This window comes from Eretmochelys imbricata, chromosome 6 (genome assembly GCF_965152235.1).
Source record: "Eretmochelys imbricata isolate rEreImb1 chromosome 6, rEreImb1.hap1, whole genome shotgun sequence".
NCBI lineage: Eukaryota > Metazoa > Chordata > Testudines > Cheloniidae > Eretmochelys > Eretmochelys imbricata.
The window spans coordinates 55,400,389-55,544,567 of NC_135577.1; positions in this window are offsets into that span (position 1 = coordinate 55,400,389).

The following is a 144,179-nucleotide window of genomic DNA, read 5'->3' on the forward strand; positions in this document are numbered from 1 at the left end:
CTTGCATTTCAGATTCTGATTGGGCCATGCTTTCTGGCAGTTTGACAAGAGGATGTGATCCATCACCAGCTTCTGTTTTCTGCTTTATAAACATTGATGTCTCAATATGAATCTCACTTGGGCTCATCTTTTAACCAGCGCTGCCACAGAGACTACGCTGTTTGGAAAGGCTGAAGTATTCATCTTTCCCTGTTTTATATTTAAATAGAGTAAGAGGCAATAGCTGTACCTTCATATTCCCTACAGAAATACTCAGCCACATTCTGCTTTTGTGTAAACTGAGAGAAACTCCATTGTATTATGTTCTCTGATTAATGGAGTTTTAAATTTGAGTTAGAGACATGGAAAATCCAGAATTGTGCATGTGTGTGAAATTACAAATATGAATTATCCAAAACACTAATAAATAAAATAAAATAAAATAAAAGCAACAAACAATATATAATCTTTTATGAACTTTTCCAGAACATATATATATTGCACTATATTACCCATGTGCATTCATCTAATACAGGGCATCTGATTTTCACCAAAGTCTTGCTTGTTTTAGGAAATTAGGTAATTTTTTTTTCAAGTTAAGTTCAGAAGACACAAGGTCAAATTCAAACAAGTTGTAGTCGACTCAGTGGGATTTAAACCCATGATTCTTATAAGTATTACTCTCTGTAAAACCTTCTGGAATTGTCACAGTTATAAAACTTGCATTAAATACACACTTCTTTCTCTTTTCTAGACATGGAAAAAGGATTAAACTTGTTTCTTAGCACTCAAACTTTGACAAGGGCATTTAGCATAATCATCCATGCAAATTCAATCAATTAGTTTCAGCTGTAAGCTCTCTTTTATTCTGTTTAATGTTGAGTGTTTCCCTTTTTGATCCCTTTTCTATTTATATTGATTAGTCACAGTAACTTTTTAAAAAAAAAAACATAACCTGCAAAACAGAAAGAAAAAAAAAGGCAAAAGAAAACCCTTGAAACTCACTCTTTTCATCTTTCCATTTCAAATAATAAAATCATAAAAGTTAGAGACTTGAAAGATCGATTAGAGCATCAAACCCATATCCTGGCCAATGGGGGCATCCATCCCACCTAGAACCAGATCTCAGGGTGTCATCTTGGCACGTAATAGCAGCTGCCCCTTGTTAGGAGGTCTGCTGCGGGTCAGTTTCTGTTGAAGTTATGGACCTACACATAAAAATAGCCCTCAGAGGAGACAAGCTTCTTCTTATTTCATCTTCATGCCTGCAAACATAACATTTCATGCTCTCCATATCAATCAATTGCAAAGATAGTGCTTTGAGAGTTCATTTGTGTGCTTACTAAAGATGTTCTTTAATCGTTTGATAAACATCTATGGTGGAGTAGAATGTGAAAATCATGCAAATTTGGAATGCACACCGACAATATAAAAATTGTCTCATATAAGTACAGCATAGGAATACAGGACACAGGACTGGAAGGGACCTCCTGGGTCATGAAGCCCAGTCCCCTGTTACCTCAGCAACTCTGTCAAATAATCATACTTATAAAATTATCAATCTCCATCTTAAAACTAGTTTGGTTGTTTGCCCCCACTACTTGTATTGGGAGATTGTTCCAGAACCTTACCACTCTAATGGTTAGATTCTTTCTTAGTTCCAGCATAAATTTATTTATAGCCAGTTTATAGCAATTTATTTTTCTGCCAATATTGTCATTTAGCTTAAACCCTCTTCTTCCTCTCTGGTGTTTAGCCCCTTGATATATTTATGGGGAGCAATATGTGGATTTTAAATTTGCAGTTTCCAAAAGTCTTCTGTGAAGTGGACAACTAGAGAATTAGGGTGATCGATTTTATAGGGACAGTCCTGATATTCGGGGTTTTTTCTTATATAGGCACCTATTACTCCCCAACGCATGTCCCGATTTTTCACACTTGCTATCTGGTCACCCTACAGAGAACAGACTAACTGACTCAAAGGCAGGCTTATAAACTATGTTTTTTTGGATGGTGCATAGTATGGCTGCTTCCTCATTACCATTATTCTATTAGAATACCTTTTCTTACAATTGCTTTGAAATGGATTATTTATTTATTTTCCCGGGCCTCCATGCTTCCTGATATTGCCATTCACTCCTGATAACTTTCAGGCATATTTTTTTCTTTCTATTCCCCCATCCCTTTCAAAAATGAAGCAATCGGCAAGACAACAGTAGTTAATTTTGTTTTTACCACTGATGCATTCATCTTGGGTCTGATTCTCCGCTGCCTAGCACCTTGTGTAGTCAGTAATACCTGTGCAAAGTGAATACAATGTAGATGTATATGCTACCACATCAGAATGGGAGCATTTTAAACCCAGTTTACACATGTATAATGATTACTTATATTGAAAGGCAGTGTGAAGAGTGCCATATTCAATTAAGGTAAGTGGTAAGGGTCTTATCTTCAGATCTTAGCCAAAAGATAACACCAGCAGTGGAGCATCCCCCTAAACAGAAAGTGACGCAGTCTAGATAGAGAGTAGGCTTTAATATATTTATATTCTCTGCAGCAGAATGGGTTTCCTTGGAGATCTCCCGTTCAAACGATGACTAGTCCCATTCCCCTTAGCCACAAAAAGGTGACAATAACAGCCTGACATGTTGGGTAGCAAGACGGAATGGAAATCAATAGAATGCAATGTAGCTGAATATTGGTAGGAAAGCCTTTAAGAAAAGGTTGACGTATGCATTTGCCCTTAAATAACTAATTCAGTTGTCATTCACACTTTCTGTTAGTTCAGTGCAAGTCTGTGCGTGGACATTCCTTTTTCAGTTTCAGGCAAGGGTGAAAGTGGGCCGATATGGCGTACTGGTAAGAAGCCAGTACTGGCCCGTACGCAGCCCACATTAAAGCACGGCCGCCCCTTTTGCCTCTCCCATCTGTGGCCCTGCCGGTAGGGCCACTGAGAAGGGAGGTGGAAGCACCGAGGTTAAAGCGCTGCTGCAGCAAAGGACCCTCCTTAAAGCGCGGCTGCAGCCGCGCTTTAACGTCGCTGCCCCTTCCCCCCAGCCCTACCAGCAGGGCCCCCGACGGGGGAGGCAAAAGGGGCAGCGACGTTAAAGGAGGGGCCATTGCCACGGCAGCACTTTAATGTCATTGTCCCTTTTCCCCCACTGGGCCGCTGACAGTGGGGGGGCAAAAGGAGCAGCTGACCCAGGGACAGCAATTTAAAAGGGCCCGGGGCTCCCAGCCACCGCTGCTACTGCGGCACCAGCTGGAGCCCCGAGCCCTTTTAAATAGTCGCCAGAGCCACAGGTGGCGGGGGCCAGGCAGCGTGGATGGGCTGGCTGAGGGAGGCTGAGGGAGGCTGACCCCTAGCTCCGCCCCTTCTGGGGGCCGGAGCCAGCCCCTGGAACCAGTAAGAAATTAATGTTACTTTTCACCCCTGGTTTCAGGGCACCCTATACTGATTTAGCTTAAGTTATTTTTGTACTGACAAGCTAAGTCAAAACATGGTACTTTTATTCTGAAATATAAGTGTACACAAATAACTGAAGGCATGCATTACAACTGAATTGGTCATTTCAGAGCAAATTTGCATGTGGACAAGCCTTAATTCCTCATCATACTATTCTGTGCTAGACCCTGTTAGCTTAGGAAAAAGAGGTACAGTAGGTCCCCTCACTAGAGAGAAGGAAAGGCTCCAGACAAAGACAAAAAATGTGTTCATGATTATTATTTATGTATGTGAAGACTGAAACTTCATCTTTGACACTATGATTGGCACATGAATTGTTTTTCACTTCTCAAGACAAGCCAGTCTCTAATTTTATATTGAATGTGAGAAAATAAAGATGGCTTAAACCAAAAAGATCCTAATGTGTAAGTGGTTTGAAAAATAACCTTCATATTTATTCATTAGCAACTGTACTATCTAAATCACAATATATTTATATACACAAACTTCCTATACACATAGAACACTTTATTCCGTATCTAATTCACATTAAGATAATTATCTTATTATAAGACATGCACGCATCTGGATAAATAATACTTAAATAAATAGCATCTTACAATACAGATTATCTTGAAGTTGTGTTAATTACTATTATATTGTAATAAAGCATTGTAAATAGCATTGGATGATACTTTTTACAATTATTATTATTTTATCCTTCCTTTATGGTCAGATACTGATCAGCATTACAAACGTATTGGACAGACCAATACTTGCTTGTGCACTTCTCTTAATATAAGATAGATACTTGCTATTGGCTAGATCAGATGGAATCTCATCTTGCTGCCCATATAACTTAGATATGTCTGGTATTAACTAAGCAACTTGAACTCTTCCAGCACTGTTCAATTTTCTCCTGTTGGCATAAGGAGTTTTACTACTTTTAATTTTTTCCTACATATTTCCTAGTGTAATTAATCCATACACAGCAAATATCAGACACATCACTCATATATCCCTCTTGAGCTGGGACTAGAACCTGGTCCATTGGTGTTGAAAACATAGGCTGATTTATATATAATGACCTGGCAAAGAAAGTCTACAAGAAATAATACCAGAGAGCACAGCTGTTTAACGGAGTGGACATTCTTTTTTTACATTAATGTCACAGCATCCCTTTAGAAATTGTGGATTGGGTTAAAAAGTACAGAGAAACACTTCAAGTTAGTTATTTGCTCTCCCTTATCTTTGTTTCACTTAAAGTTCCATTCAGAGTGTAAAACCACAAATCTGCTTTCCTTAAAAAAAAAAAAAATGAAATAGAGGAGGGGGAAAATGTAAGGATAAAAAAAACCCAGCAGTTTCCTTTAAGAAAGGCACTGAGAAAAGCACATCAGCCCCTTTTGTCCTTGAGTCACCACAGAGGTGAATAATTAGTTCAGCATTCTGAAAATCTTATAATCAGGATGTTTGCATGATGCAGATGAACTGAGGATTAGACATTACTGTCCCTGGGAAAATGAACTCGAGAAAAAAGATCAGCATACAATGCATCGATTCCCCAGGCAGTCAGCAGAAAATGAACATATATTGACCAATGAGTGGAATAATAGTTTTGTTGACAATCTCTGCACTGAGTGGAGAAACAAAGAGAGAAAAAGAAAGTAAAAGTCATCTCTCTATCGAGGACTCCCCCTCCCCAGCCTCTCCTTCACCTCTCTCCACCACTGCTATCATCCTTTGGACATGCAGATGGGCCAGATGGCCACAGAGCAAGGCTGGTATGTCAGTTGTGAACACAGCAGCTTGTTTTCCCTTCTGGTCACAACATCCAATCTTACGTAATGTGAAAATGTTTCCCTCATTGGCTGGAGATAAAAATGGGGAGGATAGTCTTTCTATGCCAAATTGCTCAATAGCTCATTGCAATGATTTAATATTCATTTGGGTCATCCCCTAGCTCTTAATAGGATTGGATTTAATTGTGGTTGCAAATTATTATTGGGTTCAGGGGCCAAATTTATCCCTGGTGCAACCTTATTGGCCTTGAAGAGGTAAAATAGGCCCAACCTGTGAATTTCATGTAGCTCCTCTACATTCATACATTCCAAACTTACAGTTAAAAACAAAGCACAGTTTTTGAGAGAACTGGGGAGGGAGGGAGGCAAAAAATATGACCAAAGGGGGAAAAGAGCAGGCAGAATAAAGGACAAAGTTGAGTATCACGCTCTTTCTTCAGCCTAGGAACTGAACTTTTTAGCACAAACTGAAATCATTTGGATTCAAACTTTTAGCAGCCATGAAAGGAGATATACTTAGCCCAAAGTGTTTTATGCAGTTACCATATTTGTTCCATGCTGCACTGATAAATCAATTTTGTCACTTTGCTACCTTTATGCTCTTTCAACTTGTTCCCATAGAGCAGGTGGCAGGACAACAATCAGTTCTTGGCAAAGAAGGGCTGCTTCATGGTAGTTACTCTTATAAGTGCCTCTGATCTGGGAGCTCCTACCCAGAGTGTGGTTGGCAAGAGAAGGATGGTTGGTAGAAAGTCTTGTGCTCTGGAAGCTCATTCATGAAGTTGTGGTTGGCAACAGAGAACCAACCAAGGGGAGCATCTAGTTCTTTTATTCTCCCTGAGTTCTAGGGCTGCAAATCCAAAGATAAGGGCTTTTCTTGGCTGACCACTGTCTGTTGACTATCCTCCAGAGTCAGGCCCCAAAGCATGGGCTCTTCTGGGCTAGCATTATTTGCTTTTGTTAATGCTGCTGCACATCAAGCATCCATACTCAAAGAGCTGTCCACAGTGATGCCCTAGGTCTTCCTTCTGATGAATACAGCTAATTTAGAGCCCAACAATGTGTATAAGTATATTCTATTCTTTTCCATAATGGTGCGTTTTGAGAGTTAACTACTTAACATTGTGAGGTTCTGTAGGAGTGGTAATTTTTCTAAAATCCATTAAAAATACCCATATTAAATGGCTGTTGACACCTTGGAGCTATGCATAAATTATGAATATGGGAATGATTACATTCTGAAATTGCAATGATCATAACAGCAGCATTGGCCTTGCTATTTCCAGCCTGGCCATCAGCTGGCCATTTCAGGAATCTTATAAGAAAAATATTTTTGTGTGTGTGACATCTACCTCAGTTTTGAAAATGTATATATGGGTTTGAATAGTTTGTAGGTCCAGATGAATTATTAATTGCTATTGTTCAACCATTGTATAAAATACAATAAATTTGTGAATTGTTCACAAACCAATCCTGATTTCTGTGACCATCTTTATTATTTAGAAATAGTCACCAAATCATTCAGCCAAACGTTTTTCAGCTTATGGCTTGTTCATAAACTGCTGTCGCTAGTCATTATTTGTGGTGTCTGACTTGCTTCCTAAGTCAAATGACATGACCAAAGTGAACCTATTGGAATGATGTCTGCCTGAGTCTGCAGAAAGCAGTAAAGAATATGTGTCTGAGGAGCATAAACTGCCCAATGAATCTCAGTGTGGTGTTAACTCAAAATTTACTGATCAGGGGAGCTCCATTAACCTCACCCCAGGAGGAGATTGTGCACATGGCAAGAGAAGAAAAATGAGGCAGGCTAACCCACCCGCCTCAACAGAAATCCTCTGATTTCTGGGGTAAGTGCTGTGGGGACCACCACTGCTGATCCTGAAGGGAGGAGGCTCCTAATCTATAAAGGTAGAGAAGATGTCCCATGTCACTGAATCTACCTCTCTAGGAGGAGAGGTAGACCCATGCCCACTCAAAGGAGAACAGGGTCACAGTCTGAGGTCAGAGCCAGGAGGGCCTATGTCATCATTTTCTTAGGGCCCCGATCACCTTAATCTAGCACTGATGACATACTTTCTAGGAAGAATAATGAATAGTGAGAAACAAATGTCAATAACCTTGTTAGTAAACTAATCCCCCTGGTTACCCACAAATGTGGGGTTTTGTCTGAATGAAGAATAACCCATCTTTAAATATGTGTGGGGAAAAGACACGTTTGAATAATGTCTTCAAATATTGAACAGCCATTAAGTAGTTAAATGATTATTTCTGAACATGATTTTGTAATATTTTGGCAGCTCTAACACACAGACTTTAAAGCCAGAAGGGACCATCGTGATCATCAAGTCTGATTTCCTGCACATTGCAGGAGACACAACTTCTCCCGCCCCCTCCTGTAGTAGGCTCATAAGCTCTGGCTGAGTTACTGAAGTTCTCAATCATGATTTAAAGACTTCAAATGCTTTACTGAAATCCAGTTAGATTAGATCTACTGCAATTCTTTTTTTTTTTTTTTTTTGAGAAAACCAGTTATTTTCTCAAAGAAAGATCCCAGTGGTCTGGCACAATCTACTTTTTGTAAAACCAATTATTGTTTACCTCTATGTCCTTAACTACTTTCTCTTTCAAAATTTGTTCCAAGACCTTGCATACAACTCAGGTCAAACTAATGGTCCTGTAGTTTCCCAGATCACTCTTTTCCCTTTCTTAAAAATAGGTAGTATATTAGCAATTTTTCAGTTATAGGGTATGTTTATGGATTCTCATTAAAAATCTCTACTATTGGGCTTGCAATTTCATGTGCCAATTACTTTAATATTCTTGGATAGAGATTATCCAGGCCCCATGATTTGGTTCCATTAAACTGTTTGAGTTTGACCTCCACCTCGGATGTGGTAATTTCTACATCCATATCCTTATTTCCATTAGCCACCCTGCCACTATTCATAAGATTCTCATTACTCTTATTAAGATCTCAGCAAAAGTATTTAGTTAGATGTTAAGCCATGCCTAGGTTATCTTTACTCTCCACCCCAACTTCCATGCTTTGCGGTTCCACTTCTTTCCTTGTTTTCTTTTTATTAAAATGGCTATAGAACCTTTTACTAATGGTTTTAAATTTCTTTTGCAAAGTCCAACTCCCCTTGGCTTTTGGCAGTTCTTAATTTTTCCCTACACTTTTTGACCTCCAAGAGATAGCTTTCCTTGCTGATCCTCCCATCTTCCATTCCTTGAAGGCTTTCTGCTTTCTCTTAATAAGCAGTTTGAGATGCTTGCTCATCAGTTTGGCCTGCAACCCTTCTGTATGAGTTTCCCCCCTTGCTTGTCATGCAGGTTTCAGATGGCTTCTGTAACTTTGACTTAAAATAACTCCAAGCCTCTTCCACATTCAAATCGTTGAGCTCTTCAGTCCAATCTAATCAGCTTCCTAACTAATTCCCTTCATGTTTTAAGCTTTACCCTTTTGAAATCAAGGACCTTAGTTGTAGACCTACTGTTGTTTTTCCATTCAATTTAGTTGAAACTGAATTAGCTCACGATAGCTTGAACCAAGAATGTCCTCTACAACCAGTTCTTCTATGAGGTCCTTGCTACTTACAAATACTAAATCTAAAATGATAACTCCTTGTGTTGGTTCAGTAGCTATTTGGTGAAGATATATATCAGTTATCACAACCAGAAACATCTGGGCCCTACCATTATTAGTAACACTTGTCCTCCAAACTATATCTTGCACAGTAAAGTCTCCCATAATCACATAATTCCAAGTAATATTTATTTCCTTAATAATATTGGAGAGATTTCTATCCATGTCTAACCTGGATCCTGGAGGTCTGTAGCAGACCCCAACCACTATACCAGTGGAACCCTTGTTATCTTTCTTCCTCAAAATGATTTTGATCCAAATAAATTCTGTTTTATTCATTCCATCACTTCTAATTTCTTGACAGTGTGAGTCATCATTAAGATACAATGCTACTCCACCACCTTCACCTTTATTTCTGTCGTTCCTGAACAACACATAACCTTCAATACCTGTGCTCCAGTTATTACTACTATTCCACCAGGTTTCTATTATCCCTATAATACCTGGTTTCACTTCCTGTACCAGTAGTTCTAATTCCTACATTTTCTTTCAGGCTCATCTCACTGGTATACATACATTTTAGTTGTTTCTCCTTGGCTTCACTCTGGTTCCTCACCCTATTATGTACAGTCATTCTACTGCCGGTATCACCTACCTGCTGTTAATGTTATTTGTACTGCCACTATCTTTCCTCTTGAAGTCCATTCACCTACTCTCTGTTGTTCCTTTCTCTTTTGCTGTAACCTCCCTCACTTGATTTTCCTCACACTCAATGTTAGAAACAGTCATGGAGATTACACGAGCATCTCCAAACCACCTCCCCCAAATTCCTAGTTTAAAGAGCTCAGGTAAGTATCCAAACCTGTGTTTGATTATCCAGATAGAACCTGTAAACCTTCTTAAGTTTGCCTGTTACAGTTGGCTTGACATTCACAAATTTCCTTCTCTGAGGATCTCCTGGAATGGTTCTTTAACATGTTTTTTAGGAAATACAACTGGTTTCTGAAGTACTAAACTCTATGAAAAAAAGAAACCCTGTAGGCACACTGACATGTGTCCCTCCCCCAACCCCATCCTCTTGACCCATATGGTACATGCCCCTTCTTCATTGATTAAATATATCAAGATAGCCACTCTGATGATTGGTGTACACCAGTCTAGTAATCAGCCCTCAGGAAATAGTCATTGAAAAGGTTTATCCTAGCCTGCCTCCCAAGTGATATAAGAGTTTCCCAAGAGTTTCTGTAACTTAATACTGTATGCCAGTGGCAAAAGTAAGAGAGGTTAAGCTGTGTGAAGAGCAATTTCTCCAGATCATAGAAAGAAAGGGAAAGTGAGTAGGTGAGATGATATTACAAGATCATGGAGTCTGCACACCACCAAGGAATCGGGGGTACGGGGTTAAAAGCCAAAAAGCCCATTGCGTGAGGGTTGGCTGTCTCATTACAGCTCTGCTATTGGTGCCAATGGAACAATTCTAAACACTTTGTGCTTGGTCATAATTTGTACTATGGGCTGTAGGCTGCTGCTATCTAGTCATTTTACAACTGGAGGAAAACAACAAAAATGAACACATTCACTAGTCAAGGAATTAAAGGTAAAATGAACCTATACAGCTTAAATTTATTAAATAAGAAATCTTGACAAAATTGACATCAAAAATAAATAAATAAAACCTTTAACAGCTACATGCTTTTCTGAAGAATAAATAACACTGCTGGAAAGGAAAGGACAGCTGACCATCAGGAATTTTAGTTTCAGCCACCTGGCAGTAGGAAATAAGAGATTCTAGTATTGAAGAGGCACTTTATAAACCCTGGTGGGAGATTTGTACCTTTTAACTTTCTCAAGTAACTATTTGACACGGTCAACTAGCTTTTGACACGGTCTCCCACAGTATTCTTGTCAGCAAGTTAAGGAAGTATGGGCTGGATGAATGCACTATAGGGTGGGTAGAAAGCTGGCTAGATTGTCGGGCTCAACGGGTAGTGATCAATGGCTCCATGTCTAGTTGGCAGCCGGTGTCAAGTGGAGTGCCCCAGGGGTCGGTCCTGGGGCCGGTTTTGTTCAATATCTTCATAAATGATCTGGAGGATGGTGTGGATTGCACTCTCAGCAAATTTGCGGACGATACTAAACTGGGAGGAGTGGTAGATACGCTGGAGGGGAGGGATAGGATACAGAAGGACCTAGACAAATTGGAGGATTGGGCCAAAAGAAATCTGATGAGGTTCAATAAGGATAAGTGCAGGGTCCTGCACTTAGGACGGAAGAATCCAATGCACCGCTACAGACTAGGGACCGAATGGCTAGGCAGCAGTTCTGCGGAAAAGGACCTAGGGGTGACAGTGGACGAGAAGCTGGATATGAGTCAGCAGTGTGCCCTTGTTGCCAAGAAGGCCAATGGCATTTTGGGATGTATAAGTAGGGGCATAGCGAGCAGATCGAGGGACGTGATCATCCCCCTCTATTCGACATTGGTGAGGCCTCATCTGGAGTACTGTGTCCAGTTTTGGGCCCCACACTACAAGAAGGATGTGGATAAATTGGAGAGAGTCCAGCGAAGGGCAACAAAAATGATTAGGGGTCTAGAACACATGACTTATGAGGAGAGGCTGAGGGAGCTGGGATTGTTTAGCCTGCAGAAGAGAAGAATGAGGGGGGATTTGATAGCTGCTTTCAACTACCTGAAAGGGGGTTCCAAAGAGGATGGCTCTAGACTGTTCTCAATGGTAGCAGATGACAGAACGAGGAGTAATGGCCTCAAGTTGCAGTGGGGGAGGTTTAGATTAGATATTAGGAAAAACTTTTTCACTAAGAGGGTGGTGAAACACTGGAATGCGTTGCCTAGGGAGGTGGTGGAATCTCCTTCCTTGGAAGTTTTTAAGGTCAGGCTTGACAAAGCCCTGGCTGGGATGATTTAACTGGGAATTGGTCCTGCTTCGAGCAGGGGGTTGGACTAGATGACCTTCGGGGGTCCCTTCCAACCCTGATATTCTATGATTCTATGATTCTATGATTTGCTGCATTCATTCACAATACTTCCTCTTACTGATTTAATACAATATATAGTACTGAAATTGTAATAAATTATGTTCTTCTGATGGATGTGACTGTGATATAGTATAGAATTGATAAAAAGAGTGATTCCTGTTCATAAAAGAGGTAATATACCCTTTTCTGAGATGTGCTCTTAATGAATCAACCATATACTGCCAATTAGTCTTCTCTGCATGGAAAAAATACAGCACATGAGGCAGCCATGCAATTCCCTCCTCCCAGCATTTCTCAGTCCCAACCTTGGTGAAAACTGATTTCCGCTGGGGTCAGGAAAACAATTGCCGTCACCAGCTCCCTCTTCCCTAAATAGCATTATGGGCCTTGGATTAGTTTGCCTGTCTGTTTGAGGAGTTGCAGGGAGAGGAGGTATAAATGGACATTCACCTTCTTTTGAGCTATCAGATATTGGTCATCAGTCGAGACAGAAAACTGAATTTGGGGAGTCAGTCATCTGATCTGATATGGCAATAACATGTTTTGTACTGTATTTTCTGTCGGTCTTGAAGTTTACCACCAGAGAGTTGAGTTTGAAAAATTGTTTCCCAGGTTTGAATCATTGTTTTTCATATGCCCAGAAATATCTGTACAAAATGATACAGAGGCACAAAGTGTCAGCAATGTATCTCAAGCATCACACCTCAACACTTTAGCTATACATCACCCATTATCTATCTATTGCACATCTCCTGACACATCATAGAATGATTCACAGAGCTAAAATAATACTCGTAAAAATACCTGAATTTCATGCTGCATTGACAGCCATGGAGATGAAGTCCTCTATTCAGTCACAGAATAGAGACACCATGAGTAGCTGTACTACAGGCTTCCTTTAACCACACCACCCACCTGGCTATAGAGGTACCATTGTTAAAGATAAGAGGCTTATTCAATTTCCAGAATGTTAAGTGCCAACATTTTCAAACGTGACTGAAGATTTTGGATGACTTACCGTTTGGGAGCCCAAACTCAGATACCTGGAACCTAATTTTCAGCGATGAGCAACAGCATCTTACATTGTCTCAAAATGAAATAGTTGGTACTTAGCTACTTTGAAAAATGAGACCCTGGGTGTCTTGGATCAGGCACCTCAAAATTAAGGAACCCCAAATTAACAGCCATTTTTGAAAATATGGGCTTAAATCTTTCATGTTTCTGCTGAGACTTCCAAGAAAGGTGAACCCTAAAATAACTGCTCACCATGAGAAAGCTGTCCTTCCATAACAAGGTGGAAGCATTTGCAGGGAGATATTTGCATTACCCCTTTCTGAATTCTGTCCATTCTGGGAACAGAAAGTTTTGTCTTCCAGATCTGTCAACACAGCATCTTTCACCAACATTATATTCAATTAAAATTCAAAATAAAAAGATGACAGGACCATTGACCTCTTGTATAAGACAAACCATAGAACTTCCCTAAAATAATTCCTAAAGCATATCTTTTAGAAAAATACACCCAGTTTTGATTTAAAAATTTCCAGCAATGGAGAATCCACCATAACTCTTGGCAAATTGTTCCAATTGTTAATTACCCTCACTATTAAAAGTTTACTCATTTCCAGTCTCTGTTTCCAGCCATGGGATGATGTTATACTTTGTCTCTTATACTGAAGATCCTATTATCAAATATTTGTTCCCCACGTATGTACTTACAGACTAATCAAGCCACTCAATCTTCTCTTTGTTAAATTAAATAGCATGAGCATTTTGAGTCTATCCCTATAATGCAGGTTTTCTAATCCTTTATATTATTCTCATGGCTCTTCTCTGAACCTTCTCCAATTTATCAACATCTTTCTTGCATTGTTGGCACCAGAATGGACACAATATTCCACAGTAGTCACATCAGTACCAAAAATACAGTTAAAATAATCTCTACTACTTGCGATTCCCCAGTTTATCAATTCAAGGATCCCACTTTAGACCTTTTTGGCCACTGCATTGCACTGGGAGCTAATGTTCAGCTGATTGGCCCCCAAAACTCCCAATTTTATTTCAGAATCACTGCTTCCCAGGATAGAGTCCCCCATCCCCTAAGTATAACCTACATTTTTTGTTCCTATATTCTATGTTAGATAAGTCTGAGGCAAATATGCTATTGTGGGCATAATTCTGATCTCAGTTATACTTGTGTAAATCATGAGTAACTCCACTGAGATCAGTGGGGTTACCCATGTGTAAAAGCAGAGTAAGTGAAATCAGACTCAGAACATCAAAACAGCCATACTGAGTCAGACCAAAGTATCCTGTTTTCTGACAGAGGCCAATGCCAGGTGCTTCAGAGGAAATGAACAGAACAGGTAATCATCAAGTGATACATCCCCTGTCGCCCACTCCCAGCTTCTGGCAAACAGAAATAAGATATAGGGCTCCCCATAGGGCTAATAGCCATAATCCTATCCTCCATGAATTTATCTTGTTATTTTTTAAATGCTGTTATAGTCTTCACCTTCACAACACTTCCTTATTTAGTTTCTCCACATCAGTCATGATTTTATAGACCTCTATCATATCCCCCTTTAATCATCTCTTCCAAGCTGAAAAGTTCCAATCTATTAATCAGTTCTCATATGGAAGCCCTAAACACTTTTGTTTCCCTTTTCTGTACCTTTTCAAATTCCAATATATCTTTTTTGGAGAATGGGTGACCACATCTGCATGCAGTATTCAAGTGAGCATACCGTAGATTTATATAGAGGCAACAGGATATTTTTTGTCTTATTAGCTATCCCTTTCTTAATGATTCCCAACATTCTGTTAGCTTTTTTGGCTGCCGTTGCACATTGACTGGATGTTTTCCGAGAACTATCCACAACTACTCCAATATCTCTTTCTTGAGTCATAATAGCTATTTTTTTATTTATAGTTGGAATTATGATTTCCAATGTCCATTACTTTGCATTTATCAACACTGAATTTCATCTGCCATTTTGTCACCCAGTCACCCAGTTTTGTGAGATCCCTTTGGATTCAGGTCCAGAGTTTCCACCTCATCAATTGTGAATATTGTACAAAAGAGAATTAATCCAGCATTCTGAAAAAATAAATAAATCAGTTAGCCCCAAATCTGACGGAAAAGATTCAAATTCAGTGGTAGAAAATGTTGTGTGCCAAGTTTCTTTCGATTCCATTTATACTCCAAACTTATATTTCCAGAATGATATCTCTGCCTTAAATCTAGCCCATCTTCTTTCAGTGTTCACCTGAATTCTTTTTTTCTTTAACTCAAGTTTATGATCTAAAAATTCATTGCCCACTTGTTTCAACTAACGAGGCATGCGTTAGTGGCATGCCCTATAAAACATGAATTGTTTAAGCAGCACATTTAGGACACACATATAAAGGTGAAGTGCAGGTTCTACAGGGCTTTGTCCTTGGTTCCCTTCTCTTCTCCCTCCACATCTTCTCTCTCAGTATCCTTGTCCACAAACAAATTCAGCTGACAACTCACAGATCTCACTCTCAACTCCAGATTTGTCTTCTACTGTCCAAGCTAAACCCTCAGCTTGATTCTCTGACATCTCTTCATGGATGTCTGGCTTAAGCAAACCAGATCTCTTACATTTCCTGCCAAGCCATCCCCAATACCTGCTTTCTTGATCAATGTGGTTAACACCAGCTACTGCCTGTAATTCTGGCCAGTAATCTGGGTATAATCTTTGACTCTCACGTCTCTAAGTCCTCACATCAAGGCTATATCTAAATCTTGCCAATTCTTTCGGAATAACATATCTAAGATAAAAAGAAAAGGAGTACTTGTGGCACCTTAGAGACTAACCAATTTATTTGAGCACGAGCTTTCGTGAGCTACAGCTCACTGCATCCGATGAAGTGAGCTGTAGCTCACGAAAGCTCATGCTCAAATAAATTGGTTAGTCTCTAAGGTGCCACAAGTACTCCTTTTCTTTTTGAATACAGACTAACACGGCTGTTACTCTGAAACATATCTAAGATATGGACTTTCTCATCTATCCACAGAGCTAAAACTCTAACCCAGGCCGTCATCATCTTGCATCTTCATTACTGCACTATCATTTTCTCTGGCCTTCACAAATACAATCTTGCCTCACTCATATCCATTTTGAATGCTACTGCAAGGATCTTTTTGACCATGTCACCCTTCTCTTTACATCGGATCCGCTTTCTCTATGGTATCTAAAATAAGCTATTTGTCTTCACTTTCAAGGCCCTTCATGACCTATCCTCCCCCATAGCTGTCATCTCTCATTCAATATTGCAGTGTCATGATTGCCTCTGATTGGCCCATGATACCAGTCTCCATTGCCCACTTGTTACATTTTCAAACAAGCATCTTCACGCTTTCTCCCATGCTGCTCCTCCTCATGCTTGTGAGGCGCGCCCCATAAACAACCGCAATATTACCTCATTATCCTCCTTCAAATCTCTCCTTTTCCACAATGCCTACAATAACCTAGATCATGGTTAGGCCATTGGTGTATTAAGATCACTGCCTACCAATATTTTCCTTATTTTTTTCTTGTACTTATCTGTCTGGCTGCAGCCATGTGTTGATTCTTGTGTTATACTTCAGTTGTAAGCTCCTTGGGATAAGGATTAATTTATTGTTCTGTGTTTGTACAACATCTAGCACAATGTGGTCCTGGTCCATAACCATGGGTCCTAGGTGCCACAGTGAGTCAAGTGATAAATAAATTATAATAATGTTGCCATGTGCGAGAGGTGACTGTGCTTCCTGGCAGAGGAAGTAGCTTTGCATGAATTCTGACCTCATGCCCAGTGACTAATAATAATTTATCATCAAATCTCCCCTCCCGTACAAACACAAAACAAAAAACAGCCCAAATTAATTCAAAGTTGAAGTTTAAAGAATTAATTCTTTTGTTTAAAGAAACAAAAACAAAACAAAATGCAAAAGTTCTCATTTCTAATAGGCCTCCACATGGCTTATGTTATGTCAGAATGTGAATCAACAGCCCAGACTGCAATCAAAAATATCCTCCACAAAACACTTAACTTTAGAGCTTATTTTTTAATATTTGAAAATATTTGCTTAAATTAAATGAGGACATATTTTTCACACACCCACCCACCCACCCCCCTTAATGTAGGTCACAATCCCATGCGTATTGACCACAACTGATGTGTTACTACTCCAACATCCTAATACAAATACAATTACGGATACAACAACTCCTTTTCATTTCCAACATATAACCAACAACAGTACACATACCTTATTTCTCACAATCACAGTCAAGTGTACAATCTGTACCCTTAGCTTAGACTTCTTCCTGTACAAAGAATACCATATAAGCTTTACTGCCACAACTTACGTACAGCCATCCTGTGTCTCACCCTAGTCAAGGTCTTTTACCCCTCTTGCATCCCCAGCCACCTGCAACAAAGTGATTTAATGTGCCAGTGTCTCCCCTCCCACAATACACCTGCAGCTCCCTTCCTTTTGCACCCTGAGGACTGCCTGGAACAGTTCTGCCAGGATAAAAGCCATCAGGTGGTAGGCTCTCCACTTTAACCTGTCTGGACCTTTAAATGCCCAACAGAAAAGAAGGTGGGGAACAAACTCCTTTTCTTTCTGTGTGGAGAAAGGCAGCCAGGAGAGTGCTGCTAAAGAGCTTCATTATGGGAGAGACAGAGCAATTGTTCAGGTCTCTGCCCATTCCTGCAGAGCAAAAACCTGTCAGGGACATGTGAAGAGTGAGAGGGAAGGTGACATGCTATAAGCCTTGCCAAGCATGGGAACATGTTAGACTCCAGTTCAGGGTAAGGGCTTTTAAAATTATATTGATTCAAACATTATGAAGAATAATGACATTAGCGGCAAATGAAAATAAGAAATAACAGTTACTAATTTTAATAAATAGTGACAAATTAGTTACAAGAGAAACCATTGCATGGCATATAATAGATAAAAAAAATCCAATTACAGAAATAGATTATTTCTTTACTGAATCTTTGTGCTTTTTACATTGGTGTACAGGAGTCGCCATTAATAAAAGTTGACATGTGTCTACAGATACCCAAGGTCTAATCACAGCTATTAACTATTCTAAGTATCAGTGTAACCCATCCTGACAGAGCCTGGCTTTTTTCCCCTCTAGTGGCTGGACCAAGGAAGAAAATATTGGTCTGGGTAGATAAGTGCTTTGATATTTCAGATGCCACTGTGTGGAAATTGTGGGTATGTAGATATTTCCATGGATATCAACTGTACTCCCAGTTCAGAAACAGGAAGTGCCCTGATACAGAAACCTCCACTAGAGGAAGTCCTGCCATTTATGTATTTATTTTCTTATTAAATATATAAAATATAATTAAAATAAAATAAAATGACATTAAATTTAAATATAAAATTTTAGATATTGTGAGCCTGATAATAGTTGATTGAACAAATGTATGGAGAGATGATATGGCATCACCTTTTTGTACAAGTGTCTAATTAATTAAGATTAAATTTGCCCGTGGTAAATGTAAAATGATTTAATTATAATCAAAATTATCTAAATTGAATAGCTTCTGTTTCAAAGAATCACTCGCGTAGCACTAAGAAGCTCATTAAATTCAATTTGCAGTAATGTACGACTGTCATGTTTCCTTTCTGAACCACAGTATTAAATTAAAGTCCTTTGATTCTTTTCCTGTAGGGCAGCATTAATATGTCACACCATTAAAAGTAAAGCTCAGAAGAGTCTGAAAGATTCACTTACCTTTTCCCCCTACCTCAAAATGTTTAGTCTCAAGAAGAAGAAATATTCATGGAAGAGTGTTATAACATGCCAAATGGTCAAGAAAGGCAACTTCAGAGAATAACCAAAGTAAAATATATTTGTTAATCATCACTAAGAAGTCCAAAATTTGCCAATGGTTTCTACATTCTGGTCCTTGCGATTCTGCAGAATGTCCCTATATCAGATGAAATAACTTTGGTAATAATATTTGTTGGCAATCACTGACTTTTCATTGGTGACAACTATACATATATGTGATTCATTTAAGCCTAAAGGATTTTACCAATATAGTTACTAGAGTGATAAGATGATTGAGGTAATATTTTTTACTGGACCAACTTCTGTTGGTGACAGAGACAAGCTTTTGTGCTTACACAGAGTTCTTCTTCGGGTCTGGGAAACATTCTCAGAGTATCACAGCTAAATACAAGGTGTAACCGATTGTTCTAGCATAATTTGGTAACACATATTTCAAGGGACCATTCAAATAGTTGTCACTTATCACCCACACTAGGATGCAGATGATTCTAGGGGATCAGTACTATTGGGAAACCATTATGTGGGGAGGGAAGGATAAGGATGACCATCACAATATACTTTGGGAGATTATAGAGGTTAGGGATTTGGATTCTGGGAAATGTTGGGGTGACAGCAAGGATTGGTGGGTAAGGGAGGAGAGTAGTAATATGGGGGGAGGGAGGTGCCATATGAATCTCCTTTTCATCGCTACCTGCCTGACATGTCCTCTTCCCATAAACATTCCTAATATTCATGGGGTGGGGTGAAGGAGTCTCCTGATGGAGTCGCACAGCACCAGAGTTCCTCAGCTCTGTTGAAGAAGACTGAATAGGGAGATGCGGGGAGCAATGAAGAGGGAAGACAGTATATAACAGAAGGGGTGAATTCGTACAAATAACAGGTATGCTGGGTAAAAAGGAAGGCTACTTGGGAGGAGTTAGAGTACATCAATACAAGAATTGATGGATAACTAGCAACAGGAGGATATCCATGGCAGCCCTGGCCTGCCCATGTGGGAATATAGGAATTGCTTTATTGGACCAGACTCAAGTCCATCTATTCCACTATCCTGTAGATGAGAGAGGCCAGTACCAGAAGTTTCAAAAGCAGACCCTGCAGTAGGCAGAGATAGGTTAATCAGTTCCCTACATTAGGTGCCATCCTGATCTCTTCAGTTAGAGATTGGCTGAAGCCTTGAAGCACAAGGTTTAATATCCCTTCCAAACTTTTTGTTGCCATTAATAATGGTGATTTTGGATATTCTTGATATCCATATAAAATGCGATTTCATTTTGAATCTTGTTAAATCCTTGGCCTCAATGATTTTCTGTGGCAATGAGTTCTATAGTTCAAGTTCTACAGTTCAATTACATACTGTGTAAAAAAGTATTTCTGTTGATCAGTTCTATAATATGTCCCTTTCTTCCTCCTTTTCTCCCCATTTTATCTCCCACCCCAAATTCCTGATTCCCCATCCATCACAATCATCCTTTGTTCCATAATCCGTAGCATGTCCTCAAGGTTTTTGATGGAACATTGCATCTGATAAAAGGTGCATCACAACAGTTTACTACAGAAAGTGAGAGAATGGTGAGGTCTGTGATGCAAAGTACAAGCTCTGGAAGCCCTCAGTTATAATCCGGGCTCTAATCAGAGTCTCTCTCTCTGGTTGTGCAAAAATCATTTCATCTCTCTCCCTCAGCTCATACATTCATAGATTCCAAGGCTGGAAGGGACCACTGTGATTATCTCTCTGATCTCCTGCACAGCACAGGGCATAGAACTTCCCCAAAACAATTCCTAGAGCAGAGTTTTTAGAAAAACATCCAATGTTATTTAAAAAAATCTTAGTGCTGAAAAATTCACCAAAACCCCTTGGTAAGTTGTTCCAGTGGTTAATTACCCTCATTGTTAAAAATGCATGCCTTATTTCCAGTCTCTACTTGTCCATGGGCAGACATTGGATCATGTTGTTATACTTCGGCAGCTAGATTGAAGAGTCAGTTATTAAAAATTTGTTCCCCATGTAGGTACTAAACAGAATGATCAAGTCACCTCATAACCTTCTCATTGTTAAGCTAAATGGCTTGAGCTCCTTGAGTCTATCACTATACTGCAGGTTTTCTAAATCTTTAATCATTCTCATGGCTCTTCTCTGAACCCTCTCAGATTTATCAACATGCTTCTTGAATTGTGGACACAAGAAGAAAACTGAGTATTCTGGCAGCAGCTACATCAGTGCCAAATGTAGAGGTAAAAGCCTTTCTACTCCTACTCAAGATCCCATCTATAAAATAGAAATAATTTACTTGTCTACATCACAGAGAATTAATTACCGTAGACAACGGACTGATCTTCAGCTGCTGTAAACTGGCATGCCTACATAGATTTACATCAGCTGAGGATCTGGCCTCATGTTTGTAAAGTATTTTGAACATTAAATGTACTGTTAGGTACGAATAATTACACACACACACGAGTTGATTTGTTGCCCTCAAACACACACATTAAAAGATGCAAATGTGTCCCTTTTTCTGGTCCCCTATACTAATTTTAAACTACTTTACATTCTCCCTAGCCCCTCTATTTCCCCTTCAGTTCAGCATCACTTTAATGGCTGTTTGTACAATCAAAACTTCCGAAATGTTGAAGTCAGACCTGACTGATTTAGGAATTCCACAAAAAAACTTGCTTCTTAGGCTAAAATCTTGAGGTTAGGGAGGTTTGTTCATTCATCTGCCTACAATCAAGGTACAGTGAAATGTGCTACAACTCCTAACATTCAGACACTTCATCTCAGCACAGTGTAAGGCATGTGAAGAAATGTGAGTCTGGCCATCTCCACAGTGTTTTCTACAGCCACGAATGGCCATTTAAGATCACCCGATCAATTAAGCATAAATCAGAGACATTTTACTGTTTCTCTTTCCTCCCTGACAGAAAGCAGAACAACGTGTCTTTGGACCTTAACACTTTTCCATACAGTTGTGGATTGGACTTCACTAAAATTGTTGTCCAAGCACACCATCGATGCTTGCTGCATGTGTGATGAGCACACACTGTTGTATATATTTAGGGACTCTTGGAGTCCTGAGAGCTGTTTGTTACAAGTTATGGGAGAAATAAAACTGGATCCAAGATCAGTGCTTCCAGCATTTTTCCCCCCTCTATAGCTACACTGGAGTCAGCACATAAGAAAAGAAAGCACTACACATTGCACCAAGCAGGTCACGGTTGAATGAGAGATTTAATAACAAGTTTTGGAACTACCTACAAACTATGTTGTTAAATTGCTCTGTCTCCCAGAGCTTTCTTATCTGGCCTCCTGCTACATATGAGGTTATTTGCTGCTTTCTTTCTAAAATGCAGAACGATGCGCAAGGTGGCATGAGTGATCTTGGAGACATGCCAATGGATGACATACTTGGAATTGAAGCCTAAAAAATTGTAATAAGGGGAAGGATGGATAGCTACTCTCCATGGCAATCTTACTATCACACTGCTCAGGAACTCAAATGTGAAGAACACCTGTAATCATGCTGAAAAGAGGCTTTTCATTTCACACTACCTCTCTCACGCATCTCTATTTGGCTCAGAGAAAATTTTATTGCATTATTATTGTAATTTAATTTTTGATTTATTTACCAACTTTCACGTGGATACCCTTCCCCCTTTATTTAAAGCTTGTGGCAGCTAATGCACTTATGGAATCTCATATTTACACATGAAATTGGGAATTTAGGAAATCAAGTAGGTGTCATCTTGTCATCAGGTGATTGGCTAATGTGCATCCAGAAATGCAAGGATTATCAGATACCCATACATTTTTAAGGATATTCCTTGCAACTACCTTTAAAAACTAAGGGTATGTCTGCATGTCAATTGAAAACCCATGGCTGGCCCATGCCAGCTAACTCAGGCTTGCAGGGCTGCAGGTAAGGGGCCTTTTAATCGCAGCGTAGAAGTCCGGGCTCAGCCTGGGCTCTAGAGCCCTGTGAGGTGGGAGGGTACGAGAGCTTGGACTGAAGCACAAGTCAAAACGTCTACACCACAGTTAAACAGCCCCTCAGCTTGATTCCTGTGAGCCTGAGTCAGCTGGCATGGGCCAGCCATGGGTGTCTAATTGCATTCTAGACATTCCCAAAACCCTTAGCGTCATCATCACCACTACCATCACTGTGGTGTGGAATTCTGGTGTGAACTTAGTATTTATTACTAATTAGAAATATATAGATTTAATAAAGGCAGTGAGCTCCAGGACTCCGGGAGAAGAATCTGGAGATCTGGGATGAAATCCTGGCCCTATTGATTTCACCCCTAGGTCCTAATCCCAGCTCTGAGAGCTTGAACAAGTCATTTCACCTCTCTGTACCTATCTCCCCTCCTATTCTTTGTCTGTCCTGTCTATCTCGACTAAAAGCTCGTAGGGACAGGGCCTGTCTATTACTATGGATGTGTATTTACAGTGCCTAGTACAAAGGGTCCCCCAAATGGTACTAGAATACAAATAAACAACAATGGTATTAATTACTTAATGTGGACCAAGTCCTGATCTGAAGGCAAGGGAAGTTTTGCACCCAAGGACTAAGTAGGCACTTCAGGATTTGAGCCGTTATTAGCATGGCATTACAACAGACATACATGAATAATAATTTAAAAAGTACCCCAAACATTGACTTACTCCTCCTGACCTACTACTCCCTTGTTTATTCTTTCTTCTTTGCCTGAAGTGCTATAGTAACAACATCCAGCAGGAACAAAAAGGATTAAAGAACTATATCTGATAGTATCTTTCATCCACCAAAACATATAATTTTATAACATCTTCAAAATGTGAATTTCTCTGTGTTTCACATGCTGGTGATCACATTCAAAGAAATCAACAGAAGACATCATGAAATGAGAAGTACGAATAATTTATTTGAACAAAATACGAAGGCTATTTAAATGTGCAGTAATTCCCTTCTGCTGTCAAAAGATAAAGGCTCACAATTTTCAGCTGAAATGAGTACAATACTTTGTAAACTGTGAGCATGTAATCATCATCATTAAAAGGCAGGGGGAAAAGTACTTAATGGCAATGCTGGAAAGGATTACTGCAAACATATTTAGGTCAGGTCTTCTTACAAGAGAAGATGAAGGGGCAGTTTAGGTACATTACTCAGCAGCAGACAAAATTTGGCATTAATTTAAAGTGCTGTCATATTCAGAAGAGTAACTATTAAAAAATGGCACTCAGCACATCTGGCCCCTGTGCAGCTTTGAGCCATTATCTGCTGACTTTCCCTGATCATAACTTTGTGCTCCTTTGAGCCCTGCAGGGTACACACATTTGCAAAGGAGTAGGGTGTGTTCTACTATGCATAATCTTGCACAAACTCTTAAGAACCATCAATAATGCTATCAGCTAAGTTCTGAAAACAGAAACTTTATTACGGTGATGATCGCTCCAAAGTGACAACTGGCTCTGTTATCAAAAAGTAAAAGTGGAAATAGCCACTGAAAAGTTGGCTGGAGGAGTTCAACATTTTCTGAACTTCAAATTTTCAGTGAAATTTTTTAACAAAAAAACAAAAAAAAAAATTGGCAAGGAAAAAGACTTGAAAAATTTCATTAATTTTTTGTTTGTTTGTGTGTTTGTTTCTTGGCTGGCTGGATTTTTTTCAGCTAACAATAAAGCTGGTCCACATTTCTCCAATTATGAATATGTGATGACTTTTTTTTTTTTTGTCAAAAATAGATTTTTGTTGGGAAAAAAAAAATTCATTGAAACTTTTAAGTGGCGTCGACCAAGTCCAGAAATAAATGAAGTATCTCAGACACTACTGTATGAAAGTTCACTTTTGAATGGTGACCATGTGAGAAAGAACAAAAATACACCTGGATTTTCAGATCCCAGAATGAGTTTGTGCTACTGCAAGATAGAATTTACTTGGAGTGAAAATAAGCTACAACTAGGTGTAATAGGAAGGTATTTGACAGAGGCAAATAGGCCAAAAAAAAAAAAAAAGTTTGGATAGGTTAGATCAGTAGTTCCCAAACTTGTTCTGCTGCTTGTGCAGGGAAAGCCCCTGGCGGGCCGGGCTGTGCTGGTTTGTTTACCTGCCACGCCTGCAGGTTCGGCCGATCGCGGCTCCCAGCGGCTGTGGTTCGCTGCTCCAGGCCAATGGGAGCTGCGGGAAGCAGCGTGGGCTGAGGGACGTACTGTCCGCCGCTTCCAGCAGCTCCCATTGGCCTGGAGCGGCGAACCACGGCCACTGGGAGCCGCGATCGGCTGAACCTGCAGATGCGGCAGGTAAACAAACCGGCCAGGCCCACCAGGGGCTTTCCCTGCACAAGCAGCGGAACAAGTTTGGGAACCACTGGGTTAGATATATAGGAATGATATTTTTACACTACTGTAGGAATACTATTTTTATTTTTTGTGATCTAATACTGTATTATACAGTAGAACCTTTATATATCAAAAGGGATGGTGAAGCACATATGTCAATGGACATCTCATATCCTTAATGCATGGAATGCATCAAAATACATCAGTCAAAAGGAGGCACCTGTTTGACCCCCATTATATACCCACACACTATTACCACGCTCCCAAATGACACTCTCTGTTCATATCTGGACACATGTCCTTCTAACCTCTAAAAGGATCTTCTGGTGTAGTACAATTTAGGCTCATGATTATTCTATAGTCACCTCCATTAAGGGCTTAATCTTGAGAGGTGTTGAGAACTTTCAACCCCCACTCAAGTCAGTGGGATATCTTGCTGATCAGCACCTCTGGTTAAGGACCTAACAAGCCCAATGTATAAAATATCCTTCAGTTATGTTCTCCACCCTTCAAGAACCTCTGGGGAAGGCCTAAGAGGCTAGACTCATCCAATATACTTCCCCTTATCTCTACAATTATATATCTACATTCCCTTGTCTCTGCATCCCTCCCCCCACCAATAATATATCCTCTTCACAAAGTCTGAGGAACATGATTTATTCATGAATGGGGGAAAGTACTTTAACATGGTGATGGAGAGCTTTCCATGAGCCAAAGCAACATAATTGTATTTTCATGGGTGATATGCTGGCATGATTCAACTGGGATTCATTTAATTTTAAATTAATGTGTTTAACTTCATAGCACCTGCTACTAGACAAGGACACTGACATGGAAGGTGAGCTGCTTAGTTACACTTCTGGTGAGTAGTCCCCAAATCATAAAGTAATTGGTCACTCCCTGGGATGGCCTCTCCAAAACTGATGAAACTTCAAGAAAATTGGAAGGGAGTTCAGAGGGGAAAAAAAAAACATAATTAAAAGGATGGAGGAATTGATTTAATGGGAACTAAAATAATTATATACATATAGCTTGGCTATATAATGATGAACATAGGTAGCCATAAGTTTCTGCAAGCACAAGAATAATCAGTCAACATGTTATAACGGGTATAATTTTAGAAATAATGTGATGCAACTTTAAGAAAAGAAAAGGATAGGCTGCATGTTAGAAAAAAAAAGGTGAAGATGTATTAAACAGCAGAATAGTCTCCAAAGGAATATGGTGGAAGTCTGAGGCATTTACAAGTAGCCTAGACAAAGCACTAGAAAATAGATCTGTAGGGAACCATCCTGTTCTGGCCAAAGAAAGAGGGAGTGAATGAACTAACAGTTTGTTTCCCCACTGCCATCTATCGTGGAGTCCTCCCTCCAATGCAGACATGTTTAACTGCATGCTATGCCCTTTGTAACAGCTTGCTCATCACCATTTTAAACCAAAGCATCATAAGCCCTGTTCATCTAACAAAATTGATGGTCAGTAGCAAGGTCAACTGCTCTGGACAACATGGTGACTGTAGCAGTTTAGGGAAACTGCACATATATTTCCCTTTAGTGGGCCCTCAAGGGTACCCACTCTTAGGTGTCTGGCCATCTACTATTGACTTTCTCGGGTGGAGATCCACATCCCTGTCCTTCCCTCCTGAACAAGGTATTTCCAGGCAGAATAGTCCCCTGCCTTCATTGTTTATTCTCAGCAAAAGACAGTCTGCCTAAGCAGGACTACTTCACTTCTCCCCTCAGAGACAATGCACAATTGAATTGCTACATTACCACATAGCACTTCCTATACAAGCCTACTTTATTCTTAAGGTAAAAACACTACAGAGTAAACATATTAAAAACAATAAAAGAACCTACACACATGCTAATGAGATTACAAGAGACCACCCCAACTGTCTGCAATATGGGTTCTTTCAGGTAAGTCTTCCAACCACCCTGCCCAACCAAGATCTCCTTTCCCTCACCCACAAAGGGGTCTCTTTTGTAGCCAAAAGTTCATAACAGCCTTCCTCAGAACTAGCACACAGTCTTATCAGGCCTCAGTAGGCCAAGTCCTTCCAAGCCTTCCTACAATTTTTCTTCCATCTCATCTTCTCCTTTTTCACTTTCTCTCTGAAATACACTTTCAATCTGCCCTGTGCTGTATTTTCCACCCTCTGTCTTCAGTATATGTTTTCTCTCTTCTCCTTATTTTCAGATTTTCTTTCTTCTCTATTTCCCAATTTTTCCCCCCATTGGATATTTTCTTACCATTTCTTTTCCCACTGTATCTCTCAAACAGAATGAAAACCAAACACCATTTGAATATGGGTCAAGCCTGCAATCTTACAGTAGCATTCAAAGCTTGGCAAAATGAGTTGGCCATTTCCTACATAAAGTCTATTGATTGGTGTCAGAATTGTCTTTCATCCTTAAACGATGTGCTAAACACAGAGCAGCCTCAAAAGAAAAATAAAATTATTGTGGGTCACAACAAGCTTCAACACCAGCAAAGAAAATTAAATCTCCTTAACAGACCATATTTAACTAAAATAAATCACTTCCTTTTATTGAATAAAAGGACATTCATTACCCTCTGAATAGATCTTTGTTTCATTAGACACAACTCACTACTAGATATTGATAGAAGCTTGCAAAAGCTGATGTGTTCCCTTTTATGTAGGTTCTTTCAAAATCAATCAAATACCTTGCAAACATGACCTTTTTGTTGAAAAAGAGTCATACACAAAACAGAAGTAAGCCGTGGACTGGATTTGCATTGCTATTATCCTATAAAAATCCCTCACCGGGAAGCAAATGGGGAGGAAAAACTGTGGGAAGCCAACAATTCTGAACTATTCATGTGAACTATTTGAAAAGAAACTAATTGTTCTCATCATTTATTGCAAAAGTAGAAAAAATTGCTTACACAATCAACTTTCTCCTCAAAGAGGCTGAGTAATTAAGTGAAAGGATCCACAGATCCAAAGAAACAAATCAAATCTTCAGTGCACCTGTGTGGTTTCCAATTCTGGTCAACTCAGACCTAGAGAAGGAAATCAAGATTTGAGGGGTGAAGTCCTGGCTTCACTGATGTCAACTGCAAAACTCCTATTGATGTCAATAAAACCAGGAGTTCAGCAAAAGTCTCTGACATCTTGATTAAGCCTCTCTCTGCATTGTGTCCCTTACATACCTCACACACGTAGTGTAGGGCAGTTTAGTATTTGCAGTCCCCATCAGAAGAAAAAATTGATGCATCTGCAAAACATTACAGTATTACAGTCTCACTGTTTCCATTAGTGGAAAATAATCCTGCTCAGATCAAAATGTATTAACAAGCTAAAGTCTTGTTTTGTGATTAGAAATGTTATCTTCCAAATTAAGTATTCTGCATTAGTCATAATGTTACACGAAGTTACCCTTTTTCTCATTATGTACTAAAGTTAATGAAAACATTCGAGTTGTCAGGGATGAATCACTTCCGTTTGCTTGTGCCATAAATGAAATTAGTCTGATTGGGGCAACAACTTCTTTACTGGAGGTTAAACAGTTTGCAACACATCCACTCTAGATCAAATTTTAACATTAATAGAGTTAAAGACATTTGCATTAACTTGCACATTTTATTTCAAAATGTAATGCTGGCAAATGTGTTCCTTCACACACTCAGAAAAAAACTGAAGTACTAAAGGTAAGCAGGTGTGCATAGGTGTGTGTGTGTATATGCACACACTCCAGTGTTATATACTGTTTCTGAGGACATCATTCTCTCGCCTTCCACCTGTGGTTGGCACTCACACTAGTGAAAAGTGTGTGTAAATATGCTACTTTTTGACATTTTACACCCACTTTTCAGTCACTTTGCACTTATCTGACTACACAAGGTAAAGGGCAATACAGAATCAAGTGCTTATAATTTGGAAAACTTCACATCAGGAACCAAACTTTACTTTCCAGCAGTTCTCAAATGCACACCTGCACGCACGCAGATATGGTCACCCTGAATTATTACTTTCATCCTATGGTGCATCTTTTCCACAGAAACTCAAGAAAGGTCAAGGAATTATTCTTTATGGGCTCTTTATACTCTTTATGCAAGAATACCCCTTGCACGGCAATAACATGGCCATACAACCACAACTAGTGTTGTGTTAATAATAATACATTGTTGGTTCACTGTCAACTCCAAAAAATTGTGTGTGGGGGGGGAACACCACATCAGGTCAAACCAAAAACATTTTTTTCTAATTTTTTGGTGAATCAAAATATTTCTTGAAATGCACTTTGGACTGAATGAAACATTTTGTTTAGACAAACTAGAAACACGAAATTTCAATTTGAGATAATTTTTAAATGTTTTTGATTGGATTTTTGTTTAGATTTTTCTTTATATAAAAATCAAAGGAAATTTGAACCAAAAAGTCATTTTGAAAAAAAAAAAACTGAAACATTTCATTTAGAAAATATTGAAACACAACATTTAGATTGTTTTTATTTTAATTTTTAAATCTTGGTTAGGGTTTATTTTGCCTCCAACAAATAATTTGGCCAAACTCACATGAATTCTCACAATGTTTCGGTGCCACCAAATCTGCATTTTTTGCTGAAAAAAAGTTTCAGCTGAAAAATTTCACCTAGCTCAAATCACAACCCTATACACAGCAAACCCTGTTTTGAACAAAACAATCTCCCAAGGAACCAGCAAAGTTATGCCATCTAATAGACCCAGTGTCTGATTCTGGTGTAAGTTACATTAGTTTTATATCCATGAGATGATATAAAATGACTTCAGTAGAGTCATTCCTGTACTTTTAGTATGATAGTAGGATCAGGCCCCTCACCTTTGACTAGTGATCAAGCAAATTTTTACTGGAAACACTAGGTATACATTAAAATGCTGACTTAAAAGAGGGGCTTGGCTTTGGAAGTGAAGTCTTTAAAGAAATGTTCCGTGAGTGTACATTATGCAATATTTGTATGAATGTTCATTGCATTGCAGAAAAAACAGAGTGAATATCATTGACATTGTGTATGTAAACTAATGATTTACATGATTAGTGTCTAATCTATCCGTTATTAATAATGACCTCTGCATGTGTAAAGAACAGATGCAAATTAGTTAATATAGCATAAAGTTTGTAAACAATTTAATGTAGCCTTAACATTAATACTAATTTACACAGTTTTACTCCCTGAAAATTCAGTAATTCACAAATATTCTACTTGATCCAGTGAAACTCTTGCACTTCCACAATATGTCTATAAGTTACATGTATTGATTTGGCCTCATTTAATATTTCTTATTCCTTGCATCAGAATAACCTGTAGGCACTATTTCTTCATCTAGGAAATTATTCTCTCAAAGAGACTAAAGCAAAATGGACGTGTTAAAAAAATACACACAGAGGAATTGCACAACCACTAACACAAAATATTTGCCCCACAATCTCTCCATACAGTCAAACAGAACTTGTAAAATCAACGGTAAGCATGCCATCTGGTTACTCCCCGTTAATCATACATGGTATTTCTTCCAGTTTATTCCAGAAAATTAATGTATTGGGCACCTTGACAATGGTAAATAACCTCTAACTTTAAGGTAAAGTACTGTACTTCCCCGATGTATGATATACATTAATGTAGTTAGAATCATGATGTGGAATTACATTGTTATACCTATACACTTCTTAAATGAATTATGTGCCTTCACCACACATACAACTCAACACCTTATGTATTGTATATCAGAACTGCCACCATGCTAATTAATTCAGCTGCCACAGTATCAGTTGGAGCCTCACTTCCCAATAGCTCAGTCTGCTGGATTCACAAAAGACAACTGTGCATTCAAAATATTGAACAGAGTTTAAAAAAAAGATGTGGTAAAAACAGAACATGCCACTCAGAATAATGGAGTCACTGCAATCAATGACGTTAATTATATTCAGCAAAATCAGAAACACTTATTCTCTCACATATCATAGGAATATACTGTACATATATACAAAATACATGGTAGTTTGTTGCTGATGTGACATACTTCTCAAAAGAGAGAGAAATAATGCACAAGACGTGGAGTGATTTATGATATATCTCTCAATGAATGAAGATTAGTATCACAGAACTAAGCTAACATGATAATGATAAAACAATATTTTCCATTTCTATAGCAATTTCTGTCTGAGAAACTCACCACACCTAAAAACACTAATTAGAATTTACATTTTATTATCTCCATTTTACAAATTAGAAAATTAAGGTACAGAAGTAAAAGGGAGTTAAGGGAAGAAAACCCTTAACTCTTGACTCCAAGTCCCATGTTCTAAACATGATATAATTCTTTGTCTTGTTCCCTATAGATGTAACAGTAATATGAGTTAACACTTCTATTGGGCCTGATCCTTCTCCCATTGAAATTAATGACAAAACTCCCGTTGACTTCATTGGTACAGGATCAAGTACATAGTACTTCACATTTTCAACACAATGAACAAACTACTTATTAAATGCAAAACACTCCTGAGTAAAGTCAAATCATCATCATCTCAGTTATTTGGGAAAGTCTTTCTTTGCTGATTGCTAGACATAGATCAATTTGGAATATCTGTTTGATTAAAGGATTGTGAATTAATTACATTTTGTTCTTATATACCAACTTTCATTTGAACACCTCAAAGCATTTATTAAGTGGGATAAATTATCCAAAAATTTACAGAATGGGAAATTGGTACAGAGAAGTTAAGGACTCAATCCTATTCCAGTGAAGTCGACAGGAGTTTTGCCATGAAATTTGCAGGAAACAGAATCGGATCCTAAGTCACAAACCAAATCATTGGTACCATCAGAAAGACTTCCACTCATCACAACTTATCACTATTTCAGTGCTGCTTCCAATGCTTACATTTTTTTAAACAAAATGAAAAATTGGCTACATTGGAAGACAAAATGTTCCCAGATTTTTTTTTTTTAAATTTCTGATTTTACCACAAAAACAAAGACCAAAAAAAGCCTGGATGGGGGGAAGGAAAAAGGAAGAAAAATGAAAATAAGAGAATAACTGGGAAAAAAAGAAAAAAAGCATTTTCAGTTTTTGATGAAAATTTTGATATTTTTGTGAATTTTTTTGAGAAAATGATTTTTTTTTTCAGAAAAAATACCTATCATTTTTGACCAGTTTTATCTTTGAGAAGGAGTTGGGATACAAACCAGAGCACTCATTGCCACTAGCAGTAATAGTCTCTTTCTTGGAAGAAAGCCTAAGCAATGGATATTAGTGAGTTTACAAACTATTATCTTGTTCTTCAGAGTCTGGCAAGCCCCTCATGAACAGGACATCAGATGTGAAAGGTTGGTGCACTATTCCACCTACTTGCTGTTCTATTTACAGTGATCTTGCTACCTGCAAGATTCAGATACGTTCCATTTGGATGCTGATAGTCCAGAGGAGATGCATGAAGTACATAAGGCAACACTGGTGGAGTCATTTTCACCTATACCCCCAGTAAATTTGGAGGTACCAAAGTGGTTAAGAAGAGGGAGAATACTACAGAAAATATCAGAAATGCATTACATAAATCAATGAGCATAGACTCAGAACAATTATGGAAAAGAACTAATAGGACACATTCCTCCCCTAATAGTATCAGTTTTTCCCGTATGGTATATTTTCTTGGGCTACCTCATCTTCAATACTATGATCAGTTTTGATATACCTCATATTTTACACATCAGAGATAAGTGGTTCAGAAAATTATAAGTATAAGGTTTTGTCTACACTGGCACTTTGTTGTTAAAACGTTTGTCGCTCAGGGGTGTGAAAAAAACATTCCCCTGTATGACAAAAGTTTTAATGAGGAAAAGTGCCAGTGCTCTGTCGGTGGGAGCCGCTCTCCTTTTGACAAAGAGCGGCTACGCTGCTTAACTTAAAACAGTGTGACTGCAGCAGCATAGCTGCACCATTGCAAGGTAAATGGTGTAGACATAGTCTAAAATAGAGATAGAGGCAGGAGACTACACTAGGTATTACTGATCTTTTTGGCTATTTCTACGTTACCAAAGAGAGCACTTGCCCTACTCTGCCACATTGAAGTGGCTATAAACAGATATGCTCATGCACTCAATTAATAGTTTCACTGCCTTGTGAAACAGCAACATAGACAACACTCTCTTAGGTTTCACTTAACTTCCTCTTTTAAAGAAGACTCCAAGTCTCAGGGATCAGGGAGTGACACTGCAAATCTATCATCAAAATTACTGTGTGTCTTTCAGTCATGAGTTCCCATTTCCCCATCCCTGAAAGGCATTGTAAAGAGAGTCACAGATCAAAGCAGCAGGGCAGCTGGGTGAGTACAGCTGTGGAAGGGAAATGGCAGAGCTTCTACTTTGTAATTAATAGAGCCATCACTTAAGGTTTACTGTGGAATTTCAGAAATGTCATTTATAATTCGAAACAAAGGTTCCATTAGCTCCATGCACCTTTTATTGTCCTACCGATTTGCAATCCTTTGCTTTAATTTAATTTCAAGATGACAATGAATGCTTAAACATTTTTTCTCCGTCAAAGTGAGTCTTGTTGATTTCACTTCCAAACAGCAATATATTTTGAACCACTTTCTTTCTAGTCAGCTTCTCAATGTATTTCACTAATTAGGACTTTCATTTGCCCTAATTATGCTTTGGCAGATTTGCTTTCAGCAACATCTCACCTCACCACAGCAACATTTTGCTGCCTTCCTTGTTTAAGTCAGAATAGTCCTTAAAACTTATTTCCTCCCCAACACAGCTTTTTAGTTTACATGGCAACATTTATGCAGACTTCTGCATAAAATTCTTCTATACTCACATTTAGACTGAGTGATTCATAGCCAGATTTTCCCTTTCCTTTCTTGGGCCTGTAACAAACCCATGGCAACTCAAATATAGCCATAAATTGGAATAGAACTCAGGGCAAGCCTACACTACAAAATTAAGCCCACCTATGTTACGTCGACATATAGGCACCACAGTAATTATATTGCTTTTGCATGTCCACACTACACTCCTTGTGTCAGCGGGGCACATCCTCACCAGCAGTGCTTACACCCATTTAACGGTCAGTGGGGGCACTGTGGGACGCCTTCCGAAAGGCAGGAACAGTCAATGTAAGCAGTACAGTGTCTACCCTGACACTGCATCGACCTAACTACTTCGCCTCTTGCGGAGATGGAGTTAAGTCAGCGAGTTACATCAGTGGGAGCTACACTTTAGTGTAAGCGCTTATGGAGTAATGTCAGCGTAAGCTGCCTTACATCAACTTAACTCTATAGTCTAGAGCAGGCCGCCAAATCTTCAGAAGCCCAGACCTCAAACACTAGAGCTAAAGAAGAATCACCTTTACTTACAGTGGTAGTAGGGTTTGAACAGGTCCAGTAGATGTTAGTAGTATGCACACAGATTAGCCGTTATATTAAACACTCATACTTTTTAACTACTCTTATTTGTTAACCTGCAAGGTACTGAGCATTCTGGCTTCAATCAGTGAAGCATTTATGCATGAGCTTAACTTTAAGCATATGAGTCCTACTGACTTAAATGAGTCTATTCATTACAGCTGAGTGGGAAACCATTTCCTTGTCCCATTAACATTTTCAGTATATAAATAAATCCCATCTCAAATCTGGATGGAAAGTTGATATCTCAAAAAAACAAACAAAAAAAATTGCATACCAAAATCTTAAATCAGTTCAGATCAATCAAAATGTTTTATTTTGATATTTTCAAAACTTTTTGTTCCATTTTCAACCTTTCCCATTCATTTAGTGTAAATAAAATTAATTTAAAAACAAAAAGTTATTTTGAAGTGAAAATCCTAAACTTTTCATTTTGACATTATCAGAATGTGCAATTTAGACAGTTCTAAAACATTCCTCCTTAACATTTTTTGAGCGAGAAGATCTGCTGAATCTTGTTAGGTTCCATGGCCTGGTCAAATCCACTTTTGGTAATTACTTTCTCTCTCCCGAAAACTCTCAGAGCATTTACAATTGTTTTGTCACCCCATTCTAAGTACAAAGTTTGTGCAGGACCGTGTCCTTACTGAAGCAATTCTGTACATACTAACCAGATGTCATGTTTCACTTCAAAGGTAGTTGCATATCTTTGGTGAGCGAAATTATTTCAATTTACAAAATGCTGGGAGGAGGGTGGATATTTTGAGATAAGGGACTACATTTAAAAACAAGATTATATTGCCTATTTTCTTGTGAATTTTAAAATCAGGTACTGAATGTGCACAAATGGCAATAAACTGAGTTTAACGGCCAAAAGTGGACTACTACCCATGTGTAGGTCAAAACTCTGATTAAAGTTGTTGCATTCACACTGCTTAATATATGGAAATATAAAAAATAGCACTTCCTTTAAAGCTGAGTTTTCTGACAACAAACCTATAGTAATGTACAATCCTGTGACTCTCCATGAAAGCACACTCAGAATTTTATTATTTCTCCTAAAGCTGTACCATTTTGGTGTATTTTCTTTAAAAGCCCTATTTAATTGCCCAACAGTTGCAGCTGAGGAGAGAAATCTGTACTTGGTTCCTAGGTTCCACTGGTACTGGGCTGGGATAAGTGTTTTCTTAGCTGAAGGTCTTTGCTTGTGGAACTCACCCCCATATGAGTTCCAGAGGAATCCCTTAGTGTCTTTCAATAGAGCATGTTGTAAGTCCTATCCATTTCAGTCAACTTATTCTTGATTCCCACCTTGTTTTTGCATCTTTTATTCCCTTTCCCCACAATGATTTACCTTAGTTGAGAAATGATCTCTTTGTGAGATAGGTAGTTTCCCTGATGGAAATTCAGTTTGCCCTTGTGCCAGGTTTTTCTTTATGCTGTTTGGCTCTGTATTTGGGCTAGTTAGGGTTTTGTGTTTTTTGTGGTTAATGCTTTGTTTGTTTGCACAGCAACTGGCGGGCTCACAACAGGCCCCTGTAAATGGATTAGCTGAACGAATACCATATATAAGATAACAGATGGACCTCAGAGTGTCTGAAATCTTACAATTCACTAAAAAAGCCCAGCTACTGTTCCTTGAGGTTTAGGATTGACAATAAACCCCAGAGTGCAAATTTAGACATGGTCTTTTCCCTTTATTTTTCATAGACTCATTACCAACTCTTCTTCCTACTCCTTCCCTGTCTTCCAACCAAGTTTTTTGTTTCATCTGCCTGTTGCCTCCTGTCATTAACCAAGATTGTAAGCTCGGTAGGCAAGAATATGGCTGTACACCACTTCACACAGTGAGATACAAAGCCCTGATTAGGGCCTCAAAAAACTACTGCAATATAATAAACTATCATAATAATATATACTTCATTTTTAAAACTCTTAGCCTTACAGCTGTTAGACATGTTAAATGGAACAGCCATAAACCATTTAACAATTCTATTTAAATTTTGTTTCAAGTGATAAAATTAAAGGATATATTACAGGTCTTATTTGTATCAGTGAATACATTCTCTCTCCGCCACAGTTAATAGTGTAAATAACTCATAACTATATAGAATAGATTAGTTTCTTTTTCTGTGCTAAAAAGGTTTGGAAAGTTTTTTTTCAAGACTGTTTGTCATATTTTAATTGATTCTTGTTCAAGCGCTAACAGTATTGCTGCAATTTCTTCAGCATCCATGAAGAGAAGTGTTTGTAAATTACCAAGCAATTTTAGATGTTCAGACAGTTTAAGTTGTTCTCCCACATTTCTTTTTTTTTCCTCCCTCTATAATCTCTCATTCATTCCTTCTATGAACTTTATGCCTACCCAGGATATAATATTGTGTATTTATATTATAATGCTAATGGTTTGGTAATATAGCTTCCTGACAGAGTCCACAATGTTTGGTTTCTCCTTGATTGTACATCTTGGTGAGCTACAGTACTTGGACTGATAATAGCCAGGCTACTTATGATCTGATTTGAATTAGATGAGAACTGCTGGACTCCTGTTTGTTTTATGGTTTTCTGATTTAATTTATATTCTTGTACTAAGTTTATTTTTAAAGTGTTTCCTTTTAACCTCTCTCATTAGAATGCAGCGAGAAATAAGCACTTGAAACAAAGGGCTAGTTAACTTGAAACAAAACCATAAGGATATGGGATTTATTGAGCTATTGAATTAATCTGGAAGGATGGACTGTATGAAATAGTATTTTTTCAAAAGCATACATGTGTATCATTCTGTGGCTTTTGCAAGAGACTGAGATAAATACAATATCTGGAATATAAAAAGACTGGATAACTGTCCGACTACTATTCCTATTTGCTACTCTGTAAAGCTAGAGAGCAAACTATAAGCGTGATCAAATCTCACACTTCAGGACCCATATTGATTATCTGCAAACCTCAATCGGCTTTTTCCAGCTCACATACAGCGATGCATAGATACAACTGATTAAACATCACGTGTGGCGAAGATGTTGTCATACAGGAACCCTCTTTTAGCTGTCTCTGAAGTATTAGAAAGGAGCCATAGTCTGATGCAGGTTACAAGAAATGCTCATGACCTCATCTAATCAGCTAACAGAAATAATATCACTAATTGAACCATTCTCAATCCTGGCACACAACCTGAATTTCAAATATTTGTGACTAATCCAAAGAGTGAGAAATAGTAACTGATTCAGTTATTATGTGTTCAAAGATACCCTACCAAGAAAAAGAGAGAAGCCAAATTAATTAAATAAATTAATCAAGTAAAGTACATGTTTTGCTCAACTATTAGTTAAGTCACAGTAACTGTCTGTTTAGTCATCAATTGCAATTGCTTTAGTAGCATACTGATCTCTTTTTAATTCTAAGTAGTTACATTTAATAGGAACAGAATTACACTTGTATATTTTTTCCAATACCAATTGATTAAAAAACAAACAAACAAACAACCCCCCACCATATTTATATGGAAAGAAAACTGATGTGTAAGATAAATGCATGCCAATAAATATATTTAAGATAATGAACAGTGGCCAGTGATATTTGGTTGCAGTGACAGGATAACCACAATGAAGCCAGTTGCAGCTTCCCAGTGCTGATCATCCCAACCGTGGCATAAGTTAAAACTGTAAGGGATCACCAGGTGTAGCAGCACTCAGTTTTGCCATACCTTTCCCTTCCCTTTCCCCCGACTCTTTCATGCCCCCTTCAACTCATTTGTACTAGGGAGGCAGGGGACTGCTGGCACAGGAAGTGGCCACGCTGTCTTCATAAGATGATGCAGCTACAGTTGGTTGGAACACCTTCAGCTAAATGAAATTTACCAAAATATGCTGTTTTATTGAAATTGAAATATTTTGTAGAGATGCATCAGTATACTCTATAGCCTGGAGTTAGGACAAACTCTCTTCCTCAAACTGAAAAACTCAGGTTTTGGTCTGAAAATGGACATGGCAACACAATTTAACTTTTGCAAAAAGGTTTTGTTTAGCGGAAGAAAACCAAATTTTCAAAACATTGAACGTTGTTATGAAATGGAATCGTCATCCTCCATTTAGCACTACATGCGGCACTAAGTGGATGTGGAAGACTGCAAGCTCCACCTCTAGGTATTTAACATATTATGATTGGCCCATGAAGTCTAAATTAGAAGATGTGCTGAATTCTAAAATCGTTACTAAAAGCTCAATCTTGAAAAATGCTGAGCTTTCTGGACATGATCTAGTAAAGCACTTTATCATGTACTTACCTTTAAGTTTCAGAGTAGCAGCCGTGTTAGTCTGTATTCGCAAAAAGAAAAGGAGTACTTGTGGCACCTTAGAGACTAACCAATTTATTTGAGCATAAGCTTTCGTGAGCTGTTTCCACTGAATGCATCCAATGAAGTGAGCTGTAGCTCACGAAAGCTTATGCTCAAATAAATTGGTTAGGCTCTAAGGTGCCACAAGTACTCCTGTTCTTTTTACCTTTAAGTATGTATGTGTGAAAGTGTCACTGATCTTCAAGTTAAGCAAGTGTGTAAGTGTTTTACTGGATTTGGGACAAAGTGCTCATCACTTTGCAAGATTGAGAAGAAAGTGTTGTGGAACTGGGATTCTGTGCTCTCATCCCACTAAAAGAAAAGGAGGACTTGTGGCACCTTAGAGACTAACCAATTTATTTGAGCATAAGCTTTCGTGAGCTACAGCTCACTTCATCGGATGCATACTGTGGAAACTGCAGAAGACATTATATACACAGAGACCATGAAACAATACCTCCTCCCATCCCACTCTCCTGCTGGTAATAGCTTATCTAAAGTGACCACTCTCTTTACAATGTGTATGATAATCAAGGTTGGCCATTTCCAGCACTTTGGATGGGCTATTACCAGCAGGAGAGTGAGTCTGTGTGTGTGGGGGGGGCAGAGGATGAGAAAACCTGGATTTGTGCTGGAAATGGCCCAACTTGATTATCATACACATTGTAAGGAGAGTGATCACTTTAGATAAGCTATTACCAGCAGGAGAGTGGGATGGGAGGAGGTATTGTTTCATGGTCTCTGTGTATATAATGTCTTCTGCAGTTTCCACAGTATGCATCCGATGAAGTGAGCTGTAGCTCACGAAAGCTTATGCTCAAATAAATTGGTTAGTCTCTAAGGTGCCACAAGTACTCCTTTTCTTTTTGCGAATACAGACTAACACGGCTGTTACTCTGAAACCTCTCATCCCACTTTTGCTCATATTTATGGGTAAATGGCAGTGAACTATGGATAATTCATCTCTGTTGTCTTTACCACCTATATAACATCAATTATTAAAATGAACTTAAGCAAGAGCAGAATTCCCCTCTCCAGCGGCTAGGCTTGCTCTGTGTCCTACATGAATTTGCAGATGAGGCTCAACGCAGAAACCTATGGTTCACATGCAGCAGCTCTGTCACATGAGACAAGGAGATGTCTCCCCCTCTGGCTGAGATGGAAGGTATGGTATTGAACTTACCCCATCTGGACATAAATCTTTATATCTTAAAGGGACACACATTAAGAGAGTGAATCCATTCAGACACCCCAGCAACAACAATTTTCCATTCACTGTCTCTGTTGGGGAAATCCATTAGTGTTTGTGATATGCTAATTATAAACAGACACGATGTTGGCTAATAATGTCCCCTGTAAGATTTCCAAGACATTCTGTGAAAATTAATTATAATGGAATTTTTTTGTTTTAATTTTATTTTCCCTGGTGGTTAATTATAGTACCAATCATCCTAATGAGAATACAACACTGCAGAATACAATAGCAAGAAGGCCTTTGTTATTGACGGTATTGTTTCTCAGCACAACCTTGGCAGAGAAGCAGGGCTCAGAAGGTTCACTGCTCAGTACTCTGTGTCAGCCTTATGGCCATTACCCAGAGATGGATTGATATCTTGGCTGTAAGCACCACCTGAAAAGCTTATTGATTCATGGTGCTCACATACTGTTGTTTTCCATGCCCATGGAAAGGCCATTCATGTTACTTTACAGCACGTGATTCATTTTCAAAGTATAGTATATTTGGATAAAGTGTGAGATGTAGTTAAGTTATGCAGTACAGCCAATAGGCACAATTATTAAAAAGAATTCACGCATGCAGGGAAGCTAGTGCTAAAACCTTGGTGTTTCAGTTTCAGAATTACGGGCACCAACCGCCTGAGGTAAAAAATGTCTGTAGCTTTTCCTAATAGTAGATCTTATCCTCAGGGTGGGCAGAGTCAGAAGAAGATCATTATACAGGCATGCACACAGAGCTAGTACATTACAGAGGTAATGGGTCTATCTGATTTCCTGCAAACTATCTAGATCCATTTTAGCCCATGAACACATTACTATTTCCTATTGTACATGAAAAATGACCTAAACCTGGTACATTGACATTAATGAGAGGTATGCAACTGACCTAAGAGGAAGGTGCATCAGACTCACTGAGGAGATGGAGGAGACTTACATAACCCCTCCCTAGTTAACAGAACCAGACCATGAAGAACTGCCTCATCTTCCGATAGGGAGAAAAACAAAACAAAACAAAAAACGTTCTATCCCTTTTCCTTGTGAAAAGCCTTGAAAACATAAAATGACAAACGGAAAAGAACAAGCAACTGGGCTGCACTTCTAAAGAAAGGGCAGACAATGAGCATCCCCATCAAATACTCGCTCACTTTGTACGTAAAATGGGTCAGTTAAATTTGGGACACACCCCAAAGAGTCATCTTGCTAGGCCATCCCCCCGCATCTTTAAGGCAGCCCTGAGTACAGTGGTAATCTTGGCAAACAACGTTAACTTAAATATGATCTGGGTGGGACTATTTGGAAGGTTCACCTAAAAATGCAAATGCTGGCATGACACGTTAACTTTGGCAGCCCCTGCTGAGGCTGAGCTGCAGGTTGTTCCTGCTATTGATATGGCCACAGCCACTATTAGGAGGAGGAAAAGCCCTCTCGCATGCTCTACCATTGTCACTAGTAGCATATGAGACATGCAAAATATAGCCCTTGTGTGATGCACATATCTCTTGGGTGTGGTTTTCTGTCCCATCTAGTGGCACTGAGACCACTTAGAGAGAGATTAATGAGTCTGCTCTACAGCCTTAGCTAACAGGCATATGGCTTTTAGCTCCAGAAGTCCCAGGTTCGATCCCGCCTGCCGACAACCGGGGTCTGCAGGCTTTACACTTGCACCTCCCATCCCTCCACCTTCGGAAGTGGTGCACAAAGAGAGGCAATGTCAGTCATGATTCAGCTTTGTTAACGTCAGATATTTACAAAAACATTTCAAGATAACATAGGACTTGACATAGTGGATGAGACCATTGGTCCAGCTTATTCGGGATTAGGCCCTGAGTAGTAGCTGTTTCCAAAATGTTTTAGCGGAAGATGAAAAAAGTAGCTAATGCACATAGGATCAGTTTTTCAAAGGTATTTCACACCTAAAAGTGCAGAGCACCACTTAGCGGGATTTTCAAAAGAACCCAAGCAGTTCAGGACCTTACTCCCATTGAAATCCCTCTGTATTTTTAGGCACCTGAAGTTTTTGAAAATCTAGCCCACAGTCAATTATGTTATATTCTACGACATGAAGATATCTATTACAGGTGGATTAGTATCTGTACTCCGTTATTTGATCACTCATAATTTGACTTGGATAGCTATAAATGCTATTGTGTGTCATGAATCCTCCCAGACTTTTAAAATCCAGCCATAGCATGTGATTTGAGTACACACAGAGCTTGTTTCAGTTTCATTAATACACAGTTTGTGTGAGAAGCAGTACCTAACTGTAAAGTACCTAAACAAGTAAAGTACCTAATCAGTGTATGTGGGCGATAGATACTGAACACTAAAGTACACGGTCCTGTTCATCTCAACATCCAGGGGATTTACATTAAAAGTATACTGTTTGCTGCAGGGAGCGATGATACAGGACTAACTCATAGAGACAAACCAGCCCTTTAGACTGCTGCTGATATTTTCTTGGTGCATACTGAAGAATTTCAGTATTAGAGAAAAAACAACAAGCTTGCATCTTCCCTTCCCACCGTGATGCTAACTCCAGCACAGAGCAGCACATTTGCAACATACCACTGTCCCTGCTCTGCTGACAAAGCCCAGGAAAGGAGCATTCACTGGTATGAAGTCAGTTTTACAACTTATGTACCAGACTGCGGAGCAAGGTTCGAATTGTACTCGCTAGCAAACAAATAAATCTGAAATTATCTATTTATGGGATGTGCTAGGGTTTTTTACATTGTGTGGGAGGTGGTAGTGTAATCATATTTTAGGCTTGTTTGCCTGCATAAGTTAAAAAACAAAAACACCACACACACACACTCTCTCCTTGTTCTTTAAGAACCCAATCTTGTGAATTATTGAGTTCTCTGAGTAACTTCAATCGGAGTAGAGGCATTTCAGAACCTCTCTTGAAGCCTTCAATGCTTTATATTTAAGAAAATTTGGAATATTTAGGGTCAGACATTTCTTCTATAGACCTAATTATGATCCTCACACTGCTAGAGCAGGACATTTCGCTATGTCCTGTCTAGTTTTAAATGTCCCAAACGATGAGGATTCCTCCAATGTCCTTATTCCACAGCCAAAGGGATTGCACTGTCAGGAACCTTTTCCTGATATCCATGTTATATTTTTCCATTTCTTCATTTTGTCTCATTACTCCTAGCTATATCCATATATACTGTCTTAAGTAATACTCTCCCCCCCTTGGTGTACATATTCTTCAAACATATTTAAACTGATATGACATTCTTGAATCATGCTTAGCCAAGCCAATCATTTTTAGCTCTTTTAATCTCTTTCCCCATAAGTTAGTTCTTCCAGACACCTAATTATATCTATTATCCTCTCATAGCAAGGTTTCTTCAAATACACAGGGGAGCAGACTGGATACATTAGTTGTTCATCTCTAGACATTCTAACCGTTTGAGTTTTATAAAAGCAGAATTTTTGTAAAAAAAAGTGGAATGGGGTTGGGGTTTTGTGGTGTTGTCAGGACTCCACTGAAACTGACTTTCAACATTAACTATAATATTTTTAAAGAATTCTATGTATACAGAAACACATAACATATGGATGATTTTGTTGAGTTTCAATCTAGATATTAATAAAGTTTAATGTCCCTATCACAATGTCTGCCAAAACTACCTCTATATTTGATCCACTTGTCAACACTTTCGGAAAGTCAGAGTTGAAAAATATACAACATACCTAAGAAACCAATATATTTTGTTTGAAAAAGAGGAATCTCTTTCTCTCTCTCTCATATGAGAAATAAAATTGTAACCTTGGAAACTTTGTATGAGGATTAAAACAAAATCCTTACAAATACTTCTGTATTTTTCCCCTTCCACAAAGTTGTAACTTTATTTTTTCCCATTAGTAGACTATGTTGTCTGTTTTGCTGTGAAAATGCATATATTTAGATACCCTATGATAAAAAATATTATGAATACAGTGCAGTTAGTGAGGAAACAAAATAAAGATCAACACTGTTCAGGCCAATGAAAACCTGAGCAAAAATTATTATTATAAATTGATGGGAACAGTGAGAGGTGACTGAAGCAGCCTGACTGGTAGATCTTGTCAGAAAATTTTTGACTAAATGAAATTTTGTTGAAATACGTTGTTTCACCAAAGTCAAAACATTTCCAATGTAGCTTTCGTCAGGAAGATGTTTTGGCTCCAGGGCTTTTTGGTCACATCTGGAGAGAGGGAAGAGGCAGGGAAGGAAGGAAAGGGAGCGAGGCAGACCCTATTGCCTGTGGTATGACATTGGCATGGGGAGACCAATCCATGTGTAAATCTGTCTGATTCAGAGTGATCTGGGATGCAAAACTCTATTATCATTACTGAAATACTTTTAAATAAAGTAAAAAGAAAAAAATGGAATGTTTTTAAAATAAACGACCATCCGTTGTGCTCTACCTTCATGAACAGATGAAAATAAATCATTTACATTATTAATTACTATGTTGATTATTTAATTTATTTATATAGCACCATAAATGTAAATATTTGTGTACACATCACAAAAAGACAGACTGAGATCTTCACAGCCATCTTGACTGAATTTAAACAAACAGCCTATTAAAATTAAGGAAGATAAATTTGTTACAGTACTTTGAAAATCTCAACCAGAATCCTTTGCCCTGAATGGTTTATAGCATAAAGGTCTCATTAAGCATTTACTACCAAGCACATGTCTACTGAAGTCATGTCAGAAAGATCAGTAATAAGTGTTCTCATGGTCAGGCCATAACTTCAGTATCTGTTCTGAAAGGTGCAATGGTTGGTGTATCAACATAGACAGCCATTGCATGGAAAATGCTTACAAATATTATAATTAATCAACGACTGTGAGGATACTGTATGGTATTTTCTGTGGATCTCTTCCCCAATTCAAATTCTCCTTCTCTCACCACTCTCCTACTACCCTGCATCAAGCAGCAGTACTTGGCACAAGGGGTTTCCATGGTGGCCACAGGAGGAAAGCAATCCTTCACAGGCCATAGAATGAAACCACCTCCGGTTTTAACTTCCAAAAGCTATGATTAGAGTAACCGTAAAGAATTCTGGGATCCAAACATTATTAGGTAGTGCAAGTGTGGCCAAATACGATGACTTTTTCAACTACATGTCATGAACCCACCCAACCCAATAATTTAATTCTGAAAGATGTAATGCAGTAAAATATAATATTATAAAAGGCAAGATTTAGTGGTGGCATCACCAAACAAACTGTAGTTTAGGATAGAGTATACACTTTAAAAAAAAAGGGCTTGGCTTAAATTGGTTTCTTTAAAATAAATAATCTGCGTAAATTAAAACAAAAAATTATCAGTCAGCTCTCACCTCTGTATTTGGCAGAAAATATACTCCATGGTGATCTTACTTGATCTGTTAATGGCAAATTCTCTGCATACAGCAAATTGTGTGTCCTCTTAGGAGTACTGCTGTGGGCATGGGGGAATTGGCCAGGGACTGGGGAGGAGGGAGAAAATGCATGCTGACTCCACTGAGGATGATCAGTATCTGGACAATATGAGCTTTAATTAAAGAAAAAAAGAAACAAAACACATTTCAAGCCCTTATGATTGTTAAGAAAACCTTTTGAACATGAACGGCGTATAAACCGATGCTGCGCTCCGTCTGCTGCAGGACAGCCTGAAACCATCACTGTAAGAGAAGTCTGACCTCCCCTCTCCTCATTCATCTCAATTTCAGTTAACTTTGAAAACTGTAACACACTTTAAATGGTAGCATTATTAATAATTTTAGAGGCATGCAAGGAGCATGTTTTCACATTCCAGGAAGCCTAAGAACAGGAAATCCATAAGACTCACAGAAACCCATGGCTTGTCTACCTTACAGATGTTACCTGTGGCTCAGGATGGGTGAAATTTTCAGGCTTAGCTGAACTGGTGTTGAATATAATTTCACTGCAAAAATAGCCAGAAAAAAAATTATGTTCAGCTCCATTCCAGAAACTGTCATTAAAACTTATTCCACATCTGTTAAGCATCTTGTAAGACCCACCTTGTAAGACTGGCAATGAGTAAACAAAGCAGTGTTGCACATTTACAGAGGGCCCTAGAACTCTGGGAAGCAGAGACATTTATGGATCTGCAACGCCAAGAAGACATGTAGAGCTGTGTTTGCTTACGGATGGCACAGTGCCATTGTGAGCTTTGGATTACCACAGTCTCTTAGACCCTGCTCTCGTAGTCTCTTAAAACTGGGATTTCAGGGTTAAATTAATGTGTATATAAGGCAGTATCACGTAACTAGGGATTAAAACAAAATATAAGGGAAATTACCTACCCTAAAATGTTTTAAGCAGTTTGGCGATATTTACTTCTTCAGGAAGACAGCTCTGTTTCTTTTTAGAGCATGAAAGTTTAATTATTCAACAGACTGGGGGGTGTGGGGAGAAATGCTCAAGACTCTTGCCTTGTCAAAGGAGATCTTGGAAATATACAATTTATTTGTTCATAGCACAAGGTGGAGGCTGGAGTTATCTCCCCTTAGACCCCTATCAACTCAGTGAGTGAGAGAATGGAATAAATAAAGTAAAGAGTACTAGGGATTTTGTGTGTGTGTGTGTGTGTGTGTGTGTGTGTGTGTGTGTGTGTCGGGGGGGGGCTGCATTCTTAAAAAGATTGTTGATCACATTCTGTATCTGTGGTGATAACCAGGAGCGGCCAAGGCAGGGTTTCATATACTGTCACATAAGTGTCACAGAACAGGAGAATGAAACTGAAATGTTTGATTGTCTTTGGGACCCCTGTCATCTTTGCCACCAAAGCTCTGAGAAATTGTCTCATGCTGTTATTGATATGCTGTCATGCTGTCCAACAGTATAAGAAAAAAATTTGAGCATGCACGCGTGCACACACACACACACACTTTACAATATATAAAATAAACATCTGATTTATTTCAATCATAGTATCTGTGATGGGTTGGGTCACAGAAACCCCCTTGGGACTGCCACCTGATATGCTGAGACTACCTCTAAGCCTGTTTTCCTTGGCAGCTTGGGACTTCAGTACCCTGTCTTGTTGAGCCAGACATGCTAGCCTGCTGCAAACACAGACGCAGGTTTGAACCACGTCCCCCACAAGCTGCAGACTTAACTGAAAACAGCTTAAGAAGTGCTCCTGTCTCCAGCACACAGATACCCAGTTCCCAATGGGATCCAAACCCCAAATAAATCCGTTTTACTCTGTCTAAAGCTAAAACAAGGTAAACTCATAGATTGTCTGCCCACTGTAACACTGATAGAGAGATATGCATGGCTGTTTGATCCCCCAGGTATTAATTATTTGCTCTGGGTTAATTAATAAGTAAGAAGAGATTTTATTAAATATAAAAAGTAGGATTTAAGTGATTCCAAGTAATAACAGACAGAACAAAGTAAGTTACCGAGCAAAATAAAACAAAAACACACAAGTCTAAGCCTAATATAGTAGGAAACTGAATACAGATAAAATTTCACCCTCAGAGATGTTCCAATAATCTTCTTTCACAGACTAGACTCCTTTCTAGTCTGGGCCCAGTCCTTTCCCCTGGTACAGTCCTTGTTCCAGCTCAGGTGGTAGCTAGGGGATTTCTCATGACTGCAGCCCCCTTTGTTCTGTTCCATACCCCTATATAGCTTCGGCATGAGGCAGGAATTTTTTGCGTCTCTGGGTCCCCACCCCTCCTTCTAAATGGAAAAGCCCTAGGTTTAAGATGGATTCCAGTACCAGGTGACATGCTGACATGTCCTGTGAGACCCCAAGCCTTCATTCTTCCCAGCCTGAATCACAGGAAGGCTTGCAAGTAAACAGAGCCATCTACAGTCAATTGTCCTAGCTGATAGGAGCCATCAAGATTCTAAACCACCATTAATGGCCCACACTTTGCATAACTACAATAGGACCTCAGAGTTATATTTTATATTCCTAGTTGCAGATACAAGAATGATACATTCTTATAAATTGGATGAACACCCTCAGTAGATTATAAGCTTTGTAATGATACCTTATAGGAGACCTTTTGCATGAAGCATATTCCAGTTACATTATATTCACACTCATTACCATATTTCCATAAAATCATATATAGTGCAATGTCACAGTATCAATGATGTATAACATTCTGGTATTTACAGACCTTTCTTGTAGAAAGCAGATTTTTTGAATAAATCATCAGTCTCAAATCACTAATAAGTAATGCCAACGCTCATTTTATTATCACAAGTCTCAAGATCTGTGTTCGTTTTCCTTAAAGCCCCAGGTCCTGGAGTCATTTTATTTCAGGATTGTCTAAGCTTTCATTTTAAAAAAGAAAAGCAAGTTTCTAGCCCCACGGTTGCGGTGAAAACTTGAAAATGACCGAAATGTACTCTAAAGTTTCAGTAAACAGAAACAAAGACAAATAACTTAAAATGTATTGTTTCAGAGTAACAGCCGTGTTAGTCTGTATTCGCAAAAAGAAAAGGAGTAATTGTGGCACCTTAGAGACTAACCAATTTATTTGAGCATGAGCTTTCGTGAGCTACAGCTCACTTCATCAGATACATACCGTGGAAACTGCAGCAGACTTTATATATACACACAGAGAATATGAAACAATACCTCCTCCCACCCCACTGTCCTGCTGGTAATAGCTTATCTAAAGTAATCGTCAGGTTAGGCCATTTCCAGCACAAATCCAGGTTTTCTCACCCTCCACCCCCCCACACAAATTCACTCTCCTGCTGGTGATAGCCCATCCAAGGTGACAACTCTTTACACAATGTGCATGATAATGAAGTTAGGCCATTTCCTGCACAAATCCAGGTTCCAGTGAGAGAACCTGGATTTGTGCAGGAAATGGCCTAACTTCATTATCATGCACATTGTGTAAAGAGTTGTCACCTTGGATGGGCTATCACCAGCAGGAGAGTGAATTTGTGTGGGGGGGTAGAGGGTGAGAAAACCTGGATTTGTGCTGGAAATGGCCTAACCTGACGATTACTTTAGATAAGCTATTACCAGCAGGACAGTGGGGTGGGAGGAGGTATTGTTTCATATTCTCTGTGTATATATAAAGTCTGCTGCAGTTTCCACGGTATGTATCTGATGAAGTGAGCTGTAGCTCACGAAAGCTCATGCTCAAATAAATTGGTTAGTCTCTAAGGTGCCACAAGTACTCCTTTTCTTTTTAAAATGTATTATTTACAATTATCATAATTTTTAAGCCAATCTCACGATTTTGGGGATCTGACTCATGATTTTGGCCAATTTGGGATCAGCACCACTGCTAAAAAATAATCAAACTATACCACAGATGGCTGCCAACTTCAGACTGTTTCAATACAATTTGAAGACTATATGAAAATGATGTGTCATTTTTATACTATATGAACAAGCGAGTTCTCTTTTGAGCAAGAGTGATACTAAAAAAAAACAAACAAACCAGCAACTAGATATCTCTGAATAATGAAATAATTCCTTCTGAAGAAGAAGTAAAACTGCATTAGGAAGAAGCATGGTATCATGGTTGAGACACTGGCATGTTCAATTTTCAGTTCTTCTGCAGACTTAATGTGTGACTTTGGACAAGACACTTAGTCTCACGGAGCCTCGGATGAAATGTAGCTCCATTAAGCAAATGGCAAAACTACAACTGATTTCCATAGGACCAGGATTTTATTATCCCGTCTGTCTGTCTTAATTTCACAACAGCTCAGCACCTAAGCAAGTGACCAGATTGGCAAATGAGCTAAACGCACAGCAGCTATAAAAAAAGGGAGATGGTGAGTGCTGAGCCCTTTTCCATATCAGGTCCCCATTGTGGATGCAAATCACATTTGAAATCTGGCCCTTAGTCTCACTGTGCTTCAGTTATTCAGCAATAAAATGTGGGTAATAACATTTCCCTGACTCATAGGGTTGCTGCGAGGATAAGTTCATTATGTTTTTGAGGCAAGCAAATGCTATGTTGATACCTACTAGCCTACCAAACCTTTTCAAAATCAGGCTACCAGAAAAACTAATGAATGAAGATAGATTTTGGTTTAAGTCTGGGTTGTTGATATTGTTCTAATCAGGCCCAGTGTTAAGCTTAAATAAGGAAAGAAAAGGGAGATGCCAGCTGATGTCTACTTTTCTTTTACCAAAAATATGTCCCTAAAATAAATATCACCACTGTTCTCCTGGGAAAGGACAAATACATGTAGGTTATAGAAACTCATGGCTAAAGGCTCCAATGGCAAGCATCCCAGCACACAATTTAATTTTCTCTCATCATAAAAGCAGCTTCTGTGGATAATGAAAACCTATGATTACCAACATTAGAATAATCAAAGATTAAGGCACCAAAGGGCACAGGGAGCTTTTAATTATCTATTTGTTTTTGCAACACGTCTGCAGATCCTGTTCTTTACAAATGTTCATGATGAAAGAGAGCACATGAAAGGTGAAAGGGAGTGCCAGGCCACCATGAGAGGGGAGCCCATTTCTCTTGAGTGGAGCTGCGTTCAAAATGCTCAATTTTAATTACTAACCTCCATGAGTCCACATTAAAGCTTTTCAGTGAAGCTTCAAAAAGCCGGGCACTTTCAAGGCAAGCATTCCTTTGTGCTCTGTGGTGACAACAACACAATGAGGTGACTCAAACCTCGATACAATCCAAGCTATTTGGGTGGGATGGGAGACAGTATACCAAGAACCCAGAAAATCCCCTCACTCTGCCTCCCCATCAGATACGCCCCTATAAATATACTATAATTCACTTCAAAAAACCCTATCTTGGTGACAATAGCTCCACTGCCACAGTCGTTTCATTTGGAAGGCCTGTGATTGCCCTCAGTAAGAGGCCACCTTATTTTGTCAGCCAAGCGTGCTTTATTTCCTCTCTGGATCCCTTTATGTCTCTTCTTTCCCGTGCTGTTAATTTATGGTCCATGTCTGTCCCAGGCAGCATCAGTCTCATTAAAACTGACTCCTGTTGCTTCGACTGTGCCTGGCTTCAATGGGAAAAACATCACCCCAGTGCACTGGTTGACCTGCACCTTATTCTTTAACTCTAGCCCAACAAACTGTCAGATTAACAACAAGAAAGTGAGCATGTTATAAAAAGGAACACTTTTATCTGAACTATTTGATTAGGTATGTTCTAACAGAGACATGACCTACATTCTCACATCCCAGCTGTGAACATATTAATTAAATAGCCTGCCTAATAGAACAAGCTGCTCCCCACCCCCCAACTAGTCATAATTATTGAATGAAATTCTGCAGAGATTTTAAGGGCTGGAAAATGGAAGTATTTAGATGCTAACTACTTATTATTAAAAGGTAACCTTTTCAAACCTGGGTGCCTACATTTAGGCCCTTAAATCTATACTTTGTCACCTTAACAAAATTGTCCTGATGTTTACAGAATCACAGAAATGTAAGGGCTGGAAGGGCCCTTGAGAGGTCATCTAGCCCAGCCCCTGAGCTGAGGCAGAACCAAGTTAACCTAGACCATCCCTGACAAGTGTTTGTGCAACCTGTTTTTAAAAACTGCCAATGTAGGAAATGACACAACCTCTCTTGGAAGCCTCTTTCAGTGCTTAAGTACCCTTATAATCAAAAAGTTTTTCCTATTATGTAACCTAAATCTTCTTTGCTGCAGGTTAAGTACAGTACTTCTCATTCCACCTCCAATGGACATGGAGAACAATTGATCACCATCCTCTTCTTGCCCTTAACATATTTAAAGATTATCAGGTCCCCATCTCAGTCTCCTTTTCTGAAGACTAACCATTCCCAGTTTTTTTAACCTTTCCTCACAAGTCAGGTTTTCTAAACCTTTTATAATTTTTGGTGGTTTCCTTTGGACTCTCTCCAATTTGTTCACATTTTTTCCTGCAGTGTGGCTCCAACACGATACTCCAGCTGAGGTCTCACCAGTGCCGAGTGGAGGAGGACAATTACCTCCTGCGTCTTACATACAGAACTCTTGCTAATACACCCCAGGATGATATTATTACCCTTTTTCAGAACAGCATCACTTTGTTTACTTGTATTCAATTTGTGATCCACTATAATCCTCAGATCCTTTTCAGCAGTACTACCACCTACCCAGTTATTTTATTGTTGCACATTTAATTTTTCCTTCCTAAGTGAAGTACTTTGTTCTTGTTTTTATTGAATTTCATCTCGTTGAATTCAGACCAATTCTTCAATTTACCAAGATCATTTTGAATTCTAATACTATCCTCTAATGTCCTCGCAACCCCTCCCAGGATGGCATCTTCTGCAAATTTTATAAAAACACACACTCCACTCCATTATCCAAGTCATTCATAAAATTATTGTCTAGTATTGGACACAGGAATGACTCCTGTGGGACACCACTAGATACACCCTACAAGTTTGACAGAAAATTATTGATAATTACCCTTTCAGTATGACCTTTTAACCAGTTGTGCACCCACCTTATAGTAATTTTCTCTAGACCACATTTCTCTAGTTTGCTTTTGAGAATGTAATGTGGGACTGTGTCAAAACCCTTACTATGATCAAGATATATTTTCAGAAGTGCTGGGAATTTTCAGCTTCCATTCGTGTCAATAGGAGCCACAGGTGCTCAGCACATCTGAGAATCAGGTCACTTTTATTTAGGTGTCTAAATAAGAGCATAACATAAGAACGGCCATATTGGGTCAGACCAAAGATCCATCTAGCCCAGTATCCTGTCTTCTGACAGTGGCCAATGCTAGGTGCCCCAGAGGGAATGAACAGAACAGGTAACCATCAAGTGATCCATCCCCTGTTGCCATTCCCAGCTTCTGGCAAACAGAGTCTAGGGACACCATCCCTGCCCATCCTGGCTAATAGCCATTGATGGATCTATCCTCCATGAACTTATCTAGTTCTTTTTTGAAACCCGTTATAGTTTTAGCCTTCACAATATACACTGGCAAAGAGTTCCACAGGTTGACCATGTGTTGTGTGAAAAAATACTTCCCTTTGTTTTAAACCTGCTGCCTATTAACACAAGAACTAGGGGTCACCAAATGAAATCATCAGAAGGAATAAATAAAACTGTCTTATTTACTTTCTCCACCCTGTTATGATTTTATAGTATATTATATACTATTTTCTCATATATAGTCTTCTCTTTTCCAAGCTGAAAAGTCTCCTCATATGGAAGCCGTTCCATATACCTAATAGTTTTTGTTGCCCTTTTCTGAACCTTTTCCAATTCCAATATATCTTTTTTGAGATAGGGTGACCGTGTCTGCACGCATAACTCAATATGTGGGCATACCATGGATTTATAAAAAGGCAATAGGTTATTTTATGTCTTATTATCTATCCCTTTCTGAATGATTTCCAACATTCTGTTCACTTTTTTGACTGCCACTGCACATTGAGTGGATGTTTTCAGAAAACTATCCACAATGTCTGCAAGATCTCATTCTTGAATGGTAACAGCTAATTTAAGACCCTATCATTTTATATGTTTAGTTGGGATTATGTTTTCCAATGTGCATTACTTTGCATTTATCAACATTGAATTTCATCTGCCATTTTGTTGCCCAGCTACCCAGTATTGTGAGATCCTTTTGTAGCTATGGATCTTTAGGTGTCTAAATATGGATCTAAGATTCTATCTTTCGGCACTTCAGGCCCAAATTTTCAAAAGTGTCTGGATTTTCAAAAATTTCCTAATTACGTTAATGCTTAGTACTTAAAAAAAAAAAAAACCCAAAAAACCGCAAACCCTAGACATTTAAATAAAGATTTTCAGAATGTAAATTTAGGTACCCACTTTAAAAATCTTGTCCTAAATTTGAAAATGTGGGTGATTATTTATTCTTGATATTGCCGTATTTATTGTCCATAGTGTGCCAAGGAATTTCCAAACACAGAAAAAAAATCAGTCTATGCCCCAAGGAGCTTACAGCCTGAAAGTAAACAAAATCTGAAGCAACCAAACCAAGAAACAAAACACTAAACCTCAGATGTGTGGAGGGGAGGAAGGAATACAGTTTTTTATACTCCTAGTGATCAGATAAAAAACTTACACATATATTGGTAGTTCCGTGTGCTTATTTGTATCTCTTTATTACATAAACTACTTGAGAAATAACTGAAAGCAAAAAATCAATTGATGTCTCTGGCACACATTTCATCTTAAATCTCCCAGTCTGAGAGTTGGCAGTTTTCTTTCCAGCAAGCAAATAGTTTCATTCTTATGGTAGTGCTGCTCAAGGAGACCAAAAGGTCAGTGGGATTCCAAATTGAGAGAGCCAGAGTCACTCTGTAACAAATGAACGCATGGATGGCATTGATGGTATCAAGCCAACTGCAAAAGACAAGAACGTCTTACAATATGCCCACAGGAAGATAGGCAAACTATAAACAGCTGCCCTATCAAATACTTGCAGCAGATTCCAGGAAACACTTGCATATCAAAGTGAATTGTGTGAAATTATTTTAACTGAAGGGATGCAAGAGTGTTTTAGCAGATCATCTCTGAAAGAATCAGATTAGAAAACAGAGTCTACACAGTCAGCTGCTGTGCCTTTGTTATTACCAATATAATTCTATATACATGAAAGGAGATATAATAGAAATTGCTTATTCACACAGTCCATAGCTCTCCCACACAAGAACACCAAGGCATTTTTTCCTCACTTCTCAGCATAAATTAAATAGCTAAGACAGTGCTGTAGTGAAACCTCATATCAGTAATACTCAAGGTACACTACTGAATATTTACTATTATGCGATGAAGTAGGATGGTAAATTAGGGTGGCCAATTTACTAATTGCACAAAACTGAACACAATAGCCTAGCCGTACCCCTTCCTGAAGGCCCACCCCTGCCCCACCTCTTCCCCGAGGCCCCGTCCTGCTCACTACATTCTCCCTCCAAGGGGCTGGAGTGCAGGAGGGGGTTTCAGGCTGGGGCTGAGGGATTCAGAATGTAGGAGCGGGCTGTGGGTTGAGGCAGGGGGTTGGAGTGCAGGAGAGGGCTCCCAGTTTGGAGGTGCTCAGGGCTGGGGCAAGGGGTTGCTGCTCAGGGTTACCTCGGGCAGCTCCCGGTCAGTGGTGCAGCGGGGCTAAGGCAAGATCCTTGCTTGTCCTGGCATCGCGCTGCACCCCGGAAGCAGCCAGCAGCTCCGGCTCCTAGGTGGTGGGGCCAGGACTAAACATCCCAGCCAATGGGAGTGCAGAACCAGTGCTTGGGGTGGGCACAGCACACAGAGCCCAGTGGCCTCCCTACCTAGGAGCCAGTGGTCGCTTCCGAGGTGGTGCCAGGACAGGCAGGGAGCTTACCTTAGCCCCGCTGAGCCGCTGACTGGGAACTGCCCGAGGTAACCCCGAGCCAAGTGCCATGACAGGTAGGGACTAGCCTGCCTTAGACCTGCAGGACCACCATCTGGACTTTTAACGGCCCGGTCGGCGGTGCTGTCCAAAGCCACCAGGGTCCCTGTTCGACAGGCATTCCGGTCGAAAACCCGACACATGGCAACCCTATGGTAAATAATTAAAACTGAACTACACTTCTTCAAATAAATGATCAAGGCAAACTTTCTGATGCAGTAGCCTCTCTTATTTTAGTGAATTGTTCAAGAGGCAGCATGGCCTAGAAGTGTATGCACAGGACTGGGATCCAGATGACCTGAGATTTATAGTCCTGGCTCCAGTGCTATCACGTAGCCTCTCTGTTTCACCATCTGTTAAATGGGAATAACAGTGCTTACTTACATAGCTCTTATCAGTGTTGAGGGGATTAATTAGTTATTGGTTGGAAAGTCTTTTTGACATGTAAGGCACTGTGTAAATGCTGTACATCCTATTAAGCCTGCTAATTTGTAAAATTCAGCAATTTACAACTCATCTCTCAAATAGTAAGCGTAAGTTAGAGAGATTCTGCTATATATATACAGACAGATAGAAAAACTTATCTTTCTCCTATTGTGCTAGATTGTTAAACAGGGCCTCTCACACTATATCCTCCTCAGCTCTCATTTTTGGCAGAATCATGTGTACGTTTGAAAGGGTATCAGTCAGGTGATAGTTAACTACAAACCTGATAATCTTCTTGTCTTGTTTGGCAAACATACCTGCTAGTATGTCTGTAGCTGTGGCAAGATGACACAATATTTATCTGGATGACAAGAAGTCTTAGTGATAGATAGAAAAGGGATTCTTGAGCTGTTAAGCAAATTGCGGGGGAGATACGTACTTGCTTCTTCTATTTCCCTTTTTCCTAGTTGTTTTCTCTCCCCTTCCCTCCCCACCCCCCATTAAGCCTCCCCATAAATAAAATAAGGTAGAAAATAATGCCATTAACTTTTCCACCGCATACAACTCTGTGATGTAGCGTAGGAGAATGGGGTTGGGGATTCTGCAGTTTCAGCAGGGCTCCAGTTTTTACTTGCACTTGCACAGAGCTATGCAGTAATCCACATTTATGTCAATCTGACATGAGCATTAAAATTAGTCCTTGCACACAGCCATCAGATGAGACGGGTATGAGATGTGACTGGCTGTATTGTTCCCTGCTGGTCCTGCCATTCCCCACTTGTCAGGGAAGAGAGCTCTCGCTGCTCCACTGATGATTTCAAAGGAGGTACAATAATACCCTGAGTCAGTGTTTGATTTCTGTATCACAGGAGTAAAAACAAAAAACAAAACCAGATTTTTAAGAATTAATAAAATTATAACATAAAATAAATAAATAAATGCATCTTACATTTATAAACAGTGACATTCATCCCTAATAGGGGGTCAGCTCAAGGCCTGTGAAGCTTTTAGTCCCACTTAAGCCCTAAAGGCCTTATGTTGGTCCTCTGCACAGAGGTGAATTAAACCAATAGCAAAAGCATCCCAAAGCAGTCAACAAACTAAGGGCGGCCTCAGCTATACACAGAAGAAGCAAAACATGTGTCAGAAGACAGCACATAAGGGACCAAAGTGTCTCCTGTAGTGACCACAGACAGACCAACCTCTACAACATCGTGGGGTCAGGGTTTGGGGAAGTTACATGCTACAATTAAAATCTGGATGTGAACTTTACCAAATTTCAAGGGGGGTTGGGGTGGTAAGGTTTGGATCTGGAGTTACAGTGCAGAGAGAAGGACTGGTTGTAAAGTTCAGATTGCGGTCTGGATCAAAATCCAAACTTCCCCAAAGTTCTGGGATGGCCTCACCCAGGGTTTTGTGCAGCTCCTTCCTATAGTAAAATGCACAGATTGATCAGTTTGGGGTCAGTGTATACATCAGGCACAGGCAACGCAGAACCCTGGTCACTGCCACCTCTCTGAAGGGTGAGGCTTGCATTCCTCTCCATGGCTTTCACCTATGTGGATCAGCCATGACCTGGCCCTTAGCCACTGAAATTTACAGTATTAAAATAAATGAAAATGTCAAATTTCTTTCAAACAATTATTTTTCTTTCATTCATCATTCCATTCAAACATTTGATCGTCAAGCTCAGGCCAGTTGGAGAATCTCAACCCTCTTGCTGCTGAAAGGGGTTAATGGCTTTACCAAAAGAACAGTCCAGCATCTTGGTTTCTAAACTACGAATTTCTGTCAGAAGCCATCTTTCACACTCAAGGTTTCCTGTAGTATGAGGAGTTAGGATGAATTGGTGGAGCGTCTACACACCCATTATTTAATGCAACTTTGGTAATTCGTGCCTCTTTATAGTGTCCGAGGAAATGTTGGTCAGCATGCTGGCAACATCCTCTTTATTCCTTTGTGAAGTCCCATGAGGCTCTTTCACCTTCACCAGAGCAACTATCAAAAAAAAAAAAAAAAAAAAAGCGCTGGGGAGAACTTTATTCCAACATCCTTACTGTGTCCTGCACTTCAGACTTTGTAGCCTTAGGATTTAAATCTCTCACACAAGGATTTCTTGCTCACAGGCAAGACTGTTCATGGAAAGAACACATATTTTTTCTACCTACTAATACTTTCTACAATGTGTTTGAAAATTGACAAGACATAGCTGCTTTTTTAAATGAGCAAAATGAATTTTGTGACCTTTTCAATGTATGTACTTTTTTATTGCTGTTCCTTTATTTCCCCCTTCTTCTTCTTCTCTTTTCTTTTTTACTTTGAACATTACTATTTATTTTATTTTGGCAGGTTACAATAATACATTCATTTCAGGGGACCATTACAGGCAACATCTCAGCACATTAGGAAGCATCAGCTGCTTAACCTCCTGCTGTCATGCTTCTAAGCAGAAAAAAGATTAAGAACAACAACAGAACCTTGAGTAATTCTCTTCCATCTCTGATCTTATGGTCTCCATAGAACAGGCATTGCCACTAGAAGAAGACAGCCTGGTATAGTGGTTTTGCATTCTTTACAAGTTACAATACTAATAGGTTGATGAGAAACAAGACATAATCAGGACTAGAAGTATAAAGATGAGTAGTTTCAATATAATGCTAAAGGAGGAGATCAGGAACTACTAAAAGGATTCAAAAGGGTGGGAGGTACATAGAGGGCTATTTAGCTGCAGCATATTGGAAAGATTTGCTGGGAGTGATAAGAGACTGAGGGAGAAAAGGAATAAGGATGCCACAGTAGTTAAAGTGGGAGGGCTTTAGCATTAGGAAAGGACACATTTTGAAGTTGTCTTAGGGGAAAATAATAATAAGGTAGCTTAAATCAGAGATTCTTAAACTGTTTGATGGTATGACCACACCTTAATAGGCAAATGGTGTTATGGACACCTCCTCTCCTCTGCATAATCATGTATGCCCCACCTCTTCTCCTATTTGTGATTGCATTCAATCTCTGAAGCACCTACAGCATTTCCTTACGTGGAAAAGTAAAGATTAAGAAATAATGTTGTGTAAAACTGTCCTTTTAATGTGTGATTCAGTAGCTGGAAACAAGGAATAGGAGATAGCATGATCAGCTGGTTCTCTACAGACTAGCTGTACAGCACCCCTTCTCAGCTGATGCTATGAAATTAGCAGGCAGTGCCTCTTTTGAGAATATGGCTCCTGCTTTAAACATGTGGGGAGATGAAAACCCACAGAGTTTCCTGGTTTGAAACCTCAGAAGAAACTAAAGATGCTGCCTATGTGTTCTGGCGGTGAATGGAACAAACTAACCATTTGGATTTGTCACTGAACTCCCAAACTTCATCAGCTGGGCATTCAGATTTCAGCATGTAAATTCACATGAACACCAAAGAGCCTTGCAAATGTGGATTTGTTCTGAAGCGGAACCCTGCTGCTACTTCACTAACATCCTGTGGTATTATTCTGGGAAGTGAGGAAGAGCCTCTTTAAAGCAGCAAAACAATCAGGTTGAAGGAGTTTAGTATTCGGATTTCTACAGAGCTTCATTTTCTCATGCTCAAATTATTAAAGAGCTACTGAAGCCTCAAAACAAATCCAGTGTAGAAGCAATTCTTCCAACATTCCATTGAACTGTTATTTCTGTATCCCAGTATTTTTGCCATTCAAGTATCCAATTGCAAAGATAATTGGGTATGATTATTTTCTTGGGTGGGGTCAGCATTCCTAAGCACAGAGATACTGGGAAAAGGGAAGGAAATGAACCACAGAAATTCCACACGGCTGTAAAACAACCCAGAATGGGGAACCTCTGGGGAGATCAGAAACCCGACTTGGTTGGCAGGACCATTATTCAGGGAGCAATTTGCAGGATTTAAAAGCTCTGCATGAGAGGTGCTGGACTGGGAGAAGACCTGGAGCCTAGAAACTATGTCTGGGGGCCCAAATGGATAACCAGGCCTAAATTTGAAATTCATAGCACCTCCCTTTCAGAAAAGCTTTAAGACATTTTTATGAAGGGAGTAACCCCCAAGATTGATTTTATGGAGGGATAGAATCATAGAATATCAGGGTTGGAAGGGACCTCAGGAGGTCATCTAGTCCAACCCCCTGCTCAAAGCAGGACCAATCCCCAACTAAATCATCCCAGCGAGGGCTTTGCCATTATGTGGCATTATGCAGTGTTAACTTTGAGAATTACGGGTGCTTTTGTAAAGCATGTCAAGTTGCCTTCATGAATTTCTTGAAAAAGTCAAAGTAATTACTCTTCTTTAATGTGTGTGCAATTATACATTGATTTCATACTATATTGATTTCATGATGGCAAATGCAACTTTAAATACGTTCTCTGCTTGTTGTTTAGTCTATATATGTAATTGATGATCTACTTACAAATGTAATTTCTAAGAAAATAACAGCTTATTTTCAGCATATTTTAATAGCAATAGAACGTGGACAAGGGTGTCTTCATACCTGCTAGAGAGACACCCTATACCTAACTTTGTGAGAAAAGTAAAAAGTAACTTGTATACTAATATTGAGGCTTGCCAACAAACTGCCAACCTTCGTCTGCAATCGATAATTCTAAGATGCTGCCCAACCACTTTCTTTGAGGTTGAGTTTGAAAAGGTGAATGCTCAGCAGCTAGTAGGATGGCCAGCTTTTAATGTTATGATTTCATCTGCCGTACCAACAGTAATGTCTACTATCTAGTGCTGCTGCATCACCCACTGAAAGGAGTACAGTTTTCCCTGTAATGAAGAACACCAGCAAGATGTCTAGGACACTTGGACAAGATTATAGTGTCTTGATATTTGATGAGGCTATCTATTTTAAGGTTAAAGAGATTCAATGGAAGTGAACAGAGGAATTTCAGGGGGGTGAGGGGGAATCTACAGAATGGGTGGTTTCAAAATAGCACAGACATTTCTGGCAGTAATTGGAAACCACTATGAAGACAGTGGTCTGGAAGACAGCCTCATAGAATCACAGATGTTTGGTAGCAACACAGAAAGCACTCTACTTCAAGGCAAATAATCCAGCCATGGAATGAGAGCCCACAGGCTGGTAATGGAGACACTGGCCAGGCTGCAGTGGCAAGCATTTTGTAAATGGGTACAAGAAAATGAGGTTGACTGTGCTGTAGACCTCACCAACAGCAAGCTCCAGGAATGTCAAAATGCAATTTCTAACAATGATACAACAAGTCTAATGGCAACACTTTCCCAGCTCAGTGATTCCTTCCAGAAAGTACAGGATATATCACACAGATTCCGCACTGGAACAGCAACTTCCCAAACCTTTGCCTCCTGGGTTACTTACATAGAAATGGTTAGCATCCTAATGCGTTTCATTAGAGCAGAACATGAAAGCAACTAGAACCTGCATCTTGCAGTGTTTACACAGATACTACTATTATTTTTTGCCTTTCTCTGCATCAGTTATGCCTGCTGGATATCTGTGCACGCGAGCGATATGAAGCTTCTGCCAAATTATGCCCCTGAAATTCATGAGCAGTTTGTGCAAGGAAACCATGCTGTGGCTCAGTCGAGTTAAAACTTCAGCAAAGTCTGTGGAGACATGGCACTTGACCAAATAGTACACTGTGACAGTAAAGTAAAAATGAGTACTAGTGGGTTTCACTTTGAAACCAGAAGCCTTGGCTAGATGTCTCATCACTTCCATTAAGGCAACGTGTGATAAGGTAGACTCAGCTGTTTCACAAGGAAAACACAAGGAGACTGCATCACATCACTTGATGAAGAAACTTGATGAAGGAAATGTAAATGAGTTTGTTTATGCCACCACCAACCCTATGACAAAACCATTTGATTTGAATGCTGACTCGATAGCACTCACTCAACATTGCAACTGGTATTGTTTCACCCCCAGAGGTTTCTACCAAGCTTGTTACTGAAAATAATACAGGAATCAAAACAATGAAACAGTTTGTGGAAGACACTGCCAAGCTGTCCTGCAGTGGCTCATGACCATGAGTGCCAACCTCAGGGAGACTGTTAAGAAGTAGGCCATGAATCCCAAATTGGTTGTGAGTTCTATACTTAGATTTCACCAACCAAGTATCAAGTGTGAACTCCTCAGGCACTATATCAACCTAAACAGGAAATCACAGACTGTCCCTTGGGTGCTCCAATCTATCTGGTCATCTTGACAAGTTTGCCTTTGAGATAGTGTGATAGGTTCCCCCACCTTCGGGTGCCAGTTGGAACTGGGTTACCACTGAACCTGCCTGACCCACCAGCCTGGGCTCTCTTCACATTGTATTGCTGAGGCAAGCCAGCCAAGCCCTCCCTCAGGCTTCAGACTGCACTTTACCAGCTCACATACAGGTAGAGACATACCCAGCTGCAGCTTTATACACACAGATGCTGAGATCAGTTCTGCATGGGAAGACTCAGATCAGTACTCATGTGCACGTCCCCCTCTAGAGGGTAGACCCAAAATTGTACCGTCTTGTGCTGCACAGAGAACTTCAGAGAGAACTTACAGCGTAAGCTCATGAAATTGGCACCCTCCCTCAATGTGGAGAGAGATATGCAACAGTGTTTCCCCCCCCCCCTTGTTATGAATTCCACACACTGGGTTTTAGATAAAACAAAAACAAATTTATTAAATAAAAAGATACATTTTAAGTGATTATAAGGGATAGTAAACAGATCAAAGCAGATTACCCAGCAAATAAAACAAAAACACAATCTAAGCTTAAGATACTAAAGAAACTGGTTACAAGTAGTAATTTGTTATCCTAAATGTTTCAGGAAGATTTCAGAGATTCTTGAAAACCAGCTGCACTTGCCACAAGCTTAAACCATCAGATATTTCATTCAAGGCGAGAGAACTTTCTCCCCTCGTTCAGTCTTTGTTTCTTACATGTTTACAGCAGTCACCTTGGGCAGGGATGCAGAGAAGAACCCTGATTATGTAACTCCCCTGCTTTAAATAGGTTTTATGTATGTCAGGAATCCTTTGTCTTCCAGTGTGATTCCCACCCCAGCCAGTGGAAAAATACTAATATTATCATGGTGTCCAGTTTAAAGTGACTTGATTACATGACCCTGCAGCCATAACTCAGAGTCTGTTTGCCCCATCCCCATGAAGACTTTCCAGATGAAAGATTAGCATCTTCTAAGACCTATTGTTCTTCCTAATGGCTCTTTCCAGCAAGCAATCACCATTCTGTCTAATGGGTGTTCCCCAGTTGTAAGCCCATTTGTAATAGGTGAATAGACAATATTCCTAACTTTGGATACAAAAATGATGCATGCATACAAATATGATAATCATATTCAGTAAATCATAACCTTTTCAATTATTTCTCACATGCCTTATCTTGCACAAAATACATCATAATTATGCCATACTCCTACTATAACAATATTTCTATGAAGAATAGGGGATGTAGTGTCACAGATATATGGTCCCTTACACCAAAAATCACAACAGTGTTCTCGTTACTCCCAGTCCCAAAGGACCAGTCACTCACCCCAGGTCAGTTTGACCTTAGATCTCATACTAAAGAAAACACTGATAGCCAGTCCTATAATAAACTATAAAAAGGAAATAAGAGCTTTTTACAAGGTTAAAGCAGATAAACACATATACTCACAAATGAGTTCCACTCTTAAATTTCAAATATTAATCGAAGCTTCTATAATAAGCAAGCTCTCTTTTCTGGCTAACCCAGGCCAAGCACTGGGGATCTTTGCTTATGCGAAACAAATCTTGCCCCTCAGTTCCAAGCACCATAAAAGATGCTTATTGTTAGGGATTTTTATTCCTTCCCTCTTTCTACTCTGGGCTGCAAGTTCAGCTGTTGGGAGAAATTCAGTTGCAAGTCTCCTCTTCATGGAGAGGGGAGGATCAGGGAGGGGTGAACAAAGTCTTTGTCCTCTGATGTTCCACAATGATTCGTCTGGTGTTGATGGGCCTTTTTTTTTTATTAGGCAGGAGATACCACCTCCTCTACCAAACTAATATTTTACAAAAAGAAAAGGAGTACTTGTGGCACCTTAGAGATTAACCAATTTATTTGAGCATAAGCTTTCGTGAACTACAGCTCACTTAGATGAAGTGAGCTGTAGCTCATGAAAGCTTATGCTCAAATAAATTGGTTAGTCTCTAAGGTGCCACAAGTACTCCTTTTCTTTTTGCAAATACAGACTAACACGGCTGCTACTCTGAAACCTAATATTTTACACTTATTAATGTTCCTCTCCTGTCTGGTGATTTACAGTTACAGAGCAAACACTTAAATATTGCCTCATAACATGGGACCCAGATATAATAAGTGAGATTAATGCCTACAGCGACTTAATAGCATTCCGTAAAGTCTAAACACTAAGCACATTTTTATCACTCTAATACCTAATTTAACCATACTGACACACTGGTGAGCCAGACTGGTTCCAGCTATGCATTTGTCAGTGTTCATTTGAGGCCTGGGGGCTTTAGCTTAAGCTGGCAAGTGGTCTGGCACACTCTGATGCTACCCAGAACAAAACTGCAAAGAGTAAGCTATTGCCTAAATTAGAAAAAGACACAGAGTCAATGTATCAACTGTCAGCATCACAGACATAAATACATACATTCAAAATACCACTAGATTATTTGATCAACAGCACAAGTTCAAGATCAAGACATTTGCATCTCTAAGCAAGATGATTAAATCGAGACGTAATATTGATAAGATAGTGACTATATGAGCAGACATGGAGTTGTTTCGCAATCTTATAGTAGCTGCAAAAACAAGAGATTGGTCTGAAGGAAGTTTTCACATATGAGCTTCCCACAGTTCCATATGCTCTACTCCGATGCTATCCGGAACAAAACTGCGAAAGTAAGCTATTGCCTAAATTAGAAAAAAAATACAAAATCAGTGTATCAACTGTCAGCATCCAACATGCCAACAGCTTGGATAGTGAATGGCATGGCTGTTATGCAAATAGTTAGGCAAAGAGATGCAACTAAATTTGCAGAACTTGCTGGACTTGTTTTCAGAATAGTACACTGGCTTTAGGGAGCTATGTGAGCTGCAAAAGAGTACATATAATCTTTGATTGATATGATGTTAAAGATTCAATTAAAGCTTTTGAGAGTCTATTCTCACAAAGAAATGAAGTCCAAATCCGTGGTCTCAAAACACCCACCCCAATGCCATGGACTGTTCTCACAAAGAAATGAAGTCCAAATCCATGGTCTCAAAACACCCACCCCAATGCCATGGACTGTGTGTGGTTTTTGGAGGGGGGTGAGAGAACCTGGATTTGTGCAGGAAATGGCCCACCTTGATTATCATACACATTGTGAAGAGAGTGGTCACTTTGGATGGGCTATTACCAGCAGGAGAGTGAGTTTGTGTGTGTGGGGGTGGAGGGTGAGAAAACCTGGATTTGTGCTGGAAATGGCCCAACTTGATGATCACTTTAGATAAGCTATTACCAGCAGGACAGTGGGGCGGGAGGAGGTATTGTTTCATGGTCTCTGTGTGTATATAATGTCTTCTGCAGTTTCCACGGTATGCATCCGATGAAGTGAGCTGTAGCTCACGAAAGCTCATGCTCAAATAAATTGGTTAGTCTCTAAGGTTCCACAAGCACTCCTTTTCTTTTTGCGAATACAGACTAACACGGCTGTTACTCTGAAACCTGAAAATCTCCAATGATCCATATTTTTCAATGTATATTATAAAAACTTTAGTGATGGTTAACTTGACTCCTTCTCCTACAACCTCTCCCACATTATTCTTTATTTTCATGTCCTTCTGGGGATCCATCCAAGACTAAAAACGAAAGTGCCAAATACTAGATAGACTAGAGGTACGAAGTACTCAAGTAACTCGTGAGAGCTACAGTTCTCTTGAGATTTCCAAGTCACAGATCCAAGGAACTCAGTAAGTTAATAAGCAATCAGGCTTCTTCCTGTGCATGTTTATAAGCTATTTAGGCAATCTAAACCTAAAGTTTTTGAGTGGTTTCAGAGTAGCAGCCGTGTTAGTCTGTATTCGCAAAAAGAAAAGGAGTACTTGTGGCACCTTAGAGACTAACAAATTTACTTGAGCATAAGCTTTCATGAGCTACAGCTCACTTTGAGGTGCACGTACCACTAATTCATGGTATGGTAAAGCACCAAGCAAATTAATCAGGTAACAGTTTTGCCTGGAAGAGTGCAAAGAGGTGCATTATTCAGGCTACTTAGGGACATCAGCAGTTTCTTCACAAATATAGAGATCCAACAGAAGGGCACATCTTTAGTGCGTCCTTTGCAAATGCAGATCAGATTGCATTCCCAGTCAAAGATGCTTTACTGCAAGTAATAAGGAAGAGAGGTGTTGGGCTGGCTATCTGGAGTGATTTGAAAGCAATGTTGCACATTCAGTCAAAGAAAAACTTGACCCTTTCAATGACCCTAAAACTCATTCCAGTCAATGCAATAACGTTTGCCACAATTCATCTGCTAAACCATCAGGCAGAGCAACAAAAAGAACAGATTCTCTTAATGTCATTCAGGTGATTGGTCTATCTTGTAGTTCCTTTGACAGTAAAGACAACAGTATAACAGTAGGAAATCACACAACAGTACTTTTCAAACACCTGCTACAAGTTTCAGTTGGGTCACTGAACCCATCTATGTCAAGCAAGTACAATATGTGCTATGAGCCAGGAATCACCACATTTTGACTGCACATCTTTTCCATTTCACCAGCAACACTGCCATTTCTTCCATAAAAGGAGAATTCTCAGGTAGTAAAAATAGTAGCAAAACTGTGGTCACCTAGGACTTTCATGGTGACAGTACAGATAGAATACAGATTCTGCTGTTTCATATATACAAGCCTCTCAAGAACAATCTCCCATTAGTTATTAACAGTTCAGAGCATATGATACACAGATGCACAGTTCTGACTGTACCTAGTCAAAGGCAGTGGTACCCACATATACAGCCTCTTTGGGCAGGTCGCATTGTGAAGCAACTTCTACTGCTGTTACCTGTACATATCTCACCTGTGGCTAAAAAGATTACTTCATTCTCCATTCTTATAACTTAACCAATACTAAATTTATAAACCTGGATTTGAAAAAAATAACTATCCACTGGTATAAATCAGCACAACTCTAGATCTGGTCCGTATAATAAAGATGGAACAGTAATCAGATATGATACTATCATTTTGATAATCTGATAGTTCTCAGAAAGACGTACAGGAACAGATCTTCTATTTTAATTCATTACAAATGCCAAAGGCCTTTCAAATGTACTGTAAGATCTATACATCTGTAATAAATTGTTAATAACTGCTCAATTAATCATCATAGAATCATACAAGCTAGAAAAGGAAAAGGCTATTTGTGTCACCTAGTCCCTCTACCTTCCAATACAGGATTATTGCTTTAACAATGTGGAATATTTACGAGAATTTATAATTTGGGTGATTTCTACCCCTGCAACAGCATGCATTCAAAATGGGAGCAGCATCCCTGCATTCTACATAGTCCCAGTTGGGAAGATTCAGAACAGCAATAGCCACTCCTGAGAGAACATTCACATCTATAGAGACAGTGAAACAGTAAAAGGTATTTCTAAAAACTATAGAAAAATATATGATTTGTAATAATTATGGATTGCTTTTTTTTGTTAGTTTTGTTTTTAGTGCTGTCTGCCAGATGAACTGAACATTCTTTTGTTTTATACCTGCACAGGACAAAAAATTGTGGAGTTTAATCTGAAATACACTGTAGATTACTTAGATGATATATTTTCTCTCTGCACATCATACATGCTGTACTTGTATAGAAGCTAAGTTGCATACAAATTGATCCACTAAATCTGTGTCTTTTGGAGGAATCAAAAACCAAAATCTGTACTGGATATTTATCGTATACTCATCACTTCTGACATATATAAGCAGCTCCCTCCCCTCAGCATTAAGTTGACTTTACAATTAATAAATGTCAAAATAAAATATTATTTATAATGTAGTAGTGTCCAAACTCCCCATTTGTAACAGTTCCTTGACTGTGTTAGTTATTCTACAAATACATAAGAAGACATAGGTCCTGCCCCAGTTTTAAGTGTTAGATTCAGAGGGTCAAGTTCTCTTCTACTGAAACCCCTGGAGCTCCTTAGAGCTATGCCAGAAGAAAATTAGGTCCAGAATTATTAAGTGACTGGTCTCTCTTGGTCCCTTTGCAGTAATTTTTTTACTGTATTCACCTGACTAGATCGACCCAAGTATGAGACAACTCTCAACAGAAGTCTTAATATGTGATCCTAAATAGCTTAACACATACACACGTAGTTATGGTTATGAACTTCTCTTTACTAGGCTTTTTTTGTTGGGGGAGAAAAGATACTGTGATACCAATTAAACAATAACAATTAATGAGAGGAGGGGGTTAAATGAGGAAATAAAAGAAAGCAAATAATTATTTATTGCTAAAGAAGTTTCATGACAGATGCATGCTGTAAACGGATACTTTGATATTTGGATTCCAAATCTTGATAAATTTTAAGCTTTATATTCAAAGGCCACTTCCTTAGAAAGGGCACTGGTGAGGAGGAAAAAAATGATCCAATTTCTACAACTCCTGGTGGACATGAGTTTGCAGATCCTTGCTCAAATTAAGGAAGAATATGAACATTTAAGATCATCTGCACACTGGAGGGCCTTTCCTTTTTACTTGAACTTGGAGACCTCTGTCCATGTCCATCTATATAGGGTGGAGCTACTCAAGTGATTTACTGATTACCAAACTCAGCCAAGAAAACAACTAAGACCCCAAGCTTGAAAAAACACAAATACGCACACACACACACACATTAATAATTTTCACAGCTCCATTTAAATCAACGAGGTGACTGACCTGTAAAATTAAACTAGGGGTAAGTGTTTGCAGGGTTGGGACGTGAGTCAATAAATGTCAAACACATAAAGGCAGCCTACAGATTTAAAAAATGTACCTTTGTTGAAATATGCCAAACTGTAAAATATAAAATGCAGCAGATCCACATATAATCACAGAAATGTCTCTGTAGAAATATGCTTTTGAACATGGCTAATTCTTTTCAAATAAAATGTCTGATGGACCAAATTCAGCAATACTGGTGCAGGGAGTTGTACAGCTCCATGGTTCTCAACCAGGAGCTATACTGTGCTGGAAATGGCCCAACTTGATGATCACTTTAGATAAGCTATTACCAGCAGGACAATGGGGCGGGAGGAGGTATTGTTTCATGGTCTCTGTGTGTATATAATGTCTTCTGCAGTTTCCACGGTATGCATCCGATGAAGTGAGCTGTAGCTCACGAAAGCTCATGCTCAAATAAATTGGTTAGTCTCTAAGGTGCCACAAGTACTCCTTTTCTTTTTACGAATACAGACTAACACGGCTGTTACTCTGAAACCAACCAGGAGTATGTGTACCGCTGGGGGTAGGCGGAGGTCTTCCCAGAAGTATACCAACTCATTGGCCTAGTTTTACAACAAGCTCCATAAAAAGCACTAGTGAGGTCAGTACAAACTAAAATTTTATACAGACAATGACTTGTTTATTCTGCTCTATATACTATACACTGAAATGTTAGTACAATATTTATATTCCAATTTATATATTTTATAATTATATGGCAAAAATGAGAAAGTAAGTAATTGTTCAGTGGTGTGAATGTATGATTTTGTAAGCCAGTAGTTTTTTACATGAGGTGAAAATTGGGGGTAGACAAAACAAATCAGGCTCCTGAAAGGGGTACAGTAGCGTGGAAAGGTTGAGAGCTACTGGTATAGCTAACCTCTTGTTCATCCCACTTGAGCAAAGCCCATGGTAGCAGGGTCCAGATAATCTTAGTAGGAGATGGGCAGTAAAGCTGATTAAAGAGTTTTTTGTCAATGTGATTTGTTGAGAACTTCAGCATCTTATTTCCCCAATCAAATGATTATCCTAGAATTCCTATATTTCTAGCAGACCATAATTCTGATCTGTGTTCTACCTGGGTTTATAGATAGGCAGCTTTGACTTGCACTAGGCACTCCATTGTCAGTGTGCCAGCCAGGGTCACTGCATCATGGACATTCTGGCTGATCTGCCTATATCCCTTTCATCACAAAACTCCACCTAACTTTGCTGTTGCACTGACTGTTTATGGCTCCACACTCTATAAAGCCAACATGGCCACTTTCTGACAGTGAAGTCTACTTCCCTCTGCTATTGTTTATGTCAGCATAAAGTGACATAAGACGTTCTGGCTGCATTTATGCCACTGGTGAATTTAATCCATTACAGGTATATCAAATGTACTGTTAGGAGATTTAATTTTAAAAAATCTGCTCTTCTTTTTGGTAGCTCAGATTTTAATAATCACAATAAAGTCTCGATTAAAGGTCTAGAAAACATGACCTATGAGTGAAGGTTGAAAAGGGGAAGGGTGTGCATGTGCTTTTCTTTCTGCATTTGTTAAGAGATTTTTCAGATGGCTTTTGCTAATTGAAACAACTGCTGAAAATTTACTTGGCATTGCATTTAACTTGTCAATATTTGCAACCTTGATGCAAATGTTTCATCTCTTAGACTGTCCTCCGCTGGGATCATGAAAAATGTACGTTCCCTGTAGCAGCCAATATCTGGAGATGATACCACCTGGATTCTATTTATTCAAACACAACTGATGTTGCTTCTCCTCTTAGTCCCTGATGCAACTTAGGCATGCCACCAACATGAATCATAATTTCTAGATCTGCTGTTCAGAAAAGCCGATGCGTTTCTTTCCCAACATGCTGCATATTGGAGCGATGTAATGCAGAAAGAGACTGGATGTTTGGAAATACAACATATGCCATCTGACTGCAACTCTGCTGGAGTTTCTTAACCTACTTAAAACAGCACATTCTTTTATTTATTATTATTATTACTTTGTTTGTTTTACAAATGTTAGTACTGGTGAAAAGTGATAGACATCTACAATCCTGGAAATTAAAGTCCTCCATCCAAAAAACAACTATACTCTGATCTTCCTCAAATTCTGCCCCATCAATTCACCTGTAGCATAAATCATTAGCAGCCATAGAACAAGAAGTTCTCCTATAAATACATTACAGAAGGTCCTTCAAACTCTTTGTATCTTAAATGCAAGCCTTCTTTTTGCAACTCCTGTAAATTCTCACTGCTATGACTTAAACATCAAAAGAAGTATTTTATATAGGCTGATAATGGATTCTTCACATGAATGAAATAGTTGTTTGAAAGCCAAATGCCATAAAATTGCAAACAACATAGAGTTGACTATAACAAACATCATTAGAAGCAACGTTAATCTGTTTACCATCTGGTGGTTTATCTCTGCCCTTGGTTTTTCTACAACAGGAAACAATGCAATCCTTTTCCAGCACTTTTTTGTAGTCAAGACCATATTCCAACATCTCTGGCTACCCAGGTTTGCCTAGCAAATGCTTTTGGATTATTTCAGTATCGAAGTAGTTTTCAGTTTCAAAGGTGCCAACAGTTTAATATAAAACAACAGTGAAAGGCTAGGGGAGAGGAGGGGAGGAGACCTGACTGTTTCTCCCTAAGTGTCCTTTTACATCTATTTTTTGAATAATTTTGTTTTAGTTATTTCGGTTTTGGATATTGTCTCTTTGCCTGCAGTTTGAAATTTAAGATCTTCACCATTTTACCCTCTGTCCCCTCTTGACAGTGTTCACAGAACTACAGAAATTAAAGACAGTGAAGTTCTATTAGGACTTCACTATTTACTCCATCCTGCTGCAATATAGGATATTCTCCAGTCTTTTATCCAGTCCCCTTTGAATAACTGAATTGATGGGGCTTCCACGAAATCCCCTGGGAAATTGTTTCAAGGTCACTTCCTGGAAATGTGTCCTGATTATCAGCCTAAAATGTTGGTAGCTTTATTTTATTCCTTTATTGCTATCTCTATTTACAAACAAAAACTAGGTTTAGTGGCAGTTAAGATTGTGGCAGGATGCACTCCATCTACCTACAACTTTAAAAACACAGAAATAAGTAGTTAAGGAGAAACACTTGTGTACGCCTTTCCCGTTCCACATTGGCTACAATGCTATCAGGAACACACTCCAGTGCTCCACATAAGGCTGTTACTTTTTTGTCTCTGTTAGAGAAAGAAGTAATACATACCCTACTTTCACTCTAATGCAAAACCTTAATAGTGACCCCTGAAGCTTTAAGATCAGTTGTAATGGATCAGGACATCTGACAATCACATAGTCCACACAGTTGGGAAGTTATTCTGCCTTAACAGTGCTGAGATCACTGTTAAGGTTTTGCATTCGAGCACTACATGCTGGACACTAAGAGTTATTTTTTGCTTTCTGGGTTGCGTGGGGAATATATTGCTGAAAACACCTCTACTTATCTGTAAAGAAAAGGAGAGAGCATTTCTGAAATTCCTCTTACAATCGGTGTGCTCTAGAAATGGGAATTTCAGTGCAAATGCATACAATGCCATGTAAATTCTCCACCTGCCCAACATTTAGAGAGGGAACATATAATAGGAGTTTGTTTTTCCTGAGTTCAGACCTCTACAGTGTACTCCTAAGAAATTGGCAAGAGGATCCTGCATATATCAGTTCTTTCTCAGAACGTGTGTTTCTCTAATATGGTAATGTAAATAAATAATAATGCTTATGGAAGTGTCAACCCATTAACAACATGTATGCCAATTATTTTAATTTCTTTCTTTGTTTTAGGGGCAGATGATGTTGAGGTAAGGCATCGTACACTCTGACAGCCACCTTAAGAATTTAACAAACTAGATAATAAATTGAGCCATTTCATTCACTACGAGAATGCAACCAACTCTGGAGTATAGCACAGCAATTGTTTAACAGCACTCAGGAACTCTGCCAGCCCTTTAGAACAGAACCCTTATTCATGTAAAGTTACAGGGTGCATTTAGACAGTTCGACTAGTATTAGTAAAATTGCAGTTTTACTAAGAGATCAAAACTAACCATTCCCTATTCTTACAAAAAAAAGTACAGTGGAATCTTTAATGATAACAAGTGTTCAGGATCATCATTTTAACTCACTAGAAATATGGTATCTGCAGAAGCACATCACCATGTGGGAAACTGGATTGAACACTGGTTTAGCAAGACAGACCACCACATATTAAGTCAACATATGTAGCATCTGGGTCCTTCCACAGAGGTGTCCCATTCAGGTACTGATCCAGGCTCGCCTAACCCATTGAACTTCATAAGATCCCAAAGCCAATGTTACTTCTTATAGATTTTTTTTAACGTTACCTAGGAATCACTTCCCAAGTGGGTTTATCCAATCTGAAGCTTAAGCACTCTGTATTTCTAAGTACATTTTAAAGTATACTTGTCTCGATTATAAATCAAGAATTCCATTGGCAATCTGTTTAAAAAAAGTGTCCTTGACAAATCAAGTCATCAGCATCCTCTTTTGCATTATAATTAGCCAGGTACAGTGTCATATTAGTCGGAACAGATTACTATTGTACAGGTATTTGTCGCTGGATGACAGATGTTACAAGCATTAGCTTGTAAACTGGCATCATCGGTCAAAACTGAGCGAATCCAGAGTGAAGATATATTTAAATATAGCCACAAGGACTAACATTTGAATTTAATCATTCTTCAAAGACAGTCTAAAATGGATTGTAGCTATTACAGGAAACACAATTAATATTTTGCCATTTTGTGATAGTTTAAGAGCTAAACATTGCTAATCTGAAGATGACAAATGTTAGAGGGGCACTGGAGTCCCATTATGCAGCCATGCAGTCTATCTTTGAGTGGGGGATGGAGAAAATATATATTACTAGTTTCTATTTACCCAGAATTTTATTTTTAATATCCTGGAAAAGCTGATGGTGGAATTTGCTTTTTAAACTATCTAGCCCTTCTTCTCTGCGTCCGTTGCATAGGAAAAGGAGTTTTACCAAAATGCATACATGTTCAACAATCTCCACAGGATTTATATTTTGTTTAAAATCCTTTTCAATACTGATCTCCTTCTTAGATCTGACTATATACTAGGCTGCATTTTCTCCTGCAGACCTACTGTCTCTGTTCTTTTTAAAACACTGTCCCAACTCTGTTAAAAATCAGCCCTCATCTGTGTCTCCAAAATCAATACAAATACAATTAATAATAATAATCGAGCTGCGGTTGGTACAACCACCTTCTCTGCTGCAGCTCCTGCCGATTTTGCAGCAGCAAGTTTCTCCATCTCTTTTTTTTAAATATGTCTGAAAAAGGCTCGCCTAAGCCTCTTAATTTCTGTCACTTTTAGACTTGGTAGATAATATTGGAATTAAGTTTTTATGAAAGAAACTATGCCAAATGAAGCAGTGTTGTATTTTATTTTGCTTTCTCAGTCACTCCTGCTCCCCTGTCTAATTTCAGCAGGTCTGTTTGCCTGTGTCCTATCCCATTGTCAGCAATGTCAAGAGAACCAATGACAAAGTACAGTTTCTCTGCCAAACATAAAATCTCAGCCATCTCAGCACCAATCTCAGCCATAGTGATAATTCAAGTGGATGGTCACCTCAGTAAAAAAGAATCTAGCAACAGTGCTAGCCGATTATAAACACGAGATTGCCTGTGGGGGAAGGAGGGGAAGCAGTCTACTTTATACCAGATGAATTCAACCAGCTTTTGCCTTAGGCACATTAAATTCAGGAAACAGCAATTTTATATTGGTCTCGGTAAGTAATGTAACAGCTGCACACTTTGATTGTTGTGTATTAGAATAAAGTATGTAATAAGATACATATTCAGAGGGACAGGAGAGATGGATTTAGTAATATGAAGTTTTACCATTGAAGAGACTCCTATAAAACAAGGGAATAGTTTTTTACAGCTGTATATTTAAGCATTGTCAAGGAACTCCCGGCACAAAGGATAGGCACTTTTTACTTTGTGTAAGTCTAAATAAATAAATAACCTCAATTAAAATATATTGGACATTGAAGAAAGCTCCAGTAGAATCCAATGGTGACCTTTTTTACCCCCTTAACTGCAGCTGGAAGCACTGTCAAACCACCAAGATGAGTTATTACAGTACAAGAATAGTGCTTTTAAAGGGCAAAGCTCTAGAACTCTGCCTAATGGTGGGAGCCAAGTCCAGAGCTCGCCTGCTTGTAAGAAAGGAACAATTATGTAGTGATAAATGAGTAAGTTGCTGTGAAAGAGGCAGGGAAGCTGGTTGCTTGTAATTCTTGAATCTTGGTAAGAAGGATCACCAGAAAACAACTGGGGCCTCCAGACTAAACCAGTTGAGGAACAGTAAGTATGTAACATTCTAGAGAGCTGCCAAAGACACTGGGAACCCCCTTGTTTGTGTAACTCCTATACAGCTGTGTTTCATTACAGATGCAGCTGCTGTTCAGGTCTCTTACCCATGCCTCACTTCACTTACCCATGCCTCAGTTTCCCCATCTGTTAATTAGAGCTAATATCCATCCTGTAGGGCACTGGTTCTCAGATGTTTTTTTTTTCCACAGACCACTTGAAAATTGCTGAGGGTCTCAGCAGACCACTTAATGAACTTTCCAAATGTTTGTACTGGTAGCTAACTATTATACAGGGCTTTAGATCAAAGTGCTATATAAATAAAACTTTAAAATAATTAACATAGCACACTACTCATATTTTAATATCAGTAGTTTTACCTTTCTAATGCGATGGATGTGCCCTCTCTCCCCTGCCACGGCAGCCCCTGAGCTGGGGCTGGGAAGGCGAAGAGTTTCTCCTCTGCCACGGCAGCCCCTGAGCTGGGGCTGGGAAGGAGGGCCATCTCTCCTATGCAGCCGCAGCCCTGGAGCTGGGAAAACCCACCTCTTTCTCTGGCTGCTGCAACCCTGTACATCCCAAATCCCCCCCACCCCCTCTTCTCACCCCACTCCCCGCTTCCACCATGCCTGCACGGCTCCACTAATTTGGTGGGTGGCCCTTCATTCTCTTGTGTGCCGCTGCCCAGGCACGCACCTTAGGGGGAACTATCTGCGGATCACTTAAATGGAGCTCACGGACCACAGTTTCAGAACCTCTGCTGTAGGGGTACTGTAACACAACGTTTACAAAATGCTTTGAGACACTTGGATAAAAGGCATTATAGAAGAACAAAATGTTATTTACTTTATCAAATATCAAGTTCATTTAACTAATGAGGCAGAACAAATTTGCTTAGGGAAGCACTTCATTGTTTAAATTAGATTGACTGGTTAGAATTCCTAGCACTAGCAAAATGACTTTTATCCATCTTGTGTGTCAGAATTACATACCCCTGAAGTCAGATTGGGCTATGTTCTCAAAAGAAAGAGTCTAACTTTACTTATGTCAGTGAAAGGAAAAAGATGTCCAAAGTTAATGTTGTGAGTACCATTTCTGAGTTAATTCTTTTTTAATAGCTTACACTTTTATTTTCCTGTTCCAAGTTATCATCTGAATCAAATTCATATTCTACAGTGTCTTGAGATCATCATCATTTCCTGTGTCCTCCAACTGTGTTATTCAGATTTATTTTCTAGCTTTTCCTAGATTCCTGCTATGGTTATTGGGTCATGTTACTAGTGATTTTTGTTACCTCTATTGTTGCATATATTACTTAAGATGCCTTAAAAAGTTTTGAAAATCAGCCTTCATTAAAATGTGTCTAGATAGTCACGCAAAAATTGAGGCACCCAAAATTCACAAGTCACTTTTGAAACATGTGGTCAGTGTATATTTTATTACAAAACAGACCTAATATTGGGGGACAAAACTAGGAATGCCAAAGGGGCTGTGAGGGGTTTCTATCTGGTGGAGGCAGGCCCAAACTCCCAAATCCAGATCGGGATATGAATTTCATCACAGTTCAAGGGATTCAGAACCGGAGGTTTACTATTTCAAACCACTACCTTCATATACATTGCAAACCTTAGATACATTACGATTAAAATTTGATTCTTGATCTAGGTTTTGTGACTCAGGCCCATTTCTGGTTGTTACCTTCTTATGGCTTTTCCTATACGAAACAGGGCAAATGGTAACACTTCACAAATCTACGGCACAAAAAGCGCAAGCAAAGTTGGCTTTATTTGGGCTCCTGTTAGCTTCCTCAGTGGACAGACCCAAAAATGAATAGGACATGAGTGCTGGTTATGATGTTTGTATAGCACCAAGCACAATGGCATCCAAGCTGGTTGTGGGCATTATGTGTTATCATAATATAAACGTTAAATGAAATATCAGCAAGAAGGCTAAACTACCTTCTAAATCCTAGAGGTGATTCTTCTACTGTACCGAATCCTCTGATAACTGCTTTAAAACAAAAATGTGTGTCATTTAATGGAGCAAAATACCCAATGAATAGCTTTATTGAAGAAAGCTTCAAGCATGTGTTTATACATCAATTTTTCCTAGTGCTTTACAACATATGAAGAACTTCTCTACTTATATCCCCTTAGGAGTATAGAAAGCATTTACCTTTGAATAGCTGTTTGAGTGCTCCTAGCATTTGGTATTCACCAACTAGATGAAGAGTTTATTATTTTAACATTTTTATTATTTTTATTATTTTAACATAGTTTATTATTTAAACTCTTGTATTGAGAAAGTGACCAACGCCCACATCAGAAGGGCCTTTGTGCAAACACAGAGGAAGATACAATCTCCCCAAGACTTGTCATCTTCTTGTAAGCTTTGTAATATCAGAGAGAAACAGGCAACAAAGAAGCCATTCTACATATATAATAAATGATGTAATTCAGCGGTTTCGGTCATACTGCTGCATTTGACAGTCACATTTGCACATTCTTTATAGCCTAGAAATGGATGAATAATAATAAAAAAAATGGTGAAAATTTTATTCAAAAAGTGTCACAAGGTTTGTATACATTCAGGAGTTTATTCAACCTATTATCTTTCTAACCCAATTTTGAATGATTTATAGATGAGCCTTAAAAAATTTGCCATAGGCTAAAATTTGTATTGAAATTAAAAATTTTAAATCAATTTTATTAAAACAATTGTTGAAAAGGAAACTGTTTAAAATTATACATTTTTTAAAAATGTCTGAGAATATAGTGTGTTCCACTTCTAAATGAATGGATGGATTTGATTTTATGTATTTAAATTAAAAAAAGTGAAAGCGTTTTCAGGCTGGTTTTCAAATACATTTTATCTATACCCAAATGACAAAGGCTTTGCACAGACTTATCTAGTATACGAATGAGTCAGCACAGGGTTTTATTTGATGTCAGGTTGTTAGTCCAGTGTTCTAAGTCTGCTGACCCACTGTGTGACCTTTGTCAAGTCACTGAACTTCTATGTCTTGGTTTCCTGATCTGAAAATGAGACGCCGTTAATAATGCTTAGCCACCTTTATAAACGACATTGAGATCTTTAGACAGGCCCCTTTATGTGCAAAAAATTATTAATTCTCATACAGGCTGTACAATAAACATAGCCTTCATCTGTGCATCAGGTACGTGTGCTTCAGTAGCATAATGATTAAATGTATGCCACCCTAGGTCCTTGCCTCCGACAATACTAAACAGTACCAAGTGACGAGAGTTTTGGGGCTGGTATTTGTAGCAGGTTGGCTTCAGGGAGAAATAAGCCAACATGTAATTTAGATTCAAAACAGTGATTTTTCCCTCCAGTGAATTATAAACTTTCTATGCCCTCTACTATCCAATTCAGGTTAAGTTTGAAGTGGAGCAGGTGATACAATAGAGCAAAACCACACACCACTCAAAAACAATGTGTATTGAAGTACCATGAAGGAGGTCCATCCCTGGACCAGGACCCATTTGTGCTAAGCACTATACAAACACAGAACAAAATGATAGTCCCTGTCTCAAATGGCTTAGAAGTGTATTATACGCACACACATCCCCGCCGCCACCACCATTTTAAAAGTCTCTCTCTCATACACACCCAACCCCCAAGGAAGAAACATTGAAGAAGTATGCTAGAACTAGAGGATAAAATATACTTGTTCCAATTACTTACTCTGACTCAGTACTAAGAGGAATTTATCCAAGAACTAAATAGATCCTAATGGAAATATTTTTTGTTTTGTCTTTTAGTCATGGTAACCATTTCATATTTTTTCCCATTGGTTCCAAGAAAATCCCATTAAAACTACTCCTACAATAGAAATTATTTTTGCCTAATTTTTTTTGTCTAGAAATATCACCGTTTGGCCTTTTGTAATAGTTAGTCTGTGGACTCTTTCCAATGTTTTATTTCTTTTAAAGACAGTTTAATGCCTTACACGGATTAACCTTCATGATTTTCTCTCCTTGCCCCCCAACTTTCAATATGCTAATTCCAGGAAATAAACAAAATGCTACTTTCTGAATAAATTCTTTCACAAGCCTAGAAGTGCTATACATAATTAAAACTGTGAGCTCCATTTTGCAAACCTTTATCCACATGAGCAGTCCTGGCTCACATGGGTAGTTATACTGATATCAATGAAGATACTTGTAAATAAGCATAGGACTGGCTCCCAACCAAGGAGTCTTGGCCTTTGTGTTACTTCCCCTGAGAAAGGTCATATTCTAACTGTATAGCAATATTACTTAGCAGGTTTGTGTTCTTAGGGAACCAGAACACAGTACCCAGCCTGTCTGACTCACAAAAGACCTTTCCGCCCAATCCCCACCTCCAGCCGCTGCTTGAATCAAAACCGATTAGAAGAAAGACTTACAAAAAGCAATGAAAAGGCAGGGAGAGACACACCTAAACCCCTGGTATAAAGGTGACAGGATTAAGGAAACTCCCCTGGCCTCATTTGCATTGGAGATGGGACAAGGAGGCATCTCCATTAGCATACAGAATGGAGAACAGAGATTCCAAGGCAAGAACCGCTTGGAACTCTGGGACAAGAAAAGCAGAGAAGAACTGCATGATGCGGGATCTCTGCTTCAGATGTTAATGAACCAACGCCTGCACACACCCAGCTCAGTAGTTATCAGTCGAATTTTATTCATAAATCCTTTGTTAGTATCCAAAATAGTGAAGCTCCCAAATTGCGTTGTGAGCTCCCTCCAAGGAACACTGCCCATATTCAGGAATGATCAGCTCCTGTTGTCTAGCCTGAACAAAACAACTTTGGTATACTCCCTTGTTAATACATAAACAAAGCTAGTGTTCTCCTTTGAACCATTGTTGTTTCTCTACAAAAACCTATGCTCTACCTATGCTCAATTAAGTGTTCTGATGCCTGGAACCAAAATCTGCATCAGTTCCATTGGGACTTCATCTTCTCTTGACTGATCATGGTGGGGTATCTGCCTGTCTCCAGCACTCCGGATACCCAGCTACCACCACTACCTGGGACCCCCAATCGATTCAAGCTTCATGGAGCGGTGAAAACCCAGCCCTCTTTCTTTATAAGCATAAACTTCTGACCCTGACTTGTCTGGTCGGTTATAGTTTTCTAAACATGGCTTTTATAATTAAGTTTAAATTAGATTTAATTTTATAACTGTTTTGTTTGGTTGGTTGCCCTATGGCTATTACCTGGCAATAAATAATTTTCATGATTAATCTGGCTGCTTCTCTCTCTCTCTCCCCCCCTTCCCCTCATGGGTGTTTTTTGGTTTCCTCATTTGCTCTTCAGCAACGCTCCTCATACCTAAGCTAAAAGATCCCTGCAGCGCCCAAAAATCCTGTGGGGTTTGCTCATCTAGCAGGTTACTACCAGAACAATTGTAATGTGAAAGTAGCGATAAAGACATGCTGAACCTTGGACACACGAGGGTGGCAGCTTGGAAGCGCTGCTCGACCCAGTCAGCTGAGTCCAGGGGCATAGGAGGGTGGCAAATTGAAAGTGCTGATTGACCCAGCCTGCTCAGGAGTGCTCTCTTCTGGTGCGGTATCCCTGGCATATGAGGGTGACAGCTTAGGGGTGCTGTTCGACCCAGCCCTGCTGAGTCCAGGGACATATAAAGGGTCAGCTTGGGAATGCTGATTAACCTGGTCCTTTCAGTCACACTCTGCTAGCGTGTCTGTTCATCTGATTCTGGGGCTGAAAGATAGCTCCATTGGGAGGGAACGTGCAGCAGGGAGAAGTAGAGCTCCATATGAGAACACAAGTAACACAAGCAGTACGTCGATAGAAGTACAGACCCCTCCCCAGAAAAGTAACCCTAATAAATGAGCATACCCCAAAGTAATGGGCAAAGTGGGTAACAGTATCCCTTACTGTCATGGTGGACCAACAGGATTACAGAGCAATGCAGCTGGTCAACAGTTTTTGTTGAAATACTGCCTTCAAAAGTCAGCATTGATGGTGGCTGGCAAACAAAGTGCCATCTCTCAATATTTTCTTTCCCAGCATTGCTATCAAAATTATTAGAAAATTGTTACTGGAATTTTTTAGTCACAGAAAATCCTAGTTTTAGGAAAGGAAAAATTTCAGAAAACATTTTGCTGTTTTCAATATTTGTACTGAATATTAAAAAATGGCAAAAGTTACGGAAAGTTAAAGAAAAAATGTGTCCTTTTTTTAAAAACGAAGCTACTATTTTTTTTTTTACAAGTTTTGTTTGGCAAGTTTTAACTTCTTAGACTTAGAATCTAATGCCTCATTCAAAAAAAAAAAAATCCAAGAAGAGCTCCAAATATTGTACACGTAATTTGAATCAAATCCAGAACTCCCAGAGCGGATTACTCACAGCAGAAACCATATGTAATTTTTAATGTATGTACCATACTGGAAATGCAGATGAGATTTTCCTATTAAATAAATTCTACTTTATAATTATTCCAACTTTAAAAGTAAGTATCAGCTCAAATCCAGCCCCCAAAAAGAGCAGATGTAGATAATCTAACACACTAGCAATAAAAAGCACATAAAAGGCCTGCCTCGTTCTAGGGACTCTCAGTCAGATGCTGGGCTTTTTACCTCTAAGTTCCCTGTAGTGACCAAGCAAGTTTTTAGTATCCAATGAGTTTCGGAAGGTTCCTCTTCAGTGAAACGCAGCGGTTGGTGTCAGTATTATAGCTGGTCAAAAAAATTTAGTAACACCAGATTTTTCTCAAAAAATGCTTTCTCCTAAACAGATTTTGTGTTATGAAACTATATTGATTTCAATGAAATTTTAGTTTAAAAAATAGGGGGGGAAAGAGTTTTGTAAATGTCAGAGTACCCCATTTTGGTACATTTGGAATGGAAAGTTTCAATTTTTTATTTCAAAATGTATTTCATGTAAAAAATAAAAAGAATAGTTGAAATTGAAACAAAAATGCTTTGACTGTATAGAAACTAAACATTTTGATTGATCTGATATCCTGTCCCCCCGCCCGAATTTTGTTTGGCAAAAAAAAAAAAAAAAAAATACAAATAAACATTTTCATCCTGATTCAAGATTCCCCCTCTCCCCCGCTGCCAGAAAAACAACACATAAAATTTTCACAGGACAGAAAAATCTGGTTTCTGACTAGCTCTAGTTAGTATACTTCCTAGCAAATGTCCTCATCATGAGCCATCCAACAAAGTGGCCACAGAGACTGAAACGTCTTTGCCATCCAGAGGAGATTTCTCCAGGTCAGGTTTGAGACATACTGGCAATCTGTAGGAAATGTGCACAACAGTTGCCTATGCCATACTTGCTCTGTAGATAATTAAAACCTGTTAGTCTCTAGGGCTGTCAGTGAATAAACTTTCACCAGCACAGATGTTTAAGAGAATGAGAGAGAAAATAAATTAAGTACTAAACACAGGGTAAAGGAGAAAATAGAATGATGTATATGGTGAGGAGAGGCGCCAAGGTGTGTCCCTTTCAGGTCTATTCACAAACGAGGCCATTTGTTCCCATATACATTATTAGATTCTGCAAATTCCAGTATCTGCAGCAGGATACAATTTGGTGGAATTTCAAAAATAGAGCTTTTTCACCCTTCCCCTTATGAATTACATATTTACTAAGAAAACCTTTTCATCTGAAACACCTATAGAACACAAAAGGACTCTCTGGGTTTCAGTCTTTCCCTAGTGAAGAAGAAGAAGAATAGTTTTTAAAGGGTGTAACAGTATTGTTTTGAACATACTTCAATTCTTTCCCAGTGCACTTTCTGCAGATTTCATGATCAGCTGGAGTATACCAATCATGAATAAGGCAGAACTTCCCTTTTTTTTTTTGCTGGGGGGGGGATGGGAGGGGAGAGTTTAAATCTTTTGGTATATACAATTTTGGCTCTTTAAAATTCTCTCATCGTTGAAGAAGGCAATGTTTTTTTTGTGGGGGGAGGGGGAAGAGGGGGATTGTTTATTTTTGGCAAGAATTCAAATGTTTTTCAGTGGAAGACCTGCTGAACATAGAAGACCCAATATAGTGTGAAAGAAAGACAGCAAAACATTATGAGGTGAATAATTAACAAGCAAATGTCAAAGATTCTTATGTTGTGTTCACAGATGTACCCATATGTCAAGATGATTCACATGAGCAGCTAATGTTCTTTGGTCTTTACAACTGAGCTGAAAAGGTCAGGAAAAGGGGGTTCCCTCCTGATAGCTCAGGTATTTCCAGTTGGGCTTGAACTACCACAGCAGATTCTCTCTAGAGATGAAAGTCCAGGATATTAAATTTGATTGAGTTTGGAGCCAGTCTCAATTTTGCCATCTCTGAGATAGGCTAAACCAAAACACTGGATCTAAATCTAGACGGCACTTGGAACCAGATCTGAATTTCACATGTAGGGCCAATCTCAAACTATTTCAGCAATTTTGTATTGGACTGTAGCCCAGAACTCCAGAGGTTTGTTAAAAGTAAGTCAACCAGACTGCTTTGAACCTGAAGGAAAGATAGTATTTGAATTGTGGGCAAAGAATTAGGTATCTTTTCTCCTAACCACTTCATCCATCTAAACATTTAAAATGTCAGGTAGTTGATGTGCTCATGAAGCTGGGACTCTTAACTAATATTATCTACAGCAGCAACTAGGGTGACCAGATATCCCAATTTTATAGGGACAGTCCCAATATTTGGGGCTTTTTCTTATATAGGTGGCTATTCCCCCTAGTCCCAATTTTTTGTACTTGGGTGTCTGGTCACCCTAGCTGCAACTTCCATACTGCAAGGAAAAGGGCTTATACAGGCTTTTCTTTAATTCAGTTCTTTAATACTATATGAAATTCCTGCAACAAGTTGAGCTTTTATTTCTTTTTAACTAATTTTAGACAATTTTAGCAGCCTGGATGTGACTACACTCTACCCTTGAAATTTGTTTTGATGTCCAGTTGGGATGGAAAAACCGTGATCCTCATATTCAATATAGTAGGTATATAGACCTGAAGTATTATTATACAAAATTGACCACACCATTATTATTACTAATCCTGAGACAGCTACATTGGAAGTAGGGAACTAAAAGTCACCATTAAAAGATTATCATTTGTGCAGGGTTATCTGTGATAACTTAATTATTTCCCAGGCTAAGTAACCACTTTCTAAATGGCAGCCATTGTAGATAATGGAAACTGAGATAGTACTTCAAAATGTTACATCTGCCTTCCGATAAACATTCATGTCTTTTACAAATGCTGAACCAAAATCAGCCCATAACAAAGTAAAGCTGCCATTTTACTGTTCACAAATGACATACTTTCTTACGGGCAGGTTATTCCATAGTTGCACACTTCAGGATTTCTTGTCCTGAAGCTTCTGGTGTTAGGCAGCATTAGTCACAGGATATCAGTCTCAATTGTCCATTGGACTGATCCAGTATGGTTCCTAATAAACCTGAGAATTCATAGTATGAGTCACCATCACAATTCTGTCCTGAGGAGTACACTAAGAATTTGAGGTATGATTCAGGTGAGATTACATTAGCAGGTTGAATGCTAGTTGTTATGCTGGCAGACCAGGTGCCAGCTCATGCCAAAGCCCCAAAGCTTTAAGTGAACACTGACAAATAGCTGGAAAGCAGTCTGGCTCACCTATGTGTTAGAACTGTTAAAAAAGGTATTATGTTTATGAAAATCTCACTTATAATATCTGTATCTCATGTTGTAAGGTAATATTTAAATGTTTGCACAGTAATTGTACAAAAAAAGTGTTTAATCTGAAACTCTAAACCCTGCCGTCAGTAGAGATGCATTACCAAATGTGAAATGCTGGTTTACCACAAGAGGTGTTGTTTCCTGCCCAACAAAAGAAGGCCCAGAAACAGCAGACAAACCATTGTGGAACATGAGAGGACAAAAATCTTTGTTAATTGCTCCCCTCACACCCATGAAGAGATGATATGCATGGGGCTTGTCAGATCAGCTTGTACTCTGAGAAAAGGGAATAAAAATCCCTGACAGGAAGAAACTGCATCTCTAAGGTCCTTGGACTTGGAGAGGGCAAGATTGCTAAGCACAAGCAAGGGATCCCCAGCTGCTTAGACTAGGTTAGCCTGAGATGATATATAGAGCTTGCAACTGTATGATTACTTGCTTCAACCTTGTAAAAACTCATTTCTTTTTTCTTACTTTATAGATCTTTAGTTAATTTATTATAGGATTGGCTACAAGCATTGTCTTTGGTGTAGGATCTAAGGTGCAACTGACCTAGGGTAAGTGACTGGTCTTTTCCAACTGGCAGTGACCTGAATATTGATTAGCTGATTAGCTGGCAAGATAGACCTAGTACTCAAGGAGACTGTCTGTGACTCCATGTTAAGGCTGTTGTAGTGCCTGAGGGGTTCACACTTCATGCTTGGTTGGTGAAATCTAAGTATAGAACAGTTTGGGATTCGTGCCTTGCTGTGTAATAGTCTGCACTGATGTTGGTATTCACATGCTTGAGCCACTCCAGAAAGCTTGACACTAGCAGAAAGAAGGATACTCTTGTGACTAAAGAACAGGATGAAGAGGATCTGTTTTTTAGTTCCTTACTTTGCCACTGATTTCCTGTATCTCCATTTCCCCAGATATAAAATATGGATAATGGAATTTTATCTAAGAAGGGTGTTGTGAGTGGTCATTTGTTAGTGCTTATCAAAAGCTGCCATGGATGGAAGGCATCAGAAATGAAAGCATTGTTATTAAATTATTTTCCCGTTATATATTCCCATTTGGTGACAATATTATTCATTTCATGTCCTATTATTCCTTTCCTGTTGTATAGTATTTGTAGACAACGAGAGAGGTATGTATTTTTTTTTAAATAAATATCACATGCACCTCAGTTTGATATTAGCACCAGTGTGATATTACCGTTTCTGGCTACAAAGAGTTAAATTAAAGGAAGCTGATGGAGGGAAACAAAACAATTACAGAAATGTGGTGTAATCTAGAAAATATCAAGGCTCCTTGAGGAAACAACGGGGAAGCTATTAATTGGGGAATATTCTGCCTGATTCTAGCCAGGCTGGCAAAAATTTATTCTTCCCATGTGTGAGCTTAGAAAAAAAAAAGAAGACACTCAAACTTTAAATATGTTAGCTTAGGGAAGAAAGGGTGTTGATTGGGTTATCAGCAGCTTCCCAGGGAGGAGACACTGACAGAGAGAAAGACACACAGAGAAAGGAGGCTGTCTGCCAACCTGGAGAAGGACATAAATGGGCTGAATGGAATTTACTAAAGTTTGCAAGGAAAAATTAAGGTTTAGGTTGAGGAGAAATGTTTATGTAGACTTTTTTTAAAACCCTTTGCTCTGCCTGCTGTGTACCTGTCAGTGAATGGATAAATAATGCTTTGCTTTGAATAAACTGTTTTCAAGTCACCATAATCAGCCATTGTCACAGACTCTTGAAGTAAAAAAGGCTAAGTTGTGCCAAACACAGTTGGGCCTGCTTGTTTAACATAGTTGATAAACAGGGTCTAAAGTGCAGCTTGCCCTGGAACCATGACAGAACCATGACATGCACTACTGAAAAGTTGCCATATTTCCCTAAGGAAATGTAATAATAGAAAAAGCAATTGCTGCATGTTGATTTAAAAACAAAAAAAACAAAAAAAACCATACATCCATTGGCATAGTTTATAAAATTCTTTGAGAGCCTCTAAGATGAAAGACAATTTACTAGTATTAACTCATTATAACAACCTTTATCATTTGTCTCTCTAATACTAAATGTAAATATCCTTGGCATTAAGAGCACAAACCAGCAAATGAAGTGAATTTCAGGATGCGCCTCAACCAAATAAAAAATAGAGAGAGATAATCCAATACATCTTGTTCTGTTCCATTGGCTTCATCAAATTCTCTTTTCAAATTAAGGCTCATTAGCTGAAGCACAGAACGTTGTACGCCTATTTAGCTTTGGCCATTGTCTGTCTACTAGGAACTTTACATGATCTTTTCGTATGATCAGGAGAAACACTTTCATGGTTGGTCCCTATTGTGTTTTTGATATTTTCAGTATAAGCAATCCTTGGAAAGAAGCTGCTTTTATTCGTTTTTGTAGCATTTCCTTTCCACTGGTTTTTAAAAAAATTTGGCTAGTGCAAGAAAAAAAAATAGGAAAAATTGAAAGAGAAGAGCATCTTTCACTCAAAATACAAAGAATTTAGTAGAGACAAGGGATAATTTCCTATTAGGATTTTTGGGACTGGGGAAAGGAAAGCGAAATGGACAAGGCAAGGAGCTGTTTGTAGAATTTGAACAAAAAGCCTAATGGGAGTTAAAAGAAAAGAATCTTGGAGGGAGCTTATAAAGGAAAATGCATGGAGACACCACAGATAAAATAACTACCATTATTACATAGCAACAAATGTTTGCATGGGATTTCCACTGCATTAACCATGTGAGTAAGAACTACCGAGTAAGAGTCTGCAGAATCAGGACCTAACTTAAGACATCACATGGTAATTTATAATCGGATGAGAGGGAAGGGAATGGAGGGCAGCAATTAGATCGTTCAGTAGATTCATACCAAATAATGAATAAAAAATAAAACAAGACATCATTAACAAAAATCTAAGTTGTAGATGCTTAAATGCTTCACATGAACTATCCAGAGATCATGCATTTTTAACAGCCTGTATTCTTGGTCAGGATGGTGTACTTGTGCATATATTAAATTGCTCTTTCATTATTCATTCAGTAACATCACTATTGCATAACTTATCAGCAAGTGATGAACGATGACATGACAGTTAATGAATATACGTGTCATTATTAGGTTAGATACGTTATCTGCTATTATCTAAGCCAGATTCATTGGAACAGATCTGTGTTAGAATGGTAGGAAAAGATTTGCACCAAGAACGCAATTCAACAACCATTAAAATCTTTAAAAAGACTCCAATTACTTCAAAGGAGTTGGGTTGTGCCCTTAAAGCCAATACAAAATTTGGCTGGGATTTTTTAAAATGTATTTTTTTTCCAGGCTGATGAGTTTAAAGGAATACTGTCAACTTTATTTTATTTAACTGTCTGAAGAAATAAACAAGTTTTATGATATAGAACCTTTAGATAGCATATATTGATGGTTTGTAATTACTCTTTAAAGTTGCTATAAAAGGCGGGGAGGGACGGTTCTGTTCCCTGTTGATGTTTAGCAGGACCTTTTCAGCAGACCCAGGAGCAACACTGCATGGTACTTAGATATAAATCCTTCTCCCCACTCCTCTCTCTATGCACACTTCTGACTGCTGCCTCTTCAGTTTCAGATTTGCTGCCACTGCTATTGGGAAAGACTCTCACAGGTCCTGGGGAAGAGTACAGCTCATCAACAAAACAAACTGATTACCTATAAAGTGCTATCAATTGTAAAATGTAAACCAAAAAGATTTTTAATATTTAATATTTCAGTCAACATTTTTAGAGTTTACATTTCCACCTGAAAACGTTGTACTTACTAGTTACAAGTAATCTTCAGGTTGGCAGTATCTCTTTAAAAAAAATTCATCCCATAGTTTTATATCTTGTTTTCTTATATCAAAATTCACTATTGGGACAGTGAGTTTATTGTAAAATGAAAGAGGATTAAATATGGTGAAACAGAAAAATCAGCAGAGCACACTAGTTTTGCCAATATTTACAAAACCTGGCTACTTTTTCAAATAACCCTTGACAATTGTATGATGTTATTGTGACATTGCACTCCATATGTTTATGGAAATATGCTTATGAGGGTAAATATAATGTTACTGGAATATACTTCATGCAAAAGGTCTCTCGTAAGGTATCACTACAAAGTTTACAATCTACTGAGGGCATTCATCCTATTTTTATGAATGTATCATTCTTGTATCTGAAGCTAGAAATATGAAGTATTACTCTGAAGTGCTATTGTAACTATGCAAAATGTGGGCCATTAATGGTGGCTCGGAATCTTGATTAATCTCCCATTAACTAGGACAATTGGTTGTGAATAGCTCCGTTTACTCGCAAACCTTCCTGGGTCCATGCAGGCCAACCCTGAAAGAATGGAGAATGAGGTCTTACAGTGACATGTGATCATGTCACCTGGTACTGGAATCCATCTTAAACCTGGTGCTCTTCCATTTAGAAGGAGGGGTGGGGACCCAGAGAGACAAAATATTCCCACCTTGTGCCAAAGCTATAAAAGGGGGTGGAACAGAACAAAGGGGGTTGCCAGTCATGAGAAATCCCTGTGTTACCACCTGAACTGGAACAAGGACTGTACAAGGGGAAAGGACAGGGCCCAAACTAAGAAGAGTCTAGTCTGTGAAAGAATCTTATTGGAACACCTCTGAGGGTGAGATTTACCTGTATTCAGTTTCTTTAATGTATTAGGCTTAGACTTGCATGTTTTGTTTTATTTTTCTTGGTAACTTACTTTGTTCTGTCTGTTATTACTTGAAACCACTTAAATCCTACTTTTTATTCTTAATAAAATCACTTTTGTTTATTATTAAACCCAGAGTGAGTGATTAATACCTGGGGAAGCAGACAGCTGTGCATCTCTATCAGTGTTATAGAGGGTGGACAATTTATGAGTTTAGCCTGTATACATTTTATAAAACGGATTTATTTGGGGTTTGGATCCAATTGGGAGCTGGGTGTCTGGGTGCTGGAGACAGGAGTACCTGCTGAGTGGTTTTCGGTTAAAGCCTCCAGCTTTGAGGATGTGGTTTAGACCCTGGGTCTGTGTTGCAGCAGGCTTGCGTGTCTGGCTCAGCAAGACTGGGTTCTGGAGTCCCAAGCTGATGGGAAAATGGGTTCAGAGGCAGTTTCAGCACAACAGGTGACCATCTCAAGGGGGTCTCTGTAACCAAACTCTGTCACAGTTATAGAGTAAAAGCTTTACCTACCAAAAATGTGAAAGTTGGCCTAAAACTGAATCTTACACTCAAGCAGGTTACAACCTAAGCACAAACAGATTGGATAATTCAAAGGGTCATGCAATATGAAGGCTCAACTGTCTGAGCTGCTGCTCTGAAACCTTTCAGCCCAGGTTAACAACAAGAAAAAAATATTATGGCTTTTCAGTTGCCTGAGTGGAATGCGTTTCATAGTCATAGCCAAATTCACAGCAGACAGGTATCCATATGGGGTAAAAAGTAGTATACATTTCCACTTCCCCCCCGACTCTAAGCACAGAGGCCAAGACCTGAATAGACACATGAGTGAACTTTACTTTAATTCAAAAACTGATACCTTTAACTCTGAGTTAGAGGTATCATTACAATCATTACATTATTGTAGCAGGCAACAGCACAGGAAAGCTTGCACTGCGGATGCCATACCTGACTCCAGGGCTGTTAATGGTACACCTCTCACAAACACTACACCCATTAAGAGAACAAGCAGATCTATTCTCCAACAGATATTGCCGTTGTGATGAAAGAAGAATAAAGCTTATCAAATGCCATAGAAATCCCATTCTCAAATTTGTTAATAGGTTTTTCTGGATCCCTCAGCTTCATAATTTCATAATTCATAATTTCATCATTTTGTTAACAGCTTCAAGTCAGGCTTCATACAGTACTACAGCAGGAATGGCAACAGCTGAAATGGAAACCAGATTTAGATTTGACAGGCATGCCCAATTTGAAAGCTAGAATCTAAATGTAATCTTTCAGAGGCCTGCCAAGATTCAGTGCCTGATGCGTATCTATGCCCCACATGCATATTATGTATTATGTAATGTAAACGGTACAGTGGCCATCCTTTGAAATCTACACAGACCCAATAGAACAAGATATGGGGGTCTGAAGGGTCCTAAGTTAACGGCCAAATCCCAGCCACCATGTGGGATCTGTTCCTCACAGGAGAAAATAAATGCAGATGCTTTCAGTTGTTCTAAACATTTCAATTTTTTTCCTGAAAAAGCTTATTAGAGCACGTGTGATATGGCACAGATACTGCCCAGGTTTTTCAAATGAAAAAGTGTGGTGTATTGAGGACTGTCTTGCAATTGCAAGCTATGGCTTTAAGAGTACAATAGGTTGGGTAGGGGGTTCCCTAGTCCTGCTTGCAGACTACAGGGCTCTGCAGCAAAATGTATAAGCAGGTGCAGTCTGGGGAGATCCCGTTTAAAGCGAGTTGCGGGTGAACTGTCTCATTCTTCTCTCCCTTTGATAACACGAGAGAATCCAAAAACATTCTGAATTCTCAGAAATAAAGTAGTGTTATGTTGGAACCTTCCATCAAGAGTATTTATGTGGTTTATTTTTTTAATTCTAACTTCTGTTTGTAAGCTGTGAACATAAAAACAAAGCTACAATTGGGTCCCCTAGGTTGGGTAGGGGAAAAGGGTGCAGGGAGTCCATATAATGCCTTGTGCACAGTTTGCAATTTGTGAAGACAAGAGCTTCTGCATCATCCTCATGCTAGAGAGCCCAAAGAGTATCTTCCTTCCCTGTCACTATGTCCAGACCACCTGCTAGCATAGAAGAATATTCTTCACTCTTGTAAAAAGTATAGTGATTACGCCTCCGTGCGCTCCCCCAAGCATAATCCTTAATGTGGTTGAATTGCCATTCATGCAGCACCTATCCCCTTCATCCACTCACATACCCTCCCAAAGGTGGCAGTCACTTTAAAAGCCACAGATGTTGCATGGAATGTTACTCATCAGAAATCTGAAAATTAAAATGACAGCCCACAGCTGCAGTGCTGGGGGTCCGCTGCTGCCATGGTGCAGGATCGAGCGATCTTTGATGAGTCCACTATGTTAGCAAAGCTATGGCACTGGAGTTGTACTTGTGATATGGGATGCACTTTTACACTACAAAGAGTGGACGAAACTTCAAGATCAAATGCAATCAATGCGTAAGTCCACGGACTGAAGAGGAGATAAATATGGGCTGAAATTGACCTTTCCTTTGCAACCAAAAATAAAAATGAGACTGTAACTTAAAGAAAACAAAGTTTCTTTTTTTTTAAAAATCCCTCTCTTCCTTTAATTGCCTAATCCAATCTTCTTCAACTCTGATGAGCATCCACACCTTCATATTTTTAAAGCTCTAAACGGTTTTCAACCATAGCTGAATCAGTAGTTATAAAATAGTAAGGGTATTTTTTTTTTTGGTCTCCTGAGGTCACTACTGCTTCTTTTGATATAACCTCAGCAGTATTTTAAAGCAGCATAGAGAATGTTTGGCTTTCAAGCGAAAGATACTATTGGTCTGTCTCATCCAATATTCTGCTTCTGGAGCCAATATTATACATAATTCAGAAAAAAGCAAAAATGCCAACTGTGAAGCATTACACAGGTGATCAGATTAATTTCTGAAACTTAATACTGTGTTAACCTTCATCAATGTAGGTTACATGTCATAGGTATTTATGCTGTTATCTGTGGTGATAAAACTAAGATTATTTAGCTTGGGAAGGATTTGACTAAAATAGTAAAATATATGTCTCATGCTATAAAGTGGATTTGATGAAAGTATCATCCAAATCAGAAAACAAAAAGAAGAGAAAATGAAACAAAAACCCCTCTTTGTTATTCAAGCTTTCCAGGTAGCAGGGTCTGTGCTTCTGGAAATTGCTTCCTGAACAAATAGGATTAAACATGCCTATAACTCAATGTACCAACATGAGCCTTGTGAGGCAACCAGATACCATCATGATGGGTACCTAATAAATACAATATTGATCTTAAAAAATAAATAAATAAAAATAAAAATCTATCCTTCCCCCTCCGTGCAATATATGACTAAAATGACATTCCTACCAAGTTCCTAAGCAGCAGTGAAGCTAAAAAGCTGGAGAGTCTTGGGGAATCTAGATTAATTTCTATAACTGGGAAGATATGTATGTGTTTGTGTGTGTGTGTGTGTGCGCGTGCGTGTGTGTCTCAAGCTGTCTAGAGTGGCTCATGACCATGGGTACTAATGTAATACCAACAGACCCTGGTTGTCAGTGGGTGGAATCAAACCTGGGACCTCTGGAGCTTAGTACATGAGCCACTACTGCATGAGCTAAACGCCATATGACTTTTAGCTAAGACTGTAGAACAAACTCAATCTCTTTTCTCTCTAAGTGGTCTCGGTGCCACTAGATGGGACAGCACACCACACCCAGGAGGTGTGTGGGTTACACTAACGTCAGGGCAGGCTGAAGAAACACAGAAGAAACCCCAAATTGGTTGTGTGTTTTATACTTCGATTTCAGCAACCAAGTATCAAGTGTGAACACTCCAAGCAATACAACAGCCTTAACATGGAGTCACAACAGTCCCATTGAGTATTCTGGTCTATCTTTCCACCGTGGTAAGCTTGCCTCTGTGACAGATGGTCCCTTACACCAAAAAATCACACCAATATTCAGGTTACTCCCAGTCTGAAAGGGCCAGTCACTTACCCCAGGCCAATTGCACCTAAGATCTCAAAACAAAGACAATGCTTGGAGCCAATCCTATAATAAACTAACTAAAAGGTTTGTTAACTAGCAAAAAGATAGTTATCTACAAGGTTAAAGCATAAAAGTAAACATACACACACACACACAACTGAATTACAGCCTTAGGTTCCAAAAGGTGATAGTAGCTGCTATATATGCAAGCTTGTATGTCCTTTAGGGCTAACCCAAACTAAGAAGCTTGGGGTCCCTTGTTCAGACTTAGAAATCTTACCCTCTCCAAATTCCAAGTAAAATAGTGATACAGTTCCTTCTGGTTGGACATTGTTATTCTCTTCCCACAGAGTTCAAGCTGATGGGATGAGTTTACACACAGGTCCCCTCTTCATGAGTGTAGGTGGGAGCAATCAACAAAATCTTTTCCCTTCAATGTTTCATAGTGACTCGTTTGGTTTCAATGGGCCTTCTTGTCCTCAAGACTTAATACCTTGTGTAAGAAGCCAGCATTTTACACTAATTAATGCTTCTTTCCTGTTTGGTGAACTACTCAACTACAGAAGTTTTCCATGCAAACACTCAATGCTTTATACCATGGGCTACAGACATAGGCGCCAACTTTTCCTGGTGCCAGTGGGTGCTCGCCCTCCCAGCCCCACCATGACTCCACCCCTGCCCTGCCCTCTCCTGCCCTGCCCCCATTCCAACTCCTTATTAATTTGGGACGTCTCATGTTTGGATGTGCTATTTAAACTGTATTATAATTGCAAGCTTTACTTTGAAAATGGATTTAAAAATAAGATACTGAAAATCAGAAGTCACTGGCATCAGAAATACTGTGTATTTAGTAACAATAAACCAAATATCTGTCTATTACCATTTTGATTAATCCAATACTTTCAGCTACTCAGAAACATGTTTGTTCAGACATGCTATTCATGTGTTTAATGTAAAAACCTTATTGATAGTTTCTAGTCTCTACAAGCAATTCACGGAGCCTCAGGGTCTTGCAATGATTCAGCAACTTATTGTCCTCTGGTCGCAAGGCCCGAAGAAGAAGAAATTCACCATCAGACTTTGACAGAAGAGCAAGACAATTTAGGACTCTACAGGACATAAATTCAGTCCCCAAAGATCGTTCTCTTTACTGGCTAGCTTTGCTTTACTAAAAAGAGGTAATATATCTACTTTGACCAGTATTAAAGGGCCTGGAACTACCATGGAAGTATAAAACGGTTTCTTAATTAAACTTATGACTTTGTGAATGTATTCTCTCTTCCCCTTCACTTTGTACTTACTTAAAAAAAAAATCCCCATACCAGGCAGTGAGTCTACTTAACCAAGTGAACACAAATCACTGCCCTCATACAAGAACCACATCTAGATAATTATTAGTCACTCGGAATGGACTGTGAGAAGGAAAAGTTTCTTCACTATCTTCCACAATCTTAACCCAGGATTGGTTCATTTTACAGATTTTTTTTTTTTCCTGTTGTTACGATGAACTAGTTCCTCAAGAACAGCAGCTTATCAGGTAACCTGGCGCCAGATTCTCCACAGCCTGAGCAAAGCAGACATACAATGCTACCCAATCATGAAGTTTTCACTGACTTACTTTTGGTGTCAGCATTTTATTACCAATTCGCACTTACTTTGCATATATGTAAATTATTACACCAGATGAAGGGCACTGGAGAACCAGGTCCTTAGTCTATCCTCAGGTCCCTATGGTATATTCTCGAGTACTTTGTCCAGTTTAATTTTACAAGAGCCAAACAGAAGCAGTTCCACTAGATTCCTTGAGAGAATCATCTTCCATTGGGAGATTATTCCCTGGCCTGGTAGAATTAGGACAGTTTTCCCCAGTAGGCCTAAAATCTTACTTTGCACATTTTTGTCACATCGAATTCATGACGACTAAGATTAGTCAAACAAAAATAGTCCGTCCTTTCCTCCTGGAGGATAATTAAACAGCTTTGCCTCATCGGATTTCCATTAGCACTCCAGCTTCATTTGTTTCCCACTCCATTCCCCTCCCCGCTTTTAGTATTTATATTTTTTGCACCACCAGTTGAGACAAATATTTGCTGACCCTTTCAAAGGCGATTAGTGTTAACTAATCTACAGCTGAAAAATGAGATGCACATAAATAAAACAGAAGTCACAATACCTTTTCATGCGTCTATAGTCAAATCCACTGCTGAAGGCAAGTTTCCTTTTTCTGGGATGGTTGTAGGGTCTCCAGAAACATCAAGAGGCATCCTTTCAACAGCATTCAAATGATATAGGACAGAGAATCAGTGACACCATTTAAAAAGTTACTGATGCCTCATGGAAAACTTTTCTTTAAAAAACCCAAAATATTATTTTTGACTTTATATAATTTGTTTTCCTTTGCATCAAGGACAATTATTCATTTGCTAATTATTTGGATGGGAACAGGATTGAGCTCTAAAGGAGTTTTGATCAGTATTCACATTTTTGGACTCTGATCCTTTTGAGATTCATCCCCAGTTACAACACAGGCCAGTGTGCTTAGAATACATTTTATCAGTTTTAAACATTATCATTAGGAGCAGCTAAAACCCTAAGGTATCTGCTTAACGACTGGCTAAAGGGGTTCACATAATGTGCAGAGAAAAAAAAAGTAATGTAGTTGAGCCAACTACAAATAACAGCTACAGAGCAGATACACAGAGACGTACAAATGCCTCACATTGAGATGATATTTTAATATTTTGTTTATCTCATTGACAGTTGAATCTCTTGACTGGAGAGTTATATTTTCAGTTAAGCTTGGTTATATTTTAACGGATTTTTTATTCCATTTCTACATTTAACATCCAATGACATCTTAGAAAGAGAAACAGAAAAAGAGACATGATTTCTTACTGAAATGAATTTGCTTCTTATTGGTGATAAAACCAATAAGAAGCAAGGGTCAGTCAGCAGTGCTTTAACCACCGTCCAAGCCTACTCAGTGTCACTGCCATTGCCCATCACCAACCTTTACCAACACATACAGTCATCTGCTAAATCCACCTGTTACATCTTTGGTACAGAAGCTGTGCTTTAATATGCATTTTCTCATTATGCAGCACAAGAGCTTGCTGGGAACATGAATCTCTATTACTCAGGAAATTCCAACTTTTATACATGTATATTTACATACATGCAGACAAAGACATGCACAAATCAACTTAAAGGACATGGTCAACAAAAAGTCCATTTGAAGACTTTCCTTCTACAAATATTAATCAGAGCAAAAATGCCAAAATTTCCCAAGAAACAATAATTATGAAATTTCTTCTTTTGGGTCTATTGACACGTTATTGAAATGAAATGTCTAATCATTTTATTTTGATAGAAATATATATTTTTAACTTTGATATTATTGAAATAATATTTTAATATGTCAGAATAAAACCAATCAAAACAGTAGAGTGAACACACCACTGTCTGAAATTAGAGATGTTTTGATCTTATTAAAAAAGGTAAGGAAGTCAGCACTTTGTTTTAACTTTCATACTATTAAATATTTTGACACACATCAACACGTTCACACAAAAATGTTGACAAAATTCAACATGTTCACACAAAAATTTTGATGAAACTTTTTTTTTTAAAGCTGAAGACTGTTCCATCCAAAAAGATTTTGACTCTTCTGCCCTGCACAAATGGACTTTTATCTTAACTGGGGCTTCTGGAAGCTAGTGTGAAACAAACAATAATTGACCAGAAGGGATTCTTTTTCCACATGGTGAAGAACATATATTTTAAGCTGGTGAGGCTTTAGATGAGAACACTAATATTCCTTTTATATTATCTAATGTAAGAGTTATCTAAGATGTCACATCTCTGTCTTTTTCCCTACTTCTTCCTCCAATTTAGAAACAAAACAGTAAAACATAATTAACATGTAACTGTGCAGCTCACCTCTGTGTTAATTTGCTTATATGCCATTTCCAGGTCTTGCATGAAATTTAGCCATATGGAATGGAAATCCATCAACTTTGTGAAAAAACTCGCACAGATACAGACAGACATCATCTTCCTTTCCAAATGCAAACAGAAGGACATCATACCAAAAGGACCAAAGGTAACAAACCCATTACAATCTACATATCACACAGACTATGCTGAGAGATTGTGCCACACACTCTCAAAGAAATTGCGAAACCACCTGATTAACATCCTATACAGCAAACAGGGAAAGATTAAGAAGGATTTCCATGTCTCCAACCCTTTATCTGTTAAGGGTGTCAGCTTTCTGGAGTTGAGGTTCTCTTTACATGTCTTTGTATAGCTCTCTGTACAAGTTTTCCCCAATTCCAACTGTTGGCATATGAAGGCCTAAATCCTAAGCATTTATTATGGCTATGCTAAAGAGCACCCATAAAGTTCTGCCAAAAAGTAATGCTAAAAAGAGATTGTATAGAATTATTAGTGAATAAGAACTAAACTGCTTTTGAAATTGAAATACATTTAAAACCATGACCTTTTGTTATAGCTGCATGTGGTTGTTTTTAATTGCATATGTGCTTGCTAGGAAAAATTGATTAATAACTATATTTAGGAGCCAGCTCGACTGAAGAGACAGTATTTGTTTGATGTGCACCTAGTAACACTTGCAAGACTATGAGACAGAGATATTCCGTTCTGCTGACATCCCAACACTCCAGGTATCTAACTTTATTTCTGAATACAGAGATAGTGCAATACAGATAAATAATGTCAGTATTTCTTAGTTTTCCTCCTCAATAAAGTAATTGCCCCAATGGAGCACAGCCTCATTCCCACTAAGCATTGGGGATTATTTATTTATTTTTGCAATGCTGCAGCAAGGAAAAATGCCAGTTGCAGTTTTAACTTATTTGCCAATTAAATACAGATTCTCTGCACCCCAAAATACTTCTCTTAGCTCTTTAGACCTGTTGAATGAGAACAGACTCAAATATTATGCAGTTACACCTAAAAGGGACAGAAGAAACATCTAGAAACAAGCATTTAATATTTTGCTGAAACTGTACAGGGTATGTATGAATTGACAGGTTGTTTTACTGTGCATAATCACTATCTTTCATTTAGCTTAATGAATGGTTGCTTATCCCTACAATAAAAAGATAATTGTAAGCTATAAAAATTGTATTGTGACTATCTGAATGCAGAATGAGTCTCAGTGATGCAAAGACAAAAAGATATCCATCAACTGAACACCTTCACAGTTCACACTGTTGAACGCTATTTCTCTTTCTAGCTTTCTCTTTCCTCTCCTTCCACTTATGTCCTCTCCCACCTCCTATTCTCAGCAGTAGACAGTGCCTGTGTAACTGCACTATATTGGGAATGCCATATCAGATCTGAGGTGATCCATTATTCTGTCCCCACAGTGTACACTCCTGGATATTTCAGTGGAAAGTGCACAGTTATTGAATAACTTGCTGATGGAAAGTTTCTTCCCATCATCTAGGCTGCTAGGGGTTGGTTTACACTCTGAAGTACAAGCTCTCACGTTCCTTACACTTTTTTTGTATTTAATATAATTGTATATGTGCTCATTACCCCTACAAATGCGTAATCATTTTCTGAAGCCTTACCTTCAATATTATCTTATGATCATACAGATGCACTGTCAAGGTTCCTTCCCTACTCTGAACTCTAGGGTACAGATGTGGGGACCCACATGAAAGACCCTCTAAGCTTATTTTTACCATCTTAGGTTAAAAACTTCCCCAAGGTACAAACTTTGCCTTGTCCTTGAACAGTATGCTGCCACCACCAAGTGTTTTAAACAAAGAACAGGGAAAGAGACCACTTGGAGACGTCTTCCCCACCCCAAATGTCACCGCCAAGCCCTACACACACCCCTTCCTGGGGAGGCTTGAGAATAATATCCTAACCAATTGGTTACAAAATCATCAAAGACCCAAGCCCCTGGATCTTGGAACAATGGAAAAATCAGTCAGGTTCTTTAAAAGAAGGATTTTATTAAAAAAAAAGAAAGGTAAAAATCATCTCTGTAAAATTAGGATGGAAAATACTTTACAGGGTATTCAGATTCAAAACACAGAGGATCCCCCTCTGGGCAAAATCTTAAAGTTACAGAAAACAGGAATAAACCTCCCTCTTAACACAAGGAAAATTCACATAAAACAAAAGATAAACTAATCTGCCTTGCCTGGCTTACCTGTACTGTTTGCAATATTGGAGACTTGGATTAGGATGGGTTGGAGAAGATGGATTTCTGTCTAGCCTCTCTCAGTCCCAAGAGAGAACAACCACTTAAAAAAAGAGCACAAACAAAAGCCTTCCCCCCCTCCCCCGCCAAGATGTGAAAGTATCTTGTCTCCTTATTGGTCCTTTGGGTCAGGTGCCAGTCAGGTTAGCTGAGCTTCTTAACCCTTTACAGGTAACAGGATGTTGCCTCTGGCCAGGAGGGATTTTATAGCACTGTATACAGAAAGGTGGTTACCCTTCCCTTTATATTTATGACACACACCATCCCCCCCCCTCCCGCCCAAATCACAGATAGGGTGAAACACTGGCTGTGATTTCTTCCTGGAGCTCTAGGAGAAAACAGAGTTAATTAGAGACATGCATCTCTAAATAGTCGTCATACAGTTGGTAGTCTAACAATATTTCCCACATCTTAAGGACGATTTGGACCAGTTGATTCTGGGAAACTTTCACGGGAGAGTGCATCAGCCACCTTGTTAGAAGCTCCTGAGATGTGTTGGATGTTGAAATCAAAATCTTGGAGAGCTAAACTCCACCGAAGAAGTTTTTTGTTATTTCTCTTGGCGGTATGAAGCCACTGGAGCGCAGCATGGTTGGTTTTCAGGTGGAAATGCCGTCCCCAAATGTATGGGCGTAGCTTTTCCAGAGCATAGACAATGGTGGAAGATTCCTTTTCACTGATTGACCAGTGGCTTTCCCTCTCAGACAGCTTCTTGCTGAGAAGCACGACAGGATGGAACTCTTGATTCGGTTCTTCCTGCATTAACACTGCTCCCACACCACGCTCCGATGCATCTGTGGTTACTAGGAATGGTTTGTCAAAGTCCGGAGTCCTTAGCAAGGGTCAGACATGAGTGTCATTTTAAGCTGGTTAAAGACCTTCTGACACTCTTCAGTCCACTGAACTGCATTTGGCTGTTTCTTTCTGGTTAGGTCTGTCAGTGGGTCGGCAATTTGGCTGTATCGCGGTACAAATCACCTGTAATATCCGGCCAAACCTAAGAAGGATTGGACCTGTTCTTTTGACTTTGGGACAGGCCACTTTTGGATAGCATCCACTTTGGCCTGTAGGGGGTTGATAGTTCCTTGACCCACCTGGTGTCCAAGGTGAGTCACTCTGTTTGGGCCTATTTGACACTTCTTAGCCTTAACAGTTAGACCTGCCTCCCTTATGCGCTCAAAGACTTTTTGTAGATGTTCCAGGTGTTCTGCCCAGGAATCCGAAAATATGGCCACATCATCAAGGCAGGTGATTGCATAGTCTCCCAATCCTGCTAAAAGACCATCTACAAGTTTTGGGAAGGTGGTGTGTGCATTCTGCAGCCCGAAAGGGAGCACACTAAATTCATACAGCCCAACGTGTGTGATGAAGGCTGACCTTTCCTTGGAGGATTCATCTAGCGGTACCTGCCAGTACCCTTGGTTAAGTCCAAGGTAGAGATGAATTGGGCCTGTCCCAGTTTCTCCAATAGTTCATCTGTGCGTGGCATTGAATAATTGTCTGAATGAGTTACAGCATTTAGCTTACTATAGTCCATGCAAAAACGTATCTCCCCATCTTGTTTGGGAATTAGAACCACTGGAGATGCCCAGGCACTGCTGGAGGGGTGGATTATACCCATCTCTAGTATATCCTGGATCTCCCATTCTATAGCAGTTTTAGCTTGAGGAGACATCGGGTAAGTTTGGGCTCTAATTGGATGAGCGTTACCTGTGTCAATGGAGTGGTATGCCCGTTCAGTCAGTCCTGGGGTGGCTGAGAACGTTGGCGCGTACCTAGTGCACAGCTCCTTGATCGGCTATTGCTGCATACACCCAAGGGTCATGGAGAGGTTCACCTCTTTCATGCCACCATCACTTCACCCTTCGTAGTAGACACCTTCAGGACACTCAGCATCATCTCCTCCTTGGGCTGTAAACTGACAAACCTTTAATTCTCTGGAATAAAAGGGCTTTAGAGAATTAATATGTTACACCTTAGGCTTTTGGTTTGAGGTGGGAAATGCTATGAGATAATTAACAGCTCCCAGGCGCTCCTGGACCGTGAATGGCCCTTCCCACGACGCTTCCATTTTATGGGCCTGGAGCGCCTTTAAGACTATGACCTGGTCCCCTACTTTGAAGGAACGCTCTCTGGCATGTTTATCATCTTATCCCTTTTTGCTCTTTTTGAGCATCCTGTAGGTTTTCTTTCGCAGGGGCTAAAGAGGTTCAGAGGGTGTTTTGTAGGTTGGTTACAAAGTCCAGAATGTTAGCTCCTGGAGAAGGTGTAAACCCTTCCCATTGCTGCTTCACCAACTGTAATGGCCTCTTAACCTCGCGGCCATATACAAGTTCAAATAGTGAAAACCCTAAACTGGGATGTGGTACAGCTCTGTAGGCAAAGAGCAACTGCTACAAAACTAGGTCCCAATCATTGGAGTGCTCATTTACGAATTTACGTATCATGGCCCCCAAAGTTCCATTAAACTTCTCCACCAGGCCATTTGTTTGATGATGGTCAAGAGTGGCAACCAAGTGATTCACCCCATGAGCTTCCCAAAGGCTTGTACTGGACAGGCAACTTGGCTGTAAGAAAATCTAAAAAGAGTTGGACTTGAAGAATTGAATCATCACTTGGGCCTCTGGGTTGATTAAGTTGGGCTCCACTAAGGATTGATGGATAGCTGTCACCTGCGCTCCAGTGTCCCTCCAGGCTGTAACCTTCTTCCTGCCCACACTCACAGGTTCCCTTTGCTCTAAGGGTATCTGGGAGGCATCTAGGCCTGAAGACCTTTGGTGTGACCCCAGTGCAATGAACTGTAATCTATTGGAGTTCTTGGGGCAGTTGGCCTTCACATGCCCCAGCTTTTTACATTTAAAACATTGCCCAGTTGACTGGTCACTGGGGCGAGGTGGGTTGCTGGAGAATGGTGTGGTGGGACGATAAGGTGTCTGGAGTTTTCCTTGGGATATAGGTGGGGCCTTGGGTTGCCCCTGGTGATAGGGTTTTGTTTCGGGTTGCCCCTTCTGATATTTGCCCCAACTGCTACCAGTTTTTTTCTCTTCTGCCACCTCCACCCATTTGGCTCCAATCTCCCCTGCCTCTTTTCAGTGGACACTCATTTGCACCACAGCACATTCTGCTTTCTGAGGTATAGGCCTTTTGTGAGACCTTCCTTTGTGAGAAAGTTGAAATTCTATCATGCTTCCAGTAGGATGACCAAAATGACACCGTCAGTATCTCACCATTGAAACAGACTGCTATGTATGTCTGTGGACTAGAAGCTATCACATATATACCATAAATGTGCCATCAAAGTAGCAATAGGAAATCCCACAATGTGAATTTCTTGTTTCAGATAAGCCTAATATGTGGATTCTGAATATCCTTAACTTTGGGGTCTGCAAAAAGTGGGATGGGTTCCTTATGAGAGCAGGCTCCAAGCTCATGCAAGGAATTTCCTGATTCTAGTGGTGGTGTTATTTTTCCCTTTTTCCAAAATATTCAGAGATCATGATTTTTTTTTTTTAACTGATTTGTCCATTATTGATAATTACTGGAAAAATATGATTTAACTGATGGCTAACTTACTTAATATTTGATATTAAAGATTGAGATTTTTTTTTTATTCTTGCATGTAATTGGTCACATAATTCACATGGTATTGCTCGTAAGTCATCCAATCAAAAAACAGGAATAATTCAGTTTTCAGTATATAAATTATTCATTAACAGGATATTTCAGTATATAAATATTCATTAACAGGATGTTAATTTTTGTTTTTTATATATATTTTTCCTCATTTTTGCAAGAGTTCTTAATTGACAAGATTAAGAATGTGAGTGTAGCAAACTGACAGGCTGTATTTGCTAGAATATCATGAATACTATTTGTGCTGCACTTTCCCATTTCGAATATGGCACAATGAAAAAAAAATTTTCTAGATCAAAGAAGGAAAAACAAAAAATGCTGAACTAACACTGAAAGTGACACAAGTTTGTCAATTTCATTCTTCTTCAAAGTGAAGAATGAAGGGGGTCATTCATTTCACATTTCTGTCTCCTGAACTTCTCAAAAATAAAAACAAATGCAGCTGCAATGCAGCAAGCCTGAGCGGTCAGCCAAGAAACTGACAGTCTCTTCTGGGAATGAAAAATGATTGTCAGCATGAAAGATAGCTGGGTGAAGAGGCAAATCCCGCACTGTGTCTCAGTTTGCCTGTCATCATTTACTCATAAGGTCTGACCAGTTTGGGGAGGTATCAAGGGAGCAGCTGTCAAACTCAAGGCAGCAGGATTGTGAGGGGAGACTGGGGAGAACAATATAAAAACATCCCATTAAAATTATGATTGATCATGTCCTGTGTAATGGAGTCAAGGTGAACATCAAAAGTAGGCAAAGCGAGAAGGCAACGGTTCAAGGAAGAAATATTTAGTCACCCAGCCCAAGACTTTCAAAAGTGGGTAACTCAAGTGATGAGTTCCTAGCAGCAAGCACTGAAGTAAGTCTATTCAGCTGCTGTTTTAGGACATCACACACATTTATTTTTTAATCTTTAGATTTAAGATTAGCAAATCACAAGATTAGTAACTGGAGAATACTTGATTTTCTATTTTGCAGGAAACTCCACCATTTTGATTTCCCCACAGAACAAAGTTTGTTTTTTTTCCCAACAATCTCCCAGGAAACAAAATGAAAAACATTTCAGGTTGATCAAACTATTTTGTTCCCATTTTGATTTATATTTCATGTTCTATTATATAATCATAGGACTGGAAGGCACATCAAGAGGTCATATAGTCCAGTGGTTCTCAAAGCCAGTCCGCCGCTTGTTTAGGGAAAGCCCCTGGCACGCCGGACCGGTTTGTTTACCTGCCGCATCCACAGGTTCGTCCGATTGCGGCTCCCACTGGCTGTGGTTCACCGCTCTAGCCCTGCGGGAAGGGTGGTCACCACGTCCCTTGGCCTGTGCCACTTCCCGCAGCCCCTATTTGCCCGGAGCAGTGAACCACGGCAGGTAAACAAACTGGTCTGGGGCACCAGGGGCTTTCCCTGAACAAGCAGCGGACCAGCCTTGAGAACCACTGATCTAGTCCAGTCCCCTGCACTCATGGCAGGACTATTATCTAGACCATTCCTGATAAATGATTGTAAAATCTCCATCATTGGAGATTTTTAAGAGTAGGTTAGACAATCTCCGTAGGCCATTTATTTCAGCGCTTAACCACCCTGACAGGAAATTTTTCATAATGTCCAACCTAAACCTCCTTTGCTGAAATTTAAGTCCATTCCTTCTTGTCCTATCCTCAGAGGTTAAGAACAATTCTTATCCCTCCTCCTTGTAACAGCCTTTTATGTATTTGAAAACTTATGTCCCCATTCAGTCTTCTCTTTTCTAGACTAAACAAACCCAATTTTTTCAATCTTGCTTCATAGGTCATGTTTTCTAGCCATTTAATGATTTTTGTTGCTCTTCTCTGGACTTTCTCCAATTTGTCCACATCTTTCCTGAAATGTGGTACTCAAAACTGGACACAATACTCCAGTTGAGGCCTAATCAGCGCGGAGTAGAGCAGAAGAATTACTTCTTGTGTCTTGCTTACAATACTCCTGCTAATACATCCCAGAATGTTTGCTTTTTTTGCAACCACATTACACTGTTGACTCATATTTAGCTTGTGATCCACTATAACCTCCAGGTCCCTTTCTGCAGTACTCCTTCCTACGCAGTCATTTACCATTTTGTATGTGTGCAACTGATTGTTCCTTCCTAAGTGGAGTACTTTGCATTTGTCCTTACTGAATTTCATCCTATTTCCTTCTGACCATTTCTCTACTTTGTCCAGATCGTTTTCAATTTTAATCCTATTCTCCAAAGCACTTGCAACCCCTCCCAGCTTAGTATCATCCACAAACTTTATAAGTGTACTCTCTATGCCATTATCTAAATCATTGATGAAGATATTGGAGAACCAGACCCAGAACTGATCCCTGCAGAACCCCACTGAATATGCATATACCAGAGTTTGAGGCCAAGGAAACAAGGAAGGCATCTCCTGAAGAGTTGCAACCATGTCTTCTCCTCACACTTAAATCAACAATATTTTGTGTTGGACGATGTCACAAAAAGGTCTATCCCAGGGAAGCCCAAAGTGAGAAAAATCTTCCATAGAATAGGATCACTCAGCTCTAATTCATGATCCAGACAGAAATGTTTGCTCACTGTGTCTGCTACGGTGTTTTCCAGACCTGGTAGACATACTGCCAAGATGTTGATTCAGTAGGTTATGCTCCAGTTCCAAAGTTTTATTGCCTTTGCACACAAGGATTTGAATCTTGCTCCTCCTTGGCAGTTGCTTTGTTGTCTAATGAGACTCTGCCTGTGTTACCCTTGATCTTGGGTAGAAAGTGGCTGCATATTTAGTGAACTGTTCTGAGCTCAAGTAGATTGATTTAAAGAGGAAACTACTGAGACCCCATGTGCCTTGTACTGTGAGGTTCCGAAGGTGAGCTACCCTGCCTGCTAAGGAGACATCTGTGCTGGTGATCTTTGCGGGGGGCAGGGGGCACAGAACTCCCCGGCAAACATAGTGGGGCTCCTTCTACCATAACCTGAAGAAGTAGGTGCCGGGGTCAGGGTTGCATGTGGTTTCTCTGAGGAATTCTTGCATTTGGAGGACTCCGAGGCGGGTACCAAAGTTGGTGCAGAAGGGGGCTTTTGTTGAGAAACCTCAGTGTGCAGCACACTGGAGGCTGCCTTTGCCAGTACAGAGATCTCAGTATCAGAAGAGGCAGAAGCCTTGCCAGTACTTGTACCAGATTTGGTTGGGGGGCAACTTCTACCTCTTCTTAGTCCTTCTATTGTGGGATCTAGTTCTGTTCTTCTTAGAAGATTTCAGAATGTCTGAAGGTGGCCCCAGGTTTCTCCTCAATGAAGCTAGAGAAATGGAAGTTGCCCAGGCACACAGGTAGACGGAGGGTGACGTACCAGGGTGGAGGAAATAGGGGAAGAAATTGGGCCACAAAGTGGTAGCAGGTTTCAAAACAACAACATTCCATAAGAAGGAATTTGAGCCTTTCCTCAGCTTCCTGGATCTGCTCTTAAAGCCAATGCAGTCTTTGCACTTAGATAGGATGTGGTACTCTCCAAGAGAGCAGAAGCAACTGGAATGTCCAACTCTGTGGGAAAAAGAACTACTTCAGATTTGGCAGAGCTTGAAGTCTGGAGTTTGGGGCATACCGCCGAAGACAAAAGGCCACAGGCAAAGAGAAGCAGCCCAGGTCAGATGTGAGGGAGTCACAAACACAAAAACAAAAAAGTGGGAGGGACAGCTGTCCCCTTTGACAGTTCTCAGGGTACGCTGGAGTGAGAGTCACCTTATTATTTCCTGCTTCCATTCAGATGGAGTCTAGTTTGTGGTAGCTCCTTAATATCACCAGCCTGACAGCCACTCAATCAATCATTCTGCCACTGGCGATGTCAGCCCTGATTTTTGCTTTACAAGTTAACCCAAGGTGCACCCCAGTTCCCAAGTTTCTTTGAAGTACTCCTCTCTGATATCTAGCTCTGACAGAAGCTACTCATAGAAATTATGGATTCCCTGCTCCCAGAGGAACAGCGTATCCTGGTTTAACCTGAAGTCACCACTCCTGTATAATACACCACACTTAGAATCATAGAATATCAGGGTTGGAAGGGACCTCAAGAGGTCATCTAGTCCAACCCCCTGCTCAAAAGCAGGACCCATCCCCAATTAAATCACTTGAGAGCACTTACAATAAAACAAAAAAAATGATTATGAAAAACTCCACTAGAAACAGAGAGTGATGTGAACAAATAGCTATAACATAAAACAAAAATCACAAGATACAAACTAGGGCCTATATTTATCAAGTTACCTTTCCTTAAAATAGTTTTCAGTCAAGAGTTCAGTTTGTTGCAGAGCTGGCTGACTTCACAGGAGCCAGGATCCAAATGTTTAGGAAAACACACCACCGTTCCACAACATGTCTCCTCAATGAATGGATAAAGAGTGTCTTTCTCCACTATGATATTCTGAATCAGTCTCTTGTCTTTATAACAAACTATGGATTATGTTTCTTTTTTTTTTTTTTTTACCTCCAAGTGGTTTCAGTTGTTTGCAGTTGTCTTTTATGATTTTCCATTGACTGTTCTGTGATGGGGCAAAGGTAGACAATTGAGTCTTGTATTACATTACCAGCTAACGAGGGATGAGTGGCAACTCTCCCCTGTATGAATAGGCCATCATCAAGTAATATCACTCCTAGGTGACCCCTTTTAACATTTAGATGACAAGGGCATACATTTCAATATAGTTACATTAACATATAGTTAAATACTACCCATATACACAGCATGCCATGATTATGAACATCAGTAAGCTGCAAGCTTTCAATAGAGACCTTACATGTTACTCTTTATGGACAAATACCCTATAAACAATTTATTTAATATAGTGAATTTCTCAGGTTTGAGATAAGAGTTGTTTGCAAAGAATGGGGAACCTTTGCTCAAGGATGCCTTTGTCTCTCAAGCCCCCAGAGCACACATACTATGTGCAAGGAATTAATAAAACAATAAATAAAATTAAATTGAAATAAAATAAAAAAGATAAAAATAAGTAAGCTAGCTATGCTTGACGCTAATGGCGGTTGGAAAACTCCACCTCTAGCTGCAGGTAGTTGAGAAGGAACTGGAGCAGTGGTCAGCTTTCCCCTATATGTCCTTGTATTAGAGCATGAGGAAGATTAGGGTGCAAGACTCTGTGGGCACTGGTACCAAAAATATCCAAACAAGAGCCAGCAGGGTCATGCACACCCCTAAAATGACAGCTACTTGTAGTAGTATCTATAACACTTCACTAACAGCACCACACCATTTTGTGCTTCCATAACACTTTCCTTCTGATGCTCCCCAAGCATCGAAAAACATTAATGAATGTGTCCCAACAGCCCCACTTTGAGGTAAATATCATCCCCATTTTACATTTGAGGAAACTGAGTAATGATGTGGTTAAGGGATTTTCACAAGGCCATAATGAAATCTATGGCAGGGCCAAGAAATAATTTATATCTGAATCCTAGTACTCGGTCATGCATAGTCTAGCCTTTGCGTGCATAAATGGACATTTGTACATGCATATCAGTTAATTAGATCCCTAATTATCCTTTTACACATTTCTTCATGCACAAAAATAAATAAAGGCGTTTCTGTGGGTCCAGTTATGTATCCCATAGAACAATGCTGGATACAGTCTCTGAGCTGCTGGTACAATAAGCTTGTGATGTTTATATCTGAAACCATTTTGTACCACTCGGGGAACTGAACTACAGAAGAGTTGTTTGTTTTCAAGTATCTTAAATCTCCTGCTCACTAGATTAAACATATGATAAATAGCTATAAATATAAAAATCAGCAAATACAGAATTTGTGAGCAACTATTCACACTGAGGTATTAAATGCTAACTGGAGACTAGATGCAAAAAATAATTGCCAATATTTTCCTCACAAATACTAAACCTTTAAGTACCAAAAAAAGCAAACAAGCACACAATTAGCAAACTGACAAAATATTCTCCTGAGTCCTGCCATCAGCTGCTGTTCCTGTGAATACTTTTTGCTGTATTAACCCATCTCTAGAATGGAACATGCTCCTTTCCCTTCTTGTTTCAGAATGTTTTGTGCACAGCATATTGACAGCATGTCAAGCAGTTTTTCCACTGTTAGAAACAGTTTATTTTAAAATCGTGTCACTGGTTGACATGCTGTAAAGGTGACTGAGTACTTGCAAAGGTAATAGGCTTGTTATTAACACCATTTGCTAACGAGTTACTGTAACATACCATACATATATGTCTCATCATTGCTGGCACCATTCCAGGTCTAAAATGTTGGCTAATATTCACTGCAGGGAAAGTGTCTTAATTCATGAATATTGTAACTAGGTTGCATGCTCTAGTTGTCACAGTTTCAGGATAACTGCACCTGTATTCCTGCTTCATGGTCCCTCAAAGGAACAACTGAAGGTTTCCAGCTCCGAGCTGTCACCTCTCTTGAGTAGAGACCTGTACCTCTCTACTTCCTGACCAAGGGTTTTAAGGCTGTACAGTTCCCTGCCTTACATTGCAATATCCCCAGCAAGCCACTCTGCCTGTAGTTTATTTTCTCACCAAGAGCACATGACCAGTGTATTGCCAGCAGTTATCAGTTACCACACAGCTCTTTCTAAGTAAGCAAATTTATTCTTAAGGTAAAAGCATTTCAGAAAAAAAAAATATAATAAAAGTTCCTGTATGCAGGCTAAAACCTTACAAGAAGTCACCATATCAGTCTTACGGGGCCTTGTTACAGGGTTCTCATTCACTGCTACTGCACCTCCTTGTGTTTAGATTTGGAAAGGTGTCTCATGGCATTGATTGCCCCCTTCTGCTCGCTCTACGATAGTCTCTCCTAGTAACTTGGGCCTCTGATCAGAGCTCCATCTAGTCCACCCATTCTGGGGTTACAAAGTCCAAAAGGACCACTGTAAAATGCTTCTCTGGCCAGCACATCACTCGGCCCACGCCGCTTCCCGCAGCCCCCATTGGCCTGGAAAAGCGAACCACGGCTAGTGGGAACTGCGATCGGCCGAACCTGCGGAGGCAGCAGGTAAACAAACCGTCCCGGCCCGCCAGTGGATTTCCCAGACAGGCCACATGCCAAAGGTTGCCGGTCCCTGCTATAGAACCTTTCATCTAAGGAAATCTAAGCATTTTACAAACCTCTCTCACAACAGCTCTGCAACATTTATATGACTATTTCCATGTTATAAAAGGATAAAACAAGGAACAGTAGAGGGTAAATGGTCACACAGCAAGTCATTAGTACAAGTAGTATAGGAAAAAAATTCTAACTCTCGGCTCCTGTTCTAACCACTAACTACACTGCCCTCCCTATTGCATTTATACCAATAGCCTAATCAATGGAGAGTAAGTGAAACCCAGCATCATGGTCAAGTGTCATGGACAATAATAAGAACTTTGTAAAACCAGAGAATGACTGTGGCCCCAGCAAGTCTCCTGCTTTCCTAAAGTTATTTCAATTGGCTGGTTTCCTTCCCTGTGATTACCAGTTTAGAAACTCTTCCAATTCTTAAGCTCATTGATAATTTTTAAAACTTCAGTAACCATTTACCTTCCATTCATTCCTTGTTCATTTCAGAAATTCAGTTTGAACTGATCCAACCTTTTCCTTGAAATCCCAGGTAAAGCAAACACATGAGGGTTGTTGGGTTTTTTTTTTGTTCGTTTGTTTTTTTAAGAAAACATACACCGGTAATATCTTATATTTTGTTTGTAATGTTAAAAAATGCTTGAAGAAATCTGGGAGTGCAAGCCTTTGGAAGGCCAATTTTTATTATATAATTCAAGGAGGAAAATCATAACCATAGATTTAAACGAAAACAAAACAAAAAAAAAACAACACTTTCTTCTTTCCAAAAAAAAAAAAAAAATGAATAGAAATTAACCAAATATTTCCTAAAAATAAACACTAAAAAAAAATTCAATTAAAACAGCATGCCTTTGAATCCCTCTCTCTTTTCTTATATTTATATTTTTCAAAAGTAAAACAATTATGTGTAAAATCCTATCCGGACCCCAGTTTCCTACTTTGCAGGTCAAGTTTTCTAGTTTTCAGTAACCTCTCTTGGAACTGACATTATTCATGACAAAAAAATGCCAGGAAAGTTTCCTGGAATGTTTATCTTCTCCACTAAAAATGTCCATTCTATTTCATTCAGAAACCATATAAAATCCTAGCAATGAAACCCCCGGGGGTGGGGTGGTGGGACACTCAAGAAAGCCAGAATGACTGCACTTGCCTTTCTTGTCTCCTATGAAGCCAGGCCTGGCTTCTGCCCTATGAAGATCAGGCCACTACTTTCAAAACAAAACAAAACAAAAAAACCCAAAAACCCAAGACTCTTCCTCCTGTGAAAAAGTCCTGTACCAACAAACTTGAGCATGGGAAGAAACATGCCAGTCGTGCCCTACCCCATCAACTTCTAATTTTGAAAAGCAATGTCCTGTCTCCTGGGTAAAAGAGCCCCACTCGGAGAGCCCAGAGCCCGACTCTTACAATGTTGTTTGTGCTGTATTCCCATGCAAATTATTCTCCACTTTCTCACTGTCTTATTTGTCAGCTCAGAGTATGTTTAGAAGCCCCCTTTAAATGGTTCTAGTTCTGTACCTCCAACATAGGGGACAATCATGCCAGGCATGCTCCTGTCCATTAATCCATCATCTGGTCATATCATTTTTCTGGTGTATGTGTTTTTTGAATGAGCTACAGTGATAGTTTGCCAAAATATTGATCGTATAATCTTAATTCTTACCCAGAAATATCTCCATTGATCTTGCATTGTCCTATTTCACAGGCTTCCTACCCTAAACTTATGATGGTTACAGTTCCCTTGGATTCTCAGTCACTTGCTGTTCCAGAACTCTACTTTTGTTGTTCAACTGGTAAATGAGGCTTTTTGCACAGGTTGCCCTTTTTATCTGCAAAGCAGCCTGAACTCCTCACAGTCAATGATGTTCACTTGCTACCATGTTTTTAAAAAGGTAAGATGAAGACTCTCTCTTTTTAAGACTGCATTTAGCTGAGCTCATGTACAATCCTTTTCAAAGTGTTCAGCACCTTAGAATGTTGTTTACATGATAAGGCACTTTACAGATGAGCCAAAACATGAACATTATTAGATTTGAGGTTGTTCCTCAAACACTGCACATGAGCAAATGCTCAGGGCAGCTACACAGCTCTCTTTTGCCCAGAGAACTGAGCATGAGGATGGGCTGATGCATTGGCTGTCTGCAGCAGTCAGAAGGTTCAGGAAGCAGCCTTCCCCAACCTTGGACCTTTAAGCAGAACACTGTTCTGTAATGACCCCATTTGACTTAATGGCAGCACTTTATACTATGAACTGATATGTGATCTCAAGCAGATGCTAAAGGAATCAGACCCCAAAACATTATATCCTGTGGTCTGAGAGGATATATGAACGAACACAGAACATTGCTTACTCCACCTGACAGCAGTTACTTCTTCTGCTCCAATGTTGATAACAGCCACTTGGGCAATTTGGACAGAATCAAACAGACCATGACATAAGATTGTAAGACCCTTGGGTAGGAACCATAAGGTCTCAATTGTTTGAAAAGTGCCAAGCTCACTGCTGTTTGATGAATACATTATAATATGAAATGTTTCATGTCAGCTGTGAGCACATGCTCCCCGTAACAAAGAAAATGCCATCAGGCTCAGGGGCTAAGACACCAAAAAACACAGTTAAGCATTTTTTAAAAATCCATAATAATTTTCAAGATTCTATTTTTCATGTTTTTATTTTTTTAAGTAAAACAAAACATCACAGTTGGAACACCAAACTGTCTTCTTCATCTAAACAGTGCAAATGCAGCATCCTCCAGTTGGGGTTGTACCAACTAGCATCTTAAACTACACAGTGGTCAACCCACCATATAAACTTGACTAGATGAACTCTCTCAGGTGCTTTATGTATGTATCTTTATGAGCCTCTTGGTTATGTCTATTGAAATTAAAGGACATTGCACATTGTGAATGATTCAGGTATCAGGTGACAAGACTGTAAAGCAAAACAGAAGAATCATGTCCAAACTCTGTGGCAGTTTGTAGAGGAGGAAGACCTCATGTCAGGAGCAATCAAGTATATCACCCAAAGCTATCTTGCACTGTGTTTTTAGATGCCTGAAGAGTTATGTGGACACTGGGAATTAAATGAGTTAATAATAAATATGGTATAGCCAGAAACAAGTTTGTCTATGTCTGCCCTCCATGTCGCTTCCCGTTCACAACACTATGTGGACACACTTGCAAAGGCACAGCTCTCCTGGCTTGGCAGCTAATAAGGGCATCTGTTTGTGTAGGAAATCCAGACCTGCTGTTTATATTTTTGACTCCTTCTAGCCTATACTAGCTGAATGCTTTAATTTGAGACATGAAAGTGCAAACATGATAAGGTGATAGATAACTTTGAATGTATTATAGTGAGTGGGGAAGCGGGAAGAGTTTGCGTTTTGTTTTTAAACAAGACATTTTCCCCTCCTTACCATTCTGTCCAATAATCATAAAGTAAATTATAATTGTTAGCACTTACATATCACTTCTCTCATCTGTATGTCTCATACTGGTTATTACCAAATTACTTTTATGGACTTGGAAACTAAGACACACTGATTTATCCAATGAGTCAGTGAAAGATTTGAGAGTAGAACCCGGAGCCACTGACTCAGTCCAGTCAGTGTCCTAACAACCGTGTAATACTGAGGAGCAAGCACTGGATAGGGGAACATAAGATATGCAGACTCTGGAACCAACCACAAACTTACATCAAATATGAATCCACTACACCACCCACAGCCCTCGAGCACATTACCCAGGGAGTGCAGCAGTGAATGGCAGACCAATGAGGAACAGCCTTTTCTTTCTTCTGCTCTCAGGGCTGGCCTCCAGCAGTGCAGGACTGTTCTTAGACAGCAACTTCTTTATTCAGCTATCCCTCTGCTTCCATTCACACAGGTGAAGTGAGCACTCAGATTTGGACATTGCTTTTCACACAAGTTCATTGTGATGAACCTTAGCAGGACCTAACTTATAGCACAGACAACAAAGCTAGTACTATGCCTCATAGCATTAAGATGATACACCACTTGAAAACACCTGCATATAGTAAACCAAGCAGAGAGTTCTTCTCATAATTCCCAGCAAGATTCCCCACAAAAAAAGTAGCAATGTTTAGGACCAGATCCTCAACTGATATAAACTGCCATAGTTCCATGGAAGTGATTGCAACTACACTGGTTTACACAAGATGAACATCTGGTCCTAGGCAAGTTGATTTATTAATCTAAGATTCTTTTCAGTTTGTGACTGAACTTCCTACAATGAAAGACAGGCACAAAAATCACCCTCAAAACAAGCAGAAAAGACTACCTGCACTCTCTATTGGACAAAATGTGTATTTTGCTGTGGCCAGCCTGTATGGTCTATACCATATTTTCAACTGTACAAGTGTTGTATTTTTTTTTTAAAAGGTCTTGGAGAGCTTCTGATGCCTGTGTGAAAATCAGGCATTTGGAGAGCATCAATCCTGCAGAGCACCAAAACAGGATTCCTAGGTTTAGTTCCTATATTTGGCATTGACCTACCTGATATAGTCACACTACCATTTTGGTAGCGTAGAGGGGTCCACTCACTGTAGGAGAGCCTCCTCATGGCCAGGCATAGCATAGCAGCTATATCCTCATATAGCTTCCTCTACTGACGGCTGTTCCGTCACTGCTGTGATCTCTCTTCCCACAGCTTGACCCTTCAGCCAGGTCACACGTTAGTCCACCCCTTCTGGGTCCAACCCAGCTATAGTTCAATAACCTTACAGGAAGTCTTCTATCAGTCTCTGGGCTCCATTATCTTTATACCTTTTCAGACGGTTTCCTCTCCCCTTCCTTGGTGGCTGGTAGGGGAACCCAGGCCCACCCTCTTCTGTAGGTTCCAGCCCAGGGACCCTGTAGCCGGCATCAAAGATTTGCTCCCTCATACTCTTTGATGTCTCTCAGGTGCACTACTCTGCCTCCCGATAATGACTGCAGACAGACTGACTTACTCTAACGCGTGCACACACACTCTCTTTTTCTCTGTGCAGCCCCCTTTCTGCTACAGATTTTGTGGCTTTATAACCACTACCTAGCCCCTCCACAGCTGGACTTAGTTATCCATTACACCTGGCTCTCTCTGTCTCGCAGGTACTGCCAGGTATGTTAATTGGCCTCAGCCCACTTTAACTCCTTTAGGGCCTGTGTGGGGTACACACCCCAGAACAGGTACCTAAAGTGGAATGAGGGGTATAAAACAGGTGACACATAGGTACCCAAACTTTTAAATGAAGTCTGATTGTTTAGAATCTTAAGACTTCAGAAACTACCTCCCCTGCCCTGTTTTTTCCAGAGCCAGTAGGGAATTTTTGAACAGAGCTTGTTGGGGTCAGAAAATATCAATTTGTCAAAACTGAAACTTTTTGTGGAAATGTGTCACTTCTGATAAAAATTTCTCAGGTCCAGGAGGGAGAGACCCCATCACATAATAGCTATGTGGTAGGTGTTCACCTGAAATGAGAGACTCCCAGGCTCTGCCTGAACCTGGGTCTTCCACTTGCCAGATGAGGGCCTACCCATGGAGCTATTGGGTATTCTGAAATAGGTGGGTCTCTCTTTCCTCCCCCACCCCGTATCTTTTTCTTCCTCCCGTCCCCTTATGTTTCTCCACTCCCCCCCCCCCAAACCATTTAAATGGTCTGAGTTTCATTCCTCACTGGAATGAAAACAAATAATCAAACCACAACGTTTTCCAGAGATTGGAATTCTTGTTTTCTGGCCAGGCCTACCTTCTTTCTTCATGGTTCATTCAGCCCAACATGCTTAAAAACTCTGAATGTAAAGGCAACGTAAAAATGCCTTTTGTGACTACTTTGATACTTGGTTCACTCAAACTGAAGCTCAGTGTCCTGACTGAAACAGTTTGCTGCAGATTAAATAGAAACTACTGGTATGTTGAGATCAGCTACTTCCAGTCTTAGCCAAGGAGATATTTGAAGTATTTTATGACTATTGCCCTGAGACAGCTTGTGGCAGCTCTATGATTCTCTTGTCCAAATTGGTTTAGACACATTTCAGCAAATGGAAGTGATCCATTGTTAGGTTCTTTTTGTGCAACAGTGAGAACATCTGAAGCCACATAGCTGGTTTGATTAATCTCAAGTGTCTTTAGTGCGACAACAGCTACATTCATCTTTACAGTGTTTGATAGAAGTTACAGCATAAGTCAAAGCTAATGGCAAGCCCAGCCAGGAATTCAGAAGCACAAACACTACAGATACGGAGTTCATTATTGCAAACATTGGCAAATCTCATGCAGAGTGAGCATTCTGCTAAGTGTCTGAAACTGGAATGTTTATCTGAACTACCCCAACCACTTAATTCTGCAATATTTGGTTGGAGATCTCATGACATTTCACATAGTTCCTGCTTCCATTCAGAACACACACTCTCTATAGATATAGATACAGCTATGTGTATATACACGCCCATCCACCCTGTTTATGGAGGTGGTTTCAATTAGATTAACTGAAGAAACTTGTAATATATTTACTACATGCCTGTGCAATCAGTTGCATGCTTCAATTTATTTATCAAATGCCAATGCTCTTTATCGTATATTTATGACTACATCACCTAATCACTACTCCATCTCCCCAGGATTTACTCTAGCATTCCAAATCCAGCTTGTTTACTCCCCGCAATCACACACACACGCTGAGATCTTTACAGTTGGATTTGAGGTTGACAAGACATCTGACTTTACAGGCAAAGGGATATGGAAGTATCTCAAATAATAATAATAATAATATCTACCTCAGGAGGGCGAGGAGAGTAATTGTTTACATAGTACTTTGAGATGGCTGGATGCAAACTGTAACTCAGTGGTAATATGGTAACAGCTGCCAATATAACCTCAGTCTAAGTGAGAATTAAAGAAAATAAGAAACAAAAGAGAGGAAAAGCAAGAATTCAAAGGCACTTCTGTTTCAAATGACTTTTTAAACAGTATGATTTGTCTAACACATTATTAAGGGCTCTTCAGAGGAAAAGGGGAAAAAATGAACTAATAGCAAAGAGCCTATTGATTGAAGTGTAATTTCTATTATCACAGCTAAATTGTATTTTCGCATGCAAGCTGGAACCTCAGTAAAGAGAGATTATTTTTGCATGGGTCCCCTTAAACATATTGTTGCTCATTTCTGTGCTTTGTGTTGTGTCCATTTTATATTAAAATTGAAAACAGTAGTGATTCATGTGCCGATACAGAATGTGATGTTTTTAATTAGAAGCCATTTCTCTTACAGCCTCCTGCATCACTTCTCAATGCATTCAATTTTAAATGGCACTGTCAATATAAAAACCCATTTGAAGATATTCCTTATATGGGTTCCCACTAGCACCACCCAAACTGTTAAAACTGAAAGTATTTTTAAAATGCTCAATGGCAGGAGGGTTAGGCCATTGCCGAAAGTCAGTGGAAGTTTTAACATTTATTTAGCTGGGAATAAAGATTTTGAAAATCCCAACACTGGGGTATGTTTAATTATCTTGTTCATTTTTTGGGAACTTCACTTACAGTTTGTCTACTGTACATTGCAGTTTGTATCGTATCCACATTAGCTGTACTCTAGGTAGCTCACGAAAAAAAGACATGAGGACACAGTGACACAGGCTTCAGCCTAGACTGCACGATCCTGCCTGACCCCTCTGGATACACACATGCTGGTCAGCCTGTGCTGAAACCCATGCCTCTGCATCCTCACATTTATTTTTGTTGAACTAGCGAGATTACAGCTACCACAAGTACATCCACATGTGCCGCCAGAGGCAGAAATTTTGCATATAGGGTGTGCACAATGTGCTCCACCATTACACTTGCTTCCACTGGTGCCCTGGCTCTGCTGTGTATTCTGATACAGAAGTGGGGCATGCCCCTCTTTATCTCTGCATCCTTCTTGTTCTTCTGTTCCTCAAAGGGGAGCAGGAGCAAGTAATCCCTGTGCCGCCCAGAGGGCAGAGGATGAATGGACTGCTACTGCATGCAGCTATGCAAGGGGATTGGGACGCTTCTTGTTCAACCCTCCACCCCAAGATCCTGTAGTCAGTAGTTTCATTTTTATTTTTAAATTGCTCTATGGTCAGTTTCACTCATTCTAGAACAAGAGTGTATTGGGTTTGAGACATCAGCACGATAGTAAGTTTTTAAAACATTAACTTTTAAAATAAATGGTAAGGATATTTTTAGTGAACAAACAAAGTTTTGAAAATCTATTTTCTCTCCAAAACAATGAACATTTTGAACTTAAACCACATTACCACTGATCTTTTAAACACATTTTTGAACAGAAACATTTTGATGTACAGATCAGACTCATGAAAATATTTGTTTTCCTCTGCAATCTAATCCTGCATTTATCATGAATGAAACTATAAATATCGTCAATATCCTACTTAAAGGGATGAATCTGGATACCACAGACAGATAGTTGAATGACTGGTTTCAAAAGAACTTCAATTAATTTAGCCCTTATTTCTTTTCATAAGTCATCTGTGAACAGACCAACTTGTACTAATTAATTTACTACTCATAATTGTTTGAAACGTGTTTGTGAACAAATTTTAGCATATTGGTTGTTTACAAACTTTATGATTTGGCTACTCACTATTCTGGAATAGTAACTGGTCGTTTAAGTCACATAGTATCATTTCTACTCTCTCACTGGAGCTTTTAAAGCACAAGAATAACTAAAAGAATTATAAGCAGTGAACAGCAACTATCAAACAACAGTGAATTTTTTTGATTATGCACAAAATCCTTTGCAGTCATGATAATTTGGGTATTATAAACAGGACAAACATCCAGTTCCCAAGTATTTGGGTGAGCAAAACCTGTTCTCACAAATGTTTATGAATAGTGTTGATGGGAACGGGGGCAGGAGGGAGGTAAACAAGAGTATGAACATAGTAGAACCAAGCCACTATTCAAAATTCAAATGAAATTTCAAAGACACTCTTTTTGCAGAATCTTTTTGCACCGGAATCTTACACTGGACCTATATCAGACCAAAAGGGCTCTAGTCAGGAATGTCCAACAAATATAGGGAAAAAAAAATCAAGAATTACAATCCCACTAACAGCAATATCAGAGATGATTTTGCTATTCTAGACTGACCGTGCTTAGTGCATATTGCAATGAGACCTGGAAGAAATGGCCTTTTGTCCTTCCCTGGTGTATTAGTACATTAAACCTGAGAAGGTCATTAATATTACTTAGGATCTTCTCAGAGCTGAAAAGTTTAATCAAAGTTTACATCACTGGCTGCCGCTCTGTAGCTTAGTTTGTAGCATTCCTGCTACATAAAGGTCAAGATGATGCTATTTTGGGGCAAGAGAATTAATAGTGAGGTCTATCTAGACTTTGGCCAGGCAGGCTCTGTATAATTTTCTCTAGTGCTTAGTTTTATGAATTATCATAAATCCTGGCCTGTGTTGTCATGGATTCTCCCTGAGCTGAGGTTATCTATTGCATAGTAGCATGTGATGAAGACTAATGTTTATGAGTCAGGCTAAGAGACAGCATCCTCAGCAGAGACAGAATTCCCACTGATCACCATGAATCTAGTATGTTATGGCCTTACATTCATGTTTCAGTTGACACACAAGTCAGCAGCACTGACAGAGGTCCAGAAGAGGAGGGCTAGTTTCATGGCTTGCTGCCTCCATGTGTTCCCTAATACAGCTTACCTATGGGCCTGATTCTTGAGGAAAAACAATTCCCGTTGATGTCAATTAAGTCTGAAGACAGAAAATGAATAATTAAGGAGGATTCCAAAGAGAGTTTATCTTGCAGATGGACCTTTTAAATTTAATTCCTTTTAAAGGAAAATTGGGGCTTTCACTTATAAGGTATTCTCTGTGCTTATCTCACCTAGAAGAGACTGTGTACCATAAGGTATAAGGCAAAATTACACTAAAGGCAACAGAAAGGCCTGACATCTGACAGAATTTCTCATATTATTTTGGGTGCTGCTATTACCCAAATGCTTTTTTTTTTTAAATCTCTAACCATTAGCTCTTTGGGTGAAACCAGTCACACCCGTTAGCCTAAACTCATATGCTATCATCACTAACATAAACCCATTGAACTTACATGATGTTCAGACTATCCAATCGAATGTCAGCTTGTTTGGCTCCCACATCACTAAACTATCTTGAATTCTTGCAAGAGAGAAATTCATTTCTGGAGAAGACAAATAAAAAAAAAAAGACATTAAGTTAGACTACTGAAGATTGCACATAAGTGACAAGCGCTGAAAAACAAAACCTTCCCAATTGACACATCTATGGGGGAGTGGGGAGGAAATCACAATGTAACAAAGAGAGTAGGGTTTTATTATTGCAGCACTTGTACCTCAAAATTGACACAATTTTTTTTTTCATATGTAGAAAACAAGGAATTTTGACTGTGAGCAGTTTTTGTTTGGTTGGGTTTTTTTCTCTCCCTCTCTTTTCTCCTATGAGAAAAAAGATTATGCTTTACTAGAAAAAAAGAGTTTATTTTCTATTGTGGCAAAACACCTCCATTTTACAGGTTTGCTGAGGGCCATGAATCTGTGCCATTATTGTCACTAAAAGGTTGTTTCCTGATGAAAATGAGGATATTTCACCTTGGTCAATATGGACAGAAGGATTTTGAAGAAATTTGTTTGGTTGGTACTCCAGAATAGCACCCGTTTCTACACTTTTGTAATGGCTACCAATAGGAAAAAACGAAGAAGAGGGAAATTTGAGTGGAGTAGCAAGCCAAACTTCTACCAGTGAAATCTAATTAACTTTGGAATGGTCTCTCTGGGGAAATGGCGTAAGCCTGACCACTTCAAATATACTGGACAAGGCACTAGTAAGTATGTATGTGCAATAGGATTTTCTAGAGTGATCAGCATTGGCCTAACTGCTCCGACTGAAGGCAAAGGTAGCTTTACCATTAACTTGAATGGGAGTAAAGTTAGAGCAGTGTTAAAAGCTTTTGAAAAATCCCACCCATAGAAAATAACCCTGCAGTGGAAGTGACAGTTCTCAGCTTTAGGCAGAGTTCCCTTTTTGGTCACTCCACTAGCAAAATTGGATAGCTTTCCAAATATAATGTGGTATAGGCTTCACTGCTTAGAAGACTTTAGTAACTTCAAACTGAACACTATCAGAGAAAGAATACACTGTTGAAGACAATCCAGAACTAGAAGACAATGCACTGGATAATCAAATAGGCCTGTCATCTCTAAAGTCTATGATTGAAATACTTGCAAAGAGATCAGTCTTGCCATTGGATACTCATGGAGTGGAAGCAGGTAGTGTGATACTGCTCTACAATTTTGTCAGCCCTCCATGGAGCTATGATTATGACAGATTAGATCTGTGTAATTATTAAGAGATGCAGACTGGCTTTAAGCAGTTTGAGAGCAAAACTTGGCCCTGTTACAATATTAACAATTCAGATATATGAACCTGCGCTCCAACTGAAGTGAGCTAATGATATTGGTGTTACAGAGGGCACTCAGCCCTGGAGGGACCCATTGTGTGAAGGCTAGCCTGTTATCCTTCACACCCTTTGCCAACCCACTATGGAACAACTTCAGTTTCCCCTAAAGAGCTTTCAATAAGTTCAATGAACTTTTTATGTAGTGAATAGTATCCCCTCTATGAATCTACTTTATTTAGCCAAAGGCCAAACATGGTACACAAGCAAGACTTAACCCCAGTATCTAGCTGGTGGGAAAAGAGTGTGGAAAAAGGGGGGCAAGTAAATCTTTAGTCTGTCTACCACACCTGAGTCCATTTGTCTCCTCCTTCCAAGCTCCTTATTAGTAAAGTCCTCTTGACCAGAGACCCCTTTCCAGAGTCAAGTCTCTTGCCATCACCAGATGAAGGGTTCCTTTACTGAACACAGGATCCCCACTTAGGTCAAACTACTGCAACTTGTTTACAGAACAGCATGTATTGCCTCTGCAATCTGATCCACCTGCTAAAAAGTCTTTCTGCTCAAGTCAGGTCTCTCCTAGGTACTTAGCATTCTCAGCTTTCTCCCCTTTCAGAACCTCTTCCCTTCAGAAGTGCCCTTCATAGATTTCCTTTTCTTACAAGCTCCCTACCCAGCTCCCATAAGAAATACATCTCCTTAGGAGCTTCCTGCATCTAAGAATTTGCTGACTGAGCCCTCATAACCCTCTTTTAGGCCCATGTTAACCTTAGCTAATTGACTGCTCTTCAGTTACCTAGGTAATTAACTACTCAAAGGAGCAGCTCATTCTCCTTAGCAGAATCTATCACAGGTAGACTGGGTGCCTGATCCCATCAGTTTTAGATGAAAGGTACGAGATGGTTACTGAGTCAGGAGGGCCTGTGGCTGCCCTTCAGCTCTACAGGAGAGACACCTGAGGGAAGGTCCAATTGTCTTTTATAAGGCTTTCATTCAAGGAGAGGGGAAAAGAAGGATGTAGGAGAAAAGAGAGTTGGAGGGTAGGAAGAGGTATTGGAGAACAGTTTAGGGCAGTGGAGAAGGGGCTTGTATTGCAAGTCTGGGAGTGGAAGAAGGGCTTCCCTGGTAAGCCTACTACATCAGGGTTAGTTCTTGCAACCAGTAAATCAGAAGGCTCCTGTGACCAGGTCACAGGGGGTGCAGGAGGACTAGTAGTTTGGAGAGGTTGGGGAAGGAGACCCAGGAGAAGGTGAAGAGCTGTACTGCAGTAGCAGCTACAGGACTTGGGGTAGAAGAACAGGCATTATTAGGCAGGGTGGTTGCAGCAAATTTCATAGTAGAACAGGAGCAGCGACAAAAGCAGGGGGTGTTGAAAGAGGACAGGGGCACAAGTAAAGCCCCTTGCTCACCCTCCCCCCTTAGTGGTGGGAATTGAGTCATGAGAACGGGCAATAGCAGCTGATGCGGAGGACCGAAGAAGTAGTGGGTGGAGGAGACTGGCTCACAGTGCCAGAGGAATGAGGCTAGTGGTGAAGGCAATTATTACTCAAACAGAGCTTGGTTTGAGGGCTGTGCCCAATAGAGGTGCACATGGGGCAGAGGAAAGTGTGGGGGTTGGGATGAACTAGAGTACAAATAGAAGTGGAGGAGGAAGGGGTGGGGTTGGAGACAATCAAATAGAGGCTAATCTCCTTGATTAGGGAACAAGCATTTCCCAAGTAGCGGGAAAAGAATTGTTAAAAAAAAATAAATAAACCTGAGGAGACAGGTATGAGAAGTGGAATTTTACTGCTTGGGCTCTCTGGGACAGCTTCAGATGTCAATGTAGTACAGACTCAACAGCAGCACAAGGAACTGTCTGGGTCTTCTCAGGAGTTGAGGCTATTAGTGTGGAAGAGGACACTAACCACCATTGGGGTGCACTCAGACACCAGGTTTCCCATTACTAAGGGGATGATGTGGGGCCAGAGGCACCTTGTGTAAAGATATTGATGAAAATGAGTGACAGGAATAGTGGTCAACAGTCAGGGAAGGAGGGAGGAATGGAACTGAGGTGAGGGTACAGGGTCAGATGGGTGAAGAAGGACATATTTTGTTTGCTATATATTTCCCTAATACCACCAATGCCAGAGAGATGTTTTAACAGAGATTGTTATTTTAAAAGGCAGAGGTTTGTGTCTTTGGACTTTGTAAAGGCAATTTAGCTGCCACTGTTGAGAGATGGACCTCGGTTTTCAGAATAATAATCTGAGGGAGAGCTTTTGGAAGCACTATGGGAAGGTTTGTGGTAAAAAGGCTTAGCAGCATGCTTCTTTAACTGTGCCAGTCATAAATAAAGTCACAATTCTCTTTCAAAACAATACAGTTCCAATCAGTTGAGGCCTGGTTAAGGCAGGAGACAATAGCTGCAAAGGGAGGGAAAACATGGGAACTTGGTACATGCATATCAGGAGAGATTGAAGGTGGGTAGAGGACAGCAGTATTGAGCAGGAATAAAGAGCCTCCTGTAGGACTGGGGAGGAGACAGCTGAGAAGGGAAGTAGAGGAGCAAAACTCCAGTGACCCTCAGAGGGAGAGGTAGAGATTGCTGGAGGGAGAGATGAGGATTTGATGCTAAATAGGTAACAAGAAGGGTGGGAGTTGGGTGAGCTATCCCAGTAGACCCCCAGTAGTGGCACCAGATGCCTGGTGGGTAGGGAGGAGTCTCCTCTCCTCCCAGCTGCTCTCTTTGAGCCTTTACCTAGTGGTTATTCCCCCAGTGTTGTTTTCCCCATCTATCGCAGGACTAGGCAGCTGCATCTCCCGCTCTTGATGAGTGGCTACATCCCACAGCCCCTATCATAAAGAGGAGCTTTGAAGGGGGAGAAGGTGCGCTATCAGGGGAGGAGAGGGTACTAGCTCAAGTAAAGGGGATTCCCTGGAGCTGGGGACCCCAGATCGTTTCCCCCTTTTTTCTTCCATGACCCGTCCCCTCATGTACAGAGCTGGGCAATAAATTGTCTCGTCTGTGCAGAGGAGATGGAGGCTCAGGAGTTAGGTGGAGATGTAGGGCTCTGGAGCACCCTTGTCACAGCAATAGAGGCTCTGGAGTCAGTTGATGGATATTGGGGAAGGGGATGGAAATGTGGAGGGAGTGGTAGGCCTGCAGGAGGGAGATGGAAAAGAGGATAAGAGAACTGGGGTTTCTTGAGAGAAGGGACTGAGGAAGCTGGTGGAGATATCTAGCTTGGTCACTGGAGATGGGTTATGTCAAGTGATGTCACCAGCCAGTGGATGGGTCATTGTCACTGGTACAATCCCACTACTTTCCCTTCTCCCACATGCACAGTTTATCCAAAAGCCTTGCAGACAGGGAAACAAACAGTTAAGACACCCTGATAAGAAATTAAGAAGGGGGTGGGTTTTGTGAGAACTGAAAGGGGGCAAGAAAGAGGGAGACTTCAGAGAGGGATGGAAAATTGCATGACATATTAGTATTGTTATCAACCCTTGAGGAGAATGTGAGGCTGAGGATTTGCGTCGGGAAGTATTCCTCATTGTGAAAAACAATATCTGATGGATTTAGTGCTAGTAAACATTCAGCTACATTAAATTAAAAAAGCAGAAAGTGAGAATCTAAAAATAACCATCACAGCAAAAGAATAGTTTTCTATAGTTTTTTTTTTTAAACTGTTGCACTGAGTTTAGCACATTTTACAAAATATCATGAAATCCCAACATAGATTAATGAAGGCTGAAGTTCTTAGTGATGTGTGAAACAGAAAAGAGTTTGGCATTTTTGTTGAGAAAGCAAATAGTTTGGAAATGTAGTAAGATCTGTAAGATTTATTGAGTTCATGAGAAATATCATGGGAATAGTATTACTCATTCCTTTCCCTCTTAAAGTACCTATTATCCTGTAGGCCGCAGTCTATTGAACAGCGATGAGTTCCTGTAAAAAAAGCAGTTCCTGAAGGAAAAGCGATATTTTAAAAATCCAGGGCTTTGCTATGAAATCTTTTCCATTTGAGAATATGAAGGCATTTTACAATTAAGCCTAATAACACTCCCTTGTGAATAAAGTCAATTTCTTCATTTGATGAAAGGGGAAACTGAGGCCCAAAGGAGTCAAGTGACTCTCCCAAAGTCAGACAGCATGTCTGTGACGGAGCTGGGAATAGAACTTGAAATCCCCAACTTCCAGTTCCCAGAGTTAAGCAGTAAATTCCTTGTTTGTGCACACCCAGTCCCCCTAAGAAACAAGTGAACAAAACACTTTTTTTTTTGAACTTCAAAAATTTGGATTCAAAGTGAACTTTTGGCAAAGGCTCAAATCAATTTGTGATCCTAACTAGTTCTGTTTTGGTCTCTCTAAGCTGACATTGGAGCATCTGGAATTCTGTGGCATGTCTGAGCATTTTTTTCCTCTGCTAAAGACATAGGTTTTTTTTTTGTTGTTTTAACTGATTTCTGTGACCCTTTGTGGTAGGGTTCAAGTGTAGCTATCTATAATCCTGTACCCATGAGAATGCACTGTAGTCTGTAATACAACAGGAATCCAGGCTTCAAACAGTTTTAAATAATAACAAATGAAGCTATGGACAAAGAGGGAATGTGTGTGTAGAGAGGGGTGTATCAAGGTTCCTTCCCCACTCTGAACTCTAGGGTACAGATGTGGGGACCTGCATGAAAGACCCCCTAAGCTTATTCTTACCAGCTTAGGTTAAAAACTTCCCCACAGTACAAACTTTGTCTTGTCCTTGAACCCTATGCTGCCACCACCAAGCGTCTTACACAAAGACCAGGGAAAGAGCCCACTTGGAGACATCTTCCCCCAAAATATCCCCCCAAGCCCTACACCCCCTTTCCTGGGGATGGCTTGATAAGAATACTCACCAATTTGTACAGGTGAACACAGACCCAAACCCTTGGATCTTAAGAACTATGAACAATCAAACAGGTTCTTAAAAGAAGAATTTTAATTAAAGAAAAGGTAAAAGAATCAGCTCTGTAAAATCAGGATGGTAGATACCTCACAGCATAATCAGATTCAAAACATAGAGAATCCCTCTAGACAAACCCTTAAGTTACAAAAAGACACAAAACCAGGAAACTACATTCCATTCAGCACAACTTTTTTTTTTACCAGCCATTAAACAAAAGGAAATCTAACGCATTTCTAGCTAGATTACTTACTAACAGAGTTATGAGGCTGCATTCCTGATCTGTTCCCAGCGAAAGCATCACACAGACAGACCCTTTGTTCCCCCCATCCAGATCTGAAAGTATCTTGTCCTCTCATTGGTCATTTTGGGTCAGGTGCCAGCTAGGTTACCTTAGCTTCTTAACCCTTTACAGGTGAAAGGGTTTTGCCTCTGGCCAGGAGGGATTTTATAGCACTGTATACAGAAAGGTGGTTTCCCTTCTCTTTATATTTATGACAGGATGGGACAATGTTAAGAAAAAAAGCAGTGACATTTCTTCTCCAGAGATTCCTCTATTAACACCATGGATTAGCCCTTGACCTAAACCGTTCCAGAAAGAAAGAAGGGCCAACTAAAAATTTGTGACACACTCTATAATATATTCAAGGTCCATCTAGAAATGGACTCATCTGCTTGGATTTCATAGGATATTGATCTTACATGTGTTCCCATATAGGCCTAGAGCTCCCAGCATCCCTCATGGTTATGTCAAGGGGAACTAAAGGTATACTTGACTATGAGCATACTGAACTTACATAGGATGTGCCCTGAAAGGAAGGAGAATATATCTAAGGTGCGATCCATTTCCACAACCTATTTTTGCAGTTGTGTTGGATGGTTTAACTGCATAATCACATATTAAAACCTGGAGGCACTGAGTTTGGTACTAAACCTGAACCAGTCTCCCATAAAGCTTTGCATAGTTATACGAAAATAATGGAGAATTACTAGCAGATGAACTTTATTACATATGGAACAAAATGTATTGAGAAATTAATCATAGTACCTGTACAGGATGTATTGACTACAGGAAAAAAAATAAATGTTATACAACTAATCACAGAATGTAGAGAGAAATAAACACGGAGGCTATAAAAGCCCACAGATCTGTGACCAACTTTGAACAGATTTGAACTGCAGGGCTGTTTCCCAGGGTTTGGTATGTATTTACCTTTCTGTTTGTACTGATCCATCTTTGACTAATAAACATCAACTGAGCTATCTGCTGTCTTGTTGACCAATCTAAATCAAGTCACCTACACATTTATACTGTATTAAACTATATTACAAAGTGCCATACAAACTACACAGAGGAGTCCCCTTTAGATCTGGTCAGAAGAATTCAGATTAAACACTTTGTGAATGGAGGTTGCAGAGTTGTTGAAATCAGACAGTTTTGCAAAACAGGCACAATGGTAGCATTGGCTGATCTGGGAGCCTGAAGGCTTGGGAGCCAGGGCTTCCAGGCTCCCTGGGTCCCCAGCAGCGTACCAGGCTGGTTGTTATGGAGCCATAGACCCTAGAAGCCCTAGCAGCTGCTGACTGAAACTAACATCAGTTTCACTGCTGCCCAGCCCTGAATAGCAGCGGTGAAATTGACCAGACTCTTGTTAACTTGGGAACTTGTTTCCAAACTAAATTTATGATTTTTGTTCCTCGAAAATGTTGTTTTAGCTTTTCATCCCAACTCAGGAAGAAAAATATTTCTGAAAACTTGCTTTCATGCAACAACACTTTGGTTTCCTGGCCACCTCTAGTCACTTCGCCCACTGTTCAAATACTTCTGGAATAAAAGGCAGCAGTTTAAATGCACACAGCAATGCTATACAACAGTTTAGGATAGGAAGCAAAGAATACTTTTTTTTTCCCCAATTGCAATTTCAGAAGTTGTTCAAGGCAGAATGTAACTGCTGGAACTGATATTTTGGTTGAGACCTCTACTACTACAGAAGGAGTCTAATGAATGTTTAATTACTATAAATAGTCAGGAACTTGGTTTTATATATCATCCAAAAAAAAAAAGACTGCACCTTTCTAAGGCACTGGTTCACCACTGCATTACAAAGGAACAGTAGGACTTAATGATTCACCAACACAATTTGTTTTATATCTTTCTCCCATCTTACAACACCAGCTTAAGGAACAGTCAGTGAATACTAAGCAGAGTACAGCTAAGTAGAATCATAGAATATGAGGGTTGGAAGAGACCTCAGGAGGTCATCTAGTCCAATCCCCTGCTCAAAGCAGGACCAGCACCAACTAAATCATCCCAGCCAAGGCTTTGTTAAGCCAGGCCTTAAAAACCTCTAAGGATGGAGATTTCACCATCTCACTAGGTAACCCATTCCAGTGCTTCACCACCCTCCTAGTGAAATAGTGTTTCCTAATATCCAACCTAGACCTCCCCCCCCCTGCAACTTGAGACCATTGCTGTCATCTGCCACCACTGAGAACACCTAGCTCCATCCTCTTTGAGAAACCCCCTTCAGATAGTTGAAGGCTGCTATCAAATCCCCTCACTCTTCTCTTCTGCAGACTAAATAAGGCCAGTTCCCTCAGCCTCTCTTCATAAGTCATGTTCACCAGCCCCCTAATCATTTTTGTTGCCCTCTGGTGGACTCTCTCCAACTTGTCCACATCCTTTCTGTAGTAGGGGACCCAAAACTGGACGTAGTACTCCAGCTGTGGCCTAACCAGTGCCGGATAGAGGGGAATAATCACTTCCCTCAAGCTGCTGACACTATTTCTACTAATACAGCCCAATGTGCCATTGGCCTTCTTGGCAACAAGGGCACACTGGTGACTCATATCCAGCTTCTCATCCACTGTAATCCCCCGGTCTTTGTCTGCAGAACTGCTGCTTAGCCAGTCGGTCCACAGCTTGTAGCGCTGCATGGGATTCTTCCTTCCTAAGTGCAGAACTCTGCCCTTGTTCTTGTTGAACTTCATTACATTTCTTTTGGCCCAATCCTCCAGCTGAACAATGGACCACTTTAAGCTTCTACGTGAGTAGAGGAGGTTGTGAGAGTTGACTTAAATTACTGTACAAAGTTCTATGCAGATGGGTATAGTAATGATATTGGGAAGCACTGATTTGAGTTTAAAGCCAGTAATCTCTCTCACAAGTGAGATACAAAAGTTTATGAGTTGGTTCTTTTGTCAAATCACTATCCTTTCACTTTCTCCTTTGCCCTCTCCCCCCCCCCCCCCGCCAAAATGCATTTAACAATGTGTGACACTTCCCTGACGAGACAGAATTTCTAGTTTATCGTACCTACTTCCAAAATTTATCACCATGGACTGAAAAGACTTCAGAAGCTCTTCGGAGAGTACAAAACAAGGACTGCTGTGTGGTGTTTGTTTCAATGTGGTACATTCTAGCTATACACAGAGTACTCTTTTCTAATATATATGCTATTTAGTCTTTTTTCCATTTTATTCACATAATTTACTGGGCCCTTCTGAATGTTAATCTATTTAAAAAAAAAAAACACAGGATGAGTCTGTGCGTGCCATTGGAAATAAACAAGGATAACAAAACAGTGCATCTAGGACCTAATCCTTCAAGCAATTGAGTGCCACCTGAAGTCAAAGGGAGTAGAGGATGCTCAGCACCACAAAAGCAGCACTCAGCAACTCCCAAGATAGGACCTCTTATTTTTGATCTCTCTTATCAACCTTGTCATGTCATCTAATTTTCCCATTTGTCATTGAGGAAAGATAGAGTTGTACATATAAATGAGTGAAATATATAAAAATAAACAGTATATGCAGGTCTATCTTCAGAAGAATAGGTTCTGGACTTTGATTGATGCCATTCTTCAAACCCTGCTTCTGAAATTCTGTTCTGAGAGTAGGGCAAAATTCCACCAAATTGAGCTTTATTTAAAACCTCCCCCAATTTCAGGCTTTCAAAAGCAGACTAAGGATGACAAACTCCATGGAGTGGTTAGAAGAGAATGGGAGACAAAACCCTGGTTTATATTTCTAGTTCTGCCACTGAGTCACTGTTTAACCTTAAGCAACTTCTCATATCTCCCACCTCTTTTCATTTTATTTCATATTTACAAGTGGGTAATCTAATCTTTGCGTACTTCACAGAGGTACTGCGAGGCTTCTATAATGTTTGCTTTATTCTCCCTGCATTCTCAAAATTATTATTTCTTTAAAATGAGGGGAAATAATGACTTGAGAGCAAACTGTGACTACAATTAGTAAAGAGTAAACCACTTAGCAACATTAAGAGATATCAGAGGGACTCTGTGTCACTCAGCATTTGATATGAGTGATGGGGTTTGTCTAGGATAAGGAACATCCATATGATAATTACAATGAAATAACTATGAATTGCATGTAACTGTATTAGCTCTATTGCCAATTATCAAAAAACTAGGCAACAGTAGGCCACTCATTCATTTCCTCTTGTGGCTTTGGTGGTGTATTGGTGTTTAACAAAAATCACACAGCAACCAAGATAAAGTACAGATTGTTTTCAAAAGTCCCTGCCAGTGCCTGAGACAGATGCTTTCTGAAATTACACCTAGTGATTTGCAATACTCATGTGATTGATTGTTCACATTTCCTGGAAGTCTGCTGAACAAATATACTTGCAAACATTTGGTTCGGCTATATAAACAACCTTGCATATTAGCTGGGGTTCTCAGGCACTATGATGATGAGTGCCAAATACTTAGACCTCAATTCAAGAAAGTACACTTATTCAGGTCAGCATTTAAGCACACACTTAGCGTTAAATATGTGACTAAGTCACGTTGACTTCAGTGGGATTTAAACACATTCCTCAACTTAAGAACATGTGTTTAAGTGCTTTCATGAATCATGACCATAGGTAGAAAGAAAACAGATTCACAGTAGTATTTTGAATGGTGGTGCTCATCTGACTTGAGGTAACCCTTTGCTGTATGCCAGCATTTATGGAAGATAACAAACAAAGCATGGGATCAAGTAGAGCTGGGAATATACTAACAATCACTTTCTGAAAATAGTCATTTGAATTTTTAAACAGATTTGCTCTGACCACGTTGCTATCCTTTTGCAGTTTGCTTTACGTGAGTATTCTAGTGAATGAGCCTTACAAGCATGAACACTTTTAAAAAGGCAAATATTAGACACTGAATGTTCACAAACAGCAAATTTCAAATTGCAGAGTAAGCCAACAACTATGTAAAGTGCAAAATATATTCAAATATTCAATTCAAAATTTGCATGGTATTGGTTAGTCAAGAGTCATTCAACAAAGAAAAATAATGCCATGTCGCTGATATAATTGACCAGCGCTAAATTAAATATAACTATGAACCAAGATTTTTTTAAATGAATGATCTATAGACAGGTTTCAGAGTAACAGCCGTGTTAGTCTGTATTCACAAAAAGAAAAGGAGTACTTGTGTCACCTTAGAGAATAACAAATGTATTTGAGCATAAGCTTTTTATGCTCACAAAAGCTTATGCTCAAATACATTTGTTATTCTCTAAGGTGACACAAGTACTCCTTTTCTTTTTGCGAATTCCAGACATATTATCATTTGTGGAAACCTACTGGTGTATTTATGTCATTGTACCCTTTTAATATTGTGTCAAAAGTATCTAAAAAGTTCAGGATAGACACTTTTTTCCTTGCTAAACAATTTGGTTAGAGGGCAAAAAATGATGAAAGTCTTTGCAAAAAAACCAACCCCTGTGCTTAAAGAATTTGAAAGGTCAGAGAGAGGAAGGACACTTTGAACACAAGTGGGAGTTCACTCCAAGCATCAGGGGAGGCATGAAAGAAGTTGCAAAGCTTAAAGTGAATGGAGACAATAGATAGAGGACTGTAAAGAGTAAGGGCTTGGCTACATTTGCGAGTTAGAGCACATTAAAGCAGCCCCGGGTGCCTTAGCTCACTACCCGTCCACACTGGCAATGCACTTAGAGCGCTCTGACTCCACGGCTAGAGCACTCCTGGTACTCCACCTAGGTGAGAAGATTAACACTTGTTGCGCCTTCACTGAAACGTCACGGCATCAGTGTGAACGAGGTGTTGCATTACTGTTCTCTAATCAGCCTCCTGAAATGTCCCATAATCCCCTTAAGTCAAGTGGCCACTCTTCTCATTGTTTTGGAATCACTACAGGAATATGGATATGTCCTTTGAAAGCTTTGTTTCTGACAGCCGGCTGCTTATCTGCTCCGAGATAAAGCTACCGTTAGTGTGGAATGCTGTGTGAGGCGGGGGGGGGGGGGGGGGGAGGCGGGGGAAAGGGGAGTCTGTTGCTGTCTGAACTTACAAGATAGCATGCTGACATGTTCTCAGCCCCCCCCAAAAAACCCATTCTCTCTCCCCCCACATACACACAAACACACTCCCTGTCACACTCCACACCCCTCCCATTTGAAAAGCATGTTGTAGCCACTTGCATGCTGGGATAGCTACCGCAATGCATTGCTCTCTGTGGCCATTGCAAGAGCTGCTAATGTGGCCACGCCAGTGCGCTTGTACCTGTCAGTGGGGACAGATTGCAGCACTTTCCCTACTGTGCTCTACAAAGGCTGGTTTAACTCAAAGCTCTATATCTGCAAGTGTAGCCATGCCCTCAAACTAAAAAGAAATAGTTTGTGAGATGAAAAGGGCATTAGAGGAATTGTGAAGAGCTCTGAAGGTGAGGGAAAACAGCTTGAACTTAATGTGATAAAAAGATAGGATGTCAGAATAGATTTGAGGCGGTAGGTTTGGGGTGATGTGATCAGAACTTTAGTAAAGGGAGACGACTTTAGCAGCAGGCTTAATAGCTCCACTGATGTATTCCTGAGAGACTGCCTCCATGGTCTTCCAACGTGCTACCACCATCCAAGGTCTTTCTTAAAGTCGACTATTTATTTGTGCATGTTCTGGCTGGGCAACAGTTTACTGGGAGCCAGAAGAGCATGTAAAGGTGTAGTTCTGACTTTCAATCAACACTCATTTGTCATTCCATTAGACACCCTTTACGCAATTCAGACGTGTTAAAAAATGCAATTTTAACGCTCAGTCTCAGCCCCCCCCCCCCCATCTCACTTGCTGTAGCACAATAGTTAATGTGGCTTTATGTTACCTTTCCTGCATCTTGACCTCATTCTGAACATACCTATTTTTTTTTCCCCATCTGTATCCCCAGTTGTTTATTTGGCGTCAGCCTTTGCAAAAAATATTGCTGACTAAGCAAAGCAAATGTAAATAGTTTCTGCAGGCTCTCTTTCTTGTAAGGCTAGTGGCTGCATTATGACATCCAACACCACCTCATAAATCTAACATCTATCTTTAGAAAAAATATTGGAACAAATAGTAAGAGAAAACAAATCACAATTTCTAGAGCATAACAGAAACAAACAATAGGCAGCACTGAGGTTTATTACAGAACAGATTTTACTAGAAAAAACCTTGATTGATTTCTTCTTTAATAGAAGTACTAAATTAGCGACTAGAGAGAAAGCAGTGGCTGTAAAATAACAAAATATTAGAAAATAATTTGGTACACTGTCTCATGAAATCTTATTCTCTAAAGTAATCTAAATTAACTTGGCCTGCATTTAAAAACAAATAAAATGATAAATGACAATTTGAGTTGGCAGGAGTCATCAATTGTGGTACCATAGAGATTGGTGCTGGATATGGACAAAGGCCATGTTTAACAGGGACCAATCCTATTTTGCTAAAGAGGTTGATTAAACAATGTAATGCAACTTTTCTACCTGTAAATTTTGAGCTCTGTTACATCTATGTAAATCAGGAGTAGCTCCACTGGCCAAAGTCTCTGAGTGGTTAATCATTCCCTGATGGTGAGGAGCAGAGCTGAACTGAGCTTAGTAGAGATACTTGGTATAAAATGTCAGGAGCCATGAACAGCTAACAGGAGAGTTTCAGAAAGAGTTTGGAGAGGGAGTGTGAGAGGCTTTCCTTCAAGGTCTACGTTTAATTCTAGGCTGGCCAATGATGGAAGCGTAATGGTGATCTGCAATGGAAGTGCCATGTTTGCTTTCTTGCTTGAAGCCAGAAGATACTTCCTGTTAATGGACAGCAAGCTGGTGACCGTGCTGGAAGAAAAGATTCTTGGACTGGAAAGGCAAGAGAGAATCTATGGAGAATGAAAGAATCTGAGATTTTTCTAGACAACCAGCTTCAGGAAACATGAGTACCCCAGGTTCAAGGAAGAACAGAACTGGCCATAAAGGATTTGGAGAGAGAGGAACTTAAAGAAGAGGTTTGGAAGTTCATATACACTAGAGGCAAGAGATCAAGGCAGCATTCTATTCGACTAGAGACAGATGAGGATGGGCAGGCTGTGCGTGGCCACCAGAGAGAGAGAAGAGGACCAAGAAGAACTCCACAAAGCTAGAAGTTTCCGATCCATACTGCATCCTCAGTCTGGAAACTGTGGAAGAGCTCTCTGAAGATCCAGGTGGTCTAGGGGAATGGAGAGATGCACAGGAAACACCTGAAGATGGCTGCTTGGCCCAAGCTGTAAGAAAATCAAGCTTGCCTGCAAAGATCTCTAACCAGTTAAAAAAAAAAAGGACAGATGATCCTTGTTGGTGATTCTACACTAAAAAGAACTGAAAGAACATACTGCAAGAGAAAGGCAGAAAACAGGATGGTGTGCTGTCTTTTCAGAGCCAGTACACAAACATCACTCTACAATAAGATAGGCTTCTGAAGTCAGTGGCCAAGTGTTGGTTGATGATGGTTCATAGAGATACTAATGACACTGCATAATGATTTCAGGGAACTCAGAAAAGTACTGAAGAGGAACATCCAAGTAATCTTCTCAGAGATACTTTCTCTCCCTTGAGCGAAGGATGAAAGAATGCAGATGATTCTGGAAGTGAACTGGTGACTGGGTAAGTGGTGTAGAGTAAAGGATTTTAGTTTTGTGGAACATTGTTCCACCTTCTACGAGGACAGAGGGGGCTGTATACTTCAGATGGCCCCCATCTAAGTAGAAGGGAAACCATGCTTATCTGGGACAAGTGGGCTAGAGTAGTCAGGAGGGCATTACATTAATGACAAAAGGGAAGAGTGAAAAGGGGAAGAAATGAGCCCTTATGTAACACAAAATTGAGACATTTAGAACAAAATTAATCAAGTAAACAAAAGAGGTGAAGAGAAGAAATTCTTTAATTGCCTATATACCAATGTTAGGAGCTTGAGTAACAAAACAAAGGAATTGGAATAGTTCATTTATGAGCATAAATTCAGTCTAATTGGTATTACTGAAACCTGGTGGGATGATTCACATGACTTGAATGTTAAAATCAATGATTATAACCTATTTAGAAAAGATTGAGTGGGCAAGAGGGGAGAGGGAGCAGAACTCTGTGTCAGAAATGCCATTACCTGTTTGAGTCACTGACAACTCGGAAGAAAACAATCTTAAATCGTTATGGTTCAATGTCCTAACAGAAAAGCACAATATGGGGTATTAGTTGGTGTCTGCTACAGACCGTCTAATTACACTAGAGAACAGGATGACTGGCTTGTTACACACCTATCTATAACAAAAGGGGAAAAGATCTGTGTAATCACGGGGGACTTCAATCTGAGTGACATATACAGGAGATCTCACGCTGCCAGTACTAAAACGTCATAGGAAATTTTCATCTATAATATTTAGAAATTCCAATCTCAAAAACTGTTGTTTCCAACATGAAGAAATTCTACATTAGACCTTGTCTTGACACACACAAAATTGATAAGAGAAATAAAAAAATAGTGGTAGTTTAGTCTACAAGTGATCATGACTTGGTCACATTTGTCATGTGCAAAACAGAATAAAGTCCAAACCAGGGATACATATATGGTGCTCTCAAAGGGCCTCTTTCATAAAGCTGAAAATAATTGTAAGCCATGTTAACTATGAGGAAGAATTTAATCAAAAAAGGAGAAGGATAACTTGGAATTCTTTAAAGAATACTTGACCAGATGACCCAAAAAACAGAATCAAGGAAGAAAACCATATTAATTTAAAAAAAAAAATGACCTGGATTAGAGGGGAAGTGAAGGCAGCTATTTGTATACACATATATAAAAAACAGACAAAAGGGAAAGTCAATAGTAATGATTATAAATCAGAAGCATGGAACTGCAGAAAACTGATAAGGGAAGTAAAGGGACACCAGGAGATATAGTTAAAATAGATATGATGAACAAAAAGAAGCCTAACAATGTTATTGATCCATTACAAGAAGGAAAGGATAGAATTATAAATGAGAATGTGGAAAAGGCAGAAGCATTCTATATATATTTCCATTCTATATTTTGGAAAAAAAACAGATGATACTTTTCATTCCTGTGGTAACTCATGAGGATGTTAAAGAGCAGTTAATGAAGTTAAACATTTTTAAACGTGCAGGGCCCTGTAAATTACATCCAGGTATTTTAAAAGAACTGGCTGAGTTGCTTTCTGGACCATTAATATTGATTTTCAATAAGTGTTGGAACACTGGGGAAGTTCCACAAGACTAGAGGAAAGCTAATGTGTCAATATTTTAAAAAGGTAAGTGGGATGACCAGTGTAGCTATGGGCCTGTCAGTCTGACATTGATCCTAGGCAAAATAATGGAGTGGCTCATATGGGAAGTTATTAATAAAGAATTAAAGAAGACTAATATAATTAATGCCAATTAACATAGGTTTGTGGAAGATAGATCCTGTCGATAGATCCTGGTGTCTTTTTTAAAAAAAATTATATTAACACATTTATGAAACTTATAACGTAATATACTTAGACTTCTGTATGGTGTTTTATTTGGTATCACATGACATTTTGATTTTAAAAACCTAGAATGATAGAAAATTAGCCTGGCACATATGAAATGGATTAAAACTGGCTAACTGATGTAATTGTAAACAGGGAATCATCATTGAACAAGTGTGTTTCTAGTGGGGTCCTACAGAATTGTTGGCCCTGCACTATAACATTTTTATCAATGACCTACAAGAAAACAAAATAATCACTGAAGATTGCAAATGACAGAGATTGGGGAATGGTAAATAATGAAGATCACAGATCACCAATAGAGAGCAACCTGAATTGCTTGGTAAGTTGAGTGCAAGCAGATAATATGGTTTTTAATACAGCTAAATGTAGGCGTATATATCTAGGAACAAAGAATGTAGACCACATTTACAGGATGGGAGACTCAATCTTAGGAAGTGGTGACTTGGGGGATCACAGTGGATAATCAGCTGCACATGAGTTTCCAGTGTGATGCTGTTGCCAAATGGGCTAATGTGATCCTTGGATGCAAAAACAAGGGAATCTCAAGTAGGAGAAGAGAGGTTATATTACCTCTATATGTGGCATTGGTGCAACCACTGCTGGAATACTTTGTCCAGTTCTGATCTCCACAATTCAACAAGAATATTGATAAACTGGAGACGGTTCAGAGAAGAGCCATGAAAATGCTTTAAAAGGATCGATCAACCGTCTTATACGGATAGACTCAAGGAGCTTACTTTATTTAGTTTAAAGAGAATGTTAAGGAACGACTTGATCATTGGCAGCAACTAACTACATGAGGATCAAATCATAGAATATCAGGGTTGGAAGGGACCTCAGGAGGTCATCTAGTCCAACCCCCTGCTCAAAGCAGGACCAATCCCCAAGCAGATCATCCCAGCCAGGGCTTTGTCAAGCCTGACCTTAAAAACTTCTAAGGAAGGAGATTCCACCACCTCCCTGGGTAACACATTCCAGTGTTTCACCACCCTCCTAGTGAAAAAGTTTTTCCTAATATTCAGCCTAAACCTCCCCCACTGCAACTTGAGACCACTGAGAACAGTCTAGAGCCATCCTCTTTGGAACCCGCTTTCAGGTAGTTGAAAGCAGCTATCAAATACCCCCTCATTCTTCTCTTCCGCAGACTAAACAATCCCAGTTCTCTCAGCCTCTCCTCATAAGTCATGTGTTCCAGTCTCCTAATCATTTTTGTTGCCCTCCACTGGACGTTTTCCAATGTTTCCACATCCTTCTTGTAGTGTGGGGCCCAAAACTGGACACAGTACTCCAGATGAGGCCTCACCAATGTCGAATAGAGGGGAAGATCACGTCCCTCGATCTGCTGGCAATGCCTCTACTTATACATCCCAATGTGCCATTGGCCTTCTTGGCAACAAGGGCATACTGTTGACTCATATCCAGCTTCTCGTCCCCTGTAACCCCAGGTCCTTTTCTGCCGAACTGCTGCTGAGCCATTTGGTCCCTAGTCTGTAGCGGTGCATGGGATTCTTCCGTCCTAAGTGCAGGACTCTGCACTTGTCCTTGTTGAACCTCATCAGATTTCTTTTGGCCCAATCCTCTAATTTGTCTAGGTCCCTCTGTATCCTATCCCTACCCTCCAGCATATCTACCTCTCCTCCCAGTTTAGTGTCGTCTTCAAACTTGCTGAGGGTGCAATCCACACCATCTTCCAGATCATTAAGGAAGATATTGAACAAAACTGGCCCAAGGACCGACCCTTGAGGCACTTGACATGATACCGGCTGCCAACTAGACATGGAGCCGTTGAGCCCGACAATCTAGCCAGCTTTCTATCCACCTTATCGTCCATTCATCCATCCCATACTTCTTTAACTTACTGGCAAGAATACTGTGGGAGACCGTGTCAAAGCTTTGCTAAAGTCAAGGAACAACATGTCCACTGCTTTCCCCTCATCCACAGAGCCAGTTATCTCATCATAGAAGGAAATTAGATTAGTCAGGCATGACTTGCCCTTGATGAATCCATGCTGACTGTTCCTGGTCACTTTCCTCTCCTCTAAGTTCTTCAGAATTGATTCCTTGAGGACCTACTCCATGATTTTTCCTGGGATTGAGGTGAGGCTGACTGGCCTGTAGTTACCAGGATCATCCTCCTTCCCTTTTTTAAAGATGGGCACCACATTAGCCTTTTTCCAGTCGTCCGGGACCTCCCCTAATAGCCATGAGTTTTCAAAGATAATGGCCAGTGGCTCTGCAATCACATCCACCAACTCCTTTAGCACTCTTGGATGCAGCGCATCCAGCCCCATGGACTTGTGCTCGTCCAGCTTTTCTAAATAGTCCCGAACCACTTCTTTCTCCACAAAGGGCTGGTCACCTCCTCCCCATGCTGTGCGGCCCAGTGCAGCAGTCTGGGAGCTGACCTTGTTCGTGAAGACAGAGGCAAAAAAAAGCTTTGAGTACATTAGCTTTTTCCACATTCTCTGTCACTCGGTTGCCTTCCTCATTCAGTAAGGGGCCCACACTTTCCTTGACTTTCTTCTTGTTGCTAACATACCTGAAGAAACCCTTCTTGTTACTCTTAACGTCTCTTGATAGCTGCAACTCCAGGTGTGATTTGGCCTTCCTGATTTCACTCCTGCATGCCCGAGCAATATTTTTATACTCTTCCCTGGTCATTTGTCCAATCTTCCACTTCTTGTAAGCTTCTTTTTTGTGTTTAAGATCAGCAAGGATTTCACTGTTAAGCCAAGCTGGTTGCCTGCCATATTTACTATTCTTTCTACACATCAGGATGGTTTGTCCCTGTAACCTCAATAAGGATTCTTTAAAATACAGCCAGCTCTCCTGGACTCCTTCCCCCTCGAGTTATTCTCCCAGGGGATCCTGCCCATCAGTTCCCTGAGGAAGTTAAAGTCTGCTTTTCTGAAGTCCAGGGTCTGTATTCTGCTGCTTTCCTTTCTTCCCTGTGTCAGGATCCTGAACTCAACCATCCCATGGTCACTGCCTCCCAGGTTCCCATCACTTTTGCTTCCCCTACTAATTCTTCCCAGTTTGTGAGCAGCAGATCAAAAAGAGCTCTGCCCCTCGTTGGTTCCTCCAGCACTTGCACCAGGAAATTGTCCCCTACACTTTCCAAAAACTTCCTGGATTGTCTGTGCACCACTGTATTGCTCTCCCAGCAGATATCAGGGTGATTGAAGTCTCCCATGAGAACCACGGCCTGCGATCTAGTAACTTCCGTTAGTTGCCAGAAGAAAGCCTCATCCACCTCATCACCCTGATCCGGTGGTCTATAGCAGACTCCCACCATGACATCACCCTTGTTGCTCACACTTCTAAACTTAATCCAGAGACACTCAGGTTTTTCTGCAGTTTCATACCGGAGCTCTGAGCAGTCATACTGCTCTCTTACATACAATGCAACTCCCCCACCTTTTCTGCCCTGCCTGTCCTTCCTGAACAGTTTATATCCATCCATGGCAGTACTCCAGACATGTGAGTTATCCCACCAAGTCTCTGTTATTCCAATCACATCATAATTCCTTAACTGTGCCAGGACTTCCAGTTCTCCCTGCTTGTTTCCCAGGCTTCTTGCATTTGTGTATAGGCACTTGAGATAACTTGCTGTTTGTCCTGCTTTCTTAGTATGATAATGATACTAATATTTGATAATGAGTTCTTCAGTCTAGCAGACAAAGATATAACAAGATCCAAGTTGAAACTTTACAAATTTTGACTGGAAATAAAAAATTATGCGTATTAGTGATGGTAATTAGCCACCGGGACAATTTACAAAGGGTGATTGTGGATTCTCCATCACTGACCATTTTCAAATCAAGATTTTTTTTCCCCAAAAACATATGTTGTAGGGATTATTTCAAAGAAGTCCAGGAGGTCTGACTAGATGAGAACAGTCATCCCTTTTGGCCTTGAAATCTATGAATATACACTAGTGTAACTATTATAATTTGGTATTATGAATCGTGATAGCTTCTAGTAAACAGCAAGCCTAAGTTTAACAGTAGAAAGTTTGCAAGGACCATAGTTTTGTATCTTGCAGTAGATCTAACACAAATATTAATGAAACTTCAGTGAATTAATCTAGGCTAAAAGAGTATATGGCATTTTGAATGGTTTGTTCACCTGAGACTGATAGTGGAAAAGCAGTTTGAGGTGATTGTAATAAATTTTCATCAGTTTATGTGTCAATACACCTGAAAAACCAGGGGAGTCCCAGTTTCAAAACTAGTCTCATAACATATATCTTGCTCCCCCTTTAAGGTTCCTTTTTTTTGCATACAAAGCAGAAACACACTAGATGATAAAGACAGAGTGTAGAGGGGAAATCTGTGTTGGATCTCTCAAGACAGTTGATAATCTTATTTCTTTCTTTACAGTGCAGTTTACTGACAGACTATATTACAGGTGAATGAGAGTCTGAGGACCCTTGAGCCAAGAGCCATTGAACAATGTGAAATTTCAAGTGTATCATAATTACTGAAACACCTGGGATTGGAAACTTGCTACAGATCTTCTGTGGAAATTCAGAGCTCTCAAATCTCAATAGTTCTCAAAATAGCTCTTTTTTTTTTTTTTTTTTTTTTATCTAGAACGGGTTATACACATAACCATTTGTTTAACAGGAGAATGAAAAATATGGGACTCCTTTTCCAAATCTCTTACAAGGAATGGCCATAGTAATTCTCAAGTATACCCAAGATCCTTTTTAGCATTTTTATCATACAAGAAAGACAATATCCATGTGATAGAAGTATTTAACACATACTGCTGACCACACCACATATTCCCTCTTTGGGATTTATTTTAACATTCCCAAATCCTGAGGATCTTCACCATTTTTGTTTTAATCCACCATCAAGGGAAATGTTTCTCCCCTCTGCATTCAAATATTGGATTTGCCTCTGTCCAAAGCTTAGGATGGTTAAGATTCACCCCAAGCCAAGTGCCAGCTTTTTCTAAACATAGAAATGTCACGCTTTTGTGACATGTGTCTACCCCCCATTCCAGTCCACGAAACTTAAGAGTTCAGTATCTTATCTCCCATTACAAAGACTCAGAATGTATTTTTTTAATCCACATATCCAGAGTATCTTACATTGTAGTCTTTTAAAAAGCATCTCTTTTAAGATGGAGATGTTATTTGAAATCCCAGACAACTGTCTGGAAAATTGATGAACGCTCCAACCACAGAGTTTGTGATTAATAAAAAGGGCATATCTGTGCTGTTTGAGGACTCACTTGCTTTTGAATATTATTTGCCAAGTGTCTCTTCGCATGCACTGCCTCTAGTCAAGGAAATGTCAGTTCAGTCCCAGGCTGCCAAAGATGGTCTGCTGAGCAAGCATTAAAATACTCAAAGTGATCATGAGGGCAGAGCAGTCCTCTTACCTACTTACAGCAGGCACTCACTTTCTTCAGCCCAGCAAGAGGATACCCAACACATATGAGAAGGATACAGGCTCAGTAGTAGAATGAATGTTCCCTGTACATGCTTGGGAAGAAGACAAAAGAGACAGAGAAAGCTCCTACTTTTCAATAAAAGGGGCTTATTTCTACAATTGGCTGAAACTCAGAATTTCCATTTTCTGGAAAATTTATAAATTTACTCTAATTCCAAATTGTAACAAAAATATATATTTTCATAATTTCCTGTGACATGGAAATTCTGAAACAAAAATCTGGGGAAAAAATCATTTCAGAACATTTTTTAAAATTTTCAACATGTTTTTTTTGTTTCAAAAATTATTTTTTTCTTTTATATTACTCTTATTTTTTTACATTATTTCATTACATGTCAGTAGTAGTGCAATATGTCATATCATGCAGTACTACATCTGACTTGTCATACTATGACATCATCAAAATTCTCAATTAATATTGTTTTAAGAATCTTTAGGGACCGGTGCTCCTTAGCAGTGATTGAAACATCCTATCTACTTTTCTTGAACAATGTATGTCATGTTTGTGTTGTAATGAAACAGTCTGACAGTTTGATAACTTTATATAGCAAAGATATACATCAGTATAATTAGTACTAATTAGAGGAGCAGCTGTTTTCAATATCTTGGGGAAATGATTCTAGATTAACACAAGGATATTGAAAACTGATTTGAAAAACTTTTCTTGTATGCAAAAAACCATCCTGTGCTTGCTATCAGCCAACTCATGTGACCTTATAATGCAGCTGTCACCATATTATGATCAGAATTTGTACACCAGAAAGACGTATTCGTTCATCTTCTGTGAAGCCGTCTATCCCCCCATCTCCCCAGTGTAAGACTGTCCCCTACAGTATAGTATCCAATGCTCCTCCACTATTCAGCAGTTTAATAACTCTACCTATTGTAAATATTTTCCTGGGATCTGCAATTGACCATTTGTTTTTTTCTTCCTGTAAAAATGTATCACATACATTCTGAAAGAAGAAAGTACAGTACATTATGTCCTCTAGCTGCCCTAAACATTTTGACACAAGAGAGAAGATTCTGATGGCTTAATTACACATGAATCAGATGATCCTAGCAGCAATATCTTGTCAATTTACAGTATTGCTGTATCTTGATAAGTGTTCCTGTAATCTCACTGTGTTCCTTTTTTTTTTTTTTAACTTCAGTA